Source organism: Canis lupus, chromosome 37 (assembly GCF_003254725.2).
Source record: "Canis lupus dingo isolate Sandy chromosome 37, ASM325472v2, whole genome shotgun sequence".
NCBI lineage: Eukaryota > Metazoa > Chordata > Mammalia > Carnivora > Canidae > Canis > Canis lupus.
Genome location: NC_064279.1, coordinates 4384686 through 4528864, shown reverse-complemented (window position 1 = coordinate 4528864; position 144179 = coordinate 4384686). Strand labels below are relative to the sequence as shown.

At 34.1% G+C, this 144179-nt stretch overlaps 1 long non-coding RNA gene across 1 annotated transcript; it reads left to right on the top strand.

Moving 5' to 3' along the window:
* The first annotated feature begins 72020 nt into the window (after window positions 1–72020).
* LOC125754505 (uncharacterized) lies at window positions 72021–141080 on the top strand. The gene is made up of 3 exons (XR_007408898.1): window positions 72021–72104; window positions 98742–98813; window positions 141051–141080. It is a non-coding gene; the product is annotated as an uncharacterized LOC125754505 (long non-coding RNA).
* Window positions 141081–144179: the final 3099 nt, after the last annotated feature.

Below are 144179 nucleotides of genomic sequence, written 5' to 3'. Positions count from 1 at the left end.
TGTTAGCTATGGAAGGGTAGTGTTAATAAAGAAGTTTCTTAGCCATGCTGGAAATTAAATATTGAATTGAAATTTAACCTAAAGTTTATTTTTTTAATTTTTATTTTTTTAAAGATTTTATTTATTTAGAGACAGAGACATAGGCAGAGGGAGGAGTAGGCTCCCTGTGAGGACCCTGTTGTGGGACTCGATCCCAGGACCCCCAGATCATGCCCTGAGCCAAAGGCAGATAGATGCTCAACCACTGAGCTACCCAGGCATCTCTTAACCTAAAATTAATGTGGCAAAAGCAATTAGTCATATATTTAATTTTTGTGATATTATATATATTAGGATGGTCTTGAAGACTTTTTAATATTTTTTCACCTCTATTAAATTAATAGAACAGATACTAAGAAAAGGAAAATCAGTTAGAAAGAACAAATACAATTTATATAAAATAAAATTTAATTTTGCAGTTTTTATCTTGTGAGATACTTGAAATGCTACTGAAGACAATAGATTTAAGAATAGTGACATATCAGAATTATTGAATGAGTAAATGAATTATTATTATCCATCTTTATATATTACAACAGAATGTCAGTAATGATGCCTTTATCAATACTACAAATAGCACTCTTTCTTTTTTGGGACTTCATCTAATTATTGCTTACTAAGATGTTTTAAAGTTTAATATTTTTATATTAATTCTCTCATTGTATAAGGGACAAACTTTGGAACAAAGTTTAAAAGTTAAAAGACAAACTTTGTAGTCAAATAGACAGGATTTCAAGTCCCAGCTTTGTCATTTACAGTCTGTAAGAATTTTGGCAACTCCCGTAATAACTTTATTTAATTTAAATCTTCATTTTAAAAATGTGTGAAGAAGCATGTAATGCAGTTTCACTATAAATGAGAGTAGAATTTAGTCAGCAACCATATTAACCTTATGTGTTCATATCACTCACTGGCTTCATTCATTGAAAAACATAAAACCATTGAGAATGAAGTTTAATTGTATTTTCCTGAAGTTAATGAGTCATTTACCTTTAAATATTATATTCTAATATATTATAAACAATGTCCCAATTATGCTTTCATTTCTAGAATTATAATTATGGTTGTCCCTTTCTATTACTTATCCCAATCCTGTTTTTAGTAAGATAAATTTCTCTAACCTGATGTGCATATAAAATCTACCTGAAATCTCAGCTTATAATCATTTTGGAGAGCATAAATTATTTTTGCTCCCTAATCTACAGTGCTTTAAATTACCACAGAACTTAATGTAAATGATAATTTGTTTTCAAAGTATGTGTAACCCAGTTTTTAGCACCAGCTTTTGTTTTTTGTAAGTTCTGTAAAGTCAGTTGGGAAGGTCAATCAATTTATTCTCATTGGAAATAATGTGACTCAGAGGTCCATTGACAAATATGAAAAATGTGGAATACAAATGATGGTGAACATCTCTAATATTTTTTTAAATAGCTCTTATCAGGGTAGAATTTATTAGACATCTGGAAATAATTAAATTGCTTATCAAGATTTTAATATCACAATATACAAATATATACAAGGCATAAACAAAAGTATGTGTTTATCTGCCATAAAAGTAATGCAAACTATTCCTCTCTCCTTTCCTAAAATCAAAAATATTTAGGGTTCTAGAAGAAAAATATTATTGAATTACTTAAAATTTGAAAAGTGCTCAAAGTATCATTTTTTAAAAAGGTACTTTGGGGTTTATGGGATGTTGGAATTAGAGAGAATGGGCTCAGCAGTTATAAATATGTAAGGATTCTATCTCTATGTAGTGATAAAAAATCTATGTCCAGGGTTTATCTAAAAAAAAAAAGCATTTATCCCTCTTGGGCTTACATTTTAGTTGTCTCTAAGTAACAGTTTATTGTGAATAAGCTATCAGACTCTTAACTACAGTACAGCATGTTAATGAATATTGTGGGTAATGAAAACCAAATTAATGTAAGTAGTTAGTTTTATTAAATTGTCTTGTATTTGTTTTCTTAAATATTTATACTTCAGAGAAACTTGTCTATTTAGTTGCTTGAGCTAATAATGCCAAATATAATTAAAACTACTCTCTAATAAGTGTACTGATGCCTACTGTTGGGGTTTAATTTCACCAATTATGCCTTTGTAAAGCAGCTTACTAGTCATTTAGCTAAAAGACACATTATGCTGTAATACTTGTAGTGTGTGGGTCAAGTGCCACAATGAATGGCTGTTTTTGTTGCGTTAGCAAATTTGAAAACTTTTGACTTCCAATATTTGAGAAAATATAAAAAGCAGTTAATGAAATTTTATCCAGAAGTCTTCAGCAAGATGGCAAGTTACTTAAGGTTGCACAATTTTTATTTTTCTTTCACACAATCCAATATTGTTATTTCTGTGTAAAATTATTTTCACAGAACATTAAATAATTGGATGTAAGGAAAACACTCAGAAACAGAGTAAGAGGGGCGCCTGGGTGGCTCAGTGGTTGAGCGTCTGCCTTTGGTTCAGGGTGTGATCTGGGAGTTCTGGGATTGAGTCCTGCATCAGGCTCCCTGTGTGGAGCCTGCTTCTCCCTCTGCCTGTGTCTCTGCCTCTCTCTCTGTGTCTTTCATGAATAAATAAATAAAATCTTAAAAAAAAATAAAAAGCAGAGTAAGAGTTGGTGCTGTTAGTAGCATTCATAAATACTAAGGTAGCATGCTGGCATGTTAGAATATTACATATGAGTTCATATACATATAGACTTGTCTAATATTTTTGGCCACTGAATAAAGGTAGATGCTTTTAAATAAAGAGAAAATCTATTATAAATGAGCTCTGAACAATTCATCACACAGTTTTTTTTTAAAGATTTATTTGTTTATTTGAGAAAGAGAGAGAGCAGGAATGGGGGACAGGCAAAGGGAGAAGGAGAAGAAGACCCCCCATTGAACAGGGAGCCCAATGTGGGACTTGATCCCAGGACCCCGGGATCATGGCCTGAGCTGAAGGCAGATTTTTTAACCAAATAAATCACCTAGGTGCCCGCATCACACATTTTCACAATAAGTCAATAATATAAGATATTAACATACTAATTTACATTTGTGAAAAACACCTTAAACGTCAGCCAGGTGGTATAGCAAGTCACTATGTTTTGGATCACTATCCGATATTTTTTGTTCTATATTACTTTACAAAATAAGTTAAAGTTAAATAAAATTTAACTATAAATTTAACTAAATTTAATAAAGTTAAATCTAATACTTCCCATTAGATATAGTATGCATCTGTGTAGAAGCTACAGTAAAGATCAAGCCATAAAGATTGTTAATACTGAGAATTAATTGGATTTGAGATTTTGGCAGTGCTGCACTTGGAGAGAAGGAAGTTGATTTTTTTTTTTTTTTAGTTCTCCCATAAATCCCACTCACCAAATAGTGAGACATCACATAAAATAAAGCATGGAATCATAAGAATATAATTTTTAAACTTTATTTTCCCAAGAGAGAATCATTCTATAACTATTAGGTGCCTCATCCTGGGCTAAGCACTTAAGATATAAATCTGAATAAACCATTGTTCTTATCTAAATATCTGTATAGTCAAAGGACAGAGCCAGATCTGCAATCAAACCTGTAATTAAGTATGGACTAAAAGAGTATTTTCAAACAGGAAACATGAATACCTCTCAAGGAATCGGGTCCTTGATCAAGACCTAGTAATTACGTGATTAATTTTATAAGAAAGTGTCACAGTATTCTCCACCAACAATGTATTAGTGATCTTGTTGTCTACATCATTTTATGTTACTGTTTCTTGTTTTAAATTTTGGACATACTGGGGATCCCTGGGTGGCGCAGCGGTTTAGCACCTGCCTTCGGCCCAGGCCGTGACCCCGGGGTCCCAGGATCGAGTCCCATGTTGGGCTCCCTGCATGGAGCCTGCTTCTCCCTCTGCCTGTGTCTCTGCCTCTCTCTCTCTCTCTCTGACTATAATAAATAAATAAATTAAAAAAATATTTGGACATACTGATAGGTTTGTAGTGATATCTTTGGTGGTTTTAATTTGCGTTTCCCCAATGGCTAGTGATCTTGAATATCTTTTCAGGTGCTTATTGCCATCTATACATCCTTTGAGGTAAACTGTCAATTCACATCCTTTGCCTTTTTTAAATTAGATTTTTTTGTTGTTTGATGATTATCATCTGAGAGTTTATTATATCTTCTAGATATTAGTCCTTTGTCATACATGTGGTTTATAAACAATTTGTTCCAGATCTGCATCTTGTGTTCATCTTCTTCACGTCTCTTTACAAAGAAAATGTTTTTAATTCTCATGAGGTCCAACTTATCTATGTTTTCTTTTATTGATCATGATTTTGGTATTAAATCTAATAACTTCTTGCTTAGCTGTCTCTCTTAAAGAATTTTTTCCTAAAGCTTTGTGTTTTTTCTCCTAAGGTTTATACTTTCACATTTCACATTTATTTAATTCCTTAATTGATTTTGACTCAAATTGGTATAAGATGTGAGGTGTATGTGGTTCTGCTTTTGTTTGCCTGTGAACATCCATTTGTTCTGGTGCCATTTTTTGAAAACAAACAAAAAAATACAAAAAATACCCTATCCTATCTCCATTGAATCCTTTGTATACCGTTATTAAAACTCAGTTGAGCATATTTATAAGGCCTTTTTCTTTGTCTTCCATATGGCTCTATTTTTATGTGTTTCTATCATTCTGTCAATACCATATTGTTATGTGATTGTAGCTATAAAGGAAGCCCTAATATACAGTACAGTAATATTTTTCACTTTTTGTTATTGCTAAGGTTATTTTTAGCTATTCTAGGACCCATTTCCCCCATATAAGTTTAAGAGTAAGTTTGTCTATGTCTACAGAAATATAAAACTTTCAGGGATTTTGATAGCAAGTACTTTAAACTTATGGATCATTTTGTGATAATCGACACCTTTCTTATATGGAGTCTTCCAATACATAAATAAAACACATCTTTCTAATTATTTAGATATTATTTGATTTCTTTCATCCGCATTTTATAATTTCCAACAGAGTCTATACATGTTTTGTTAAATTTGTAACTAAATATTCTGTAATCACAAGAGTCCTTTTAAAAGGGAGGCAACGTGTTTCCTTTTCTATCTCCTGGAATAGATTCTATATCTTGGAATAACTCTTCTTTAACAATTGGTAGAATTACTAGAAACAATCCGGAGCTAGGTATTTCTTTTTTGAGAGCTTTTGAAATTTTTAAATAAATTAGATAATCATAGATTTATTCAATAGTCTTTTTCAAATTGTTTGAGTTTTACTTCTTTGTGGTTCTTGAAGAATTTGTCCATTTTAGGTGTTGTTTAACTTATGAGTATAAGATTGCTTTTATATTCCTTCATAATTTTTAATCGGTGTATCATTGGTGGTGATTTATCTTACTTTACTCTTGATGTTGCTGAATTTTGTCTTTTCTTTTACTATTGTCATTTTTACTAGAGATTTATCACTGTTATTGGTCTTTTCAAAGAATTATCTTTTATTTCATTAATTTTCTCTATTGCTTTCCTAATTTCAATAAAAGTGACTTTGGTGATGAATGCCTACCATTTACATTGATATGGATGGAACTGGAGGGCATTATGCTGAGTGAAATAAGTCAATCAGAGAAAGACAATTATCATATGGTCTTACTCATATATGGAATATAAGAAATACTGGAAGGGGCCATGAGGGAAGGGGGGAAACTGAATAGGGAAAAATTAGAGAGGAGGACAAACCATGAGAGACTCCTAACTCTGGGAAACAAACAAAGGGTTGCAGAAGGGGAGGTGGGCGGGGGATGGGGTAACTGGGTGATGGGCATTAAGGGGGGCACTTGATGGGATGGGCACTGGGTGTTATACTATATGTTGACAAATTGAATTTAAATACAATTTCTTTTAAAGTGGCTTTGTCTAATATCTTTATTATTTTCTTCCTTCCAATTGCTTTGACTGTATTTTGGTCTTTGGTTTCTAATTTCTTGAGGTAGGATACTGTAATGTTTTGAAAGAAACTTTTATTTGAGAGTTTACATTGATTATGTTATCCATTGAGTTCAATTAAGAAATAAGTTATAACAGGAGTAAAAGGCCAATGGAATGAACAACTTCATACCTAAATTTTTAAACACTAGTGTTATACTAATAATTGTCTATGGGACACCTGGGTGGCTCAGTCCGTTAAGCATCTGCCTTTGGCTTAGGTCATGACCTCATGGTCCTGGGATCCAGCCCTGAGTCACATTCCCTGCTCAGCAGGGAATCTGATTCTTCCTCTCCCTCTGTTCCTCCCCAACTTCTGCTCTCTCTTGCTTGCTCACTCTCTCAAATAAATAAATAAATAAATAAATAAATAAATAAATAAAATCTTTATAAAAAATTATCTAGAGTAGTAAGTTTAGAAATTACTCCGTGTTAAGTATTTACATGGATTTAATTGTGCAAATATCAGAACTTTTTGAGTTTATAAAATACACCATTTATTTTTCATCAGTAAGTTTTTAAACCACTAACAAATTCAAAGTGAAGTATGAGTTTGTAAACTATTTGTATAGAATAAAATGTGCTAAAAATGATTTGCTTGTAAATATTAGGTAATTATCGTTACCCTATACTTAGTGACAAAATGGCACGGGGTGGAAGTGAGTTCAAGGTAGTCTAAAATGGAATCAAATATAAATGATGCCATCATTTGTCAGGTAGATTGGTAAAATTTGAAGAATGGGGGATTAGATGGATAATATCAAGAAAAATATCAGAATCAGATTATTTACCAAAGCATAGTAGTGTGTTTAAAGAGCATGAACCTGTTGGTAGCATTTAAAGGTATAGATTCAGAATGGACATGGACTATGAAATTCAGATATATTTAACTATTTTCTATCTCACATCTGTCCTTTTGTAAACTTCTTTTTTGTCTGCACAGGGGGTAGAAGACAGAGAATAAATAATTCTTATTTTTATTTTATTGTTATTAATAATTTAGACCTACAGAAACAAGCCTAACTCTACAGAGCCAGAAAGACAATCAAGATGAATATTTTTCTTGTTGTCAGTTACAAAAATCCAAGGAAACATTAATTTCTAAACTTGAACCTTCCAATTCTCTGGTGACATAGGAACAGATTATCAATTCAATCAATACGACAGCTACCTTCTAACTGGGGGATGTGCTGTGGAAATGTCAGGGAGAATTTGCTGCCTTAGCAATGACACAAAAGTTTTTCTTCTGTTGGGTACATCCCCAACTGTTAATTACCTCAAAATAAGATTCTAACAAACATACCTGTTGCTTTTCATAAACAGCACGCACCTTTTTATGTGGAAACAAGCAAACAAGCAAAAACCTTTTTAATTTTTTATTAGAAGAAAAAATGTAGTAAATAAAACAGAAATTACTCTTGCTTGTAGTTACAATTTTCCTCAAATTCCAGTAGCATCATTACGTATTTGCTGCTAAAAATATTACCTAAATCTTTTTTTTAAAAGATTTTATTTATTTATTCATGAGAGACACAGGGAGAGAGAGAGAGAGAGGCAGAGATGCAGGCAGAGGGAGAAGCAGGCTCCATGCAGGGTGCGCAACGTGAGACTTGATCCTGGGTCTCCAGGATCACTCCCTGGGCTGAAGGCAGTGCTAAACCGCTGAGCCACCCAGGGATCCCCTTATCTAAATCTTATGAAGATGCATGGAATACTCCTTCACCCCCCTCCTTTTTTTTTCTTTATTGGGTAACATGCCAGCTCATGGAATAATGACTTAAAAAGTATTTTTTTTTTGTACAAAACAGAATTCTGTGATTTTTCAAAATGCTAATCTTGATTTAAGCAAATAATTTTCTGCAAATTGACTCATTTTTATCACTGGGAAATAGACATGCTAGAAGAGAATGAAAGTATTGCTTTTGTTATTATCACTGTAGGCACAGGAGAATCAGTTTATTAATTTAAGAAATAATATATGAAATATTAGTAAGGAATAAATTAAAGTAGAAATTATTCTTGTAATAACACTCTTAAGTCATTGGGCTCTAATATTCTTTTAAATAATAGAAAGTAAAACATAACTGTTTTTGTTTTTTTTTTTAATTTTATTATTTATTTATTTATTATTTATTTTTTATTTTTTTATTTATTTATGAGAGACACAGAGAGAGGCAGAGACACAGGCAGAGGGAGAAGCAGGCTCCCTGTGCTCCCCACATAGGGATACACAGGTAGCTCCCCAATGTGGGACTCCATCCCAGGAACTCCAGGATCATGACCTGAGCCAAAGGCAGACGCTCAACCACTGAGCCACCCAGGTACCCCCCGCAACATAACTGGTTTAATTTTGTTTATGAATGTGACCTTAGTAAAAACAATTGACAATGATAATATTGAGAAGAGACAGCAAGATCTTTTTTTTTCCCATTAAATGATGCTTTCAATATTTAGACTACAACTATTACACTAGGCTTTAGTCATATCTGTATGTTTATAAAATAGTTAGCACTTTACATTACTGCATTTTAGGCAGCCTGGCTATATTCCAATGGCTGTCAAATCTGCAAAGATGGCTGGGATTTGAGGATATTTTTCATGATTTATTAAGAAATGTATATTTTTCAAGATTCGGCAATTTTACCCTCTGTTATAAAGATCAACAAAAGTCAGATACAAAACTAACAATTCTAAAACCTACATTCCATCCTTAGAAGTATATTTTAAGAAAATTACATGATCAGATTCCTTTAGGGGTGAACTGTGACATAGCCATAAGTGGAGGTTATATCTCCTATTGAGAATATCATTCATCATGTTTTCAATGTGTCTTCTGGAGTCTTCAAGGAAATAAAATCAGGGAAATGTTGCTTTACTATTTAATGTATATCCATAAGGCAATGAGAGTTATGCAGATGTCTCTGTTCTTTTTTTTGCCTTAACTTAAATCTCAGATATATAGTTTCCTCTCATATACTGCTATATTGCTATATATTGTATCAGTATATTACTCGATATGTCTTTTATAGTCCTCAAAGAAATAAAGAAATTTAAGTCAGGAAAACAACAAACATGATTTCCTATTGATTTTAAAAGATCACCAGAATAGATATATGTTGTTACACATTCATCAAACCTATAGAATATATACCATTAGTGGACTCTACTGTATTGGGCGTTAATGACAGGTCAGTACAGGTTCATCAGTTGTAACAAAGGTTTACTCTAGTGGGGAAGTTGATAATGAAGGAGATCATGCATATGTGGAGGTAGGGAGTATAGGAGCTACCTTCATATCTTCCCCTCAGTTTTTCTGCTTACACTACTATAAAAGTTAAACAAAAAGACCATCTGAGTTGTTTAGTTCTATTTCCAATTTTAAATTTCATTTAAAATTGTCCTCCTTTGTCCTCCTTTTGATACAGTTTTGGCCAACGAGTGTTTTAAAAATTTTTTTTTGTGAAATATTTTAAATGTATAAACATCTTTATAAGCCGTGTTTTTAAAAACCAATATTTGAGCTTTAAACTCACATCCTATTCATCTTAGAAAAAAAAATTCACATTCAATTCATCCCCTATATTATGCCTCTGTAATGACATCTTTGTCACACAGACGTGACTACTTGTCTGAAATGATCCTGTATATTTACATATCCATGAAAACTAGAGTTTTTTGAATTTCTGGATTGATTTCTAGGTATATTTATTTATTTTATAGATTTATAGATTGGGAAAAATTCTCATAATTTAAAGTATGAGTATTAGTATTCATGTATGGCTCATTTTTATTGTTCAATATAGTTTATCATTTTCTTCAGAGAGATTTTGCGTATCTTTTTTATAGATTTGTTCCTCGATAATTTATAAATTGCACTTGTAATGGTATGTATATTTTTTCCTTATTGTATTTTCTAAATGTACATTCTGTGTCATACAGAGGATCACTGAGATACAACTAACTTCATAGAGTTTAATTGTAAAATAAGCTTTATTAGGTAAACTTTCAGACAGAGAAGTAGCAAAGCACTCAGCATTCCACAAACTTCCATTACCACAAAAGAGCTGTGCTTAGGATATCCTAGCAGGATGCATCATAGAGAAAACTCCAGGAAAGGAACCCACCTTAACAATTCTACAAAGGGGAACAAACAAACTTCCTCATCCAGAATATGAAATTCTTAGGAAGAAAGACCTACAAAATTAAGTGCTGAAAGTGATTGAGACAACTAGAAATTGATGAGGTAGTTTAAAAGGGAGAGGAAAGAAGCCTCCTTTGCCACCTGCAGTTATAGTCCCTCATGAGGAATAAAATTGATATCAATTATCGTTATTATGTTTATATTGCGTCTAAGAACCTTTCTGCACTCTTAGTAAATTATCTTGTCTCTATATTTTTTGGGTTTTACATAAACAGTCATATACTCTGCAAATATGTATTGTTTCTCTTCCACTATAGCTCACTTGTCTTCTTCTTGTCTCCATCAGTATGTGTCTTGACTTAATGTTTAAATGTGCTGTTTGCTGTAGCTTGTTGCTGAAGATATTTATCACCTTTTTTTTTTTTTTTAAGAGAGAGAGAGAGAGCACATGCGGGGGGGGCGGGTGGTAGGGAGGGGTAGAGGGAAAGAGAATCTTAAGCAGGTACCATGCCAAGAAGCAAGGATCCTGACACAGAGGAGCTTGATCTCACGACCCCCAAGATCATAAGTGGAGCCAAAATCAGAGCCGGTTGCTTAACTGACTGAGCCACCTTGGCACCCCTGATATTTATCACTTTAATGAAGGTGAGATGAGTTTGAAATTTAAGCCTCTGTTATTTCTTTCCTCATTGAGTTTTCACGTCAAAATTTACTCATCCTCAAAAGAATAGAGGATAGCTTTTCTGTGGTATGAGATTTTATTTCATATTTAATGTTCACTGATATACCCAGATTTTATCTTTCTCTTTCAGTCTGTCTTTTTAATTTATATTTTCTAAAATATGTCATATTAAAAAAATAATTGGCATAAAGTTGTTCCAAATGTTATTTTATGATGACCCTTTCCTTGCTTAAGATTATCGAAGCGTTTTAAAAATAAGATTTATTAAGAGTTTGAAAAGATACACAAGAAAGATGGTGAGTGATGAAAAAAGACTGAAAGCTACCCTATTGTAGGTAAAGTGTGCTTTACTGTTTGAAGAAGGACACTTAAAAGATTTAACAACAATTTCTGCTTCAGAGAAACAAACACATCTTGATAAAATCCCCATGAAGACTCCTAGTGGCTTGATCCTGGTGAGGATCTCATTGGACCTTGTATTCATTTTCTTGAGGTTTCTCTTATCCTTGTGATCCATCCAATTATGTCTGAAGTTTTTCGCTATATCTCTATTGTCAAGTGCAGACAAGAAGCCCAGCACATTCCTAAGTGCTTAGGTGGAGATGTTGGGACCAGAGGGTGCGTAGGCGGAAATAGTCAATTTTCCATGATTACACCCTTACATCAATCTCAAGTTCACACCTGCTTAAGATGTATTCTGGAGTTTGTTACTCTTAATGATCTTCTTAAAAATAGCTTATGTGTTATTAATCTCTTCTGCTGTTTTCCTATTTATTAATTTCTACTTTTTTATTTCAATATTTCTTTCCCTTTAAGGATGCCTGGGTGGCTCAGTGGTTGAGCGTCTTTGGCTCAGGGCATGATCCCAGGATCTGGGATCGAGTCCCACATCAGGCTCCCTGCATGGAGCCTACTTCTCCTTCAGCCTGTGTCTCTGCCTCTCTCTCTCTCTTTCTGTTTCTCATGAGTAAATAAAATCTTAAAAAAAATTTCCTTTTAAGCTCTAATTTATTACTTCATGTCTAACTTAAGTCTAGCTATAAACACAATTATGCTCAGTATTTTGTTTTCAAATATATAATCTGTAAACAGATTATTTAAATTCTCCTTTTTGTTCCTCTGCCCATAATTGCTTTCTCTGATTAACTAAACTGGTCAATAATGTCAATACAGTGTTAATTAGTCATGGAGACAGTAGCATTCTTACCTTGTTTCTAATCCTTCCGAATATGTCAAAGGGACACAGGGTCTGGATTCAAGGGGAACCATTGGCCAAATCTGTAATAATTTGAGCATCAACATTATGATGATGGTAATGAATTATATGGGATAGGGAAAATAATTTAGAAGTATATAATGAATTAAAAATATAAAGTGGGGAAAACTCTATTTTTTAAGATCTATTTATTTATTCATGAGAGACACAGAGAGAGAGAAGGTGGGAGGGGCAGAGACACAGGCAGAGGGAGAAAGAGGCCCCCCACACAGAGCCTGATATGGGACTCCCATCTTGGACCTAAGATCACAGCCTGAGCCGAAGGCAAACACTCAACCTCCGAGGCACCCAGGCATCCCGAAAACTCTTCTTTGTAGCAGTAGGTCATGAAATAAATGTAGAATAATGAGAAAATTAGAAGAACATCATTTTTCAACTCCTTAGAGGATTATTGGTTCAAGCAAATGTCATCAATGGGTGTCAAAACAATTGGATGGAGGCTACTAGTGTACAGGGTATCATATTCTCAAATTATCAGCCTTTCGTGGGGCCTGTTTGGTGGAATATTTTTTAAACATTTCCTCAAGTGATTCTAATGTCCTTCTAGGGTTCAGAAATACTGATGACGCTTATGAGTTAATGTGCACATTGTTTAAAAAAAATGGAACACAAGAGAAAGGGATCATAGATCATAGATGTAGATTGTAGATGTCTCAGTTCTGCTGCTGTTGCTTAAGGAAGAAATGTTCCTTCTGAATCTTTCCTTCAGTGCACCTTTCTTTGAATTCATTTTTCTTGGCTCTCTCTTTATGAAGAAAATGTCAATATTTAGAGAGTTAACAGAAGCTCTTAGATACCTGGGAGGAAAGGTTATTTTGATTGGATTTGAAGTATTGTTAGCCTTAGACATGCTTTAGTGAAGGTATTAGGAATTTTCAAATCCAGTTTAGATCACCAGCAGCCAAAAATGAGGACACAAACAACATCAAGGTAGTACTTTTATTGGCCTTGTCGTATAATGTTTTCTCTAGAACTTTTAGACTTATGCCCTCAGTGCATGACTAGATGTATACATCAATATAGCTAATGTTGAGCATAGATATCCATGTAGTATTTGCTGTTATAGTTGTTATTGTTATTGTGATCACCTGCCATTCAAATTGCAGCTCACATATTCCTTAATCAATCTTCTTTAGAAGAACAGAAACAAAGAGGATCCTAACCTCTATGTAGAATCAATAAAGGAAATCAATATAAAGCTCTTTACACTGTTTTGTCAAAAGCAATTATGCTTTTAAATTTCACCTATTTTGTAGTTGATAAATTATATACTAGGAGTGTTAAAATTACTGATATATGTAATGATTTATGGCTGAAAAAGCATTTTCATAGGAGTTGACAATCTTATTTTCAGATGGTGTCATGAGTTACCCAATGGAAAATACAATACTCTTTTCACTATTTTTTGGTTATTGTTCTGAATAATATATCATGTGCTCATTGAATGAAAGACCAGCAAACTTCTTCTTTACCTGGTCCACAGATGTTATAACTATACAATCTTCTTGATATCTGCTTTAATACATGGAGAACCTATGCAAAAGAATATAAGCAAATACTATAAAATCATGAGTGTGGAAAACAAAATAAACTGAAATCTATGTAGTTCAGGTTGATTATACAGTAAGTCTCAAGGGCAATAGAAAAGAGATGCACCATTTAGATTTCTCTCAGAACTGCTGCAGGGGATCTAGATATCTGACAGCCTCCCGCTGCTACTCCTGGGAATACTGAAGCCATGCATTCCCCAAGTGATTGACTGCTAGCCAGTGGCTGAACAAGATGAGGCTGCTATTGCTGGAATATTTCTTCAATGGGAAAGTTGGCTTGGGATCTCTCCTTTGGCCTAGCCAAGACTTTTGAATAACTGAACAGCAGTCTCAGGCTCTTCTGTTCAAACTTTCTCTCCTTGCTCCTTCACAGGTGCCAGACCTGCAGTTCAGCTTAGAGGCTCCCTCTGCCTACTATCACCCCCTCTCTTTTCATCCTTTATCACCAGAAACTCCTTGTATATCTATATCTGTTCAGGTGACTGATTCTTAGAGGATTCTAACTGACCTAAAATATTGGTAGTTATTAGAGAAAACACATGGTATTATGAGATTTGGGGACTGGCGTATTTATTGATTAGCTGGAAATGAATATCCCATTCTGAAAGAATATGCATCAGGGATAGTCCCGGGAAAATAAATGATAATGGAGGTTTTATATCTGGTTACACCAATAAATGTCTTGGGAGAAGGGAATACTCCTGCACAATAATACAGAAGTGGACAAAAAGTGTGAAGGCTTTTGTATCATATACTAATACCCACCAGAAAGAGTGCACAGGGAAGGAGACCTTGAAAAACCAATTTGACAAACTGACTCTGCCATTGATATTAATTGATCTTCATCACTGGCCTTCAAGAAGCTGTCATGGTAGGCATGTGAGCAGAGTGGCCATGTGACAGAGACTGTGGAAACACAAAGACCCATCATGGACTCTTACTTACCAAGATCATCTAGCTATTTTTACCTTTCAGCGTCTATCCTACTAAACAAAAACCCTAAGTTGATAGTGGTCCTTATGAGAAGCATTGTCCTCTTATTGGCAAATAGATTATGTTGAGCCTTTAATATCCTGGAATGTCCAGCTATTTATCTTCACAGAAAGAGATATCTCAGAGTATTTTCAGGATGGGTTTTACTTTCCCTGACACTAAGTCTTCAGCCTTTCCCATAATTCTGGGGCTCGCAGAATGCCTGATCTTCAGGTATGGCAACTCCCATAACATATCATTCATCATGGGACCCGTTATACAGTGAAGGTGGTGTAGGAGTCGGCCTTTAATCCAGACACATCACCTACTGCTCTATTCAGAGACAGCCAGACTTCTAAAGGGTTATAGTGAGCTACTAAAGGAAGAGCAGAAGCCCTGGATCAGAGGTGATACTCTACAAGGATGACATGTCAACCTTCAAATGAAATACAGCACTGACTAAGATGTCTTTCTGGTGCTTTGTCCCTCATAGGAAGAATGCATGAGTCTGGAAACCAAGGATGAAAGTAGGAATGAACCCACTTACCTTATTTTCCAATGACTGAGTAGAGGCCTTTGTGCTCCCTATCTCTGCACTTTTGGACTCTGCATCGTTGGTGGTCATGATCCACAAAGGTGGTGCCGTCTTGTCAAGAAATACTGTCTTATGGAACTACAAGTTACATCTGCCACCACAGCTCGTTTGGCTTCTTGTGTCCAGAGACCACCATGGCTCTAAGTATTATTACTAAGATCTCTGAGCCTTCAAGAATAACATTTTGGTTCATACCATTAGGACCTGCCAAATTGATATCTAAGGGTGAGGAGAGTTTCAAATAGGTTATACAGGAGGAAGAGAATAAGTAGTACCAACTGAAACCCTGAGGTCGGGATGCCTGGGTGGCTCAGGGGTTGGGCGTCTGCCTTGGGCTCAGGTTGTAATCCCTGGGTCTGGATTCGAGTCCCACATCGGGCTCCTGCAGAAAGCCTGCTTCTCCCTCTGCCTATGTCTCTGCCTCTCTCTCTGTCTCTCTTTCTCTGTGTCTCTCAGAAATAAATAAATAAAATATTAAAAAAAAAAAAAAAAAAAAAAAAACGAATCCCTGATGTTGATTTCAGCCTTGAGAGTTGTGGCTTATATTACCAACCTCCTTTTTCTAAATTCTAGAACCAGCAACTTGAGAATTTTTCAGTACCAAAGTGCGATCTGAGTCTCTTTCTATCTAATCCTTCATTCCTTCTCTCCTTTTCCATGCCCAAGCCTCCAACGTGGTCTAAAAGTTCTCCTTGCTCCCACCTGTTCCTTTCATTATATCCTTTACATTCGTTACTTCCAGTAGGTCTCTTGCAGATTTCATCTTATCTTGACATCTGCTTCTCATAGAACTAAAACTTATATATGTGGGCTTCCACCAAATTTGATTCTTTTTTATCTACTAATTGTCCTTTATTGTGTTTTCTATGTTCACACTAATATTGATTTAGTGATGTAATTATTGCATTAATCCCAGAGTTCCAGTTATTACGACCAAAGTCTCAGTCTCATTTCCGGATAACACAGGGTCACTTGATTTTGAGGTTTATTTTTCATTTTAACAAGCTTGACCTTTCACATCATTCTGAACTTTCTGTCTTTTCCAAATGCACTAGGGACTTTTATGCTTTTATGACTGTTCATTTCATTTTCTCTACCTGCAGTTCAACAAAAATGGAGGACAATATTCTCCCTGTAAGAGTTTAGGCAGGGGCTGCCCCTTTTGCTCTATTTTATTTTTAAAGATTTTATTTATTTATTTATTTATTAATTAATTAATTAATTTATTTATAGAAAAGTGGGGGAACAGAGGGAGAGAATCTCAAACTCCGGGCTGAGCCTGGAGCCCAGCACAGGGCTCCATCTCATGACCCTGAGATCATGACCTGAGCCAAAGTTTAGAGTTGGATGCTTAATCAGCTGAGCCACCCAAGTGTTCCAAATGTTGCCCCCATTAATGGCCACTGCCATGGACTCTGAGGGACTGCCCCAGTGATGGGTTGTGAGACAATAGGGAAAATAAGAGGATAAATTGAAAAGAAGAGTAGATTTCCACACTTGTCCGAACTTTAGGAGTTCTCTTGTCTCCTCCTCAATCCAAAACTAAAAACCCTGTCCTTGAGCTCTTCCTGTCACTTCCCCAGTGCATACTTCAGAGTCTCCCCAAATAAGCCTTCATAATTCTTTGTATGTGTGTGTTCATTCTTGTTTTATTTTCTTTCCTTTTATTTTTTTCCAATGGGGAAAAAATAGGTGAAATATGTGTATTGCCTATTACCAGGAATTGGAATGCTATCCTGTACACTGTGAGTAGTTGTTTTGAGACTCTGAGTCCGTGAAAGTCCTCTGGGGAATGTTCTTAGTTTCATTTTAGCAGGCAGTTTACCTGGTTAGGTCTTATTTTTAAAGTATATATTTCATAAAATGATGAAAGTTAATAAACTATATTTATTTGATAGAGAAGGTTACTATTTCCTAGGCAATTCACCTAGACGATGTATTTCCCCTTATAAATGCAAAACACTGAGTATTAGCAATTGTTTGTCTCAACATTCTCTTATTTTCATGAGCTTCCAAAGAGACACAGCCTCCAATAGCTCATTATAATTACATACATAATTGTTAAGAGTGTACATGGCATTATTTGTATTCTAATATTTTTTGTTTTTAATCGGTTTTAATATTCTATAAATAACACATGCAATTTATATTCATTATGAAAGGAATATAGAAGCTTATATTGTATAATATAAAATTCCTCCAGAATTCCTTTTATTCCAAATATACACAATTATATGTGTTTAAAAATCAAAAGGGATGAGATTTTTATCCTGTACTTTGTTTCTAAATGAAGTTCTGCATTTTCTTAAACTCAAATGGAGTTCTAAATTTAGTTTATATTACTTTTAGCACATCATCATTTTTCTTGGAAATTTTCCATGTCAATTCATATAGATCTGTCCTCCCATTATTATGAATCACTGCATGCTTATTTGTCCAAAGTATACTTATAATTATTCACCTATTAAAGGCTGTATAGAATTTGTGGGTTTATTTTATCAAAATTATATAATGATTCAATAATCATGTATATATTTTATATATATATATATATATATATCCACACACATCTATACACACATATACATATGCCTATTTTAGGTTTTAGTCTTGGATCTGTCTATTTAAATTGGATGTATGCTGCCAAATTCTTCAAAAAATGTTTTAATATTTTGCATCCTCACAAATTAGTGTACCCATTTCACCATATGCTTCTTGACATAATAGTTAGCAAACTTTGAGGCAAAAAATATAATTTTTTTTGCATCTGCACATCCCTTATTACTTCTGAGATTGAATACATTTCCATAAATGTACTAGCTATTTATAATTGTTTTGTGATTTTTCCATACCCTAATTTTCTAAACTTCTAAAAAGAATCATTTCTGTACCATCTACCACCTTCATCCTTTGCAAGGAAGAAGAAAAGCTGATTATCTTAGTTGCAAATGATTTTGAATCTGTTTTAATGGTCTATCAATGCCTAATATTAAGGTCAGAGTAGAATCTGATATTTGTGTGGACAGATGAGGAAGAAAAGTTACAGATGTTGAAAGTTACTATTTCCTCAGTAATTTACCCCAGAGGATTTATGTCCCCTCATAAATACAAAGCCCTGAGTATTAGCAGTTGTTTACCTCCGAATTCTATTATTTTCATAGACTTACAAAGGGACATAGCATCCCATACTTTGTTATAATTCTGTAGAGTTGTTAAGTGTGTATGTGGCATTATTTTTGTTCTTCGATCAGGTTTAATGTTCTATAAATAGCACATGCATTAATATATGGGATGTAGTCAGGATTTAAGTGCATGAATTGAGAAGTGGATTACTCCAAGGTAGATTAATACCAAACACTGAATGATGATCCTGTTAGAAGTTGTCTGGTGGCAGTGTGCCACCAGCATTAGGTGAGGGGACACCTTTCACTTGATTCCAGGACCCCTTGGTTCTACACTGCATTCAGGACAAAAACAGTTGACTATTTCCCAGAAGATCTGTAGAAAGATAGGTTGTATTCCTCTTGCCACCCAGATACTCTTGGAGGGCTGTATCCTAGTATATGGTACTCAGTCATCACCACGGACTTGTGCATGTCACTTGCTTTGTGGCCTTTGTGCACTGTTCCCATTGTAGTGGAGCTGAGCATGTGCTGCTGCACTGTCCACTGGCTTCCCTGGCTGCTACCCAGAGAGGCCACATGATGCAGTTTAGAAGTTTGGGGAATGGATGCCCATAGGGCAGATTTGGACCCTACGAGGCAAGGAAAGGTAGGACCCTGGTGGATTGTTTTCTCCCTTTTCACTTCCAAATGGACTTCACAGCAGTTCATAGTAGGTCTCTCTCCACTCCCCCAAGACTCTGTGATCATCTGTGTGTACAGCAGGAGTAGTAACGTGCTCTATCACATTTGATTCCCTGCTTTCCCTCCCTCAGAGCCTGTTTCTTTCAGTTCTTCTTCCTTGAGACTGTTCTACAATAGATTGGCTGAAGTGTTTTTGTCATTTACCTGTGCTCTGAACACAAGCTGAAGCAGTGTTTAAATACGGTCTCCATTATATCTATCTTTAGTCTGCGTATATTAATATCCATTTCACTATTTTTCTTTAAAAATAAGTCTTAAAATCGACTACTTCCATTAATCTTAGCATTAAGACACATCCCAGGAGATAGTGAGACGTTTTCCATTTGAGAGGGAGTGTAATTTCCTTTTACTATATATTATATGCTGTCTTCAGATTCCTCACAGAGAGATTAAAAGCCTCCCCCTCCCACTGATATTTTGGAAATCTAAAGCGTGTAGTCACAGAAGAGGTTAGAACAAGCGAGGAGAAGATAACAGGAAAGGGGAACAATTAGAAATTCAGTAGGCAGCGAAGGTAAACCTCTAACACCACCTTCCGTACTGCTAAATTCCATCATATACTCTTGAATCTAAATGTTCTCTGCCCCAGTGCTGAGCCTGGTGACTCACACAAAAGGTCAGTGTGTCAAACACGTTTGGGCATTCCATTTGCAACTTAGAAACTACGTGCCTCATGGAAATTGATTTATTCTACAAAAGCCACAATCTTTATGACTGTCAAGGCTACGATGAAAGTTATACTGTCCGTGAACAAGCTTGAAGGTTGGGAGTAGGGGAGTGGAGGTGGGTGATTATTCTTTCTACCCGACCATACATTGGCATTTTAACACAATTTCTAAAAGGCCAGTGTCTCCAATCCTTAAATGTTGAGATGAGATTAGAGACCAAATACAGTTTATTTTGCACCGAGACTTTGTAAAGTAGAATCTCACTTAGACATTGAGTAGCCGTGTGCCATAGGGTTGTGACTAAACTTCCCATACCTCAAATTCCTCATTTCTCAAATGGACTCAACAGTTGTGAGGTGGCACCTAGGACGAGATGATAGGCAAACCTTTAGAGCTCTGCCTGGTGAAAAACTAAGGAATATGTAAGTTTTAACTATTCTTAGTATTTGTGATAATAATTATTATAGGGCTGTATGTACAGTAGGACTAAGCCTGGAAATGTAAGATTTGTTTAAGACGAAATAAAACTACTTAATACATTGTAACTTAAAATTATGGCAAAGGGATATTCAGTTTTCTCAAGTTCTGGAACTAATTTTAGTACAGAATTAAATGAAAGCACAGACCAAGAACATTACTGTTCTCATTGTCATAGCCTTAATCTTGAAAAATTATTTGTATGATAGCAATTAAATATGATTATTGCAACAGCTGTAGAGAATTGAAATGGCCTAAAAATAAATTACAATGATTGTAACGATAAATACATAATGCAGATAATTATGGCATATCCAAGACATACCCTACATGGGTAAATTGTCTTCTCAGTCAAAGTTTTATTGATGCACCTTTAAAACTGAACAGAATAAAACACTAAAAAAATGTCCCAATCAGTTGTATTTTGGCGACTTCATTTATAAACCATGTCAAAACTCTGAAGAAGTGCCAAATAAGTTATTTATCATTTTCCATTTTTAAAATGAGGGAACGACTTTATATTCCCTATGAATATATAAAGCATAACAGAGAATATGATATTAAGGGGTTTCAAAAGCCCCTCAGGTTATTTTCAAATGGATCACATATGAAGTTAAATTCTGCTAGTGAAAGGAATTAGATATGTCAAAATAAAAAAAATGAAATGCAAATAGGATTCTGTAAATTCAAAACTAAAGCAGATAATATGCATGAATGAAAATTAATATAATAAAGGAAATTATTCATTTTGGAATTTTTTGAAGCATTAAATACGTTAAGAAAATTGTACAATTTGAGAATAAACTGCAGCTTATACCAAGGTGCAGTCATCCATTTTATTCCTTCAGGAGACCCAATCACTGTCCTCCATTTCACCACAAAGGTAGCCATTATCTTGCAGATTATTTATATGAATGAATTACACATATGTATTATTTGTATTTTATTTTTATTACTCATTATCATTAATTATGACTTATTCATGTATATTTTTGAATAGGATTCTATCAGATGAATATAATAAAATACGGGTATTCCTTCTACTGTTGATAAATATTTGAATTGTTTTCAATTGACTGCAAATAATGGTACTTTGAACATTATAAAATACAGATATATCAAAATCTGACATATCAAAATAAAAATATGACATATCAAATATTGTGCTCTACAGGTCAAGTTGCACTTAGAGTGATTAGTGTATGATTGTCTCTATTATCATGGTGATTTTTGATGGCCATTGCATAGGTCTGCTTTTTTATTAGGGATCAAACAAGTGATTTTCTAATTCTCCCACGACTTCATTTATTAGCTGAAATCATTTTATAAAAAGATACCTACTATCATTTGCTCTTTGATTACATGCTACTATTTTTTCATATAGAAAAATTAGAAAGAATATTTAACTCATTTTCTTGTTTTCACAATATTGATCTAGTTCAATAATTCAGTACTTTTCTCCAATGTCTAATTAGCATTTTTAATGTCAGAGATTTTTGAACATATTTGAAGTGTTTTAATCCATTTTATCACGATTCTAATGATCATTATTTCTTAATGGTTTATTTTTAGGAAGATCATTTCTTAAATGCTCTTTAATTAAATCATTTTTCCTTTTGTTCAGTACTTTTTGTTGCCTGTTTAAACAGTCTTTGTCTATGTAAAATTCTTAAAATTATTGGCTTTTATTCTCTTGCAGAAGCACCAGGAGTTATTTTAAAATGCCTTTCATAGTTTCTCCAATTCAGGGTGTTCTGGTTACTTTTATGCTATTAATACTAGCTTAATTATGTGGTCAGAGAAGAGATACTTTATGATTATTATCACTTGAAATTGGTAAAATGTGCTCTATGACTCAGGCTTTGGTCATTCTGTATGTTTTCTGTGGATTAAAAAAGAATATATGTTCTTTTAATTTTGAATGCATTGCCATATATATATATAAACATTATATATGCCATTGTAACATTTAATATATATATAAATGCTTTCTTTTATTAGATAACCATCTGTTAAAAATATTTCCTTATATTCATTTCCATTACTATTATTTTCTTAATTCTCTTGCTTCCTTCTCGTATGTTTTTCTCTGTCCAAGATAACTTTTCAGTATTTTATTTAATATGATTCTAATGGGGATAAAGTAATTTAGTTTTGTTTCCTAGAAAGAGTACTTATTTTTTTCTAGCTGGCAATTTATTTTTTGTTGAGGAAAACATGACATTTTTTTCTAGACTTAATTATTTAATTTATTATTTAATTATTTTTATTGACAAGTTATCTGTCATAGTTGTCACTTTGAGTATATAAATATATATATACATATTTAATGAATATATGTATATATATAGTTTTTCTCCTCTAGGAGTTGCATATAAACTTTAGAGTTCCTATGACTTTTAAATTTGTAGTTTAATGACATTTACTTTGTAAAATTTGCAACCATTATCTCTTTGTATTTTTTTATCCACTCCCTCCTTTTTTCCTGTACTCTTGAGAATCTAAATAAATATATATATTATAATGTTTCATCATATTGCAAAAGATTTTTAATGCTCTTTTATGTGCTATTTTTTTTGTCCAGACATTTCCTTTTGCTCTCATCTAGATCACTAATTTTCTTATAAGCTGTAACTAAAATACAGTTAAAGCCATCCACTGAGTTTAATACATGACTTCTGCAGTGTAATTATTTTTCTTTTTGTTAACAGAGTCCCAATTTCAGGCTAAAAATGTTTATTTTGAAAAAAAAAAAAGAATGTTTATTTTGTCTTTTAGTTAAATGAGTATAAAGAGGATCATTATTTAAAAGTCCCTGTTTGATAACTACATTGTCTGGATGTCTTTTAATTGTTTATACTCTGTTCTTTTTAGTTTTTTTAAACCAATACACTGTATTTTAAAAATCACATGCAATTTAATGTTCTAAATGGTGAAATCTCGCTTCAGAGATTAAATTTGCTATGCCTGATGAATTGACTAAGATCATAGGATTCAAAAATCTTTTTAATCTTATCAAGGATTAACATGATTTGAAGAATTTCAGTCACTATGAGACAATATACAGCTTTACATCTATGGTATAGCCATGTGGTCTCAATCAAATTGAGGGATTTTTACTCTTTCTCTATTTGCTTTACAGGCAAAGACATGCATTTTCTTTTCTTAATCATAAGGTAATTAAAATCTTAGCTTTTTAGTCTCAAGTAATGGACTCAGCTCTCTAGAGTTTCTTCTTTCAATTCTTATACCAATAATTTTTCTTTGATTCAGAGAGAATAAAGTTATGGTGCTATCTGAAACATGAATGAAAGGTTATTGCCTTTTGAAACTTTTGAACAAAATTTTAATAAAGATTCTTATAATTTTCTGGGCAGCCCGGGTGGCTCAGCAGTTTAGCACTGCCTTCAGCTCAGGGTGTGACCCTGGAGACCTGGGATTGAGTCCCATGTCGGGCTCCCTGCTTGGAGGCTGCTTCTCCCTCTGCCTGTGTCTCTGCCTCTCTCTCTCCCTGTGTCTCTCATGAATAAATAAATAAAATCTTTAGAAAAAGATTCTTATAATTTTCAATCATTTTATTGAGATAGAATTTTGGTAACATAAAGTTACCCTTTTAAAATATACTATCCAATGTTGTGTGTGCGTGTGTGCTTAGTTAATTCACAGAATTCTACAACCATCATCATTTAATTTTAGAATGTATTCATCAAACCTTCCAAAAAATTTCTGCATTTGTTCACCATCATTCTTCTTTCTCAGACACCATTTCATCTCTATGTAATCACTAATTTTATTTGTCTTTATAGAGTTCCCTATTCTAGAAATTATATAAAAGTAGATTCATACTTCATGTGATATTTTTTAAGTGGCTTCTTTCATTTAGTATAATGGTTACAAGATTCATCCATATCATTGAATGTGTCAGTATTTCATTTTCTTTTATTCCTGAATAATATTCCATAATATGAATGCACCACATTTTGTTTTCGCTCATTGACTGATGAATACTTTGGTCGTTTCTACTTTTGACTATTATGAATAAAACTGCTATGAAGATTGGTGTACATGTCTGTGTGTGGACATATGCTTTCACTCCTTTGGGTATATATCTAACAGTACAGTTGTGTCAGATGATAACACTATATTTAATGATTTAAAGAAGTTCTAGAATGCTTTCCAAGCTAACTATGCCATTATACATTCACTCCAGCAGTAAGAGAGTTCTCTACACCCTTGCTCACTATAATAGTTTGTTAAGGTTCTCATTAAAAAAAATATACCATAGACTGAATAGCTTAAATATCAGACATTCATTTTCTCACAATCTTGAGACTGCCCAGATCAAGGTGCCCAGCACAGTTGGCTTCCTCCTAAGGCTTCTCTTCTTCGCTTGCTCGTGGCCACCTCTTGCTGCCTCTTCACATGGGTGTCCTTTTCTACACACATACATCTATTATCTGACTCTGTTATCTATAACCTAATCTCCTTTAATATAAGAAAACAAGTCATATTGGATTAGAGACAACCCTAACAGTCACATTTCAATTTAAACCTTTAAAAGCCCTATCTCCAAATAACTCATACTTAGAGATACAGGTAGGGCTCCAATATGTGAATCTGGTAATTTGGTAGGGCCACATTCATCACATAACAACAATATGGGTTCCTGGGCTAAGAAATCTTAGTGAGTGTAACTTGTTATTTCATTGTGGTTTTGATTTGAATTTCTTAATGACAGGGCACCTGGGTAGCTCAGTTGATTAAGCTTCTGTCTTTGGTCCTGGGATCAAGCTTCCCAGTGGGGCTCCCTACCAGTGGGGAGTCTGCTTCTCTCTCTGCCTTTCCTCTTGACTTATTCTCTCTCTCTCTCATTCTCTCAAAAATAAATAAATAAAATCTTTTTTAAAAAGAATTTCTTAATGACTAATTATATGCAATTTTTCATGTACTTATTGGAATTTGTATATTTTCTTAGAAAAACATCTATTTGCATCCTTTGCATATTTATTAATTGACTTATTTATCCTTTCATTTTTGAATTATAAGAATTTTTTTATATCTTTTATACAACTCCGTGTGTGTGTGTGTGTGTGTGTGTGTATAAAATTTGGAAGTATTTTCTTATATTCTGTGTTTTGCATTTTTACTTTCTTGATTGTATTTTTTGATATATTTTAGAAATTTTAGTGGAGTCTAATTTATCTATGTCTTGTTTTGTTTCTTGTCCCTTGTGCTTTTGGTGTTGTATCTCAGAAACCGTTACCTAACCCCAAGTTACAAAGACTTACTTCCATCTCTTCTTCTAAGGGTTTTATAACTTTAGCTTTCAATCTAGTATCCATTTGGAGCTGATATTTTTACAAAGTTTGATTTTTATTTATTAATAATTTACATCAGTCTACCACCAAATACCTGAATGTCCAAACATTAACTGTATTGAAATCCAAAAGCCTCCCTAATTATTCATAATAACCAGTCAACTCACATAACTCACTAAACTGACTAATTTAAAATGTTCCCTTTGGCAATGTATGTTGTTCCTCAAGCTACTATAAAAATAATAAGTTGATTAGCCCATAGCAATGGCATGATTATAAATCAGTTATATAGTAATTTAAATAGGTAAAAAATGCATGTAGAAAAGTATACCTAATTTAAATTCTGAGGATTTGCTCTGACAGAGGCAGCTCTCATTAGAAATGGCAAAGTCAGTCGGTAGACAGTGCCAAAATGACACAGACTGTGCATTCAAATACAGACAGTATGCTTGTATTTAATAAGCACAGCAGGTGAACAATTGGATTTGAAAGGGAAATTAAATGGGCTGACCCAAGTGTTAAGACATTTATTGTGTGGCTCTGCACTTTCTATTCTATGATTACTGCAAAGCTCTTTTGTAAACCAATATGAAGGAACACTATTAGAGCAATTGTGCATCAATTAAGTATTGTAGCCACAGGAGGAAACACAAATACATTTTTAGAGGAAGTCAAATTCAATCTGCTTTTATGTTCAGGCTGTTGTCCTCTCTAATTCTTATTCTTTATTCTGTAAATGTCTATTGCGAACTGAGTATTTTCTTGCACTCAGGCCATTTCTAGATGGTTGATAATACTGTGGAGTGAAAAATTGCCAGGACTCGATATAATACTTTTCAACAGAACACATTTTCCAAAAGAAACACCTTGACCCTTTTGGGATCATTTTCATTATTAAGTATTCATTTGTTTTATTCTTTCATATATTGCTTAACACAGTTAAAACTTCCAAATCCTTTCTGTCGCCATCTTGAATAAAGCATTATTTTTTTTAATGTCTCTCTTTTCAAATCTAAAAGCTATTATCTTAGTATAAACATGTGAAAAGATCAAATGCTGTATTAAAGGAAAGACTGATATTTAGTGGGGAAGGAAGAACTGAAAATTTAGAGAAAAGATGATAGATCATCTGTGGTATTTTATTATTGGGTATCTAACAATTCTATCCAGATATAATATGAATACTTATGAAATAATCAGGAGTTACCCTAAAAGCACTCTGGCCATAAACCCATATTTTAAATGGAATGGAAAGTAAAGTAATTCACGTTTGAAGCAGGATAAACTAGTTGATCTAGGAGCACAGTGGAGGATATGAAAGCAGGACACAAAATGTCTCAAATAATTATAAAGATGCATTTAGTCTCTAGTTACTTTTGACAAAGCTGTTTTTGTGATTTATGGCAGGTGCTTGTTTATAAACCCATTTCTGCACAGACATAGTGAAAAGCATTTATCATTCTGCTTGGCCTTCCTTATTAGATAAATGTCACATAAACATAACCTAAATCTGGAATCTTGCTAGTCTGGCACAGAAGCTGGTGGCATCTCTTTGACTACCTTCATTTTTCCATTGACCTCCAGCAGCCAAGGAGTATTTGATGGTAAATATCCTTAGTCCCTGTGCTTTATTTACCAAACAGGGAAAAAAAAATCATTCATAATAGCATAAGTCAGGAAAGTATTATTTATCAACAACAGGCAACTCAATATTGATTTTGGTTTAAACATTTTACCTTGCAGCTGTTTTTTGGTTAGTAATTCAGACTAACCACTATAAAAGCTTTTATTGCTTAAGGACATATGTATTTTGACAAAATGAAATCAATCAATAAATGTGCTAACCAACTTGAATCCAAGTATCAAATAAACTGTCCAATCAGGAGAGTAGAACATTAACTAATTTTTAAAGTCTCAAGAAATTTTTATTTCATATATTTTTTATATTTTCTAAGCGTTTTCCCACCCCCCCAGATTATCTTACTCTAAAAATTGTCATTCTTTTCTTTGAAATGTTATATTTTTAATTATTAATTGATAGAAATATACGGGTTTCAACATGGCCTTTACTTAATGATTCATAATTTAATGTTAAATATGAGAAAGTATTATGAAATGTTGTTAATGGCTAAGGATATAATGCAAAATTAGCAATAAAAAGACAGCTAGTAAAATCTGTATAATACATGACAAATAATGATAAGTAATATATTAGAAACTTGAGATTGAATTAATTGTGCAAATGACACTGACATATTAGTATGTTGATTATCCTGTCTTGTAAAAGAAAAGCATTTAAAACATATGAGTTAGAGGATTGAGATAATTGTTAAATGAGTAATTCTCATTTCCACTTAAATTTAATGGCTACCTATATGATTTAATACATTAAATATTATGCATAAATATTTTCTTTCTTTTTTTAGAGCTTTATTTTTTTTAAATTTGTATTTATTTATGATAGTCACAGAGAGAGAGAGAGAGAGAGAGAGGCACAGACATAGGCAGAGGGAGAAGCAGGCTCCATGCACCAGGAGTCTGACGTGGGATTCGATCCCGGGTCTCCAGGATCGCGCCCTGAGCTAAAGGCAGGCGCTAAACCGCTGCGCCACCCAGGGATCCCCTAAATATTTTCTTATACAGTTTTTATCTAAAATATAAACTGTGGTTTTCCTTAAGCTATTTAGAAAGTGAAGAATCTCCTTCTTCTAAGCTCCATCATAGCTCACTAAAATTATTTTAATCTTATAGTCAGGAGACATTTTCAGCCATCTGTTCATATAGACAGCCATTGCTAATGAAAGATGGACAAAAACATCAAGAAAATAAGTTTGAGAAAAAAATAGAAAAGCTTTGAAATAGAAGCACATTGCACATTATATTTTAGTCACTGTATAAAATTATTTACTTAATTAGTGATATAGATTATATATAACATGATATATAGATTTGTATATTAGATAATATATATCATGAAGACAAAAATGCAACAAAATATACACATTCTTAATGCATTTATTATACAATAGCTGCTCATCTCAAAATCTATTAATGTTTGTAATGATTGCCATAGGAAATATATTACCTTTGTTTATTCTTCTATTTCCTTTTAAAATTTATATTATTAAAAATCATTTTGAGATCTCAAAAACTCATTCAAAGGGCACTAAAAAATAAGCAATTAAACAGGATTACAATCAGCATATATAAATTTAGTTACTCTTCACTCTTTTTCTGCTATTTATGTATTTTTATTAGAGTAATATATTAAGGGGCCTCAAAAGAACACTGAGATCCTGCTCAGTCAAATATTTAGAAATAAGATCCTCCTCACACCAGTAGTAAAATATAAATTTGCTCAATATTACATGAGATCTCAGTTATGCAAAAATCATTTTCATGTGAATAATATCTACTAGCCCATCAAGATCTGACTCCTAACATTCCAAAGACCATTCAATTCGGAGTAGGGTTGCTAAATCAAAGGTCTAGAGAAAGAAAGAATCACTGAGCCAAATACCTTCAGACACTACTGACTGGTTTGAGGAGAAGAAAATGGCCTGCATCAAGGAATGTAATTCTTTGGTCATTTTCCTATCAAAATTCTACTATAATAATAAATGTTATTAACTTGATATTATTAGTAACTTGATTAACATCTCCTCACAGACAAGGGAGGTATTCTACATGGTTTTATGCCCACATTATCTAATACAAACTTAGCATTTATAGATATTTAATAAAATTTTTATTTGAGTTCTTATGTCAGGGAAGGACTAGTATATTATTATTACTTAAATACAGACTTGAAATTCACTACTTTACAGCAGTAAACATTTAATTTTTGCTCACCTATCTTTAAATTAGATTGGAATTATTTTTTTTTTTTAATTTTTTTTTTAATTTATTTATGATAGTCACACAGAGAGAGAGAGAGAGGCAGAGACACAGGCAGAGGGAGAAGCAGGCTCCATGCACCAGGAGCCCGATATGGGATTCGATCCCGGGTCTCCAGGATCGCGCCCCGGGCCAAAGGCAGGCGCTAAACCACTGCGCCACCCAGGGATCCCTAGATTGGAATTATTTAATCTAATTTGACATAGTGGGGCTTGGCTGTAAACTAACTACAGATTCAATTTGGGTTTTCTCCCCATGTCTGTTATTTCCCTTGGAACCTAAACTTTTAAGTTATCTTCTTGTGGTAAAACTCAGGAGAGTAAGAGTGCATCATTGGGGTCAGCAACATGTCCCAGAGCCACACATATAATTTTTTTTTTTTTTAAAGAGAGAGTTCTTTATCTCTAGACTTAATTATAGGTGATGTTTCTATGCTCAGTTTCTGTGACACAGTGTCCTTCAACTTTCTGGTAGATTTTTTCTAGAGCTGGGAGAATCCATAAGACACCTTCAGAGGTCTTAGAAAAGAGTTATAGCACACTCTTGATTTCATCTTCCTAGGAAATTTTTCCTTAATGGACATGATTTGATCATTTGCCACTTCTGAAATTTTTAGGCTATTCATATGTCCTCTGAATTGTGCTTGTAAACTGGACATTCCTTTTGGTGCTGTTTATTTTCTGTTTTCCTATATATAAAATGAGTTGCTATTTTAATATTTGGCCAGAAAACTGACTCAGTGCTACAGATTCCCTAAATACATATTCCCAATTTCAAATAAAAAAATACATTGCCAATCTTTAGAGCATCTTTAGAATCACAGCCAAAACTGAGGGGAAGGTACAGAGATTTCCTGTATACCCATTGCTGCACAAAAACATGGTCTTCACCATTATCAAATCCCCCACTGGAGTAGGACATCTGTTACGATTCATGAACCCACACTGACAGTGGTGTCTGTTCTATGGGCTTACACAAATGTATAATAATATTAATTCATCATTATGGTATTATACAGAGTATTTCCACTGCCATAAGAATCCTCTGTGTTCCTCTTATCTATCCTTCCGTCTTATTTTTCCAACCACAGATCTTTTTATTGTCTCTGTAGCTTTGACTTATCCATAATGTCATATAATTGTAAGTAGAATATTTTCTAATTTACAAAGCCACTGTAGATACAGAATCAATTATTCACTTCCTGGTAGCCAGATTGAAAATGAATTATGCAAATTTATTTCCTCCCCTCAGCAACCCCCCAGGAAAACAATGTGGAAATCTGGGGTTATTTATATTGTTTCCCATTAGCAATTATATTTCTCACTATAAATTTGAAAAACCTAAAATTGGAAATAACTAAGATAGTTTTTAAATGCCCTGGGTATGAAATTTTCTGTGATATTCCCAGCAGGTTAGACAATGACTGATGTATTTTGGGTTACATATTCCATATTTTCTGACCAAAGGATGTATATAATGTTGCTTGCAGAAAAGTCAAAAGGATTACTGATTGTTTCATCAAATTTGAAAAATGTTAAATCATTATTTCTCCACATATTTTAGGTCCTTTTCTCTCTTTCTTACTTTGAAGGCAAAGTGAGTTTCTTACTTTGAAACTAAAAAAAAATAAATAAATAAATAAATAAATAAATAAATAAATAAATAATAAATACTCAATTACACACATAATTAGGCCTGTTGAAGTTGTCCCATAACTCTGTTCTTTCATTTGTCTTTTAATTTTATATTCAATCTGCTGTCTCATTTTGGATAGTTTTTTATTGTATGTCTTTAAGTTCATTCATCTTTTCATCTGCAATGTTAGATATACATTCAATTCCAAAATTCATTTTCTATCTCAGAAATTGTACATATTCATTCCTGGAAATCCTGTTTTACTTTTTAAAATTTGTTATGAACCCTGGATATTATATGTAAGTGATGAATCATTAAATTCTACTCTGGAAACTAATATTACACTATATGTTAACTAACTAGAAATTAAATAAAAACCTGTAACAAAATAATGATAAACAATTTTTATTTTCCTTTTCTCTACATTAAATGTTCAATTTTCTTCTACTTTGTTGAACATAAAGAACATAATTATGATAATTGTTCTAATGTCATTCTGTAACAATTTTATTCTGCTGCTGTTTCTAGGGACCATGAGGTTCATGAAGTTCATGAGTCATATGAACTGTTCCCAGCTCTGAGTAAGTTTGGAGATGAACTCTTTGAGACTCTGATGTGTTTAGTTGGTTTATGAATGGTTGCTTCATATGCATATAATGATTACTATTCAACAGAAGATTTGAGGAGGATATTGCTGATCTCTAGAGCTAAGTTTCTGTGCAGCTCTCTTTCCCCATGTAATCTCTTTGTAAACTCTAAGCCTCTTTGACCTCTTCAGATTTCAAACTCCATCTTCTCAACTCAGGGTTACTATTTGGTTCCAACTGGATTTCCAATTACTGCATGTCAGCCTAGTTATTCTCTTCAGCCAATAAGGTGGCACAATTTTAGGACTTATTTTCTTTCCCTGTATGAATAATCACTATCCTATGCTAATTCATATTTAATGTCAAAAAAATTGTATGTTTTGTCTGATTTTTTTCTAGTTTATACTTGGTGACTAATTCAAATTCATGTTATTGCATATTGACTGGAATCAGAATTTTTTTTTTAAGGTTTAAATTTCTCTTTTATGTAATACTCTTCAGTAGACTTTAATTCAATTTATTTTATTTTGTGATATAGGTGCTAAAAACTTTATTTTTCATATTTCTTAGCATCATCCTTTACATTTCAAGGTTCTGTTTTAAATTTATTTTGGGGGGGAGATGTCTGAATGATTCAGCGGTTGAGCATCTGCTTTTAGCTCAGGGGTGATCCTAAGATCTGGGATCGAGTCCCGCATTGGGCTCTCTGTGAAAATCCTACTTCTCCCTTTGACTATGTCTCTGCCTCACTCTTTCTGTGCCTTTCATGAATAAATAAAATCTTTAAAAATAATAATAATTTTATTTTTTTCCTTTTTCCCTGATCAATGTGTCTTCACAGATAATTTGTCTAAAGACTTTTATATAAATCTCATTCTATTTCTTAACTAGATACTCATTATTGTTAAATAGTATTAAATTTATTTAATTGCTTCAAATCATTGATATATATATATCGTTCTCATGCATCACATATTTTCTATCAGTCTCTTCAGTGCTGGACACCTAGGCAGTCTCTACCTCCTTTCCTCCTCACTGCTTCAATGACTTTTTTAATGCAAGTTTTCTTAGAAGAGCAAGTAAAGGTTTTACAGGGTCAAACTTTTAGGGCAATGAGATATAGGAACTTAATACTACTAGATTACTCTTTAGAATGTGTGCAAGCTCTTGTATTTCCACCACAATCTCGAGAGCTCCTGTTGCTTATCTACAGATATGTAATTTAGACTATTTTCCTATGTGTAACAATTTCATCAGTGTACATTTGAATTCAGTAAGTTAACTTAATATTGAATGAATTGTTAAGCATGTGATATATATATGTATATATATGTAAATATACTTTTATAATGAGTCCTCAGAATAACATTTAAGGAATTAACTATTTTACCTTCTATTTCATATATAAAAAGCTAAATCTTAGAGAAGTCACAAAGCTAGTACATAAAAGAGTTTCTTATATCTCAATTGGTTCATAAATATTCCAATTTACATTATCCAGTGAAATAAATAAATTTGCTATATCCCTCTAAAATATGGTGACTTTCTATAATCAGAAATAATGAATGCTAAGAGAAAACACACACACACAAAGAATTTGACAATGTTAACATAGGCTGAGAACATCACATTTGTTTTCACATTGTTATTTGTTTTTATGTATTTGGTGGGTTGATAATAGTATCTTGATGTTCGTTTTTTTAAAAAAAGAAAAATGATCCAATTTAATTAAATGTTGTTGATTTGAAGTGATTTAAACTATGGACCCAAAAAAGCAACTCAAGTTAAATTAATTGCTGAAAACTGGGAAATTGCATTTAAAAGTTTTCCAGAGAAAATACAATGCGACAAATCAGATTTTTGATCTTGGGCAAAAATACAAAAATTTCAAAGAAAATAGTCATGTAGCTAGCCTTGTGTCACCATGGCATTACATAAACAAAAGTAATTGAAAACTCAATGGTAACTGCTTCAACTTTGTAAAATATTTATGTTAGTAATTTCACAATAATTACCACAAAATTGTATTGAATTTTTATATTAAAAAATCAGATGTTCTCTTAGTTCAGACTTCTGAGTTCTAAGTTTTAAGGCTACTAAGACTTTCATTTCAATTGACTCTCACTGTGATTTTACATTAAAAAAAAAAGGTTCCAAAAAAAGTTACTTTATCTCAACTATGGTTTGAAATGACAGTGATTTAACCTCTGTAACTGCTCTTAGCAATATGTATTTCTTTATCATGTAGAAGAATTCATAAATCTACCCATCTTTTAGAAGCAATATAAATTGAAAGTGTGAACCCATTACTTATTGTTTCTAGATTATCTAGAATTAGAATCATTCCTTAAAAGAACTGTCATATGTTTTAATAAGTGTAAATTCTATAAATAATGTAAAAAGAAGTATCCCCATGTAACCATAGAACATTAAGGAATATAGAGTTTGTAATATAGTGTAAAATCTATACTGTCCCACCACTTTTCCAATTTTCTTTTTTTCAGAAGCACATTTGCCAAGCAGTCATTGAGTCTGTATTAGAACATATTCAACTAGGGGCAACTACCCATCATTGTCCAAGGCAAGCAATTTGATCTTTAAACAACTCTGAGTGTAATTCAAGAAACTTTACATAAAAAAAAAAAAAAAACCTAAATGTGACAGGCATGCCCGTGTGGCTCAGTGGTTGAGCATCTGCCTTTGGTTCAGGGCATGATCCCAGGGTCCTGGGATCGAGTCCTGCATAGGGTTCCCCTCAGGGAGCCTGCTTCTTTCTCCCTCTGCGTATGTCTCTGCCTCTGTGTGTGTGTGTCTCTTATAAATAAAATTTTAAAATCTTAAAAAAATAAATGTGACAGATAATTTTATTAGTGTAAATCTGCTTTCTTCCATTATTGAGATAATAATTATGTTTAGATATTCAATTTTGCCCTCATTTTAACCACTAGTCCAACAGATCTAAAAAAAAAATTACAAAAGGGACTATTTGAGGACAGCTCTCTCACTTTCTTCCAAACACCTCCTATCAAAACAAAACAAGCAATAGAAATAGAAAGAAAGAATAAAGGAAAAGAAGGGAATTCTTCCTCACTTACTTAAGCAAAACTGAGTCCATTAGCTGTTCTTCACTATGGTTTAATTTTTAGTTTAGTAACTGTCTTGAGCTTGAGTACATAAATTGCATTCTAGACTCTTAACATACTTCTCAAAGCCCATGTGTTGATACAACTTCTTAGTTAATGATTTGTACTTCTATATCTTAGCCATCTTCTATACTAAACGTTGTAGCTAGAAAGTGTGTGATTGTCTGACATTAGAACATATACTTAAATGTGACCTACTAGATACATTAGCCTGAATTCTATGACATGATACTGAGGAAAAGAATTTGACTCAGAAATACAAATGACAAATTCTTTCACAAGAATATTTGCCTTTAAAAAAAAAAAAAAGAATATTTGCCTTTGCTGAATTAGCCAAATCAGAGTTATTTATTTTACAATGTGGGAGAACTTGGGTTCCTTTTTGCTTCTTATATATTTATTGTTCCTAAATATTTTAGAAATTATTCAAGTTTTAATTATGTTTTCAATTTCTATTTTTTATCCTAAGAATGGCAGTTATTATGGAATTAGTTTGGACAATTTAAAATTCCAAAGTAAAAGATGAGATAGATGATGTGTGTAAAAATTTTACCAGACAAAAAGTAATACATCACTTTATCCTTACCTCTTCTTCACATATATTGGAAATAATATGTAGAAGAAGAGGGGGGAGTCTGGGGAAAAATGGTTGATTAGTTCTAACTGCAAATTGCCCATATTACTTTTCTATGTCATATACAAAATTTATCATTGTGCAGTGATAAGGGTGTCCTCATGGACATTTTGAACACTATTTACATAGATTGTTGTATTAGATTTCGTAAATTTGGAGGAACATAGCACCATGAAAGTTACTTGTAAAAAAACAATAATAGATAAATACAAAATATTTTAGCATGCTTTGTTCTATATTTCAATAGATAGTTGTTAGGACAAGTTCCAGTTCACTTGAAACATGTTACTCTGGGATCCCTGGGTGCCTCAGCAGTTTAGTGCCTGCATTGGGGCAGGGCGTGATCCTGGACACGCGAGATCGAATCCCACATTGGGCTCCCGGTGCATGGAGCCTGCTTCTCCCTCTGACTGTGTCTCTGCCTCTTTCTCTCTCTCATGAATAAATAAATAAAATCTTAAAAAAAAAAAAAAGAGAAAGAAACATGTTACTCAATCATTTTTAGCAGTTTCATTCCAAGAGTTTATGACTCCACAGTTATACCCTTTCCAAGTGACCTAAAATTGACAAGTAGAGTCACGATCATTTCTGGCATTTGAAACAAGATAAAAAAAAAATAATTGATTCAAGTTTTCATGTCTCTTTCTCTTGAAAATCCTTTTCAAGAACACTATCGAGCTTTATTTGACTTTTAGTATATTTTATAGTTGGTAAATTTAGAAGATTAAAATTTTGGTGTATTTCAAGATATAGTGTACTCTCCATTTTTTCCTCTTATTTATTACTCTACTTAATAAAGATTTTTTCAAAATATTTCTCTCTATAAAACTATTTGGATAACATATATTTGTGGTGACATTGTAGAAATTTGATTTTAGTTTTAAATATAGCAATTATAACAATGATTAGTAATATATGTAATAAAAGAGCTTTTTTAAGAATATATTTTTGCTTTACTTAGGGGAAAATTGATTATATTGATATATAATGTATAATTCAATAAATATTAAATTGTAATAATTATTAAATGCATTAAATGTATCATATCTTATACTTACATAAAACTTTATAACTATATATAATATATTTTAAAATATATATCATATCTTATTAAATTTGATATAGTTATTATTAAAACATAATCATTGATTATACACATCCACCTCTTCTTTATCCACTTATTAGCCAATGGACGTTTGGGCTCTTTCCATAATTGGGCTATTGTTGATAATGCTGCTATAAACACTGGAGTGCATGTATTCTTTTGAATCACTATTTTTGTATCTTTTGGGTAAATACCTAGAAGAGCAATTGCTGGATCACAGCGTAGTTCTATATTAAATTTTTGAGGAACCTCTATACTGTTTTCCAAAGTGGATGCACCAATTTGCATTTCTACAAATAGAAATGGGAGAAGATATTTACAAATGATATATCTGATAAAGAGTTAGTATCCTGGGATCCCTGGGTGGCGCAGTGGTTTGGCGCCTGCCTTTGGCCCAGGGCGCGATCCTGGAGACCCGGGATCGAATCCCAAGTCGGGCTCCCGGTGCATGGAGCCTGCTTCTCCCTCTGCCTGTGTCTCTGCCTCTCTCTCTCTCTCTCTGTGACTATCATAAATAAATAAAAAATTAAAAAAAAGAGTTAGTATCCAATATATATAAAGAACTTATAAAACTCAACACCCCCAAACCAAATAATTCAGTTAAAAAAATGGGCAGAAGACATGAATAGATATTTTTCCAAAAAATATATACAGATGGCTAACAGAGACATGAAGCGATACTCAGTGTTACTCAGCATCAGGAGAATACAAATCAAAACTACAGTGAGATATTTTCTCATATCAGGATGCTATTTTTAATTTTGGGCAATTTACCTTGATGGTTTTTCCAAAATATTTTTTAAGTTCTTTACTCTCCCTTTTTATTCATGAGAATCCTTTAAAGTGAAAATAGCACTTCTAATTCTATTCCCCAAATACCTTAACTCATATATTTATATTTTCTATTGACTTCTCTTTTCTTTCATTCTCTATTACATATATATATATATATATATATATATATATATACACACACACACACACAAATATATGAAATAAATCTTTAAAATATATAAATACTTGCTAAGAGTATGAAAAAGTGTGATTGTGAGAATGCATGGGTGGGAGTGATAAGGTAACTTTTGATGGTGCCATTAAATGTATATCTGATGAGTATGAGGCATAAACTGACAAATTAATGATAACCTAGGATCAGCCAGGAGCAGATTCTAAACTTAAAAATTATTTGAAGGCTGCAATCGAGAAGACTGGTTTTAGAAATTGTAGAGAACGAGAGAAGAGAGATATAGGAACATGAAAAATATCGCTCAGGTTTTCAAGGAATGAAAAACTTATTTTTTTCAATGTATAATAAATTTCTATACACCCTAAAGAAGCATCTGTAGTATTTTTAAGAATTTGGATTATGAATACCAAAAAAGAAAGTGATCATAAAGTTGGATGATAGATTCATTCATGGTAGTTCATGTTGCATGATCTATTTAGCTGTTTGATAAGGTCATTAGACTGTTTTAATAGATTGTATATGCAATGCATCATTTTTGTTTGCATTCGATAATAATAAAAAGTTATTCAAAGTTAGTGGATGAACGCAAGGAAATTTGTGTGGATTATTTACAATAACAGATCAAAAGTGGATAATGGATTATTTTCATTTAGAGTGTGATTTATAGTAGAATGCCTAAGAAATATATGCAGGTTTATGGCTAACACAGTACTATCAAATGCAGCTTAGGTTACAAGTTTGATCCCCCAAATTGGAGTATACTATCATGTAAAATTAACTAAAGATGTATAAATATAAAGTGCTATACACATTCGTCCTCTTCAAAACAGCTGTTTACATACAAAGTAGTAAGGTCTCAAACACAAACTTTGAAAACAATATACTTTAACTAACAACATATATTTTATAAATATCCTAATTTTAGAAACTTCAATCCTAATTAAAATTAGCAGATCAACCTTTACATATTTCTATGTAATTTCTCAGGACTCTCTATAAGGCAATAGTTAATGAGCATACTTCCCAATATTAAATTGTCTTAGATGCTAAAATAGATTGACTTTAACATATATTCTAATTCAGGCGGTTTAGTCAGCCCAAATATGCATAATTACTGAAATATTGCACTTGTAAATTTGGACAGAATTTAGAAGAACTTTGTCTTAAGAAATAAAATGTTTAATTCAGCTATATCCTAAAATAATTGCCACAACAATATTCTGAATATAAATAATCTGTGAATTGACTACCTGGATAAAGTACAGATTTTTTTTTTTTTATTTACTTATTTTTATTTTTATAGTCACTCAGAGAGAGAGAGAGAGAGAGAGGCAGAGACACAGGCAGAGGGAGAAGCAGGCTCCATGCATCGGGAGCCCGACGTGGGATTCGATCCCGGGTCTCCAGGATCACGCCCTTGGACCAAAGGCAGGCGCCAAACCGCTGCACCATCCAGGGATCCCTAAAGTACAGATTTTTAACAGAAGTACAACATATAGAATGCAAAATATAAAAGATATAAAAGTATCTGCTTCCCAAACAATATTGGTGTCCTGAGTATGAGACATAAGAGATTGATTGAAGGAAACATATCTGTAAAGGTTAAAGGAGAAGGAGCAAGAGTAGTCAGTGAGAGGAGAACCTCAGGATCCTAATTAATATTGCAATAACATATGAATATGTAAAACTCACTGGTAATTGTAAATGAATCACAGTTCCTCTAGCATTCTTTTTCTTTGAGGTAATAAAACATCTGCATGCTGATAAATTGCAGTTGTTAGCTTAAAATAGGATGTTACAAATATAAGACATTTTATATAAGCTTCATGGTAATCACAAAAGAAAAACCTGTAGTAGATACACAAAAGATTAGGATAAAAGAGTCAAAGCATTTTGCCATAAAAACCTTTCAAATCACAAAGTAGAAAGTAGGAGAGGAAGGAAGGAACAAAGTACCCTCAAAACAAAATAATTAACAAAATGGCAATAGTAAGAGTTATCTCTCAAAAATGACTTTAAATGTAAACAGACTAAATTCTACAATAAAAAGATAAAATAGATGAATGAACTAAAAAAAAAAAAATCTGATGATATGCTGCCTACAAGAAATTCCATTCACTTTTTAAGGACACATACAGACTGAGAATCAAGGGATAGAAAAAGGATATTTCAAACAAATAGTAATAAAAAGAAAGAAGGGGTTGCTATACCTATATGAGACAGAAAGAGTTTAAGTAATATATAGTTAAAAGAGAAAAAGATCATTATCTAATAATAGAAGGGTTGATTTGTCAAGAAAATATAGTAATAATAAATATATATGGACCCAAATGCTAGCAGAAGTAAAACAAAAATAAACAAGAATATAGTAATACTTGGGGACTTTAATACCCCACTATCAACAATAGATAGATTATTTCAGGGAGAGAATCAATAAGGAAACAGCAGATTTGAATAGTATATACCAAATGGTTCAAACATATACAGAACATTCCATCTAATGGTATCAGAAATTCCATTCAACTCATTGCACACAAAATATTTTCTAGTATAGATCATATGTTAAGCTACAAAATAAGTATCAATAAATTCAAGAAGATTAATATTGTATTAAGTATCTTTTCTGACCATGAGGGAATGAAACTAGAAATCAATGACAACTAGAAAATTCACAAACATGAAAATTAAACACACCTTAACAATCAGTGGATGAAAGAAGAAATCTAAAGGAAAATAGAAAATAGAAAATACCTTGAGACAAAAATGGAAATGCAACTTTGTAAAACTTATGGTATATAGCAAAAATGAATCTCTTTTTTAAAAAAATATTTATTTATTCATGAGAGACACAGAGAGGCAGAAGGTATATATATATATTATATATATTATAATATATATATAGGAATAGGTGTATATATACACCTAGGAATGAATATATATATATATATATATATATATATATATATATGTGTGTGTGTGTGTGTGTGTGTGTCATGCTGAACATTTAAAAATGCCCTAAAGTTACTTACACTGAAGCCTTGGGACACTTTCTATATCTTTTATAGATTATTATCTACCAATAGTTACATAGAAGTTTTCTATTGATGATTTAATTCACTTCATTTCCAATATTCAACAACATTCTCATAGATACATATTTCACACTTATTTATTACTTTTGTTAATTTTAATCTTAAATAAAATTATATACATATAATAATATGTATAACTGGAGTAATGGATTTGGACCGAATGTAATTAACTTGGTTCCTAGAAATGCAGTAAGTACTTATGCAGACCAGAGGATGGCCAATTAGCCACAAACATTCATTGGAGCATCATTCTGTATACTTACTTCCAGATATTTGAAAGCATTAAGCATTAAGCTATCCAGTTAGATGGAAGTCAATTAAACTCTTTCCACTGTATGTATCACACTCTTTAAAATCTTTTTTTTTTAAACTTAGAATTATGTAATGGAAGTAAATTTGTAAGTTTACATAGAAGGATAAAAATATAATAAATGAGGGGATTATATAGTGAATTTATTTTCTTTCTCAAATATAATGCCAGATGTTAATGTTATGTATATCACATAGAAATATATATCGCAGTAGCTTTCTCTAAAAATAGAATTATTGGTGATTACTTCTTCGTATTTTCCTTATTTATATCTTACTCTAAAAAATATAAGCATGTGGGATGCCTGGGTGCCTCAATGATTGAGTGTCTGCCTTCAGCTCAGGGCATGATCCTGGGTTCAGGATCAAGTCCCACATTGGTCTCCCGGAAGGGAGCCTGCTTCTCCCTCTGCCTGTGTCCCTGCCTCTCTCTCTCTGTGTCTCTCATGAATAAATAGATAAATCTTTAAAAAAAAGAAAAAGAAAAAAATATAAACATGTATTACTAGGATTCTCTGGTAATAAAAATGAACTCATTTGTGTTTTTATGAAATTTTAAGTAAAAGATAAATAAGTTAGAAAAAATAGATTTTGTTGCTTTTCCTCTTTTATGTAACTCTTCTTTCTTTCTATGGAATGAACATAAATTAGAAGCTCCAAAAACTGGAACTTGTCTTTCTTTCCTTATATGCAGAAAACTAATCAAAAAATAATGGTGTTTTATTATTGTTAATTATTATTTCTAATGCAAGAGCTACTCAGAGAATCACGAGGGACATGGTTGGCTTCTATGAGCGTGACAAGGAATTTAAAGAGTGACATTGCTGACATCAAAAAATGCCCTGTTAAGTAAAACAAAAATGAGACCATTATTGCATGCGAGAATTACTTTAAGTGAACTCACGGAGCCTAGTATATACACCAAAATGCCAACTTCTTATTTTCCAATAAGAAATACTATTACCAATTAACTGGAATAAGGAGATCATCTTGACTTATTCACTCTCTAAATGAACATTCCTGGGAGGTCAGATTATACTAGAAGATCGATTGCTGGTTTAAAATCAAACAAACAAAAAAACTCTAGAATACAGTATTGTAATTTTCTGTGATTTTAAATGCAATTATGCTGAGATGTATTGATATATCAACCTTCTCAAGAATATGTCTGACATGTGAGATTGCAGCTCTAGAATATGGTTGCTCTGTATTTGTTCTTGAAGAATTGTTTGGATCTATCAACACCTGTTTTGAAATATTTACATTTCTATGTTTCCATAGTTTATCAAACACATTCTAAATACTATATTACTTCTATTAATATATTATTGCTTTACAGGAATTTAATCTGAATTTTAAAAATATTCAATGCAAGTTTGCCTAACTTGGTATTTTGTTTGTTTGGTTGATGTCCTGTCTTGTACTAGAAAAAAATTAAATTAGAAAGTATTGACATAGATTTTTGCATATTTATATTGTGATTAAACATTCAGAGTTAACTTCTTTTTTTCTTTCCTATTGCCAAGTTCCTAGAGAGGGTATGCATGTCATATAATTTTTTAACCACCGGGGATCCCTGGGTGGCTCAGCGGTTTAGCACCTGCCTTTGGCCCAGGGCGCTATCCTGGAGTCCCGGGATCGAGTCCGGCATCGGGCTCCCTGCATGGAGCCTGCTTCTCCCTCTTCCTGTGTCTCTGCCTCTCTCTCTCTCTCTCCCTGTCTATCATAAATAAATAAAATAAATAAATCTTAAAAAAAATTAACCACCAAAAATAAAGTGCTAACACAAAAGTAAGGTTTTTAAAATAAATATCCTAATTTTAGAACATTGCACAAAATAATTATTTTTAGTGAAAATCATCGGTCAAATTCTCCTGAAAAGTTATCTCTCTTGAAAAAAAAAAAAAGATTTTATCCATTTATTCATGAGAGACACAGAGACACAGGCCCAGGGGGCAGGCCCTATGCAAGGAGCCCTACATGGGACTCGATCACTGGGACTCCAGGATCACGCCCTGGGCTGAAGGCAGGTGAGCCACCTAGGGATCCCCGGTTATCTCTTTATAATTGTCTTATTTAGTAGAATAAAAGCCACAGAGCTTCCATCCTTTGCACATGCATCTGGGAATTTGTATTTTTCAAGCTTCTTTTGTATGCAACCATTTATACATTTTTAAACACCATCTCACAGAATGATACTCTGATGCTCTGAATTTACCCTCTAGAATCAGAATTATCCTTCATATTTACCAAACCAAAATTTCTACTGAATTTGAAGGATATAGTTCAAATAAATATATTTCGCATCTGAGAGCCATGATCCTATTATATAATTGTTATAGAAACTACATACATAGGATTTCCATAAATGAGGATCAGTACAAAATAATTTAAAAGCAAGTCACATACATGACAGGAAATAGAGGAATATTCACTATTATTCAGGTTCCTGTCAATCGGACATCCATATTATTTCCCTGCCTAATGTGAGCTGACATATGCCATCATATCTTGTTTTCTAGCTACTTTGGAAACACTCAACTATCTGCAGTAACACACATGGGCTTCTATTCTTTTTACATAGTTCTTATAACAACAGGACATGATCATTCTGAATGAGGCCATAAAGTATACTAATGAAAGCAAACAGGAATGAGAAGGAGTTAGATAATTAGTTATTTGAAATATATTAGGTAATATCTTTCCAATGACCCTTGGTCATGTTGAATAGTTCCTTATGGGTTATATAGACACTTAGAAAAATTATATAAAAATACCTTTGCATTTTCAATAATCTTCCATCCATGTATTGTTTCTAGCACATATCTTTCACCTTAGAAGAAAGTTTATGCTTTATTTCCTCTTTCATTTTAGTAGTCTTTGACAATCTTCTAAACCAATGTTTGCTTATTTTTCTATTCCAGCTCATAATTTAATAAAATGTAGACAAAGATTTTCACCCTGACATAACACAAAGAATATGAGAACATTGTTTCTGTAAATGCTGTTATTTAAATGAGCAATGAGAAGCATAACAAAGATTTTGTGTAGCCATAACATCTCTCATTTTCCCCAAATCCCCCATATGCTCCTTTCTAAATGGATCAAAAAAATTAATATTTTGAGGCACTTACAAGTCATAAATAACTTGCTATTATGTATTCCTTAGAAAATGTGTGTTATATGCACAACACAATCTAATTTATAAATACCCATATAATAAACCAGACCATGTATTAGTCAGTTTGGCCTGCTTTTAAAAAAGGCCATAGACTGGATGGCTTAAATAAAAAAAACATTTATTTCTCATAGTTATGGAGTTGGAGGTCTATATCAGGGCACCAGCCTTCTCAATATGTGTGCTCACATGGCCTTTCCTTGGTGCATGCATTGGGGAGCAGAGAGGAGAGGGGAGAGAAGTCTCAAGTATCTGTTCTTATCAGAACACGATTCCTACTCTAAGCACCTACTTTCATAATCTCATCTAATCCAAATCACCTCGCAAAGGCCCCATATCCAAATACCATTACACTGAGGTCAGGACTTCAACATATGAATTTTGAGGGGACACAAGCTTCTCTATAACACCATCAAATATATCTAAGTAAATTTTCTGTTTAGACATTATTATTATTGGGACCTAGTCATTTTTATAATGAATATGCTAGAGACAGGAAGAAAACTATTGAAATGTGTTGTATGTGTTCATCATCATTCTTATGAATGATGAATAAGGTTAGGCATTTAAAAAGGAATGAAAAATATCTTAAAGGAGAAAATGGCAAAGATTCGAAGTTAGTTTCATTGATAATCCCTAGTATGCTACACATTATTATCTTTACAAATTATTATGTGCTGTTATTACAATGATATCCCTAGACCAGCTCATCTGACTTTATTCTAAGAAAACTCTAGACAATCTCCAAACTGCATCCATCAGAGAATCCAGAAAGCAATTCTTAGGAATATGTCAAAGCCAAATGGAATCATTGTCGAATCAGTGAGAAAGTGTGATGGTTTGGGAACCAGGTAGTGGGTGATTTATTACTGGAAATATACAGTAACAAAAACCTAAGGCAATATAGCACTGATTTTGAGATAGGATGATGGGTGAAACTAGAAGAACCTTGAGGAGACTTTAAAAAGGCAAGGAGACAAAGCAAAACATTGCTCATGGGAGCTGAAAAATATAGGAGACATTTGATATGTACTGACAGTTTGTAAACACTGTGACTTTCAGTAAAATAAAGAATAGAAAGAGTACATAAAGAATTCATGGATTGTTTGGAGATATTCCCGCACAGAATGTACAAAGTGCCAATGGGCTTCTTCTAACTTCCTATGATAAAATATGAGAAACAAGATATGCACTAAGGAAGGAATACTCAGATTTTGAGAAGAAACGAGAAGTAATATAAAGGAGTCAAGATTTGCTAGATTGTATAAAATAAAACAGTTTTTACGTCCTAATCCCTCTAGATCTCAAATTACTTGCAAAGTAAGAAATAAACTCAAGACAGATAAAATTCAGGACACTTATAGTATAGCATCAGGATAAATATCTCAAGGGTATGTATCCAAGGCACTTTACTGACATTTTAGGAAAAAAAAATAAGGAAATGTCCATTAGGATTATGAACATTCTTAAGATCACTGTCCTATAGTATGTGACTTAGATCAAAGCAGAGCTGGGCCTGTCTTGAAGATATTTGTGCATTTAGCTTCTGTCTAAAGTAGTAACCATTAATACTATCCATAGGGAACCCACAGATTCTGAAGAGAATTTTCCTTGCAGAAACATGATCAGTTTGGTTTGAAAGACAGATTACTGAAAACAACCCTGGAGGCCTCAAGCCTTCTATAGGCAGGAAATAGGCTGGAAGTTACTCAGACTATATGAAAACACAGACCATTCTAAAGGGAAAGAAAAGATGACTCAGAGGTTGGAGCCAAGATCCCAGAAGTTGGAACTAAAAGCAATCAAAGACCACTCCAGAAAGAGAGTGGGGCCCTAATCAAGAAACTAGTGTCATGTGCTCTGCTGAATTTCAGAATTGATATAGACCCATGAATTCTGTTTCTCCTCTATTCCTTCCTTCATTTATTTATTTATTTATTTATTTATTTATTTATCTATCTATCTATCTATCTATCTATCTATTTATTTATTATTTATTTATTTTTACAGTAGTGCCTATATGTGTCCATTTTGTGTTGAGTGTGACAGGGAAAAAGATTCTGTCTCTTTAGATCACAAATTTCCTGAAAGAGAGAAAACCTAGTTGAGAAACCCCCCCAAGGAGATTCATCTGCACCTGGTCCTGATTTAGAACGAGACCTTGAAATTTGCATCAATCCCCTAATGAGCTGCATCTTCAGGAGTCTTTGGAGAAGGTGAGCGTATTTTGAGTGTGGAAGAGATGTAAATGTTTTATGACGGGATTGAACGACTGTAGTATATTTAAATTGTTCCCAAATTCTTTTATATTATTCCCATTAAAAATTAAGTTTAATTTCCCTCCTTGTGCACCTGGGCTTGTTCAGAGACTACTTGAATAAATCAGTTCCAGATCTAGTGCTTTAAAGGATTAGAAATCTTTCCTTTTTTACTGTGGAGTCCATGTAAGAAGTCAGACTGTCCTGCTGGATAGACCATTTGGAGAGGCAATGATAATACAAGGAGATGGAAAGGGGCCCAGCTGAGTACAGCCTTCCAGACTTCCCATGATGGTGTCAGGCATATGAGTGATGTCATGTGAGGTCTTTTACACTAACTCACTGTTAGCGGAGACCTACTGAGGGATCCCTGTAGCTACTACCTGCAGGACAATAGGCCTGGTGAGATCTGCCTGAATGAGTCACCGACAGGAATATAGCTATGACAAAATTATTATTTTCAACCACATTTTGGGGTATTTTGTAATAAAAGATAACCCAAAAAAACAAACCCAAACCAAAACAAAACCAAAACCAAAACAAAAACCAAAACAAAACCCACCAGCCACCATATTTCCCATATTACTCTTGTCTACAGCAAGCATATTTTCTTTAGAGATTGGAGTTTGCCTCTAAACCCCCCAAATAAGGGATCCCTGGGTGGCACAGCGGTTTAGCACCTGCCTTTGGCCCAGGGCACGATCCTGGAGACCCGGGATCGAATCCCACGTCGGGCTCTCGGTGCATGGAGCCTGCTTCTCCCTCTGCCTGTGTCTCTGCCTCTCTCTCTCTCTCGTGTGTGACTATCATAAATAAATAAAAATTCAAAAAAAATAAACCCCCCAAAAAGTATGTACTGATTTAATTATCAAAATTAGTAACTGTATAGGAGAGGAATCACATTTTTTTCCACAGTAGAACCAGATTTTAATAGACAGCCTCAAGAACTGCCACCTCTTTTATTGTGTTTTATCTTACTATTTTTCTTTACATGGTCTGCATTGCATTAACTACATTTCTAAATTCACACATGTAGTTCGCTATAGGAATCTATCAGTTCCACTCATCTGGTGAGTTTAGTGTTGATTTTCATTTCTTCTGAAACTGGGAGTGTTGATGATTTAACAACCTGCTCATATAAAAGAGACCATTATTCAATATGATGAGACCTGCTGGGAACAATTTCTTAGATCATATCACAAATGTTGTCAATGGTAAAATGTGGAGACTGTGACAGATGGAACACACAATTCATTGAAAGACATTCTTGGTATTTAAAGTTGCATGTGTGCATCCCAATCTCCCTATTACATGAGAAAGTGAGGATTTTTGCCTCTGGATCTTGAGAATAACATACCACATAACTCTATGGTATTGATGATTATTTTTAAAAATCTATGCCCACACTAGAGCATTGTATTCAAAATTGAAAAAAAATGGTAGTATTACTTCTTTATGATTCCATCTGGTTTAATTTGAACTATAATGGCATTACCTGTAGAGAACATTCTAGGAAGTAAAAATATCAGCCTGCCTTCCAGCATTTCCCATGGATATGTCATGTAAAGCAGATGGCCTGAAGTCACTTGATATTATTTATTATCCTTATTCAATTCACTAGGAATTGAATCTATTGTGTTAAAAATAGTTTCTATTGTTAAATTCATTTGATTATTAATCAACCAAATCATTCATTGCAGTATTTTCTAACTTCTTCCATGTAGTGTTTATCGGTGTCAAAAAAGGCTGTTGAATTTAAGAAATTCTGATGGTAAAAAACTTAACTGAAAATGTAACTTTAGATCATTACATAGCCTCTGTTATGCTAATAACTATTGTGCATTTTCAAAAATGGCTATAAAATATAGCATATTCCAAGATTATTCCATCTTGGTAACACTAATCCAAGCAATATGTTTCCAACTGGAAACATTGTTGATTTACTCATTTATGACTTTCTGGAATTATTTGAAACAACTTATGATGATCAGAACTATAAAAATACAGGATAAATCAACATTAAGAGAGTAGTAAGTTCTAGAACCAAATTATAACCTATAGTGACCGAGAAAAATTTGGCAATTTTCTCCATCCCAAGCCATTTATAAGTGAAATGCTCTAAAAGACATATGTTCCTCTTGGGCAAGAGAAAGACTAAGGCAGGATGGCTTTATTTGTGAGCTCCTCACCTTGTCATCAGTTCATGCTTGGCTTTTCTTTTCTACCTCAGTACAATTTATACTATGGACACAGCAAGTTGCTGCATAGGGAAAATGTTACACTAACCTAAAAACGAGCAGAGAATTGCCCTCAAGTGGAGAGTCCCAGCAGTGTAGCTGCCAGATGTCAGGCTTACTGCAGTTAAACTGTGGTAACTACTATATTTCCACATTTGTAATTTGTGGTTCCAAAACATGTGGAGTTCTTTTTCTACATATTTCACAAGAAATCATGTGTAGAAACAAAAAGTCATGAGTGTGGATGACTTTCCTACACTATCAGGATTACTTTTATAATGATAATGGAATTTTCTACATGAAAAAAAGTTTAAAAAAAATTAATAATGGAATTTTGTATTATATAAATAATTTCTTCTGTCCTCTTGAAATCTGAGTCCTTGACTCCACAGTTGGATGCTATTTAATGTTGTTAGAAATAGCTGTTTAGCCTTTACTTTTTAGTGCTATTTAAAATAAACTTAATAATTGATTTATAATTAAACAAGAGGTATTTTTGAGAGATTTTTAAACGTCATTTGTTGAATTCTTTTACAAGAAAGGATACAAGTCAACAATCATCATTAATATAATTTCTGAAAATATCACAGAGACATTCAAGGGTAATAAAATTTGATGGGATTGAGCCTGCTTTTTGAATAAAAAAATTCTAAAACATAAGGAACACATTTTGATTGCAAAGGCTTTGTATTCATTAGTTAAAAAGACAATGAATGATAACTAATTTCAAAAAGCAATATTTACTTGGAATATGCATTATCAATAATGCAGTGAAAATAGTTTTAGACTAAAAATATAATAAAAATTCTGTACTCTGAACATAGGCTAAGATTTTTGTCACATTTGCCACATAAAAAAGTTTATGGTTTTCATAGTTGAACTGGCTTAGATATAGGAAATGAGAGATGTTAAACTTTGATTATGTTGATTTTACTTTTATAGTATTTGCTTCTATGGAAGTGATAAAATGTTGGAAAATAATCTCACTTTGGAAGATCCACAAGTAGTACACAGTAGCTCCTTTCATTAAGATAAGTTGTGACTATATATCTAAAGTTGGAAGTTTACTACCATCTAACTTACCTGCTTGCCTTATGAGACCCCCTATTTTACAATGAGAAGCTCTTAATCAACAGAATCATCCATTGTGTATGTAATTACACAAAATAGATCTTTTTTTTTTTTTTTTTTTTTTTGGAAAGTAACACAAAATATCTCTAAATATTCTGGACAATCAAGAATGATTTTCTTCTCAAGTCTCAGCAAGAATGGTAAGGCCTAACTAGCCAGAAGCATTAAAAGAATTACTATAACTTTAATTTACCTGCATTTTTGAATTATTATTAAAAGACCACACTGTGTCTTTTATTTCAGGGAAAAAGAAAAGACAGTTAATATGTGAGGCTCTACTAAGGTGACGACTGGCAAGAGCGTGTCTCTCTCTTCCTTTGACATTGTCTAGCCAGCCTCAGCAGCACGCGAACCTCACAAGGGCCTTGCACTGCCATCTGCCACCCCTGATTCCTTCTAGGTTTTAAACTCAGATAAAGTGAGTAAAGCAGATTTTCCATTTTATTTTACATTATACTTTGGGCACCAGTGAATAATGATTTTATGAAAATTAAATATCATACCCTAAAATATAGACTTTAATTGTTCATTTTATTTTTTTAAAAAATATTTTATTTATTTATTCATGAGAGACACAGAGAGAGAGGCAGAGACACAGGCAGAGGGAGAAGCAGGCTCCCTGTGTGGGACTCGATCCCAGGACTCGATTCCAGGACCCCAGGATCATGACCTGAGCCAGAGGCAGATGCTCAACTGCTGAGCCACCCAGGTGTTCCTAATCGTACATTTTACTAAAGAATCATATTAGCCTACAAAATAATATTTAAAAATAATTTGTTTTGCTATAAATATATGACACAAATCATTTCAGATTTTTAAAATATGAATCAAGGCAGCAATAAGTCACCATAGGTAATCTAATAGAAATATTGCATAGATATCAAGAAGAAAAGAAAACATTTTTAACATTTTACTTTAATTTTCCTTTTCTATAGGCAGAGGAGTAAAATTCCTAGCAAGACTAGTAACCTAATCAAGGAAATAGGACTCTTCCACTGATTGGTTTGATTATTTATATGTCTGTTCATTCATTCATTGACCAATATTTATTTACTTTCTACATGTGAGCAACTTTTTAACATACTGGCCACATAATGAATTATACTCTGGTAAACAAAAAAGAGACCCTCAGGAAGCTTATATGGTCACACCCCTATGAGACCTGAGGAACAAAAGTGAGAACAAAACATGCAGTTGTGCTCTAGCCTATGGAATGCCGGTGCACACATTCCAGAAACCTTGACAATCATACTAATTATAGCACTGGCAAGATTGGATTCAAAGAAGACCAAACTACTCTCTTGTCCAAAAAATAGTAGACTTCTTGGGAATAAGCAAAATCTCACATTTTCCTTAAGAAGAAAATGAGCTGAATGGGATATTTATTTTGGGGGGTGGGGTATTGATATTGATATTGATGTTGGGGATAATATATTCTTACCAATCTATTAGCAGACTTCTCTGCTTTCTGAAGCTGCAGTGGTCAAGGAATTTGGGGTTTCTTAATCAAAATTCATAGCGATATTGAAGAATATAAACTGAGAGACTACCATATATCAGAGAATATAGCAATGATCAAGTAAACATTTTTACTTGTTTTCATGAAGCATGCTAGTGGGGATAATTGACAGCTAACATAATAATCGATAATAGACACAAAGGAAACCAATACAAAGCACATGCTGCACCAAATAATGGGGTAAGAGAGACTAGGATAAAGCACAACATTAAATAGAGTGGCCTTCTTCACACCCTTACCTATGTCCCCCGTACATCACACTATCAGGCTCAAAACATATTTCTTCTGACATCTTTGCTAAATGAGAATAAATTTGGAGAGAGACACACTATTCTAGCAGATTTGGAAGGGCGACATGAGAGAGAAGCCATCTTCTCGCTGTGGCAATCAGTGACAAATTCTGACAGATTTAAAGTATTTAGTGGCTGGACTCACGCTGCCATGCCCAGTCACTGTCCTGGTGATGGGCAGCTATGGGGCTAGCATCAGCACTAGCAGCAACAACTTCCTGGCCACTGGGTTTTAACAATCAATCACCATGGTTAAAATGAATATTCTAATTTTTTACTCAATTTCTTCTCATCTTACTCGCCTCTAAATCTTTTCATAACTATGGTTGTATTAAGTTCTTTCTTCTCGAAATACCTAGAGAGATTTGTATTCACTAAACTCTGAATGCTCTAAGTGGCCAAGAAATACATGCCACTATTTCCCCCACTTCTCAGTTTCTGGCAACCACTTCCCTATTCTATGAATTTGATTTTTTTAAAGATTTCAAATATAAAGGATTTGATTTTTTTTTAAGGATTTCAAATATAAAGGATACCATCCAGTATTTTTATTTCTCTATCTGGCTGATTTTGATATATATATATATATATATATATATATATATATATATCTTATATCTTATATATATATCTTCAATATTCCTGTTTTCATTTCCTTTGGGTACATATCCAGAAGTGAGATTGCTGGATCATATGGTAGTTCTATTTTTAATTTTTAAAGAATCCTCCATCTTGTTTTCCATATAGGCTACACTAATTTGTGTTCCCTCCAACATTGCCTAAGGCTTCCCTTTTCTCCACATCCTCACCAACACTTGGTCTCCCTTGTCTTTTTGATGACAACCATTCTAACAGGCCACAAGTAAAATCTCATTGCACATTTGATTTGTACTCATTTCTTGGATGATAATTGACATTAAACACTTTTTATGTACCTCGTGGCCATAGATATGGCTTCCCTGGAGAAAATGTCTATTCCGTTCCTCTACCCTATTTTTTAAATCAAGTTGTTTTATTTATTTATTTGTTTGTTTGATTGTTTGTTTAACTGTTCTGTAATTTATTTCTATACTTTGGATATTAACCCATTATCACATATATAATTTGCAAATATTTTCCCATGCAGTAGATTGCATTTTTATTTTGTTGATTGTTTCTATTGCTGTGCAGAAGCTTTTTAGGGTGATGTTGTCCCATTTAATTTGTCTTTGCTTTGGTTGTTTCTGCTATTCACAAAATATTTGCCAACACCAATATTAAGGAACCTTTTCCCGTTTTCTTTTAGAAGTTTTGTAGTTCAGGTGTTAAATTTAAATCTTTTGTCTTTTCTTTTTTGGTTGATATGTGTATAGTATTAAATTCATTCTTTCAAGTGTGGCTGTCCAGTCTATCAAACATGATTTACTGAAGGGATTATCCTCTCTCCATTGTATAGTCTTGATCGGTGTTGTAAATTAGTTGATATGCGTGGTGGTTTATTTCTGGGCTCTCTATTCTGCTCCATTGATATATGTGTTTGGTTTTATGCCAGTAGTATTGTTTGATTACTATGGCTTTTTAATATATTTTGAAACCCAAAGCATGATGCCTCCAGCTTTGTTCTTTCTCAAGGTTGTTTTCACTATATGGGCTCTTTTGTGGTTCCATGCAAATTTTAGGATTGCTTTTTCTATTTTTGTTCAAAATGCCTTTTGAGTTTGGGCAGGAATTACATTGAATCTTTAGAATGCTTTGGGTAGTATGGACATTTTAACAATATTAGTTCTTCCAGTCCATGAGTAAAAAATATCTTTCCATTGATTTGTGTCTTCTATTTCTATCACCAATGTCTCACAGTTTTTAGTGTCCACATCTTTTACCTCCTTGCTTAAATTTATTTTTAGGTATTTTATTCTTTTTGATGTAATTATAAATGAGACTGCTTTCTTAATTTCCCTTTCTGAGAGTTCACTCTTAGTATATACACATTCTTAGTGAAATGCAACTATCTTGTATACATTGATTTTATACTCTGCAACTTTACTAAATTTGTTTATTAGTTCTAATAGTTTTTGCTGGAGTCTTTAGGGTTTCTATGTATAATGATGCTATTTGCAAACAGAGACAAATTTACTTCTCTTTTTCCTATTTGGATTTCCATCTTAAATAATTTTTTCTCCACGTAAAGGACTTTGTTTAGCATGTCTTGAATTAAAGGCCAACTGCTGATGAATTCTTTCAGTTTTTGTATGTCTGAAACTCTACTCACCTTTGATATCTGGAAAATTCTTTGCAGTGAATTGACTTCTAGATTGACAAATTTATATTTTAGTGCCTTAAAACTGGTCCTTTTTTTGTCTTACTTGCACTATTTCTTGCAAGAAATTGGCCTTAATATTTTTCTTTGTTTCTTTTTATATGACATTCCTTTAAAATATAACTATTTATTAGCAAAATTTTCCTATATTGAGACAGCTATATATTCAACTATATATCCAACCATATATCAGTTGTAAGGTATATTGCAGAATAAGAGACTTCGTCCTCTTTGATCAGTTTCTTCTGATGATGACATCTTGCAAAACTGTTGTAAAATATGGCAAACAGAATATTGACATTGACAGAGTGGAGCAAAGGAATGATGACCACATCATCCCTCAGAATATTCTTTACGACCATATCCATCTTCTGTCACCAAACAGTTCCTAAACTCTGACAATCACCACTCTGTTCTCCACTTCAAAAGTTTGTCACTTCTAAAATGACATGTAAATAGAATCATACAGTGTGTGTCCTTTTGGACTATATTGTATACTCACCGTGCGTTTTCTGGAGATTCATATAAATTATGTATATCGATAGTTTCTTTTGTTTTATTGCTGTGTACCATCTCATGGTATGTATGCAACTTAGTCTGTTCAAAGATTCAATGTTTAAACAAAAGGCACGGACTGTTTTCAGTGTTTGGCTGTTATAAATTAAGTTCCTAAAAACATTTGTGTGCAGTTTTTTATGTGAATATTAGTGTGCATTTCTCAAATAAATACTCAAAGATGTGTTTTATAGATTATAAACTAGGTAACATCCTTTGTTTATAAGAAACTGTGAAACTGTTTTCCAGAATGCTTGTCCCATTTTAAATAAACACTAACAACATACAACTGAATCAGTTTCTCTACATCCTATCCAACACTTAGTGTTGCACTTTGGTTTTTAAAGATTTATTTATCAGAGAGAGAGAGAGAGAGAGAGTACAGGGCGAGAGGGAGAAGCAGGCTTTCTGCTGAGCAGTGGGCCTGATACAGAACTCAGTCCCAGGACACCAGGATCATGCCCCCAGCCAAAGGCAGATGCCCAATCACTGAGCCACCCAGGTGTCTCCCACCCTTATTTTTTTTTAGCCATTTTGATTGGTATGTAATAATATCACATGCTGTTTTCAATTTGCATACCCTAATAGGAAATGTGCTTAGTTACCATCTGTATATCTTCTTTTTTACTTACTTTAAATTGTAGTATAATTAACATACAGTGTTATTTTAGTCTCAGGTATGCAATATAGTGTTTCGACAATTCCATATATTACTCAGTGTATATCACTATGAGTTTACTCTTAATCCCTTCACCTATTTCACCCATCCCTCCAGTTACCTTCCTCCTGGTAACCATCAGTTCTTTATATTTAAAGTCTTTTTTTTTTATTTGCTCTTTTTTTCTTTGTTCATTGGTTTCGTTTCTTAAATTCTAGTCATGAGTGAAATTATATGGTATTTGTCTTTCTCTAACTTATTTCACTCAGCATTATGCCCTCTAGATCCACTCATGTTGTTGCATATGGCAGGATTTCATTCTTTTTAAATATATATATATATATATATTTATATTTATATATACTACATCTTTTGTATTCATTCACCTATTGGTCGATTCTTAGGGTGCTTCCATATTTTGGCTCCTATAAATAATGCTACAATAGACATAGGAGTGCATATAACTTTTAAAATTAGTGTTTTTATATTCTTTGGATAAATATCCAGTAGTGGAATTACTGAATTATATGCTGATTCTATTTTTAAATTTTTTTGAGAAACTTCCATACTGTTTTCCATAGTGGCCATACCAGTTTGCATTCCCATTAACAGTGCACAAGGGTTATTCTTTCTCCACATCCTCACCAATACTTGATATTTCTTGTATTTTTGAGCTTAGCCATTCTGACAGATGTTAGGTGACATTTCATTGTGATTTTGATTTGCATTTCCCTGATGATGAATGATATTGAGCACCTTTTTGTGTGTCTGTTGGCCATCTGTATGTTTCCTTTGGAGAAATGTCTGGTCGTGTCTTCTGTCCATTTTTCAATGGAATTTTTGGGAGTTTTTCTTTATATGTTTTATATACTAAACCTTTATCTGAAATGCCATGTGCAAGTATATTCTCCACTGAACGTGGAGCCTGATGTGAGGCTCAGTCTCACAACCTCAAGATCATGATCTGAGGTGAAATGAAGAATAGGCTGATTAACCAAGGAGCCACCCAGGCACCCTCACTATGGATTTTTCACATAAGGCCTTTATTATATTGAGGTATATCCTCTGCAAACCTACTTTGTTGAGGGTTTTATCATAAATGGATGATATATTTTGTGAAATTCTTTTTCTGCATCTGTTGAAATGATCATAAGGTTTTTATCCTTCCTCTCATTGTTGTGATGTAAACTTTTATTCATTGTGAATATTGAACACTTGCCTGCAACCTGAAAATAAATATCACTGATCATGAGAATGATTTTTTTTCTAATGTATTGCTGGATTTGATTTATCAGAAATATTAGCCTATAGTTCTCTTTTCTTATAGTGTTCTTTATCTGATTTCAGTATTAATGTAATGCTAGCCTTACTGAATGGATTTGGAAGCATCTCTTTCTCTTCTATTTTGGGAGTGGTTTGAGAAGAATAGGTATTAACTCTTTTTAAAATATTTGGTAGAATTCATATGTGAAGCTGTTTAGTCCTGGACTTTTGGTCATTGGAAGTTTTCTGATTACCGATTTAATTTCATTGCTAATAATAGGTCTGTTTAAATTTTATATTTATTCTTTATTCAGTTCTGGGAAATTATATATTTCTAAGAATATATTCATTTCTTTCAGGTTGTACAATTTGTTGACATAAAATCTTTTATAATCTCTTATAATCCTTTTTATTTCTGTGGTGTTGGTTGTCATTTCTCCTATTTCGTTTCTGATTCTGTGTATGTGAGACCCCTCCCCCCTCCATCTCTCTTGCTCTTCCTTTTCTGATGTGTTTGGCCAAAGGTTAAGCAATTTTGTTGATCTTTTCAAGAACCAGCTCCTGATTTAATTAATCTTTCTATTGTTTTGTTTTCTTTTTCTTTTCCCTTTTTTAAATTTTTGCTCTAATATTTTTATTTCCTTCCTTCTACTGGTTTTCAGTTTGGTTTGCTCTTCTATTTCTAACTCCTTTAAGTAAAAGATTATGTTATTTATTTGAGATTTTTCTTGCTTTTGGAGGTAGGCTTGTACTGCTATAAACTTCCTTTTTACAGCAGCTTTCACTACATCTCAATGAATTTGGATTCTTGTGTTATCATTTTTATATGTTTCCACGTATTTTATGATTTCCTCTTAGATTTCTTGTTTGGCCCATTCATTGTTTAGTAGCACGTTATTTAACCTTCATGTATTTGTGTTCTTTCAAGATTTTGTCTTGTGGTCGATTTCTAGTTTCATCGTATTGAGTTTGGAAAAGATACTTGGTATTTATTTGTTTTGGGGTCTGCTTAGCTCCCTTCTCTGTAGTTGGTGTTCCTATTTCTCTTGGACAACAGGTCACTTTGGTTCCTGCCTGTGGACAATAGGTCACTTTGGTTTCTGACCATGTCTCTGCCCTTCCTACATTGTACTTCATACTATACATCATCTATTCCATGCCAGAAATAAACCTTTTTATTAGCTCATTTGGCATATTAAACTTCTGTCCATCAATTGTTTAGCTTTAGTCCACCTTCTATAAAAGAACAATGATTGAAGCAACAAGAAGTTGAAGGATTTATCATTAGTAGTCTAGCATAAGTATTTTACTTTTGAATATTTAAAAGATTAACTGTTTTCCATAGAAATACCAAATCAGTTACATTTGACTATTATCACATTAGGTGACATCATTTGCTTTATGCATGTATGTATGTATGTATGTATGTATGTATTTATTTAGATTTTATTTATGTATTCATGAGAGACACACACAGAGAGAGGCAGAGACACAGGCAGAAGAAGAAGCAGGCTCCATGTAGGGAGCCCCATGGAGACTCGATCCCAGAATCCTGGGATCAGGCCCTGAGCCAAAGGCAGATTGTCAACCACTGAGCCACCCAGGAATCCCAACTTTTTTCCTATGTTTTTAAATTGAGTAATAAACACTTAATTTTAATGTAAATTGCCCTTGGTTTTTGTTTTACAATCAAAATTGTGCCCAAGTTTTCTAATACGATCATTCTGTTTAATTTCTTATTTCCTATGATCCAAACTGTGAGCATATTGATCATCTTAAAATTGTTGTTCTTTTTGAAGCAAAGTCTAAATTTTGAAGACTAGAATTATTTATTCATTATTTAATAATGGAGCACAGAAACATATAACTTGAATGAGCAAAGAAAACTTTTTTTCTGCCTTGTGATGTTAGCATATTATGAACCTGCTGCTTTTAGATGAAGCAATAAACGTATTTCACAACCTGACTTAGGGCAAATGAAACAGGGTTATAAAGTGATTTTCATTAAAAGCACTTACTGTTTCAAGTCTACAACTGGAGAAATGATGAAATTATATTAAAGGTGGAGATATTGCAAGTAGGGAAATAACCTTATTTCAGTAAAATATGACGTTAAGAATGGTGGTTTAGTAAATAAGGACTCTTATTTATAGTACTGGTGCACTGCCTCTCTCTGCCTGAATGCAAAGAGGTACGGTTAGACAGTCAAAGTTTCATCAAGAGTAGAAGACTTGTTTGCAAATCTACGTGTCATAGACTTACTAACCTAAAAAGTTTTCCCAAAATTTTGCTTTTAAATTATGCTTACCAGAAAGTGCCAAAAATGCACTCACAAAAGTATTCTTATTCAGAATTATTTAATTGTATAGTATTATAATTTTAGTTAATTAAACCCAAAACTGGTTTTTATTATCTTTATAAGCTTTATTAATAGAAAACGAATTATTTTTTAGACTTTAAATGACTTTTTTGTTAAAACATTTTCTAAGAAAATAAGTTGTTAACAAAACGGTAGTTATAATTTCATATCTAACTATTTGTATTTTTCTAGCTAAATGTTTTATCTTCAGTGCAGAATTTTACTGATTTATGAACCACCCCTTGCCACAGTAGTAATCACAAACTAATAGCATCTATTATTTTCTTACAAATATTTTACATACATCAGTGAACACATAGATTAGCCCAAATAATCACAAGTGATTTCAGCTTGACTACAATATTTCTGTAGTTCCATATGATTTTATAATATTGTCAGTTACAAGTTAACAACAAAACATACTGTTTTACACTGGATTATAAAATTAACATGAGAAAATAGAAAATAAAGAAGTTAAATGTGACACATAAGCATATCAGTCTTCAAATCTCCTCTTAAACTCATATAAAGGTTCAGTGCAAAGTTAGAACATTATAAGGTCTTGGAAAGGTTTAGAGTAATTTTACCAAAGGACCATTTTTAAATCCTTCTTATCATTTGTAATAGGCATATAAGTAGTTTCAGATGATCAAAGTGAAAAGTATAAATAAGAAGACACAAATACTGCATTATACTCAGATGTTGACTGTGAGGTAACCTATGATCTCAAAGCAGACAATAACTGCTGTAAAATAGGAAATCAGAGTTTCCTTGAAGAATCCCTCTTTCCTATGTAAAAATGTCTCAAAATGCAAAAATGCTCTTGGCATTGATAAAACAAAACATCCATGCTCACAGTGACAAGAAAATCTGCCTTAACATGGCAAACCAATATACGTATTTCTTTTTCATATATAAATGAAAATGTAACAAGTTAGTTATGTCTTTTTCATATATAAATGAAAAATGTAACAAGTTATTTATGTCAAAGTATATATTTTTTAAAAAGATTTTATCTATTTATTCATGAGAGACACACACAGAGAGAGGCAGAGGGAGAAGCTGGGTCCCTGCAGGGAGCCCGATGCGGGACTCGATCCCAGATCCTGGGATCATGCCCTGAGCCAAAGGTAGATGCTCAACCGCCAAGCCACCCAGGCTATTATCATTATCCCTATTATCCCTATTATCATTTTTTCTTAAACCAGATATACCTATATGATTCAAAAATCACTTTATTTGCCCCAGATTTTTTTTCTGGATTTGGTAATTACTATTCAACTCCCGCCCCCCATAAAAAAATATGTATAGGAATAGAAGCTAGATTCCCTACATTTGGATTCTAGTTTTGTTATTAGCTGTGTGACCTTAAGCAAGGTATTTACTTATACCTCAGGTATAAGTAAGTGCCTCAGGTTTTTCTTCTATACAAAGAGATATAATAATAATATTTAATTCATGAGGTTGCTATAAGAATTAAAGTAATAAGTTCATGTAAAGTACTTAGAACAGTGACTGACACAGTAAAAGCACAATAAATATTTTTACTGTCATTATTTCCTGTAAATCTCCAGAGACATATGTAATGCATGGAGCTCTTGGTCACAGTTTCGGAAGGAATACCTAAGAGAGTTGTTATTTTAAGCATTTACATATAACCTTTTTGGGGAATAATTTTTAAGGTTGCTATTTACTAAGAATAAAAAATCTAAAAACTTTAAGATAGGCTTCTCTACAGATTGATTAATTAAAGAATATCCTCAGTGTTTCTACATCATATATAATTTGAATTACATCAAATTTCACTTGTTTATGAATCTGGTATTTTTGGCTAGATTTATATGCACTAAAATAGACCCAGAGGGAATTCTATTGAACTGTACAATGACACATGGATCCAATGACACAGATATTCTTAAATCTCTAACTTTTTTAAAAAGGATTTTATTTATTTATTCATGAGAGACACAGAGAGAGAGGCAAAGACACAGGCAAAGGGAGAAGCAGGCTCCCTGCAGGGAGCCCGACATAGGACTTGATCCAGGGACCCAGGGATCATGCCCTGAGCCACCCAGGTGTCCCATTAAATCTCTAACTTTTAATTAACAACTCTGTATACTTTTTTTCACTATGCATATACCTCAGCAGATTTTCCTAATTACTTATGTTCCAAAGTGTATTTTCTACTTCCCCAGTTAGAGTTGACACTCGATTATGCTTATTCAAATTTTAATCCCTTGAACCCCCATATTACACATTATTTAAAATATATACCCATTTTCTCATATATCTCATACAATTAATAATGCATAATATTAAATCCATTTGATATCTTGTTACCTACTACTGATTATGATAAGTTTAGCTACTTCATACAGGTGACTTATTTCCTGATGATTTTTTTTTCTCTTTTCCTTTTTAAAGATTCAATTATTCATTTGAGAGAGAGGAAGAGAGCATGATTAGGAGGGATAGATGGGGAGAGGGATGAGAGAGAATCCTAAAGCAGGCTACCTGCCAAGCCAGAGCCTGATGCATGGGACTTGATGTGGGGCTTGATCCTAGGACCTTGAGATCATGACCTAGATAAAACCAAGGGTTCCAATGTCCAAATGACTGAGCCACCCAAGCATCCCTTTACTGCTGATTTCTAATAGCAAAATGAAATCTTAGTATTGAGTGCAATTCCAAGTAACATTCTAGAAGGTTTAAAAAATAAAGTCCTAAGATACTCCTCTGCGAAAGGAGTCTTAAAAACATTACAGTGATGATAATGGCATGACACCCTTTCCACTGTAGCACAACTGGAACTGTGTTAAGTACAAAATAACTCAATTGCCCACAGTTTAAAATGGGGAAGTATCTCAAGTTTTCATATTTTTCTACCGTCTTGAGACAGACTATATATGATTATTGAGGGGCATCTGAGTGGATCAGTTGATTAAGCATCCAAGTCTTGACTTTGGTCTAGATCATGATCTCTGGGTTACGAGACTAAGCCCAACATCCGGCTCTGTGCTTAAGAGGGAGTCTGCTTGAGATTCTCTCTCTCCCTCTCCTTCTGCCCTTTCTCTGCCCTCTCCTTCCACTCTCTCTCCAAAATAAATAAATAAATCTTTTTTTAAAAAAAGAAAATGACAAATTGAACCAAAATTCTTTTGAATAGTTTTGATTAAGCTTAATTTTTAATACATATGCCCAACTGATTCAATTTTTAAGCTGCATGCTTAACAAAGTCACCAACCCACACAGTATAATAATTTTTAGTAAATGTAACTTTAATGAGGTCACTAGGACAGTTTTCAAAATATCACTGATGAGAACAATTTTTTTCCAGTATCCAATATATTATGGTCCAAATAGTTTGTAAAATATAATAAAATGACTTATGAATAATAAAAATAATAATAAATAAATAATAAAAACCATAATAAAAAATAATAATAATAATAATAATAATAATAATAAATAGAAATATTAAGGGTATATCAAATACAAACCCAAATCTGAACATTAGAATCAATAGATATAAAATATTTCAATAAATATACTTAGAATAAACATAAAATAGGAAGAAAGGAAACAATTACAGAAAAAGTATAGATTTTTTATTGAAAGTGTGTATAGATATTATTTTAAAGAATAAGTTTATATCTGTTATTTATCTGTTTTGCACTTATATCTAAACAAAAGTGATGAGTGAAGTAGTGATTTACCTTATTTATCCTAAATATGTGAATTGAATTTGCATTTTTCTTCTATATCTATTGTAGTTTGGATTGATAATGATGCTCATCTCAAATAAATATTTATCTTGACTATTACATTTTCTTTTATTACAGTGGTAGTAGAGAAGTCACTGTCACAATAAGAAGATGACATGAAGTAAGATAAAGAGGATTGATGAAAATAAAGCAATTTTAAGCATAACCTAACCATACTTAGGATAGTAATTTTAAACTTTTATCCAGACCTATGTACATGATGGGGCGCCTGGGTGACTCAGTCAGTTAAAGCATTGGATTCTTGGTTTCAGTTCAGGTCATGATCTCAGGGCCCTGGGATTGAACATTGAGTTGGGCTCCCTGCCCAGTGTGGAGTTTGCATGACCGTCTCCCTCCGCTCCTCCCTGTGCTTTCTCTCTCACTTTTTTTAGCCTCTCAAATAACTAACTAACTAAATAAATTAAACCTTTCAAATTTATTTTCATTTTTATTTATTTACTTTTTAAATTTTTAAATTAAAAAAAATAATAAAAATGGGGATGCCTGGGTAACTCAGTGGTTCAGAGTCTGCCTTTGACTCAGGGGTGATCTTGGAGTCCTGGGATTGAGTCCCACATCGGGCTCCCTGCAAGGAGCCTGCTTCTCCCTCTGCCTGTGTTTCTGCCTTTCTCTCTGTTAAATAAAACCTTAAAAAATAAAATAATAAAAAATAAATAAAAATGATATATATGGGGCTATATTTAGATTTTTCAAAATTAATATAAGATCCTTTCTCAGTAGACATTCTGTAAATTTAATTTTAAAATCATCTTTGATTAAATCACTTTTATTTATATGAAGCATAATCTAGTCCTATTTTTTTCTATGCATGGAACATCTTTTGATGGTAAATAAAATGAGAAATATTGTGAAAATTCTAAGGTGGTTAGTAATAATTTTACACAGATATCAGTATCAATCTCATTCATCACTTCATTTATAGTGTTCTTAAATTATGGAACGTGTCATTATAAATTATAGAAACTTTCTTTTTTTCAAGGATCTTTTAGCTGCTTGAAAATATCTTTCATATCTTCCTTTCAAAGAGGTATTAAAATCGTTAAAATCAATATCAGAAAAAAATAGATGTCTGCCCAATTTACAAATTGCTAAATGCTTGCTCTAAACTGGTTTCTTGTCCTACATAATTGGTAAGAATTCATAGGACCAACAAGTAAGCTATTATTTATTTTTAAAAAGATTTTATTTATTTATTTTCGATGGAGTGACAGAGAAGAAGAGGGGCTGAGGGGAAGGGACAGGAGAGGGACAAGCAGACTCTGCACTTAGTAAAACCCCAACACAGGATTCAATCTCATGACCCTGAGATCATGACCTAAGCTGAGATCAGGATTCAATCTCATGACCCTGAGATCAGACCTAAGAGTCTGATGCTCAACAACTTGAACCACCCAGGCACTCAATATATAAACTATTCTTAAAACTTTTCCTCACGGAACTTTATAATAGGTTTCTATATTACCATTTAACGAAGAGAATAATCAGAAAATACATTTGATTTTTACAATTAACCATTTTTATTGTGTCATTCAACACATTATAGATGTCAACTAATACTTTATTTTATTTTACTATGACTTTCTCAGTGTCAAAAGTAATTCATTGATTTATATCTTGGTACAATCATCTTAATTTGGGTAAGTGATTCGAACTGTTTTCCTGTCATTGAACTGCACTGTTATGACATACATATACACAAAATTTAAACTCCATATTACATTTGTTGCTGATATAGTCATTCAAATTTGTAATTATTTTAAAATAGGTTAACAGGTAATGGTTTTTTCCTCATACTTTGCTGCAAATTCATTAACTTTTCTAAGCAAATATGTTGATGTACTTATTCTTTGATTTTGAAATGATTGGCTTTACATGTAAATATTCCTTACATTTGATAGTTTGTTTTCAGTATGAATCTGAAAATAACATACTGATTTTAGCACTATAAACTTGATACCTACAAAACTGAACTCAGAGCTCACTTCTTGCATGATTTTTGGAAAGTCATTAAGAGAGTAATCCTAAGAGTTCTCATCACAAGATTTTTTTCCTTCTGTTATTTTCTTTTTTCTTTTCCTTTTATTGTATCAATGTGAGAAGATGGATATTAGTTGAACCTATTTTGGTAAACATATCATAACATATTGTAAATCAAACTATCATGATGTGTGTCCTGAACTTATACAATGATATATGTCACTTATTTTTTAATAATTAAAAATAACCAAACAGTTCTTAGAATTGATACCAAAAGCAAGATCTATAAAGGAAAATTTATATATTGGATCCAAAATTAACAATTTTTTTCTCTGGAGTGAGACCATGTAAAGATGATAACAATACAAACAATAGAATGGGATAAAATATATGCAAAGCACGTATCCAACAAGAATGAGTATCTAGAATATATTTTTAAATTCTTAAGAATCAACCATTAAAAGACAAGCAGTCCAATTACAAAATGGTCAAAAGACAAGAACAGGTATTTCATCAATGAGGTTTTACACATGGCATATAATCAGATAAAATATAGACAACATCACTAGCCATTCGTGGAATGTAAACTAAAACTATGGTCAAATATGATTATTTAACTATCTTAGCTAAAATTAAAAAAAAAATAGGCAAGGATGCAGGCAAGGATGTAGGGAAACTGAATCATACACTACTGATGAGGATGTAACAGGGCATAGATACTCTGGTAAACAGTTTGGAATTTTCTTACAAAACTAAACTAAAAGTTCCATATGATCCAGCGTGCACTCATGGACATTTATCCTTGGGAAATGGAAATTTATGTCCAGTCAGAAATCGGCACACAAATGTTCACAGAAGCTTTAAGCCTAGTAGTCAAAAACTGGGGCGCGGGGGGGACCTATTGATGTAATTCAGTAAGTGAGTGGATAAACAAACTTAGGTACAGTCATAGTGTGACTATGCTGCTCAGCAATAAAAAGGAACAAAGCACTGATACACAATCGCTTGTATACATTTCCAGGGAATTATGCTGTATGGAAAAATAAAAAGCTAATTACAAAGGTCGCCTGCTGTAACCACTTTTTAAATGACAAAATTATAAAACTAGTGAGCAAAACAGGGGTTGTCAGAAGTATAGGGACCTAGATTGGGAGGCAGGTGAGTGTGATTATAAGCAAGCAGTGAGTTTTCTGGCCCTGTTGTTTTCTGACTTTGGATAAAGTGTAGATTAGGGCAAGAGCAATAGCAATTTTTGCTTAACTATCTCACTTCCTCTGCCTATTAAGTATTTCAGATAATTTATTATTCCCCAAGAAGAGTTCCAAAGGAGAAAAGTCAATAGAGTATCATTAATACAGAAAGGGAAAGGACTTTATTTCATCCAGGTATTAAACTCAAGGCAAGGCTACATGCCTCTTCTATCTAAATCTGTGTCTAGCTAATTGTCTCTATTTCTGAGTTAGACTCCTAGGGCTGTTATAAAGCACCAAACACCGGGAGGCTTAAAATAACAGGAATTTATTCTCTCGCCGTTCTGGAGTGTTGAAGTCCAAAATCAAGGTGGCAGCAGGGCCATGCTGACTCTGAAGGCACTAGGGAAAACTCCTTTATTGCCTCTTCCTAGTTTTCTAGCAGCTGTGGGCTGTCCTTGGCATTCTTCACTTACAGCAGCATCACTTCAACCTGTTCCCATCTTCACATGGTCTTTTCCCTGTGTCATGTCTGCGTCTTCATATGACATTCTCCTCCTTGTATGTCTGTGTCCAAGTTTCCCTCTTCTTATAATGGCACCGGTCATGGGGTAAGAGTCCACTCTAATCCAATATGACACCATCTTACCTTGATTAAATTTTCAGAAACCTTATTTTAAGATAAGGTTACATGTACAGTTACTAAGGATTAGGATTTGAATGTACCCTTTGGGGGAATACAATTCAAGCCACAACTCCTCTCTCTCTCATTTTTTGTCCATCCATCCAACCATCTTACTACCTACTTTTTTTCTAATCTACCTAGCATTAGAGTTAGTTTAAAAAAAAGAAAAAGAAAAGATGAGTGTCTCAGAGGCTCATATTAGCATATTTATTGAAATTGAAAAATGAAGTCAGTTATTTTCTTACCATAAATATGATATGAATGATTCATTTTACAATGAAAATTGGCTTTTCAATTAAGATGAATGTGGTCATGTACTATATGTTTTGATTAGTTTAAATGTCTTGATAGAAATATCTTTAAAGCATGTTAGAAGATAAAAATGTCCTACTGTACCCTTCAGTCTTGTTAATCCTTCATTTGTTCTGAAGAACCTATACCACCTATATTCCTTATATCTTTATTTTAAATCTGCACAGTTTGGGCCCTATGTTTCTTATTTTTACTTTATCTTCATCCATTTATCCTGATCCTTGGAATCTTTGTAAACAATGGTACTAACATAATATTATGATGTTTGCCATAGAAAACATTTTCTTTAATTGTACTTCTCCATTGGGGCTGCTATTCTTTTTCCCATCACTGCAAAATTATTTATGGGATCTATGTGTATCTTTTAATATCTGTGTTCCATTGACTAAGGATAATCCAATCCCTTTATTCCTTTTCTTTTTAATCCAGTGTTGGATAGTGCCTTAATGTCTTCTCTGGCCTCCCATTCTTTTCTGTCTAGTTATGTTTGAAATCATGCTCTTTATATTCATGTCTTAAAATGTTAAAAGTGTTAGTGACCTCCATCAACTAGATTTCTGTGTCTGAAAGTCATTTAGCATGTCAGGGAGCAGACTCTTTTCAAGTTGTGGTTATTCTAGAATCAAGTGAAGTTGACATGTTTTTGTACACTACAGTTTAATATATGACATTCAATTAGGCAGAGGCCTATGCTCCTCCAAATTTCAACTTATAAAATTCATTTTGCGATACAAACTACACATTTTTATGTTAGATGCACTAAGATCTATTCTCTTCTAGGTCTAACCACATTTTCATCGAAATAGCACGTAGAGAGGTATAAAGAGAGATAGATCTTTTGGTAGGTTTGACTCATGCTGGCTTATGTATTACAGATTTGACATCTGATTTTCTGATCAGTGCTTTGCCAGCCTTCCCCCCTTAGGGGAGCTAGTGGCAAGAATTGAAGCATTCCTGAGCAGGACTGACCTTACTTTGGTTTAAAGGACAGAATGTACATAACTAGCTTTGTAGAAACACTGATGGTGTCATCAGTGGCCATTATTTTGGATATTTCCCTGAAAATAAATTGAAAAGAACAAAAATGTCAATCAACAATTGTCTACAGTATGATAATAGTGAAAGATGTATTGAGAGTCTACTATGTTGCTACAACTTAGAGGTACCTATGATACTTTATTTAATCTCATTTCATAAAGACTTAAACTTGTGGGCAAAAAAATAAATAAGTAAAAAAATTAAATTTAAAAAGTACTTATAATATTTTAAAACTATTAACATTGAAATAGAAGATCCAGACATGAAGAAAATCCAGACGAGAAGAAATGTAAATTTTGCAAGAGAAAGTGAAGATCAAGGGCATGAGAACAAAATTATGCAGATTAGAATGGTAAGCATATTTTACAGGCCAGATTAAAACAATTAACTAAATAATATGCATAATCATAGAAAAGTACATGTATCTAGTTTTAAAGGAAATAATGTTTTCTAATACTGATTTCTAAATGAAATATTCCATATGTGACATTTTTAGAAAAGATACTGGGTGATACAATGCACCCTTGCCATAAAAATGTCTTTAAACAAGGGCAGTAAGATTTAATGTGGTTATTTCTTATAACCTAAAATAGAAATCAAAGAAAGAAGCACTCAAATGAAATTCTAGAAAGGATATTCTAGAAAGGATATCATATTATTGTCCAAAAACCAATGACAGATGTAGGAGGTAAGTCACCTATGGCAAAAAATGTTTACATAGAAATTGGTGGAAAACTATTATTTTCCCTGGCTCACTCCTACTTGCTGGATCAATGTAGCAATCGCCTACGCTGGCCCTACGTTAGGCACCTGAGATACGCCGGCAGGCATTTCCACGTTTATGCAGTCAGTGATTCTATGTCCAGATTGCCTATGATGGCCCCAACTGAAGGCTGCAATCTTGGTATAATTATTAACAGCCCCCTGTTTTATCCTCAAAAGTGCCCAGGTTTGGATGATAAATTGTATTTTCACCCTCTTTATTCATAGGTTTGTGTTGCAGCTCTCAGTGTCTTAAGCATGGTGATTACCATCCCGAGTAATGCTCCAGTCTGATCACTGTTGCCCCACATACACGTGTCTCCTTCTGATTGAGGGAGCAGAAGGCAAGCTCAGGGCAGACAAGCTGACACCCTGCAAGGCCCCCACCCCCACTCCTGCACCCACCCTGCGTGAGATGTGTGTGACATAGGCACTCCCAGCTGCCCTAGAACCAAGGAAAAGAAAAAAACAAAGGGTTAACTGATAGAAATCATAGTCATGTAGGACATGAGCCTCATCAGTTTGCAACTGTATTAAGATCTACAAGAAAAAAACAATCTTACCCATCCCAAACTTCCAGAAACCTATAGACTCAATTTCATGGAGCCCCAACATCACCTCCCCATCCGTAGAATACAAAAGTCTTGCATAATGAGCCACTCCTCACAACCCCGATGCAGGTCTTTGTGCTCACGGATCCTGTCCGAGTGCTTTAATTAAACCACTTTTGGCACCAAAGACAGCTCAAGAATTCTTTCTTGGCCTTCAGCTCCGAATCCCACCACTTCAAACCACATCACTTTCTTTCTTTTTTTTTTCTTTCTTTTTTTTTATCTATGATAGTCACAGAGAGAGAGAGAGAGAGAGGCAGAGACACAGGCAGAGGGAGAAGCAGGCTCCATGCACCAGGAGCCCAATGTGGGACTCGATCCTGGGTCTCCAGGATCGTGCCCTGGGCCAAAGGCAGGTGCTAAACCGCTGCACCACCCAGGGATCCCCCACATCACTTTCTATTTGTCTTTGCTATCACTGGATAGCACAAAAAGGCACTCTACCACCTTGATCACCTATTAGCTGGGTAAACATCCTCTCTATGACTTGGTTTGCTCACCAATTAAATAGGAAGACCAATAGTACCTGCCATAGCTGTGAGGAGCGGAAAAAGTTCACACATGGAAACCACTAGGAAGCTGCAACTCAATTAGCAAGCTGCCAGCGTGAGCTCTGTCTGCTACTGTCTTAGTTTCTCTCTTCACATCAACCAATCTGAATCAGTTTCCAGGCTTCAGGTTTCTGGAAATGTTTCTTAATCTATAGCCCATCTTCCCACTGTCTTCTCATGTCACATCCTGAGCCTGCAGCCCAGATTTGCTCTTCCCACAACTTAGGGGAGGCTCCCGCCAGGAAACAAAAGCGACTCAAGACTCAAGAAAATGCTCAACCGCACTAAGCCACAAAAGAAGAGCAATTTCACTTTTCCTTCCCTCTAGTGCTGTGGTTTATGGGAAAGTTATAGTTTTGGAGAGGAATTATCTTGCTAAGGAAGAGAAAAACAAAGCAGAAATATAAGGTAAAAACTGGAGTCAATCTATCAGAAAGGATAAACAAGGAGGGTCTAAGAGGCTCAGAAGCTGCAATACGGCTTAAACGTGACCCGCAAGATAAGGAATCTCCAGCCAAAAAATGTAACCCACTCTTCATAACCTGGCGAGACTAAAGCTGTCATGAAGCTTTATGCCTATTGATACTTGTGTTGTAAGCCAGACAGTTGAAACCTGATATGTAAAAATATGAGAATGTGCAGGCTGAAAACCATACTTCTTTGATCTCTAGTGCATTTACTAACAGCTTGTTTCTTATTAATGATAATGTCATTAAACTTTAAGGCATATTCAAAAATAAAATGAAAATCGCATGTGGGAAAGAAACATTTGTGCCATAAAGAATGGACAAGGGGGGAAGAATTTGGCAAGTGGATAAATCTGACATGGATTTTGCAGATAGATTACATATATATGTGGTTGGATGAGAATATACAGGTAGCCAAAAGGCACACAAACAAAAGATGACAGATATGGATGAGTAAAAACAAAATCTTATGAGCCAATATGAAGAGGATGAATATTATGTAAAATTTGTTCAAATGCATCTCTGAAAGTCATACTCTGTGTAAGCCCTGCTGTGATTGGCCGAAGCCCAGACACAGGTCTTCTGTGTCCATCATCCAACATTGGCAGAGGCAAATGTAACAAAATGAGTTAAAATGAAGATGTAAGTCAGCTGTATAAAAACAGAGCAAAACGTGTGTGTGTGTGTCTCTGTGTGTTACATCCAGAATACTGAGATACCTTGTCCCTCTTGACCAGCTGTGAGATTTCTAGACCCCTTTTTGCCATGAAGTTAACACATCCAAGAGGGCAGGGGGCTCTTGGGGCGACCTCGCTGTTGAACACACGCGAATAGCCTACAGCGGCAATAGGTTCTTGACACTGAAGTTAGAAACCTCTCGCTGCAAGCCTCTAAGCACTTAGCCCAATAAACTGATACATTTGTCAATTGGACAGAAATAGCTCATTCAATCTGGCATTGTATGAAAAAAAAATAAAGAAAATGGAAAGAATAAACATGCAATATGATGATTTACACATTTGTCACTAGTTATGGCAGCTCAAGCTGGCGTATAAAACACACGTTACGATGTTAAAATCCATGATGTTCTCAGATGCAAAACTCTTTGGGAATAATTTCAGCAATGATTTTAGATCCAAAAAATGAGTGATAGCCTTTATTTTAAGTTATTAAAATTGACTGATCAGCCCTATATAGCTGTCATGTTTAATTTTTCCTCTAAGGTATGATATTAAAGTGATCCTAAAATTTGTCTACTATTAACGATGAATACCATTATAGTACTGTTCATAAATGGGTCATGTATTGATTGTTTTTTACTTGCCAAGGAGTGAGTATACAAAGTATATTCAAGAAGTATTCTCAATATAGTATGTGGCACCTAATTACATACTAACAAAACGAAGTGAGATAGGAAATATTATCACTTTTGTTATAGAGTAGAATGTAGATTTAAAGAGTTATTAGAACTATTTAAAATGAAGAGATTGTTAGTAAGTGGCAGAGACTCTATTTTTTACGATTTTATTTATTTATTCATGAGACACACAGAGAGAGGCAGAGACACAGGCAGAGGGACAAGCAGACTCCATGCAAGGAGCCGGATGTGGGACTCAATCCCGGGACTCCAAGATCACGCCCTGAGCCAAAGGAAGATGCTCAACTGCTGAGCCACCCAGAGACGCTATTTGATCCTAACTATGGGCTAAAAAAATAAAATAAAATCCATCACACCAATATCACAGACACTGAATGCAAACCAACCAGAACCTGGCTTAAGCCTTTGCACACACAGTTGGGCATATTTTGTACTAGAAAACAAATACATTAAAGAATTATGTTTACTCCCTTACAGCTAACTTAGTGGTAAGGGAAGTGAATCAGTCCCAATATTTTGAAGATTAAATTATGAAAGGTAATGCATGTACACAGTAGAGTCACACATCAGTTCAACTCGTCAATTTATCTGCAGGATCATTGCTGAGACTTGGAGTAAGGGAGAGATTGATGTGAGGATCTACACAGCAAGGAAGAGCATAAGAAACATAAGTGAGGTAAAGTAAATTTTTTTATTGTTCTTAAGTTCTTATTATTGATTGTTGTGATAGGTAACTGTTCAAAATAATAATAGCAGGGATGTATTTGGTGAGTACAGCTCTATAGCCTATGAATAAGAGAAATGAATGACAGTAATGCTGCATGGAATGAGAGGGAGGAATAGGAAAAATTTGTTATTTTATGGTACTTGTGCGTGCTGTGAAGTGGCATGGTATTACTGGGAAGTTGACTTGAATTAGCTGTAAATGTAGATTGCAAACTCTAGGGCAACGATCAAATAAAGTGGAAAAGCAAGGATGGTTCATAGGCTAAGAAATGAGAGAAAATGGAATCCTACAAAGTGTTCAGCTAGAGAAATGGAAAATTAAGTGGAAAATGGAAAAATAAATAAGTAAAAATTCTAGAAATGAAAAATATCATTACTGAAGTTAAGTATTGCATTTAAATAGTAGATTAACAGGAGAGGAAGAGATGTTTGAACTTGAAAACGAGTCAGTAGAAAATATTTTTTTGAATCACAGTGGAAAAATGATAATATGTAGAAAACATTCTAACGATATATGAGGACCAATAAAAAGGCCTAACGTATGCATTATTGGAGTACCAGAAGCTGAGGAGAGGGTGAAGGTGGCAGCTAAACACTTGAGGTTTTACTGGCCAAGATTTTCTAGAACTGACAAAGGACATAAAGTCAGAGATACAAGTTCTGTGAACCTCAAGCAGGATAAATACAAAAAAAAAAAAAAAAAAAAAAGAAGAAGAAGAAGCTATCCTCCATATGCATGGCAAAATTCCCAAGAACCAAAGGAAAAAAAAAAAAACCCTATATTTAAAAAATCATTTTCTTAGGGTGCCTGGGTGGCTCAGTCTAGAGCATCTGTCTTTGGCTCAGGTCATGATCACAGGGTCCTGAGATGGAGCCCCAGGACGAGCAGTCCACTCTGCTCGTGCATGCTCTCCCTCTCTCTCTCTCTCTCTCTCTCTCAAAGAAAGAAAATCATTCTCTCAAATAAATAAAATCTAAAAAAAAAAATCAGTTTCTTAATCCCTCCTCTTCCCATGTTCAGATATCATTGAAATAACAATGAACAATACACATCAGTTTGGAAATAGATAATAACTCTACGATGTCAGATCTTCCAATCCACCAATATAACATATACTACTGTACATGCAGGTCTCTTATTTTCAGTGCAAAATTCCTTGCTGAATAAGACACACTACAAATGATGTGATACGTATAAAAGACATATGTTGCCTGTAAGAACACAGAAACTGAATGTAAAAGGATGGGGAAAGCTATCCTGTGCAACCATGAGCCTAGGAAAAATCTAGTGTATAGATCATAGACTAATTAGACTTTCAGCTATAAAGTCTTTGTAGACATGAGGATATATATTCTGAAATGATAAAATAATAAATTTGGCAGGAAAGTATTTCACTTCTCAGTGCATATGCAACTAATGATAGAGTTTTAAAGCACAAAAGCAGACAATATGGTCTTAGTGAAAATGACAGAGTAGATAGTTCCAGAGGCCTGATACTCCATAGAACCATGTAAATATTGAACAATATCTGTCAGAAACAATTTCGTAGTCACTCAAAAAAATAGTCAAAGGTTTATAGCAATCCAGCGAATGCTAAACCAAGAAAAAAATACAACTTAAAAAATAGTAGGCTTACTCCTGGCCCCATTAATTTAGAATAAGTCACTTCGTTTTTCCCAAAGGTTGGTTGTGTCCCTAGCATCAAAGTAGCAAGCAATAGGCTCAATCATAGATGGAGAACAAACTCCAATTTCTCAGCCCCTCCTTGTGTTTCCGAGAGTCTGATCGGCTGAGCATAAGGTGGGCAGGGAGGGGGTGCTCCAACCCTGGTCTCTCTAAATACTTTGAAAGTGAGCTTCTTCATAAAAATAAGGCTATTAGAGGAAGGAGATATTCCTGTGGTGGATGTCCCTGTGGATATTTCAGAGAAATTTAGCTGTTTTCCCACTGAGTACCCAGCTTCACAAGTAAAAGAAATGTAAGTTTTATTCCTTTTATTTCAATAGAACAAATTGGTGGAAAATATGGAAAATGAATTATCTCAGTTACAAGGCAAATTATATCACTCTAGTCTTTTTCACAGTTGATCTCAATAGGAACAATTAATATGAACTGTAGTGGAGAGGGAATTTCTATTAGAAAACAAATTTTATTAAAATGATATGCAATCCCCTTCTTCACATATTTTACAAAGGTGATAAGTGTGCTAGCACAAGGATAATACTTTTTTTGGTCCTTATTAGAAAACCAAGCTAAATTATTTTTAAAACAGTCTATTGACTTATTTTTCAGATAGCCATTGTTAAAAAAAAAAAAAAAGTAACAAACCTGATAAGATATACAATGTTTCATTAGAAAACACTTGCCAACCCTTCTAACTATAGCAGAATGAATGAGGTTCACAACTGGAAACTAGGACAGTCCCATCTGAAAAAATGAAAAGATCTGGAAATTAATATTTACTTTGGATACAAGAAAGCCAAGTAGAATAACATTATTTCAGCAAGATTATCTCTATGTGATAGTATCAAATGTCAAAGGAAGAAGAAAATATACTTTTAATCTTTTCTGAAGGATTAAAAAGAAAACCTCATCAAAAGAAGAAAAAAGATAGAAATACAAGGTCATTACTTCCATGTAAGTTTCTTCACCTCAAATAATATAATTTTGTTACTGTTTACACTTTAGCTAAAAGGCCCATCCATTTTTCCCAATGCTAAAGCTTAACATCCTGTAACTTCAGAGACAATATTACTGATTTTATTCAGCTCCCATAGACCATATGCAACCATCCTGAAGCCATCAGCAATTCTAGAAGTTCACATTTTTAATAAATTTATATAGCAAAAAAATCTGAAAAAATACCTCCCGTAGTGCTTTATTATAGGATCTTATCTAATAGTTAACATAAATGTCTAAATAAAACTCCATTTATTGAAAATGTCCACCAAAATCTGACTATCTTTAGGAAGTTAAAACATCCACACAGAAACTTACACATGGCAACTGAGGTTTGGGTTTTTGTTTTGTCTTATAAATACTACTCATATTTTACCGCATTAGTAGTATTTCCCAAATCACAGAAAGCAACTCTAAATCAATCATCACGATTATTAACATTGGATCAACACCAGCATAAAATTGAACTATTGTTTAAATATGTGATTGCTTGTTCTATTTGAATGCTTCCTTTTCAATTAAACTTAAATAATAGCCTTAGTGACTTGATTGAATACAATTCATGCAATGTGGATTAACACCCTATTAGCAGTATTTGAAATAGAAAGTCGCAAAAATTAAACTGTGAATATTATTGAAATACATCCCGCTCCCATGTCTATAAAAGATGTTGATGAGATTTTGAATTGTATATATCTCAAAATGTATAAATAGTTTGTCTTTAAATAACGAACGTATTTTTAAATGATGCAAAAGGCCAATATACAGTACTACAAATACCCTCTGAATATGCCTGACAATTTCCTAGGTTCATTAACATTTGAACCAATTACTCCCATTATTAGTCCATTAGCTTTTGAGCTCAAGCCTGAGGCCTGCAGGTGACATTCATTAATCTACCAGCGAAATCCTTCTGGATCTCACATTCCCTCCCACACCGCTCTACGTCTTTCCCCAAAGGGAGTATCTTTTCCATTAAAGCTAAGTGGTTCCCAACTTCCTCTGACTGTGGCTGTATTTCCCTAAATGACTAAAATGATAATCAAAATGATATGGAGGAAGCAAAATATCACAGTAGCCTTCTAGTCATCTCATCTATAATATCCAGTTTCTACCACTTATCCATTCAAAACAAAATAAATCAATCAATCCACAAATGATATAAATGCCTTTCTCTGGCTACGTTCTAATTTGTCAGCCTTTACAGAATGGAATACATTGACTCCAAGAAATAGAGTGCAGTGATGCATTATTATTTATGATATTTTATAGGGTAATCGGTGATCTTCACTAATCTATTCCATAACTATCTATATGAACTAATATCGTAGGATAAACACAGAGGAAAACCTGGCTTTAATTTATCTTTTATATGGAATTTAATGTTCTGACGAGTGTAATGAATTTTGCTACTTAAATTGGGTAAAAAAAAAATGGTAAATACTTTTTTTCTTTCTAGTCATGCTTCAAAAATCATGTGTTAAATGCTTGTATAGAGTTAGGCAAGAAAAATATTTCCTCAACATTTTAGAAACAGAATATTTTATTTCATTATTAAGTAGTCTATAAATTAGAATATATTTTACCAGCAAAACTAAATTTACATCTTGATAGCTTTGCTTACTCTATTAATTAATTTTAATAATTGTGTTTCTTATAGTACTGACCATATAAGGCCATTTTAATGCTATTATTATACAAAGTCAGTTGATTACATGGTTTCATTACTTATTATATATATGCTAGTTACTGTGCTTGTCATTGGAAATACAAAGTTAAGTGTAAAACTGGCATATGAGGAACTTAGCATTGAAATCCCAGCATCACCTGGGTCCCACACAAAGCTACTCCACAGTCTAGGTAATGCTTTGTTACATGCTCACATAATCCTCTTTTCTTCAGAGCAAATCTATCAGCTGACAACTAAAAGTTTGTTAATATGATTTTACTTATTAGTAGCAATTAGATTATTAATAGTAATAATAATTACTATCAGTTTTGATCCATTCATTCCATTAGCACAAGACCTCATTCTTGTTCTCCACTTTTCTCAAAAGTGCACACAATAACTGATATTGGAAAATAATGATTAAATATTTATTGAATTAGTTAATTAATTAAATACAGAGTACATGTAGAAACTCTAAGAATACATATAAGGGCACAAATGACCAATCAAATCTTTTGCTAGTTAGTAAGTGACGTAAATGTTATAATCAGCTAGGGTGCTATAAAAGTTCAAAGTAGATCTATTTCTTTATTATTATTATTATTATGTAAGTTTGAAAAGTAAAATAAAATGGAGTTAGCAATAGAGTTTAGAAATTCATATACTGGGGTTATTAGCATTAAGACCATTAGATACTATATTTTCAAACCCATGTGTTTTTTTTTCAGTAAGGATTTTATTCCAGTTTTTTCAGAAATGAGATAAAAGAAAATAATTTCCCTTAATTTATTTGTAAACTGGTTATTCTACTTAAAGGTAAACATGAAATGAGATATACTATATGAATTTATTTTCCTGATAATTGAAATCACCTCATTAAACAAACATAAAAATTGACTAAATATATTTCTAAGTATGTATTAATTTTAAATGATTCAAAATTTTTACAAATGTTCTGGGGAAATATTGTAAATAATTATTGTATCATAAACACTAGCAGAACTTTTTGTTTTCCAACTTATATGGCTTTAGCGGGTCATGTCTTCCAAATATCACTTTCAAGATAGATATTTTAGATAATTTAAAGAATAGATAGACATAAACATTATTACATATATTTATATTATTATATATAATATATTATATTACTATATATACATTATTATTGTTGATCTAGTATTATCTGATTGTTAATCATCTGTACATGACTTTTTCTATATATTATTTTTCATTTTTTAAAAGAATTTATCATTATTTTTCAGAAGCATAAATGCTATAATTGTCTGATATATATATATAAAATTGAGATATTGGGAACAAGTTTAATATATGTCTGATCATAATATATGAAATTGATCTTGACTTCTCAAGATCAATAAAGAATAGACACCTAATTGAAATATGGGCAAACTAGATGCACAAGCAGTTCACAAAAGAAGGTAATCAATAAAAGTAAAGCAATAAAAATGATTGATTTAATATTAGGAAAGCAAAGAAATATGTTTTGTCTCCATATAGGCAAAGATTTAAGTGTATTACTTAGTGTTGTTTATAGTGCATTCTCATGCATAAATATCTGAATACATTTTATATAAAAAAATAAGAGCCATGTAATATTAAGTACTAAAAATCATAATATTGGATGATATTAAATGAAAATATACCACCACAGACACTGTTATCTAAGAGTTTATACAGAGATATGCAGATATTTTAAATAAAAAGTTCCTATGTAGGCATATAAAAATTATTTAGTTGGTAACTCCAACTGAGGATATCACAGCTGGTTGAACTATGAATCAGTTATATTTTCCTTATAGTTTCTTTTTTTCTTTCTAAATATTTTGTAATCAACAGATATCACTTTCATAATAAGGAAAATATGGTATTTTTAAATAAACAATGACATGGGCCTGGGAAGCTGATCTCTAGCCTTATTTCATTAATGCGTCATCCTGGGTTCATGCATAAGTTAAATATGTGACATCTTACAGAGTTAAGTGATAAAGAACAAATTTAGTAAGTTTTAATGGGGAAAAATGGCTCATGGAGAAGTAAAGTACCAAAAGGGGAATAAATGTCACCTACTTTCTATTTTGCCTACAGCTTGAGCTATCACCATATCAGAACCTAATATTGCTCTCGAATTAATATTTCCAAGTTGAACTCACAATTAGCAGGGATTTAATTTTGAAAAACACCCAATGTAATATTCCTTAGTTTGAATTCAATTAAGGTCTTCAAACACCTATTTTTGGACAACCATTTTAAACAATTATTATAAATTTACCTAAATTTGTTCTGAAATCTATGAGGTGTAGAATATTCTAAAAAAAATGTTAAGCAAATCTCAAGAAAAGTTTCAAATCACAGGAAATAAGTTCACTGTTAACTTTACAAAGAAAGAAAGAATCTTATATTTTTAGAAGGCCTAGAAAAGAACACATTTGAATGAGTTTGGGAATTAACCTGCCTTTCACTTGGAGATTTAATCAGATCTTTTCTTGTGACAGTGAAGTTGATACAGGATCACAATCAACAAGGTATTAAGGCAGGTAATATTTTAAGAGAAAAATTGAAGAAAATACCAGGCGTTTACTGATATGTGAAAAGGAGAGTCATGAAAATAATGAAAACACTGTGGCCAAGGCACACATACAGGCACTAGTCCATGAGTAACAGGCAAATATTTTACAGAGTTTGAAGTTATATTCAGTATAATGTTTTTCTATACGTACGTACTGGCATATACATTTTTTTTTCAGAGAATCAATCTCATTCATTTTCTCTAAAATAAGATTGTTTCCAATTGGGCTGCTTTCTTTGCCTGGAACAATTTCATGTTTCATAAATGATGGCTACCTCTGACTTCTTCCCCAGCAAACCTCCTCTGCTCACCCACTCCAATATGCTTAACAGACCTTCCACACCTTGTCATACACAAATTTATTTTATATTTTGTGGTTTTGATCAATATTTTCTTTCATGTGTAGGTCTTTGCATATTTTCATTCTACTTATTATTATAATAGTAATTTACTACATATTTTGCATCCTGAACTTACTTTTTAATCACTTTCTACTAATGAAAGTGATGTGTAGGGATGGATCTGTAATTGTTGAAAATAGTTATAAAGCTATAAACAAATCACTAACAAAAACTTTCATTATTCCAGTTAATCAGGACTTCACAGGTGTGTGGCCTCATGGCGTATATATTATCATTTGACCTGACAAAGTGAACATCGTACACATTAAAATGTATTTCAAAAATAACAAAATTTTTATAAACATCAATAGCATGAAACATAACTTGTATATTTAAATGTAGCAAAAATGTGTCATTGTCCTGAATATAGTCAAAACAGATTATCAAATCATGGCAGATTCAGAATCATAGTAAAATAAAACCAGAAGCATGTCTCGCACCAAACATATCAGTTGTTGGCAGAAAACAAGAGAGGAATACAGGGGCACCTGGGTGGCTCAGTCAGTTAAGCATCCAATTCTTGGTTTCAGCTCAGGTCATGACCTCAGGGTTATGAGATTGAGCCTGAGTCAGGCTCCCTGCTCAGGGCTGAGTCGCCTTGCAACTCTATCCCCCTCCTCCTTCCTCCCCTTCGGCTCTTCACCCAGCTCTTGCTCTCTCTGTCTCAAATAAATGAATAAATAAATTCCAAAAGAGGAAAGAATAAAAAATTTTTTGTCCTGTTTTCTCATTCAAAAGCATATATCACCGATGCCATTAATGGCGTGCCTTCTCTAACATACCTTTAATGGCCAGTAAGATGGGAACTTGAAACAAAAAACTGAGAAATGAAAAAAATTAAATTAAAAAAAAAACAAAACACACACACAGATGGACCAATCTGTCAGCCTGCTGGGACATCATCAACCAGAAACTTAAGCTGACAGATTCACTCTTCAGAAGGTAAAGTCCTCCTTGAGGACTAACTACCAATCACGGAAATAAAAATGTATATGCTGATGATGAGAGAAATGGAAGTCATGGCCAATTAAACCTTGACTAGAAAAGTCATACAATTTAAAACTTTGCAAAAAGTTTTATGGGCAAGTAATATAAGGGGTGAAATGAAGGTGTTGGGTGTAAGGAAAGCTATCCTTTAAATTTCCTCAGGAGTGAGATGGTAGGAGAAAAAGACAGACTGGATGAGGCAGTAATTTTATTGCCAAATTTTTAGCAGATAAAAGGAAACATATGTCTCAAAGTTTTTCATTCAGCAAAGTCTAAACTATTTAGAATGTTATATTTTATTTATAAGATGTATCTTCAAAAACAATGTCAGGGACACCTAGGTGGCTCAGCGGTTGAGTGTCTGCCTTCCACTCAGGGTGTGATCCCGGAGTCCTGGGGTCGAGTCCCACATCAGGCTCCTGCATGGAGCCTGCTTCTCCCTCTGCCTATTTCTCTGCCTCTCTCATAAATAAATAAATAAAGTATTTAAAAAAAAACAATGTCAAAGAATATTAAAATGGGAAGGATAAGACAATGGGATATTTCTCTAGTTCTCCCTTATATGTATATATGTGACTTTTTATTCATATTTGGTTACTTCCTATAGTTACCATTGCGAATTACATTTAAATATATGTGACTGCAAATAGTATACATACATATATGTAATATTTTCTCTTTTTATATTTCTTATTCTGGACATGCATTATATTTTGAATGATGGAATGTGTGATCGATTGAGCTGGCTTCTTATATTTAACAGAACGTATTCCAGGTTCATCTACATTGTAGCAATTGTCAGTCTCTATTATCTTTTATCACAGAATAATATCCCATTGTATGAATATAGCACATTTTCTTTTTCATTCATCAGTTGATGAGCATTGGTGTTGTCCCTACTTTTTTAGCACAAATTTTACTGTGAATATATATTTTTATTTCTCTTTGATAAATACATAGGTGTCAAATTGCTGTGTCATTTTGTAACTCCATATTTAACTTTTTGAGGAACTGCCCAAGTAGTTTCCAATGTAACTATGCCATTTTACATTCTCAAGTAAATGTAGTAGGATTCCAATCTCCTCACTTGTTATTGTCTGTCATTTTGATGATAGTCATCCTAGTAGGTATGAAGTGAGATCACATGGTCAATTGATTTATACTTTCAGAATGGCTACAAATGTTGAGAATCCTTTCTTGTGCTTGCATGCCATTTGTTCAGGTTCTTTGGAAATGTGCATTCTAATCCTCTGATCATTTTAAATTTAGGTACTTTTTTTTATCACTGTTGAGTTGCAAGCGTTCTTTACATATTCAGGACATAAATCTTTTATCAGATATGTAATTTACAAGTATTTCCTCCAATTCTACGAGTTGTCATTTCAGTTTCTTGATATTTATCTTTTGAAGCACAACAGTTTTAACTTTTATGAAACATACTTTGTCATTATTTTTCTTTTACTGAATGAGGTCTGGTTTCATAGCTAAGAAAATATTACCTGACCCGAGGTTAAGAGATTTATTCCTAGGTTTTATTTTTAGAAATTTTACATTTTGATTTAAGTCAGTGATTGATTTTGAGTTAATTTTTATAAGTGTTGTAAAGAATGGATCCAACAGCATTATTTTTCATGTGGATATCCACTTATCCAGGTACCATTGTTGAAAAAAATTATTTTCTCTCCACTGAATTGTCTTAGCATCCTTGTTGAATATCAAATGACAATAAATGTAAGGATTAGAATACAATGGGGATAGATCAACTGAATCATCTAAAAAGAATTTTGAAACATTTACTTTCTGGGCTTTGGCATACAGAACATCAGTTATCCTTAAAAATTAGACCTGGTAAAAGTATATTCCCACAAAATTAGGAACTTGATTTGGTTTTATTTATTTTAGAATCTCTCATTCAAGTCAAGCTGGAGATCAACCAACCTATTAGTATATAATACTTGACCTTTCTGAAAACCATTGAAAACACTAATTTATTGCTCATCTCTAGTCACTAGTGTATTTCCCAGAATTCCCAGAGTGGATATTCGTATCTGTTGAGAAAATATACCTCTACAGCTATTTAAATCAATAGGTACTATCAAATCTTTCCTTCTGACAAATTTTGTCACACTGGAGAGAATTGGAAAAATTAACTTAATCTATTAAGAGTTTAGATATAGTAAAAGGATACAATGCTGTAGTTTATATTCCTTAATCTGGCTTCTTTTAAAGATATCTAATAGTTTTAATATATTTGCAGTATAGAGCCTTGTTAACAGCGGCAAGATAAACTTTGTTAGGCAAAATGATTGTCATTCATAATGATCACAGAGTATAAAATTGTTCCTATACCTAATAATTTTCTTGGGAGGCAAAGAAACTCAAAAAAAGACATGGTTCTCTTAAAGATCCAGTTTTTCTATTGATGAGTTGCTGCTGTTATTTCACAATTAATGCTGACCTTCTTGGAATAGAAGATAGAGCCAAAATCTAAAATATAGGAAACGAGTATCTTTCGATAGATGAACAATTACTTCCAATTTTTAGGTAGGTGAAACCCATATTTCATTCTGCTTTTCTCTCCTTCACATGCATTTTACATTAATTTATTTTCACTCACAAGTCTCAAATATCTGTAAGCGTGTTTCCCCTATAATATAAAAATGAAGCAACATCATATGATTCATGACTGAATAAATCCAACTAACCCACTTAGGGATGATTAAAGCAAGTGAGAAGCGGTGTTCTGCATTGGAACACTTGTATAACCAATTCCATCTGGGTAGCACCATGCAATTACTTTCAAATACATATTAGTGAAGCATTATAAACATTACAGTACGCCGGTTTAAGCAGAACAATAAAATATGTGTCCATTTATGTAAATCACCAAGCTATTTTTTCTTAATGTTTTCTGTGTGGCATTTTTAGTAGCAAAGTCAGCTAAAGGTCAAATTCAAGACCGTGTAATATATAGAACAGAAGGAAAAAACTGGATCTAATTATCCTAGATAAACCTATGAGATGAAATTTTCACTTTGGAGAAGTTTATTTTGTTTCTGAAAGCTGGCGATTTGCAAATTAAGTCAGAATCTATTTTCTAAAGGCTGTTTTCTTTTCTTAATTATAATTCAGTATAAATAATTATACTTTATTTTCCTTTTTAGCAAATGAATCACTTTGCCTACCCTTTCAGCAGCCAACCTTTCAAGGAGCTGCGTGGGGATGGCCCACGTTTGTCAGCCCACCGGCTTCACTATCATTAACCCTGTCTGATTTTATGCCAAGCTGCCACTTCCCTGCAGCTCACAGAAGTGCAGTGTGAACTAGTGGCATCAGTTCTTTCGTCGAAAATACCTATATAGCAAGTGGGAGGATCAAAGCTGTCAAGTTTTGTCAAGTTTTTTAAGGGCATATTTAGGAGGAGACTTATGAGCATTTACCCACGATCACCAGTAAAAAGGTTCAACTGTAGATGAAGGTGACTCACTGCTCTCACAGACTCTGTTCACTTCTCCCTCCCACCCTCCACTCCGCCTTTCCTCCCTCCCTTCCTCGCTTCTTTCCCTCTTTTTCTTGCTTCTTTCTTCCTTCCTTCTCTTGCTCACTCTCTCTTCCATTTTACCTCTCCTCCAACTAAAAAATAATCATAGAATAGAATACAGGAGGATATGTCCTCATGATATATTCACGCTGTCACGTCAAGATGGAGTTTTTGCCCCCCAAATACAAAGTGTGTAAGGCTTTTTGAATAGTTCCACCTTCTTTTTACTATCATGCCTTAAATTGCACAAATATAAGCTTTGAAAAATCCTTAGATTAGGAATAAGGTGACTTTTCTCCCAGTCAATAAGGTGAGCCTCTCCCCTGATTGTTTATGTAGGTTTTGGATAATTATGTTTTCCACACTATGTATTGACTCTGTTGCTTTAATTGGTTCCAAGAGCTTAAGTTGACTTCTGTTTGGAATTATTCACAAGAAACATGAATTGATGCTTAACATCACACAATGTTAAGAACTTATGAAGAGCAAGAAATCTTAATTAGGCAGAGGTGCAGCACCTGTGATAAAAGATTCCTCTAGTCTCTTCTAATAGGATTCCTCCAATTATCATTAGACAGGTATTGTTGAATATATTTTTCTTTCCTTTTTTTTTTTTTATTTTTAAGCGATCCAGAAAAGTAGATTGTATCTTGGAGATGATTAAAATGTTACTAGTCAAGAATGTCAATTATTTCCTTACTGGTCCTCCAAACAAATAAATAGGCAAAAGGGGGTACCATTATCAATTACTGTTTCTTAAATGAAATGAATAAATAAAAAGTCACTAATCAGCTTCTCAAATATATTAAATTCTCTCAGTATTCTGAAAACCATACAGATGCTGCCTCACTTCATAGGGTAGCAATTCTAAGGAATTTGATACATATCAGACAATATTTTAATACGTATTGAAATAACACATATTGTTATTGAAATAATAATAAATGTATTTTAGAAGGCTAAATACCCAATTTTACATTAGTTCTTGGAAAATTTTAGAAAATTAACTGAAAATTTATAACCGATATGGCTACATTTTTAAATAGCCTTTATATATGCATGATTTATGTTTCCAAAGCACAAAATAAATTACCCACTTTAGAGAAAGAATAACTGAAGCACGACTTATTTTTAAGTGGAAATATGTTCATTTTTATTTTTTATTGGATCTGGTGACATTTACTTTTAAACCATTTGATTTTGTAAGTGCTTCACTTCTAACAGTTCGTATGGTTGTTATGCATTATACATTATGAGGTGAGTTATTGAATGGAAGATTTCAAACAAAATTTTGTGACCATATTAAGACACTGAATACACAATATAAAGATGCGACCTGTATGGATTATTATAAAAATTCGAAGTACAAAGTAGCTCTAGGTTATGGTTTAGCATTTTACTTACCAAATAACTTCTACCTTTAATAGTACGGAAATGTCTACTAGGATGAAAAATATGATTGGGTTTTATTTCTGCCTTGTCCTACAGAGTATAGCCGATAGTCACAGGGAGCTACTGAGCACTAGGAGTAGGACTTGTGTAACTGAAGAGCTGAATTTTTAATTTGCTTTACTTTTAATCAGTTTCACTGTAAAATAGCCACATGTGACTGGCATGTTACTAAAAGTGTAGTCCTCGTGTGTAACGTATCATGAGAGAATAAAAAAAAAAAAGAAAAATTATTTCTATATAATAGAGGTGTTCCCAGTGTGTTAACAGGAGTTCCTTTCATGACTTCACTTAGTACTTTCCTTTGTATTTGTCAGTCAGCAAAAAAATCAACCTTGAAAACACACACATTTGAGTTCATGGAAGATTTCTAGGCATTCATCAGCATGATAAGCAAGTGCCGCATCCGTATCATGATTGTGGAGATAACAGAAATTATTTTAAGAATAAAATCTCAAATCAATGTCTCAGAAGAGGTAAAGAGAGTCTGGGATACAAATTGAAATAGAAATCACCTACTAACCCTAGTGTCCTTAAGGACTTCACTGTTTGAAAACAGAAACAATCATCACAAATGATAATCAAAGGCATAAAAAATCTGATTACAGTACAGTGAAAACACTGTATTACACTGGCAGGTAATTATAAATATTTACACACCAAATGGTTAAATGTAAAAATGCTTACATGTAATTTATATAGTTTTTTTTTTAATAAAAGTTTATTTGCATACACCCCTCTCCTTTAGATGCTGGTTAATTTATGTGACATTCCATTTATTCAATTTTTACATCGATCTTTTCTATAAATATTTGGGGTTGGACTACTGCTGGCCAGTGCCTGTGCTAGATGAAAGACACTTTCTTTATTACAATGCATCTCAGAGTTTATAGAGATTCTCACAAAGACATGAATATTATAATCAAGGAATTAATACTTCCATAGAAATATGCAAAGGTTATTCTGAGAAAACAGAAGGGCATTTGGCTCAGAGTGAAGAGCAAAAAAACAAGATTTACCAATAGATAGCCACTTGAGGACAGAAACTATTTTTATTCATTGTCATATCCCTAGTGCTGTGCAATTATTTTTATGAAGCTCTATTATTATTGCCTTATAATATACTCATTTCTGTGTGGACACTTGAAAGAATAGCAGAAATTATCTAAGTGAAATAAAAGTTGGGAGAAACATACCAGGCAGAGGGAAGGACTGTGTGAAGCACAGACACATAAATTTCCATGAATTTGAGAATTTGATTTCAGAGTGGATAAAGGAATGGAAAGCGAAGGAGATGAAGTCAGAGAGCAAGGGTTGACACCCTGAGGGGCCTTCTGTAAAGAGTTTGGATTTTATTTGGAATGCTATCTGTATCTATTAAGGGACTTGAAATTGCTGACTAATTTTCTTAAGACTTAGATTTATTTCCCTGAGGCCTTGAGTACATAATGATTTGCATGGCTGCTGTAATGATATTCTGGGCACTGTATAAATTCCAGTTCATAGATGTCAATGAGTAATATCCCTATGAATGATGACACTATCAGAAGCATGTGTGTCTGATTTACAGCGACATTCAAAAGACTTATTGTTGAATAATGAAACATTATTTAATGTGGAATAGAAGTGGAGAGAAAAGTTAATATAAGTCAGTGGAGGATTTAGAGATCAAAGAGGAGGCATATTGAAGTTTCTTCAAACTAGTGTTCAACTCTTTGATAATAGGTATTAAAAGACTGTCACATGTGAACATGAGGTTGATTTTTCTTCTAAAAAGCATATACTGTACCATACAATAAGAAAACCCAGATTTTGCAAGAGTATTTCACTACATGCAAGACAATATCATCCTCACAATATTGTCATACTGATTAAGATAGACAAATTTAGACCTATTCGTATATTTTGAGGGATATACACATATATGTATCTATAGAGAGAGAGAGAGTGAGAGAGATTGAAGAGAGACACAAACGAGGATTCCATTGGAGAACTGAAGTCTCAGAGCAAACCACCATGAAATCTGGAGACAAGCTCATTTAGACAGAGAGTAACTGCTCTCTGCTGGAGCCATAAACTGATAGAAAGACTTGTGTAGTAATTCAAACAAATTATAGGGTTGAATTTGATCTAGCATTAGAGGGAGGAGCTCCCGGAGGCCACAACCTAAGAACACCACAATATGTTGGACTCTTCCCTGGAGAAAAAAAAAAAAAAAAAAAAAAAAGGTATACTGAGGTATCTCAGTATAGTCATGTCATAAGAAACCTTTTTGTCTTGTCAGTCCAATACATTTTCTAGATAGGATATAATGTTCACTTACAAAGGAGTAAACCGAGACCTCTGGAGAGCTACATTTTTCTCTCGTACCCCTCTGAGGCACTAGAATAATGCTGGCCTTGATGTTGGTAAAGAATAACTATTAAACTATTAACTAAATAAAAATTGTTACATGCATGAACGATAAACAGTTTAAGCCACTTAAAAGTAGGAATGTTTCATATTCTGGAGTATCGAATGCTCACCAGCTTCATCATGGAAAAATGGTTTGGTTACTGTAATGGTGGATGTCTAGTAAACATTATTTCCCTGCATTACAATGGCAGTTAAGTCTGTTTCCTCACTGGAAACTGCTATTGCTTTATTTATTTGACATTTAAATTATTAGCCCTGTTAAGACTTGTAAGATGTTTTAATCAATATCAATGCTGTTTTGATAATGTTTCATTGTCTCAAAATATTATCCTGGAGAAAATTTTAAAGATAGAAAAATGCATTTTCATTTGTTTTTCAGGAAAATATGCCTAAAGATTGAAGTTTTATATATGTATTTTTTATTCAGCAATTTAATCTGTAATCCAATATACTAAAATGTTTACTTACTAAAATACATATCTTGCGCTTCATCAAATACAGTAAAACTTAGGCTCTTGTATTATACAATTTTGAAATATCCATATTTACATTTCTGACCCTATTTATTGTCTACTAATATATATTTATTATAAAATATTTTAAAACAACTTTATTGTGTATGCCTTCTTTCTTTTACTGTGATGCTATTATGCATTTTTATTAAGATACCATTGAAACATAACATGTAATTGTTTACATGATAATTGTTTAAGTAAAATTTTAAGCATTGTGGAAATATTAATCAGCATGTATGTTATTTAAGGAACCATAAATTAATGATTCTTACATGCACTAAAAGATTTTTCAGGGAAAATCTCACAAAATTCTCCAGCAGTTTTTATAGGCTTTGGGAGGAGATAAAGAAGCTACTAGAGAAAGATTAAATCAGTCTAATTTTGGTCCTTGTCAACTATACTATGTCATCTACAGCAGCTCTTCTTGGGTATGTTTAATACATTAATATTTAGGCAATTTAATTTTAGAAAAAAAGTGAATATAGAAAAACTGGGGGCTTAATACATTATGCTCATTTCAAAAAAAGAAAATTGGTCAAAATATTTCCATTTTTGCCTCATAAAACTATATTAGTATGGAAACTGGGTACCCAGATAAATATACACACACACGTGTATTTTTTTTTACATTCATCCAAGTTGCCTCCTACCTAATAGCTACATTCTAGCTATCAATTTTCCATGAAGGTTGAAGAAAGGTGAAGTACATCTGGGAAGTAGACATTAAGAAGGGAATCATTAACCAAATTAACCTATCATTTTGTTTTAGGGTATAGAAAGTTGTAAGTACCTAAGAGTTTGTCTAGAAAATTGATATGACTATACTTACTTTCAATTTATCATGAAGAGTCCGTAATTTTGATTTACTTAAAATATCATAAAGCTATAATATTGTTTATTATGTAAATAATGGGTGACAAAAATAAAGAAATTTCTTTTGGAAAAGATTTTGTTTTCTACCATCTCAATGGCAGTCAAAATAAATATCTTTGGGAAAAATGCTTAATTTTATAAATGAAAAAAATCATAATCCATGGCATTGAGATTGTAATTAATTAGATTCCACTTACACTGTGTGTTTAGGTGCTGATTTAGGGCAAGTCCAACTATCAGCTCCTTCCGTCAAAGGCAACTTCAATGGGTTTCATGAATGTTGTTGATGTTTTCAGTTTGTTACTTCTGTTACCAATGAAAATGAAAATTGTCAGCCATAATTTATTCTAAGTCTTTATATTGTCACTTCCTCACATTTCAACACCATTAAACACTCTACAATAACCATCCCAACACTCTCCTTCCCTCTTCTTAATTTTTCTTTGAAGTGTAATGACCTGCTCTCTGACAAGAAGAACTGTTGTCCGTGAAGGCAAGGGCTTTTGTCTGCTGCATTCAACATTTTATTCCCATTACCAAGAACAGTGAGTGGTCTGAGTAAACATGTGAGAATTTAAAATGTATTTGTAAGCGAATAAGTGAAGACAAATAGTAAATTCATAAAATTGATTTTGTAAACATAAATGTGGAGATATGTATTCAATGATATCCATTACCTTCATTGTTTTTGCAGAAACTGGTTAGATATGTAACTTTAAAAAAAAATTACCAACATAAAGCAGTTTTTTTATTTAAAAGAGTCTAAACAAAGTGTAAACTAAAAACATTACATTCTGTGTTATTTTTGGAATCACTGTTATTATGTTTGAAATTATAACCAAGTCCTTATTGTATTTTCAACCCATTACTTGTGTCTGAGAAAAGGAAAAGTGTTAAATGTTTGTAAGTCTTCAGGATCTCTTGAATAATTCACACAGAATATATAAATGATATGTTCTCTTTAAATCTAATCCTACAAGTTCCCCGGGTGGCTCAGTCAGTTAAGCATCTGACTCAGCTCAGTCATGATCCCAGGGTCCTGGGCTGGAGCTTCCACATCTGGCTCCCTGCTCAGCAAGGAGCCTGCTTCTCCCTCTCCCTCTGCCTGCTACTCCCCCTGCTTGTGCACTCTCTCTACCAAATAAATAAATCAAATCTTAAAAAAAAAAAAAAAACTAATTATAGATGATTAATGGTGTAATTTCAAATTTACAAAATGAAAAGTAGATAGCTTAAATTTCAACCCTCCTCTTAAAGAAGGCAGTTAATATCCAAAGTCCTGAAAGAATAATGTACTAAAATTTAAAACTTTGTTTTGGTTGGCTATGCTAAATTTATGGGCTCATGTGTTATTCAGTTTCCCAGTATATACATTATTTTTGGGTTGTATCATAGGGACTTCTGAATCAATATCAGCTTCTAAGATCAATCAGGCCAGTTGCTTAATCTCATTATCTGCTTGAAAACACTACCTTGTTTCCTTTCTTTTGGGGAATAGCAGAGTCCATTGAAAAAAGGAAAAACAAAACAAAACAAAACAAAACAAAAACAAGGTCCAGTGAAGTAGCTGAACAAATGATATTTTTTTCTTTTGTTTAATTTACTTCATTATTTGTTAAAATAGCACATCCAAAGGTTTGAATTTGATCATAGTAAATCCAATCAGGATAATAATTTCTTATGATATTTTTTTTAGGAATATCTACCTTAAATGTTTCTAATCACATTATATTTGGCTAAGAAGGTCTTGGGATCTCTGGGTGGCGCAGCGGTTTAGCGCCTGCCTTTGGCCCAGGGCGCGATCCTAGAGACCCGGGATCGAATCCGGACTCCCGGTGCATGGAGCCTGCTTCTCCCTCTGCCTATGTCTCTCTCTCTCTCTCTCTCTCTCTCTCTCTCTGTGTGTGACTATCATAAATAAATAAAAATTAAAAAAAAAAGAAAGTCTACGTGTTAGAAACTGAAACAATACAGTTGTTAATATCTTCTGAGAATTGTAGTTTTGATTAGACCTGCCTTTTTATGTTTACCTTCCTCCTTCCTTTCTTCCTTTCTCCTTCTTTCCTCAATTTCTTGGAGAAGAATTTGTCAAGCAGTAAACCTGGAAAAAAAACATTGTACACCTTTAGGACAAAAACACATATGTACAGCAGATATTATAATTTCGGGCTTTTGTGTTGGCCATCACTTTGGACCCTTTACCAACCTATGTTCACATGAAGCTGTACTGTCAGAGGATTTAATGTGGGAATATATGATGACACAGACTTTCCTGAATAACCGCTAAATTCCTAGACTCTAGGTTCATTGTATGGACATAGAAACAATTTTCTCCAATATGATTATTGCATAATCATCTTGAAATGTCAATCCCATCTTCAGCTCAGATCTGAAAAGGGATTGTATGTACTAGTTTCTCATTACATCTTGTTTAATTTGCATGCTATTAAGATCAATGGATCAAGTGTAAATAAGGTTAAGGAGAATAGAAAAGATGTTTAAGTCATACTGTCATTGTCAGTATCAAACTGATATAAAATGGATAATAATAATAACTGTGCAGAACCCGTTTAAAACATATGGGTTCACGTCCTCATGTATAATACCTGTGCAAATACCACATTAAAGAATGGGCATTGAAATATAAATTCACTAGTAGCATTGAGATCTTATATCTATGCCCTGACAAGCTATTAGTATTCAAAACATAGAAAACAGGTTTGGATGAAACCAGTGAATATATGGGTGTAATCCAGTTACTCCTCATACATCTGATACAGATTTCCTTTTCTGAACATAATTCATCCATGTTGGTAGTCACTCATCTTTTTAGTTGTCTGTTTTTTTCATAGTTCTATTTGTTTACTTATTTTAATGAAGGAAATAAGGAAACTATCAACATAAGTCAAAGTTCTTCCATAGAGTGGGCACAAGTATAGAACTTTATAGTTTGTGGCTAAATAATTTTGTACTTCAATCATATAGATACCAAACCTATTCACTAAATACAATGGGAACCTTAAAAAATAATGAGGCTAATATTCCCAAAATATCTATATAATTTATATTATTAGAAGACATAAGGTATACAACTTTATATAATCTCCTTGTATAATTCTATTCGTAATTTTTAAATTTATATTTGCATCACCTCTGCGAATTGTCAGAATAAACCTGAATCCCAAGATGGTGGTGGTCAGAGGGTTAATGTCTTCTTCAGACTTCTATCTCTGCTAATTTTTGGAGTTATAGGAATACCTGTTCTTCTAATTCCTTGTCCACTATTTTTCTGTTTAAAAAACTGCAACTAAAAAAACTAATAATAAATTTAAAAAAATAAAAAAACTGCAACTACAATGATGAAGAAATCTTTATAGGTTATAATGACTACATTTTCATTGGTCAATAATCACTGTTAAAAAAATCCCTACATGTAAAATTACAACCTCCCATAATGGTTCTAACAGAACTTTTGGTATAGAGTTGATACACTCCCTCTGAATAAACTATATTATATGTGGGATGTAACTTTGTGGGGAAAAATGACTGTAATGGGATTTGCTCTGGTCTTCACTTCCAGCCAACATAAATTTAATAAAATCCAATAAAACCTCCAAATATTGATAATTTATATAACCATTAATCTTAAATTTCAATAGCATACATAGGGCAGTGGCTTCTCAAGCCATCCTTTCTGTGTGTTTGTTTAACTAATTCCATTTTGGAAATACTAAAATCGGGATCGTAATTTTCCCTAACACACTACTGCATACAAAAATAGAACTTTTTTTGTGAACAACTTTTTATCAATCTTAGTTAGCTTTTACCCCCACCCTCACCCCTAGAAATGAAGCTGCCTTTTGAGAAATGACTTCCTAAATTCTTGGATTCTACTACTCAATCAATATACCTCAAATAAAGAAAAATTATCTCTCTGACAGATGGCAAAGATTTATTCTATAATTGCAAATAGAACTCCAATTTACCTCAGTTTCGTCATTTGTAAAACAAGCAGATTGGGTATTTAGCGTTCAAGCTTCAATTCTAACCGTCTGTCAAGTTTATGGTGGCTCTTTGTAAGAATTAACTGGTGTTTTCTCATAAGCCCTTGATGAAAATAGTTTGACTCATTTTGGAAAAATTTCAGAAACCACTCAACCTATTTTTAACAGAAGTCACTTAATAGAGGAAATTGGTTATACAGTTGATAAGAGAGCCAAACAAGGTCTGTGATCGGCAACAGTAAGATCTCTACCAACCCTACAACAGGCAGGACAACTGAAGGGGCACTGTGACTGGAGCCCAGGGCGTGACCATCTGTGATGGATGGGAACCAGGCCAGGGCAGCTCTGATGAAGTGAGTGCAGGAGGGAAGCCAAGGAGGCAAAGCTATTGCCAGAGCTCTTTTCAAAAGTGAGCAACCTTCCGTAAAGTACTAATTTTATTATTTTTTTTTATTTTCTGAATCTTACTGTGGCCATCGAATACCTCACATTTCATAGGCATTCAATATATGTGCATTAAATGGTTTTTATTGAGTGGTTTTTATTAAATGGTTGACGTACCTTTCCCCCTTGCTTAATATGAAGAAGAGAGACAATATTTGCATGAAACACAGACAATTCAGATATAAATTAGACTCAATGTTATAAATTGAGTCCAATGTTATGTTGAAAGTACATGATTTCAGGGATGTGTTTCTCTTTATTTCTCAATTGACAAAGAATGCTAAAATTTCTTAGTGTAAAGTTTTCTGCTTCAAACTCTCTGTCAGGTATTATTTCATAGTCTGCAAACAAGCAGCTGTATTAATTATGGATAATTCCACACAAAGGTGATTGCAAGTATTTTAACATATTTACATTTATCAAGTGGTGACTAATACTAAATCTAAGTAATTGCTTTCTCATAAATATTTTGTATACTTTCTGAGCTTCCCCAACCATACACTGTGACCATATCCTAAATCTAAGTGTAATTTAAAAATACATAAGAGAAGCAATTATCTTTTTAATAAATCTCACTGACAACCATCCCATAATTGCTCTTATAGCTTAAAATTGATTATGGAAACACTATTTGTAGACTATGTGCATAAAGTCTCTGCATTTCAGAGAGTTTGTAACACAAACTGCCTTTATTTGACAAACTTGTATATAAAGAACAGGTCAATGTCATTTTATGTGCACATGCTGCTTTCTGTATGGTGATAAGCCAACGATTTCTTTAAGAAAACAGATTGTGATACAATTGAATTTTGTGAAAGTTTACTAGTAAAAACTACCTTCAAGCTTTTGGGTTCCTCTGATACATAAAGTTCTTGAAAATGTTGTCTTGGAATATAAAAAATATGAAAAAAAAAAAAACTTGTAGGGAGATTCTGTGATAGGCATATGTAAACTGGGTATTACCTTATTTGGCAATTTCAAAGTGCCTCGTCATAGTTCACATAATGCTGTCCTTTATAGCTGGCAATGAAGAACTGTCAATGCTACTATCCTGTTTATGTGTGTGCTGCTCTGACTGATTTGTCACTTGAGGTTTCCTCCCCCCGGTGTACACATGGGGTCTGCGCTCCGCCACTGTAGCCACTACTGCAAGGCCATGATCAACTGCTGCTTTAGAAGCAGCTTCTTTGTTCACATGCTGAATGACTCATGGGCTCCGAAGGAACCATTCCATTCGAGATGCCCACATGACAGCATGACAGGCTGGCTGCTGCCGTTCCCCAGAGCTGATGCCTACGGGTATAAATCTATGTTTTGTTTCAGTGTTCTGTCTGCAGTGTACTTTTCTCCCTCGCCTGATTGTAGGCTGCCCCAATTCTCCACGCAGGTTTTACCATCATCTATTCTCTTCAGCCTCGAACTCAATAAAGCCGAGTTGCCAGCAGTCTGTATTTAGTATTAATACATTGTATGGCACAGATTCCTTCCCAAAAGCAACCTCTTTAGTTTTCTGTGTCTATGATTTATTCCAATACAGTTTTAGAGCTCTTAAAATTACATTAATCTTTAGCAAATGCTCCTTGCCATCATACAAGTAAGACATGCCCTGTGGCAATATCTCACTAATCTGGATTCATGAATTTATCATTTAAGACAGCTACAAAAGAAGGTGAAGTTTATACCTTGTACATGTATGTATTTTTGTATTGTTGAAAAACTACTAAGAAGAAGGGAGTGATTTAGGAAAAATAGTATTTTGAAAGCTACCCAAATTATAAGTATAAGCTGCTACATTGAACAGAAATAGATTGGTCACCAGAATATATATTCAAAGATCCTATTTTATAATACTCTATTAGTATCATACATGGGACCAAAATTTATTTATTTATTTATTTATTTATTTATTTATTTATTTATAATTCAAATTTTTATTTGAATTCTAGTTAAGATTTTATGTTCATTTATTCATGGGAGACACAGAGAGAGAGAGGCAGAGACACAGGCAGAGGGAGAAGCAGGCTCCATGCAGGGAGCCCAACGGGGGACTCAATCCCGGGACTCCAGGATCACATCTTGGGCTGAAGGCAGGCACTAAACTGCTGAGCCACCCAGGATCCCCCAGAAGCTTTTTATCTTCATGAAGTCTCAATAGTTCATTTTTGCTTTTGTTTCCTTGTCTCTAGAGACCTGTCTAGTAAGTAGTTGCCATGGGTGTTGTCAAAGAGGTTGCTGCCTGTGTTCTCCCCTAGGATCTTGATGGTTTCCTGTCTCAATTAGGTCTTTCTGTCATTTTGAATGTATTTTTGTGTACCGTGTAAGAAAGTGGTTTAGTTTTATTGTTCTGCATGTGACTGTCCAATTTTCCCAAAATCACTTGTTGAAGAGATCGTCTTTCTTCCATTGGATATTCTTTCTTGCTTTGTCAAAGATCAGTTGACCATAGAGTTGAGAGTCCGCATCAGGGTTCTCTATTCTTTTCCATTGATCTGCGTGTCTGTTTTTGTGCCAGTACCGTAGTGTCTTGATGATACAGCTTTGTAATAGAGCTTGAAGTCTGGAATTGCAACGCGTCTAGCTTTGCTGGTGGTTCAGTATTTGCAAATTAATCAGTGTGATACACCACATTAATAAAAGAAAAGAACCATGGAACCAAAATATTTTTAAATAAAATGTTTCTTTCCAAATTTTTGGTAACTGTTAATTTTACAAGATGCATCTTTACTATTAATCTAAATGTATTGTCTAAGGTATTAACTTATTTCTAAATTAAATCTAAATAAGGTTAAGTGATTAAATAATATTGATAAATAGGGTGAGTGATAAAGGAAATAAAAAATAACCACAAAACTGAGGGGAAAAATTTCACGGAAGAGAAAGGTAGAATGATATAAGTAAAGAGTCATTCCTTTCAAAAGTTTAATAAATTTTAAATGAGTAACTTCCAAACATCAGATACTAGGTGCACAAAAATAAATAAGCATACACTAAGGAATCCAGAGCCGAGTGAAATCTGAAATTCAACGTGTAAGGTGAGAACAGTAACACACATATGCGCAAGTACAGATATACTTATGTTTTTGAGGATTAGAGAGGAGATGGGAAGGAGTCTTGTAATAGAAACAATGACATCTGGATCAGGTTTTATTTTGTGTCTCTGGTGCAGTACAGAGAACAAGTACAAAAATAAGCGATTGAAATGAGTAAAGCTTGGAGGCACAAGCCAGGATTGTGTATAGGAAACTCTCAGAGTTTTATGATTCTAAGTCTAAAGTACGAGGTACAAAGGAGCTGGAGAGACAAAAGGTTGAAGGATCATGCAACGTCATGAATCATTTTAAGAAAATAATGCTGTAGCAAAAGGAAGCCTTTGAAGAATGAAACAGTTAATGACATTTTCATCATTGTTTTAAAGTAAAAAAAAAACTAAAAATGTCTTTTTTTACAAATCATCAATTCAACAGATGTGAACTTGTTTTTTTGTTGTTGTCATTTGTTTCTAAAATGCATCCCTGTTTACATAAAATTTACTTTTACCATTGTTTTCAGGGTAATTAATATCTGTGCACACTTCATTGTGGTTTCCTAGAACACCACGAGGTGCATTAAATGTGCTACTACATGACAACATGGATAAAAATGGACTGAATAGCCTACCTCCTTAATTTATAGAGCTAAAATCTTTTCAATTACTGGAAGAATCCAAACACAGAATTTAATCTAAAAGATAAAAAAGCAAGACCATGTTAGGTAAAACATATCTAAATAACCATACGGAACTTACCAATTACAATGCAACATAAGTCCTCAAAGATAATAACTATAAATGTTTAACTAGACACTTAGACTATATGATGACTGTAAAGTCTGAAATTTTAAAAAAAAATATTTTCCACACTGTTTGCCTTTATAAACAACATCACTACATATATATTGGTATTTGCATTATTTCAATCCGTGTTCATAGCAAAATATCTATTTTTGTACATTTCACCCAGTTCTATTTGGAACCTGTGCCTGGTAAAAATGTTAATAGACAAGATAGAGTTCTTCATGATCTCATCGTATCACTTGTCTCATATATATTGAGAATCAAATATTGAGAGTCAAATATTTATTTACCATAATGTCTATTTTCTTAGCATTGATGGCTTGTTAGATATTGTTTCTGGAAGCTTCCTAACCCATTGAATGATTAAATTGCAGCTTACTTTGCGTTGTAATATATTTAAATCCTTAGGGTACAGCTTCTTAGAGCTTCTGATCGGAAAACATTTCCTGGACGCACTTTATATCCATTATGTATAGATTACAATGGATTTCCAATAAAGGGAGATTAGCCAACCATTAAACTCATGTATGACAAATATAAAACAACTTTGTTTATTCTAGCTGCAAACCATCACCATTTGTCAAAGGTGGGTGATGGGCCAGTGCAAATTCCTGTGTGCTGCACACTAATTACAATAACTCTGTGCTCAAGATTTTTGAGAATAAGCTTACTTAAATCGTATATACATTACAAAAATATCTGTTCATATTACATCAAGTCTTTTGTTTTTTATGTTGGTATATTTGTAACTAAGATACATCTTATTATAAGCCATGATTTACTTCACTTTTGTGGGTCTTACTTTTTATTTAAAAAAATTGAAATTATGTACAGATTGGTAATAAAATGGTAGTCATAAACCATATACATATGTATTATAATATACAATAGATAATGTAATATATAATATATATAATTTTCTTCCCAGAAAATTTAATGTTTGTCCTAAAATTTTGATATCTGTAAAAGTTATTTAAATCAACAGATTCTTTGTCTTTGGAGAATTAGTCCTAGACAATGCAGTGGTATCATACACAGTATTTTTAATTCCCATAATGCTCTTGCAACTCTATCCCATTGTTTGAGAGTTAAAAGATTAAAGAACCTAGTCAAACTCACAAAACCAGTGAATGACAGAGCCAGGTTTCAAACCAAGGTCTGACGGTTTCTAAATATTTTTTTTCCCCTAGAAATCTGCCTCTCAGAACTGAAAATGTGTTCTGAAATTCATTTGCATCAGCATTGAAGCATCTTCAAGTAAGGTAAGATTACCAACAAATTGCCAACACTAGTGCTTTGGGTATATTTAAAGAATTTTTCCTCTGGCATTCTAGTTTATCACTGGATTTTTCTTCTATAAACACAAAGATCTATCCTCCTTGGATGTGAGAAATTTTATTGCAAAACAATCAGTAAAGACACCTTGATGTACCATCTGGAATTAAAGAGAATTGAAGGGAAAAAATGCGGAAAGGTTGAAAAACAACCAAATCGATGCAGTGTAGAAAAAAAATTGCTTGAGGTGGGATGTAATTGAATAAAGATATACATGGTGTAGATAATGTCAATGCAAGTTATTGCTTTTTTGCACAATGTGTGTGATAGTTGAGAAGCCACATATTGACTAAAATATAAGTTCGAGTTAGGCAAATTCTACACACGGTAGCTTTAGTCATTCTGGGTTAATCTATTTTTTAGCCTACCTTCCCAAGTGGAATTGGGATTCTAATTTACCTAAATAATAAAGTTTAATAGTCAGCATAACTGAAGCCACCAAATTAAATAACTGTCATCATTTCACAGAATTCTTTGAGGTTAGTCTAGTAGTTGTTAAATGGAGAATTTTAGCAACTAATTTAATGTAAAATTTGATATTATTGTATTAAAAAACTCTTCATTTCCACATTGTGAATATATCAAAATGTAACAATGTAACAATCACATTTCTTTCTTACTTCCTTTCTCTTCCTTCCTTCCTTCCTTCCTTCCTTTCCCTTTTGTCTCTCTGCCCTTCCAACTTTCCTTCCTTCCTTCCTTACTCCCATACTTCCTTTCTTTCATTACTCAAGGGAGTACCCAGGAATTCTTATGGGTGATCTAAGTTTGCTGCTTACTTTTAACATAATAATGACTTGAAAAGTTGCTATTATCCTCTCCATTTTAAGATGATAAAACAGAAACCTGGGGATCTTAGTAATTATTCCAAGGTTACATAAATATATGACCTTATTAATTATTTCAAGATCAGATAAATAGATGTCAATGGTGTGATTTGAATTCAAGTTTATCTCACTTCAAAGCTGATCTCTGTTCTTTACAATCTTATTTTAGTTATATAATGATTGCTGTGTATGCAAATGGTATGCAATTTCTAAATTAAACCATCACTAATGCTTTATCAGGTGAGCAAAGCATGTGTAATACTCTGATATACATGTGTTCCCTTCTGGCGCATGCAGGGAAATATGCAACATTCTTTTTTTGAAGCTGTCAAGTCCGGATTAGGAAACATGATAGTTAAACAAATAATCAATCTAATAATCAAAAAGTTCCACATATGTTGGGCTGGCAATAAATGCCTTAAATATGTGAGGGTACCCGGAAAACTTTAATAGAGAGAGGCCTTAAGGAATGATTATATTACGTAGTCATAAAGGAGGAAGTAGTGCTTTCAAAGGAACCTGGTAGAGAAGGTTATTGTTGTGGATAAATGGGGAATATGGCTGAGAAGCAGTAGAAGTGACAGTTTGGAAGACTTATATGCTACCTAGTAATTTGAATTTTATTTTGTTGTGATGCATATTCATTAATATAGGATTTTTATAGATAGCTGATAATGACTAAGGAAATTTGTAAGCAGTATTCAAGAGAGATTGGGCTAAGAGAATATCGATAGGTTAGTTAGAAAACATAAAATAATGTGGGTTAGGATAAAGTGGTAGATAGAAATTGATATACGTAGTGCAGTGAATCTATATTTAGTATCCTATTTTTGTCCTTCACAATGATTATGGTGAACCATTATGAAAGGAATATTGAGAGAGCCATCAAAAAGGGTGAATCCAGAGGACGACATGTATGTGTCAGGGAGAATTGGCAACGGAGTAGACATTCACAAGGAGGAGGAAGTAGATAAAGATCATCCAAGGTCTTGAAGCTATCTGGGAGAAGTATTGCATAGCATAAAATTCTATTCTCTATTTCTATGAATTTGATCATTTTAAATACCACATATATGGATGAATAAGTTATAGATATACCCTGTGCAATATTGTGCCTACACTTAACAACACTGTAGTGCATACTTAAACATTTGTTAAAAGGGTAAGTCTCAAGCTAAGTGTTCTTAATACAATTAAAAAAAAAAAAAAAAGAAAATGAAAAGAAAAAAAAAAGAAAAGAAATAAACTATCCTGGTATGTTAGATTTCAAATTATTAGACTCTTCATGAACTTCAGGTAACATTGGGTTTCATTTGAAAATATTATAAACAAATGACAAAAGTCAGGCTTTATTGTTATAGCAACTAATCATAAGCAATCATTCTAGAATAAAAATCAATCAACAACAGGCTGATTTGACTTTATTATATTTTATGGAAAAGATCAGAGAAGCAATCGTTTTCTGTATTTGATATTTTTAATTGTGTTTTACATATTTAAAGGTGACTTTTTAATCTACATGTTTATACAGCTCCTTTTTAGCATATGCTATTACTTATTATATAATAGGCACCATTTTAGAATTTGGGGATGTGATATAGAAGACATCTTTTGATCTCATGAAGCACAGAGTGCATTGTTAGGAGATATGCAGAATTATTCATTATAGAGTAATAGAATGTATGCTATAATAGATATAAGCATAAAGCTATGGGACTTCACAGAAAAAGGATAGTTTGCTGGGTGGAAACATGGTGACAGATTTTCTTTAAAATACAGTCTACAATAAAATGTACCAAATAGTTTTATACACATAATTTATAAGATATATAAATTGCTATATAATTTATAAGATATATATATTTACAATGTATAAGATATATATATATATATATATTTAAACAACTGCTATAGTACAGAACATGCAGAAAATAAAACTCAAAATGGTGATGAAGACAAAACTTCACCTGCTTCATCATTTTTTCTTGGGCCAGGCCTGTTCTCATGCTTTAAAATACTAGCACAAACGTAGTCTCTGAGAATATGTATTTAATTTATCTCTACTCCTTGTTATTTTCATTGGTCTTACAGAAAGAATAAATTGTTAAGCAGAGGCAGAACAATTATAGTATTTTATGAAACCCAGTGAAAAGATTTCATAAGCAATGACCTCGTTACTTAACCACAAGAGAATTATGCTTGAACCCATTCTCTATGCTTAAAAGAGCGATATTTAATTCATTATTCTAGCTAAAATAAAGAGTTAATTTCTAAGAGTCATAGCTTATCACCTAAGGGGATGATGCTCATAAATTTTTCACTCCATTTAAGGAATACTCACCATGCTCTCATACATTATTTTATTGGAGACACTCATGAGTCAGAAAAGCTACTGATCTCTCCATATGTGTAAAATGTGTGTGTGTGTGTGTGTGTGTCTGCATACATGCATGTGGCGTGCATATATGGAGGGGTGTGAGTGCATGTATAAAGGGTTTGGGGGAAAAACCTTAGACTCCATGGCTTATAGGAAAACCATGTTGTTAAAATATTATGTGCAAAGATAATTTCTCTTCAGATGCCATTTACTATCCTCTTGACTGCAGTTTTAGCCACTATTTTGTTCACTTATCAGTTGTTCAAATAATCACACCTGTGAATGATCTCATTTGCCTTCTTTCTATGCATGCCGCCATGTACTTTTTGCTGCTTATTTGTACCTACATCAAAAAATGATAAGAAACAGAAGATGTAAATTACATTTGACAATGGACTATTTAATATCTTTCATAGTAAAGTATGTAAAATAATTGGTTAAATAATATTTCAGTATTATTTTTGTTTTCATTTTTCTTTACGGTTCTTCTCACTGTGGCTGGAGCTACAGTAGTGTAAGAATACACTGCTCATGCCTGGGGAGTATTATAATAAAAATGTACAGTACTGTATGTCAATTATATATCAATAAAACTGTAAAAAATATCACTTTTTAAAGACTGCCCCATGACAGGTGGAACGAGATAGAATGAAGAGGATTAGGAAGAAAAGAAAAAAAATACAATAAGAACAAAAATTTTAAAAAATCTATGTAGTTTACATAATAGTAGAAATGTGAATTATGTTTCATGCTAAATAGTCATGAAGCTCCTGCTCCATAATGGTCATCTGGATGAAAAACATGGAAAAAGTCAGAAATAACAGTATCACCAAATTAATGTAGGGTGAAGTGGAAGATAGCTTAGCACATATTCATAGTAGACTTCATTTCCCAAAATAAGAAATTTGAGCTTATTTAATTGGTATTGGTTGGTTCATTTTGGAACATTTATCTATACAATTTGTTCTCAGTGAAATCTTGAGTGGATATTTATTTCATCTCTGAAGTCTATTCATAATAATATCAAGATTTAATAAATACTATTAGGTGCTAGATTGTCTCTAACATTCAATAAATGTCCAATATTAGCAATAATTATTAGCAGAAAAGTAAGGGCCTCTAGTAAGATAGAAAAATGAAAAGGAAACAAAAGAGCCAAAATGAGGTATATTTTGTAAGTGGAAGCTGAGCGTTATCAACTGGTTAGATTTGGAGAAGATATTTATTTATAAATATAAGTAATATTGAGAAAATAGTGTATTTTGTGTCCAGGTGTGGGAAAGTAATTCATACAGAGAGTAATGTCAAGAAGAATTAAATGAGGAGAAACACGTTTGTATTTGTCAGAGTAGGCTAAATTTCAATGTCTTCACACAGTAAAGATTTAATTAACACGTGGGTTCCAGCAAGTCTCCAAGGCAGCAGTTTTCTATACACAGCAATTGAGTCGGCTTGGATCTCGCGCCTCCATCATAGCAACACAAGGCCTCCTCTGCAGTTATGTAACACAGTTTGGAGGATTTTCTTATTGTAAGTCAATGTATATGTTCTCCTTCCCTCCTGTGTAATAGATTATTTGCCCTTAGTAATATTGAACTTGGCCTATGTGACTTGCTTTAGCCAAAAGAAAGTTGGCAGAAGTCAATAAAGCATGAGCCTTACGTATACTTTGGTGGTTTGGCAGGGCCCCTCCCCTCCTGCCATCTTCATTAAAAGGCATGCCCCAGGAGCTGTTGTCCTTCCCTTCTGTGCTCCCAGAGTGAAAGCAAAGAACAATGCGAGGCTAGCTGATCTCACACTGGCTCATAGTTTCAGTGAGAAGCAAATGTCTTTCTATGAAAACTTAGACATTGCATTATGCATGGTATTATTGTTGATCAGTTCATTGATCAAGACATAAATAAGAGCACATAGGTGGGTTTTTCACTGGCATCAAATGCTTCAGCCTAAAAGTGACTCGAGTTGCTATAATGCACAATCTCTTGATAAGAATTACTTTTTTTGTATTTTGTATTTGTATTTTGTATTTTTTGTATTTTGCAGATAATAGATTTATTGAGGTAGCATTCACAAATCAATAGATTCAACTCTTTAAATTATACAATTCAGTGGTTTTGGTATATTCACAGAGTTGGACAATTATAACAGCATTCAATTTTAAAATATTTGTCTTTTTCCCAGAGAACTCCATGTGAATTACCAGTGGCTCCCATTTTTCCCCCAACTCTTGCAGCTATCAGTAGAAATACTGTATAATCTGCTTTTGGTCTTGATAATTTTATTTTTCCCTATATGAAAATCTCAAATAAGTAGAATCAAACAACTGTGGTAACTTGTGACTCGCTACTTTTACTTAGCATTAGATTTTCAAGGTTCATTCATTTCACAGCATGTACTAGTATTCCATTCTTTCTTATAGCTAAGTAATATTCCATGCATGGATATACCACGTTTTGTTTAGCCATTGAACAGGTGATGAACATTTGGATTGTTTCCACCATTTGGCTGTTTCATGAATATTGTCGCTATGAACATTTTTTACAAGCTTTTGTGTGAACATATGTTTCCATTCTCTTGAATATATACATAAGAATATAATTGCTGGGACATGTAAGTTTAAAATTCTTTTGTTGTTAGGCAACTAGGTTTGTGATAATTTTTTATAGCACAGAAAACTAATACGTGAGATCTCTAAGCCGTGTAATACAGCTCACTTCACTTGTAAGAGAGCCATCTCATCATGACCCCTGTTTTACGCTCAGTCATTTCAGGTGTTATGTGATTTTTTCCCATGGAGCCATGTGCCATAAATCCATATACCTCGGGCTTTTCTTCCTTTCCATAAGATATTCTAGGCAACAGACTGGTGGTTTAGGTGTGCCGATGTGCAAAACCAATGAGAAGGAGTCAAGAGGTACAAACTCCCTCATATAAAATGAGTCCTGGGGTTGTAATGCACAACGTGATAACTATAGCTAACAATTCTAGATTGAATATTTGGAAGTTAAGAGAGTAGATCTTAAAAGTTCTGATCACAAGAAAAAAAATTTAACTGTAAGTCATGTTAACTACAATTATTGTGGTGATCATTTTATGATATATACATATATCAAATACGTTGTATACCTGAAAATAATACAGTGCTATATGTTCCTTATATCTCAATTTAAAAAAAGAAAAGAAATTTGAGGCACTCAAGGGCATCCTATTGAGGAATCCCATCTGAAATTTCCTTTGCTTGTCAAATCTGTCATTACTATGTTTATACGGAGATGGGACTGGATCAGTGGCCTTCTCTCTTTCATGGAAGCGTCCCTCTTTTCCATAGCTATGGATAATGTATCAAATGCTATTCGGCTAACTTTTCTCTTCTGGACCCTTGTTTTTTCCTTTGTAGGAAAAAGAGCTATGTCTCTAGATGTTTTTCTCTAAAGAATTTGAAAAATGTATCTTTCTAGTGACCCTTTAGCAAGGTATTGTACAAACTCAGCTGCCTACCTGATTATAATCTTGACACGAGCAGCCAGGATGGAACTGGAATTCCCAGAGCAGGCTGAGGGGTTTAAAAAGAAAAAAAAAAAAAAAAAAAAAAAAAGAAAGAAAGAAAGATAAAGCAACTCCAGGATATCCATTTAAGCTGACTATATCTGGTGACCAAATGGGCAAAGTAAAGTATTTCCAATATATTATGGGCAGTACCAAGTGATTTTAGCACACGTTGGACAGAGATAACACTCTGATGAAACACAGACATCTTCGTGGGCCTATGAGGGGGATTACAATGTGTTGCTGGAGAGATGTTATCTCAAAAAAGAAGGCAATAAGCAGAGTAAAGATGACAAATTTCAGGATGTGTATCGATTTTAATGAAGTATCTCAATATTTTCATTTACTTTTAATAATAGGCAAGAGAATATGAAATAAAATTTATAATTTATAAAAAAAGAAAAAATAGAAAGTTATAATTTATAAATATTGAAGTTTCTAAAGTTTTTCCCTCCCTTCTGTCATTTATATTAATGGCCACAGGAATGGAAACACAAAGATGTATTAAGTCCAACAAAGATTTTTAAAAGTCATTTAATGAATATTGTGCTTTCCTTTTTGTAAGTATAATTTAAAAAATAAATCACTGCCAAAGAGGAAATAATATGTGCCAAAACAATAAATGGCCACGAAGAAAACAAATTTTTTAGGGGTGAGGGGTGGCTTATAAGAAAGCACAATGGGTGGTACCTCAAAATGTTTTATAGGTTTGTAACAGTAACAGCACTGGGAACATGGTAGTTATCAAAGTTTGAACTGAGAAAAACAATTGATATTCGTTCAGACTACACATACCAATGATAATATATATGTAGCCTAACCTAATTTTAATTATTAGAATTTAGATCAAATTTGAAGGAGACAGTAATATGCACGATACACTTTTTATCCGTACATCGTGAGTATCATTGGTTAGGTTTTTTATTGAACTAAGACATTTTAGGACTTGCGAAATACCCTGAAACATATGTTGGAAATGCACAAAATGCTTAAGTCCTTAAATTTAAAACATATGTCCTTTTCTGCTTCCTTGTTCTGTAGTTCTAAAGACCAGTTGAGCTTAGGAAGGTTTTTAATGTGATTGCTGAATTTTCAAATCACAACTCACTGTTTAGTAAACTTGTTTCCATTCTTGAAGCACTAGCTTCTGAAATAGTTGGTATTTATCTAAAACACAAAAACTAGACATAAAAATACTCCTTCTCTAGAATTAGACAAGTGTGAGTTTGTGATGTACTGTATACATGGGGCTTGATCATCCACCCACACCTTCTTGTTGAGAGACTATTTTTCTGCTCTCATCAGCAAGACTCTGAAATGTGGAAATTTGGCTGAAACCGATTTCCTGTTTCTTGCCAGCATGTCTTGGAGATAGCACTGTCGGGAGTGTGATGCAAAAGAACAGACAGCTGTGCCCAGTCTTAAAGATTCATCTGGTGTATTAGCTTAGAAAACCATCTTAACATCAATTTAACCTTTAAAGAGCATATTTAAAAATAACTTTCTTATGCAGTTGTCTATTAAAAGAATGTGAATTATTTTCCCACTAGGAAAACAAAAAAAAAGAAAAAAAGGAAATCTGTGCTTCAAAATTCGCCCCATATAGAGTCCATGTCCTAAGGGACAACTGGTTGTTTCAGTAGTTAGGTTATCTGTACCACTGGGCTTCAACTAATTAATTTTATTTTCTAATAGTAGACCTCAAGGAGGTCACATTATTAAACTTTGATTTAATGAAGTAGCAAGGCCAGAAAGCTTTGACAAGCAATAAAAATTACCTATTATTCATAGAATCTCAGAAAATCAAATACTACTTATTCATTATTGAAAATGGGAGGCAGATGTGCTGTGCCAGAAGCACACTGAGCTTACAGGTAGGAAAAAAAAGTGTGTATACCAGTTGCTATGATTTCAGTTTCAGCAAGTTAGTTGATTTCCTTGAACCGCACTCGTCTGTGAAATGGAGGTAATAGGAATACTTAGTTGTTAAAATATTTCTGAGAATTTATTTTTTTTTAAATTTATTTATTTATGATAGTCACACAGAGAGAGAGAGAGAGAGGCAGAGACACAGGCAGAGGGAGAAGCAGGCTCCATGCACCGTAAGCCCGACATGGGATTCGATCCCGGGTCTCCAGGATCGCGCCCTGGGCCAAAGACAGGCGCTAAACCGCTGCGCCACCCAGGGATCCCTATTTCTGAGAATTTAAAGTGAAAATGAATGTATACAGCAGCATACATATCGAGAACCACAAGCCTATAATACACTATCATCATTGTATATATTTTAAATAAAAGGCTAAAATATTCCCTTTAAAATTCTGTGCCTTTGGGCATTACTGAGAGGGCTATATCCCAGTGAGGGAGAAATCTCATAATGAAATACAATTGTTGAGGTTTCAGTAATGCTTGACAGGACCCCTCTGATGAGTTTTCCCTTTCTGTCATTATTTACTTTGCTCATAGATTCACTTGCTCTTCAAACAGATCTGTCCATTCATACCTACATGCTTAAATGCAGAAACATTGCCCTGACACTCTCACTGAGCAAGAAGACCTCTGAATCCTAGAGTATCCAGGATGTTTCTAACCCAAAACAAAGGAAGGATTGTTTCAAAAGTACCATCATATGTGGATGTGCTGCCCAACTGGGAATACCCCTTGACAATAAGAGCCTGTAACTGATCTCACTAAACATCTGCCATTCTTGTCCTTATCTGTGGTGTATCTTCACCAAATCTTGTAGAGTTGGTGTTACTGATGCTGGCTAACTGAAACTCCTAAAAGTTGCACTGTATCTGAAGCACAGTTGGGAAATTACAGAAATTAATGCTTCCTTTTGTTGTCCTCCTATTGAAAGTATTGGTATATTTTCACATTAACTGAGATCTAGGCACAGAATTAGTGTGCTACTTTCCCAGATATAGATAGTGGGGATTTGGCTTGACTGGCATGGTGGACCAGCAAGGAAAAAACAATGGGATTTCCTCTCACATAGCAGTGGGCCCCAGAGTAGAACTAGAAGGGCAGCACACAGAAAGAGAGGCCTGTCCTTACACACAGCCATGCCTCTGTGTCACCTTCGGGACCTCCGGTGTGTTTGTGTGTGTGTGTGTGTGTGTGTTTGGAAGAAATGGGATGATATTTTCAAGAATTACATGTACATAAATAGTCCAAAGCATGTTGAAACTATATTTTCTCCATTATAGAAATGAAGCCTGTAGGTTAGAATCAGAAATGGAGCTTTAATATAGACACCGGGGCCTTCCCCAGGCATCCTGAACCAGTTTCCAGAGATAAAGCCAATGATTATCTATCCTTAAAATCTTCTACTGGTGTTTCTAACATGAACCCGTAGTTAAGTATCAAACTGTAAATTGTGGTCTGTTTTCCAGAAACTGTGACTTTAAGAGAATTTTTTATTAATCTGCTATTCCTGCGTGCTGGTCTTCAGTGGAGAATGTCGCTGTGCTGAGCCAGGGAGAAAGAGCAAAGAAAGTGGGATTAGAGACGGATCAGGATCCTTGAGTCACAGCACTTTGTGAGATGTAGACTGCATAGCCTGCAGAGTCAGTAAAATCCCAGGAAATTACTGAGAAAGCTGACTGCTAGAATTGTGTTTCATAATAAAATAATCTTACTGAAATTAATCAAAACATATGATACAAAAGAATCATGTATTAAATAATATGTTCGATAAAAATCCTATGTTAAATACTCCTCCGTTAAATAATCATATGATAAATTATAAACATGTTATAAAAAATAAAACAAAGTATTTTTTTTTCCTATCCACCAACCCACACACCCACTCCCTATAGTCAATTAGGAAGTTAATAGTTTCTAGAGAAAACTTATTAAAAGGAAGGATGAAGGAAGGAAGGGAGGAAAGAAGGAAGGAAGAGATTCAGTGTATATGCCCCCTTTCATTTAAAAAGGAAAGATGGCTATTCACCTTTATTTTTCTTTATAATGTATTTTTTATAATGTATTTTTGATGATCTCATAAAATTACCACAATATAGACATTGTTCAATATAAGGTTATGGTGTGGTTATATAATAATGATGTGTCTGTCTCAGTATATTAAAACATTCTCATGTTTGTTGATTTTGATGTGAAGCCACTGCTTAAGAACTTCTGAGCTAGGAGTTAATTTTCTATCAACTGTGCACTATGGTAGACGTCAGCCTGTGTCTGAGATTTTGCTATTATAGAAAATATTGCAGTAATTTTTTTTATGCTTGTGCTAATGTACCTTAAAATATATTTCTAGAAGAGAAACATCTGGGTCAAAGAGTATTTCTATTGCTTATTTTTATTTTTTAAATATTATCCACCCTTAGTCCAAAAGTTGTACCAATTGAAATTCCCATTGAGTACGATAGTGATTGTTTTCTCACACTCTTATCAACAGCATTTTTTTATCATCTCTATTTTTCACAAGGACTTAGATTTTCTCTATTTCATTATCATCACTATCAACAGTCCTGTATTGAGCAGCAGTGTTACCCCAAAATTCCCATTTAATCACTCATTCACCCATTTGCTTACACAACAGGGAAATCCTATGGGATCCACACAGCCATTAAAAAGGCATCAATTCCATTAAATTTGCTTCCTCCCTTATGAGTCATGCATGTATAATGGGAAATGCATATGTTCTGGCTATTTGCCAATAGGAAAAAAATAACATATTATCCAGTCTAATTGAAAATATGTTCATTTTTGAAACTCATAAAATCTGCAGCTTGGATGAGAAGATTTTTGATTCATTGGGGATTTCAAATTTACAATTTAATTAAACTTAGGATATACTTCTGAGAGACTGAATTTTAGAGTGTAAGGAAGGAAATATGAACATGTAATTTCTTTATTCTGTGAATAGCCTCGTATATAGATACTTCAGTAGCTGCCTGTGTAATCTATGGCTTTGTCTATAAATGAAATAGGAGATTAAAAAATTAAGTTGATGGAGAACCTAAGAACCTCAAAGCTTAAAATGGATTATCTTAGTGTTTCTCTCACCAATGGCTGCTTTTCTCTATAATGTCTTGGACCCTGGTTATTGAATGGTAAAAGCCTGATACAAACTAGACCCTGTGGACAAACTCTAATAAAGAGTTAGCAAGTTTTCACTTGGGGTACACTTAAGAAGCCCTCATTGACCTTCTTTAAAAATTAAGGAGGTGGTAGCGATAACCATCTTTTCTGTTAATTGATAAACCAATGATAAAATTTTCTTACATTATTGATGATGTGTTTCTTTTAATCGCTAGTGTAGGTTGATAACTTGAAATTTTATTTGATCGTTTGTACATTCTGGGAAAACAGAGAAGTTTGCCATTTTCTTATGGAATCATTTCACATCAAAGTAGTGTTCAGTTTAGAGAGGCACTCTGTTATTAGTAGGCGAGACACCGGTACAAAACTATTTAAAAATGTTAACATAAAAACTGAGATTTATCTAACTCATTTTTTTCTAGGTACAGAACTCTGAAAAAAATTGACTTCTCAAACGGATCTTGATGAGAGGAAACACACACATTATTTGAACTTTAATTGTCTATGATATGGGGATGTATAGGGAGTAGCTAGGTAAATGAATGGAGGTCTGAAATGATTCATGTCAAATTTGTAGCAAAACTTCCAACTGAGAAGTGGAAATAAAGTAGAAGAAATGAATTAGGACTGGAGTATCTAACATAAAATTATCTGTGTGCTTGTATAGGCACAAGCGACTTGGACATTTTGTCTTCTAAGTTCATAAACTTAGTCCCTCAACATCTTAGAAGTTGTCTTACAGGTTAGTCTTCCTATCTTACAAGCTTAGATGATCACAAATAGAATATTAAGGAATGATTCCACACCATTCCGTAGTCTAACATATGAATTTTGTGTTAGAATATGGGCAACTGTGTAAGGAGCACAGTGTTTCTCTTGATTCTGTTCTCCCAAGGCAAGACATTCACATAAAGAACATTTATATTGACTCACAGTTCAAAAACACATTTTCTTCCCTGGAAATTCACCTAAATTAAATACAAATACATAATGTGCCCAATTGCTAAAAAGTAGGCTATTGAACTAAGAAATACATTTTTAAAAATTATGATAAATTTCTGTAGTCAATCAGACAACAAGCCTAACTCTCAGGGGTATGGGCAGATACACCTTGTAGGGTTTGATCATTTTACAAATAAGACATATCTCAATTTCCCATCACAATGAGGCTGTATTCTTGCCATGTGATTAAAGAAAGTAAGCTTTAGAATGTGTTTTAAGCATCATGATTTTAAAAATCAGATTTAGGTATAGATTTTAGTATGTAGTTTATGTAGATGTATAGATATATAAATCGTACACACATAGATTTCAATTTAAATTAACTTTTGACATCTTAAAGCATTAAATGAAACCATAAAGTTAAAATCCTACACAACTTTTTTCTTTTAATTCATGACAGATAAAATTAAAATGAGGATATATGTTCCATTTCTGGTTTTAACGGTATAGCTACTTTTAATTGATATTGCATCTTCACATCTTCAGGACTTTTTCCTTGCAGGTTTGATTTCACAAAGTTAGAATGTACGGGAACCTTTCCATTGCCTTCGTGCATTCTGTTTGTGGACCATACTGATACAGTTTACACGAACATTCCATGCGAAACGAAGTATTCTGAAAATACTTCAATCAATTAAACAGAAAAAAATAGAAAATTAACCTAACAATGTCCTATATTGATTTGATGCATTTAAACTAATTACTTGAAAGCATAGCCATCTCTCTCAAGAAGAATATCCTGCACACCAAGATTGTATCATCTAACATAAACAACCTAGGCTAACACAAATATATATTTAATTTTCCATCCAGAATTGCCACCGCAGGGTGTTAAACTGTTATTACTGTAACGAAAGTGTTCCAATAATGAATTAAACAGTTTAATATCTTCTGCAGTGCGTTAAAACAATTCAGTGCGGAACTTAATCTTTAGAAATTACTGAAAATACTGAAACTGTGCAACCATCTCACAACTATGAACTAACCTACATCAGACCTGCTGTTTGGAATTAACAGCATGTTTATACACGAGTTGAAGAGTTTAATGGTAACAGTAGGATGATCTTACCTTTAAGATGAAAAATCAGAGAAAGAAGGTTTACTTTACTGATAAGTATTTCCATACAGCTATATTCCCCGCTGTGCAAATAGGAAAGCTAAAAAATAAGCAACCGTGTCAAGGATATATTGAGTTGTTAAGATATTTGCTATAAAATTACATCTTTAGGCCCATAGGAATATCTAAACAAATAAGCGATAAGACAAGTAGCAGCGAAAAGAAAAGAGGAAAGCAGGATAAAAGGTGTATTATGTAAACATACAGATGTGAGGGGGAGACAGCTGGGAATACCACTATGTATCACATAAGTTGCAAAATTACAGGTTGTATTTGGGAACGTGGAGGGAAAAGGAGCAAGAGAATATAGATCAAGACCTGTCAGTGAATGAGCTTATAATTTAAAGATTTTTATTCGCTTATTACTTTTCAATTGGAAGTATTAAACTAAGGATGGCAAATCTAGAGTTTGGAGGAGTCCAAGACTCCATGTGTTCACAAAACTGGGAGGGAAATGTAATGAGCTCTTAAAGAGAGAGGGCGGCAATGGGAATAAAGAACAGTTAGCTTTTATGGCATTTGGGGAGATAGAATTTTATTTTTTTATTTATTTTTTTATTTATTATTTTTTTTTATTTATTTTTTTGGGGGGAGATAGAATTTTAAAAAGGAAAGATGGTTAAATATGAAAAGAAATAGGGAGAAATACATGCCCAATAGCTTTCAAGTTTCTAAGAAGGAGTAGGGGTATTGGCATTTTGCTTTCGAAAAGCTTCAACAGTATAGGCTACCCGTGTCTTTTGGATAACAGTTACCAAAAGAAATCACCTATGAAAAGAGAGTGAATGAGACACATCACTTAATTGAACATGCTATTTGGTTTGCTCCCGACGATTAAGGACCTAATCGAAGGGGTGTATTCTGCAGTTTGCCCTGTACCAGCCCTGCCACCTGAGGCCTTTCCATGGACACAGAATCTGGCACGAATAGACCGCATTCAAGACAACTCATAAAATGTTTCCACTAGATAGTAGTTCGATTGCTTTTAATTATCAGAAAGACACATCAAATTATTTTCTTTTTTAAAAATATTTTATTTATTTATTCATGAGAGACACAGAGAGAGAGAGGCAAAGACACAGGCAGAGGGAGAAGCAGGCTCCATGCAGGGAGCCTGATGGGGGCCTCCATCCTGGGTCTCTAGGATCACACCCTGGGCCTAAAGCGGAGCTAAACCGCTGAGCCACCCGGGCTGCCCTCAAATTACTTTCTTATTTTCCTAAACTTCTAGGGAGACGTTTGTTATCAGTAGAAATTGACAGTTTGTCCCACTCCAGCTTTCAGTTCATAAGGACTATTTCCACCCTTCATTAAAATTTGGCAGTTGATATTATGCCCATGTTCCTAGCATACGTGTTATGATATTGCAGTAATATTTGGAAATTAAACTAATAATGACTTCTTTTGAAGTTATACTTGAATTGCTACTTTCTATACCCATAGCTTCCAGCGATTTCACAAATGCATATGACTGTTGGGGGCAAGGGAGCGGAGCACTGAGAAAAATAAAATTGAGGACCAAAAGGAAGTTTATTTGATTCACGGAGGGGTGATGTCTTGGTATCTATGACTTTCCTAGGTTGTTTTAGTCCTAGAATGCTTAACGTTCTTGATGTTTAATGAGCTCTAATCCTTTACCTTTGCTAATGAGGATACTAGCTGTAGCTGTCTTATATAAAGATGCTGCTATTCATGCAGCCAATTATGAGACAAAAGCCAAACAAAAGCATTTTTTTTAATATTGTCCAAACTTTTATTTGGACTATAATTGAAACGGAAGGTATGTAGAGACTTACAAGAGACAGTGACTTGTCAGCCTTGGTCAACCTCTAGTGGTTTTTGTTTGTTTTTACTTTTTTTGATTTTTGTTTTGTTCTTTGAAAGGGATAACTGTACTAACACAAAGTATGATGGCCCTAAGGACCCCAGCAGATGGCTTCCTAATCCCTATTTTTCGGGTATATTTAAGCAAGATCAAATAGTCCAGTAATAATGATTAATAGGATGAATGGGATATCCTAATTTTGGAAAAATGGAGAATGTGAAGTAAATTGCACACGTCAGATGAATTAGTGCTTTTCTGTAGCAACAATAAAATTAGTTTATAGTGAATATATGATCACTTTCATCCAGATGGTTTTGTCATCACTTGTAACTTTTAGAGCTTTTAGAAAATTTCCCTTGGGTTCTGTGAAGTGCTTCTACAATACTTGGTAACATGTGTCACCACATCACTTTTATTTATGACTGTGAATTTTCCCCATCACGACTAGTTCCTATTTGTGAAGGAAGAAGAATAGGTAAAGGTGATGGTAATAAAAACCATGGAGATGTTTATTTTGTGTAACTCCGATGTGGAGAGGGTAGCACATAAATTCATCTTGTCAGGAGCAGAAATATATTTTTGTTCAATTTTGAAGCAATAGATTTTTTGATGAAACTGGCAGGCATGTCTAAATATGTTCCAGGGAGCTGTCAGTAGTGATAGTTTGAGAGAAAGAACAGTAAATAAAGTGATAATTACTTTCAAAGATTTGTAGACATGTATGTTCCTTTGGTAGTAGTTTAATGATTAAACACTTTAAAATGTAGAGGATATTGATACTATAGGTTTTTTGAAAATCATTCTAAATAACAACAACAACAACAAGGAAAATGGTCAACAAAGCCTGTGATGGATACAAGAGTTGAAAAATAAAGCATTAAAAAAATACCAGAAACCATGACAACTTAGATGCATAGAACTTAGGAGCTGACTATATAAAATTTTAGGAGCCTGGTGAACTTTTAAGGCCAGTGGATATAAATCAGCTCTCCCTTTCATTTCAATAAATAGTTGTAGTACTTTTGAACATCATTAGTTAGAGCTCTGGCTACATATGTTAACATGATGCATTTAACAAAATTATTTCTGTCCTCGGAAATGCCAGTAAATGCTTGGGAAAAATTTAAACCCAAGTATGAGAGATAAAAAAAAAAATCAGTGTCATAAAAAATATTGGAAACAAGAGGTAGATAGAAACACTACAGAGGGATTTATAAACATTGAATTTTACCCAAAGACTGCAGTGGCATCAGGACAGCAGATGGCAAAGTGCTAACAGCACAGGAAGACATCCAAAACCACTGGAAAGTATCATTCAAGAAGCTCTATGAGGTACCAAGGGACCGTATAGACGGTACCAAGTGTGAGGCGATCATCTGCGCAGCCATAAAGTAACCTGCACCTTCCCTGGCAGAGAAGGAAATTGCAGTAAACAAGCTCAAACTGGGGAAGGCACATGGTACAGTGTTACAGACGATCTCATAAACGAGGTGGCAACTGTGCACTTAGTGTCCTTCATAAAACCCGTCAGTGGGCAAATGGGAAACGAGGGACTGGCCGAGCACCAGCACCAATCAATCCAGATAGCACTTCCCCTAAGCAGCTAGACAGGAAAGAGGGCAGAGCTACTCGACATCCCCAGGTCCCCATGGAAATGGCAGGCTGCCGGCATTGGACACTGGCCACCAAGAAAGGCAGCCTGGGGGGCTGAGGAGAGTTCTCTGGGAGGAGCAGGTGAGCCAGGAGATCCACCACGTGGGGTTCACTGATTACCAAGGCCATCGAGTGCAAATTCAAAGAGTTAATGGTGATTTATAAAGAGAACTGGAATGTAGAGTGTGGGCAACCCCATTTCCCCCCGACCCTGAGTACACGGAATACATACCTAATAGTGATCCGGTGTGTCGGAAGGGTAACTACCCTATAGCATTGTGATTTTGATTAATATCTGAAGCCCCAGGCTCTAAAACAGAGAGAAAGAGAGAGAGAGAGAGTAGAATTGTAGGATTGCTTGAAGGGGTTTTGCAAAGATCCAGACTTATTTTCATTTTCAACTGATGAAACCAAAATTCTATTATGATATTTTTCCCCATGTCTCCATTCCCCCAGGACACTGCATTTTTACTTTTACTTAGTCTGTGTGTGTGTGTGTGTGTGCACATGTGAGTGTCAGAGGTGGAGGGAGGACTGGGCAACATGAACGGTATTAATGTTTTGCCCATTTCTCCTGGTAGAAGCCCCCCCCATGGTAGCATCGGAACAAGCTGCAGTCATACTCCTCGCAGCAAAGGAGGACACACTGGGGTATATCTGTGAGGCATCTCATAGGAAGATGTTAGAAAGGACTTGTAGGGTGGGGCCTTTGTTAGGTGATTTTTAGGGGTTTAAGGAAGCTGGACTTCATGCCAGAGGCAGGGATAATTCTTTGGGTGTCTTAATAGATCTTTCCTAAAGTGAACTCTAGCGCTAGGCTAATGCTGTAATTGAGAAAAAAGTAGCAGTCGTGTTAGCAAGACGGGGCGGGGCGGGGGGGGGGGGGGGGGCTTTGGGTCATTTGGCTTAGACGGTGATCATATTTGGTCTGTGTTCAGGCACCATTATATGCTGGTTTGGGTTTCATGTTAATCCGTCAGGGTCACAGATTAGCGTTGTTTAACATGAAATTATTTACATTCATCAGGAGACTAGCATGGCCCTGTCAGGGATGTCAGGCCAGCAGCAAGGTTTAGCTAACATTGCGGGCCCCCACCCTGGTATCTCGGTGGGTGCTTTTCTTTTTTTCTCAGCGTTTTATGGCAAATCCAACTACTTGCAAATGGGTTCCTGTATTTTCCAAAAAGTATCACATATAATAGTGCTACTCCACTCTCTACCATGGAGCACAGTCCAGTCTGCCGAGCTCTCGGCCTCAGTTTCCTTTGCTCACCTGCAACACCAGTGAACATGTTGCATATTCAGGGAGTATAACGTGTATTTAGAAATCAAATACAGAGGGAAGTTTATAGCCCCTCATAAAAATCCTACTTCAGTGTTTTTTTTTTAAAGATTTTTATTTATTCATTTGAATATATTTATTTATTTATTTATTTATTTATAGAGAGAAGGAGAGAGAGCCAGCACACACACAGGGGGAGGGGCAGAAGGCAGTGCAGGCCGCGGGATGCGGGGCTCGACCCCGGGACCCCAGGGTCATGACCTGAGCTGAAGGCAGATGCTCGGCCACCTGAGCCACGCAGCTGCCCCTCCTTCAGTATTTCTTATATTACTCATTTCTGAGCTCAAATCATAGGAGGCATATTTCACTTCTTGTCACCTTTTTCTTATGTATTCAAATTGCTAACGAATCTTACAGATTCTAATCAAGAAAAACCTCTTGAATGTATCCAAAACTCTCCACTTTAAGCCTTGCCTAGTTCCACCTGGGCTACTTTCCAGTAAATCTTCTATCCCAGCCACTTCCCTTCCTGTAGGCAACTCTCCTCTTATGTGACTCTTTCTTTTTTCTTTTTCTTTTCTTTTTAAAATTTATTTATTTATTCCTTTTTTTTTAATTGGAGTTCGATTTGCCAACATATAGCATAACACCCAGAGCTCATTCCATCAAGTGCCCCCCTAAGTGCCCGCCACCCAGTCACCCCCACCGCCGCCCACCTCCCCTTCCACCACCCCTTTGTTCATTTCCCAGAGTTAGGCCTTTGGCCCTCCTGTTTGCCCCGCTCCTCTGAAAAGGCACCTTCCACTCTTTGCCAACGATTTTCTTTTGTTATTTCAATAGTTAGTGGTTTTACCAATAACCTCAATAGTTGGTGGTTCTCATTCTTTTGACCCTTTATCAGTTATTACATATGAGCATGCAGGGCGGGGTCCTGCCTCCCGCCCAGCCTGTCCCCGGGGCTCAGTCCTGCCCCTGCCCCTGCAGGTGCCCCCACCTGCCTGCGGATGTCACCTGCCCCCCCCCCTCAGCCCCCCACCTGCCCCCCACCCCCCTGCCTGCTGACCTCACCTTCCTCCCCAGCCCCCCACCTGTCCCCCACCCCCCTGCCTTCTGACGATGCCTGCCCCCTGCCCCCCGCCCCCCCACCTGCTGACATCACCTGTCCCCCCGGCCCCCCACCTGCCCCCCCCCCGAGGTCGCACCCACCCAGCGTCCACTCCCTGGGAGGCGACCAGGCACCTGTATCCCCTGAGCTCAGCACCACTGCTCACCTGTAACCCTCCACCCCTGGCACCAGCGAGGCAAGAGCTCACCACTCGTGGGCTGACCTAGGGCCTCAATGTTTCCCGCCTGTTAGTAGAACAGAAAACCCTTCAACACCCCAGTTTGCAGGACTGAGCCGGTGGGAGCCGGTGAGCTCTGAGCAACGCAGAAACGTGGGTCCGCCTCCCTCTGTGCACCCCTTAGTGGTGCCGCCTCATTACCTGGGTCGTTGACATCCTTGATGTTTATCTTCCCTGAATTTTTAAGCAACATCTGTAGCCACTTCCTCTGTACCTCCACCTGCTGCTCCACACCTGCAGGGCACCACTTCTGGTACATCTCCCCGGCACTGGTGGCTCAGTCGGTTCAGCCCCGACCTGGGTTGTGGCTCAGGTCAGATCTCCGGCTGGTGCATCAGCCCCGCCTCCCGCATCAGCAGAGTCTACTTGTCCCTCTCCCTCTGCTCCTCCCCCTGCTTGTGTGCTTGCTCTCTCTCTCAAATAAATAAATGAATAAAATCTTTAAAAGGAAATAAATGCATATTTCTTTAGACTCACTCCTTGTCCCAGTTCTGTACCTCTTTAAGTAACACCACCGTGTGATGGATCTGGAACCTGCCAGAGGTCTCCTCCCACTACAATCCAGTTCCATTGACATCCCTACAAACTTAATTTGTTAGACTTTTTATTAAATATTCATACAAAAATGTTTTATATACATATAAAGCAAAAACTAAGAAATATTCTAAAATAAAAGAATGAGATTACCTTCATGAAGAAATGTGAACACATCTTTAAAAATGTAAATAAAAACTCTAACCATAAAAGGAAAATGAAGAAAATAGAACTTAATTAAAAATAAGACTTTCTGGGGATCCCTGGGTGGCTCAGTGGTTTAGCGCCTGCCTTCAGCCCAGGGCGTGATCCTGGAGACCCGAGATCGAGTCCCATGTCGGGCTCCTGGTATGGAGCCTGCTTCTCCCTCTGCCTGTCTCTCTGCCTCTCTCTCTCTCTCTCTCTGTGTTTCTCATGAATAAATAAATAAATTCTTAAAAATTAAATAAATAAATAAAAATAAGACTTTCTGATTTTCAAAACATAGAGTTAAAAGATAGGCCATGAAAGAACAAATATATACATGTGTTTGTTTTATATGTATACATATATAATTTATATGTATATGAAAACAAGTGTTCAAAACGTACAATGAATTCCTATAAATGAAAACAAAACACATAAACCAACCAAATATTGAAGAGTGATTGAGGGACTTTTGAAGCACTTCACAAATGAGTAAATCCAAATGACCAAAGGAAAAGGTGCCTAACGCCATTGTCACCACTGAAATGCAAATTCACACCATAAAGAGATTAAACTACACTCCTATCAGAGAACAGCTGAGGTTAAAACAACTGGCAATTCTAGGGTTAGTGAGAATGCAGAGCAACTAGAACCTTCATTGCTGTTGGTGAGATGCTAAATTTATTATAATTACTTGGAAATATTTTAGGCATTTTCTATTAAAGCCGAGTGTATTTATCCAATGACCCAGCAATCCCACTCTTGTGTAGGTGTATGACAGGAAGGAGTGTTTCTGCCTACCAAAAACGTATATAAAAGTGTTTGTAGCAGCTTTATTCATAATGGGGGGAAAACTGGAAACAACTCAAGTGACCATGTCCTGCAGAATGATGTAGTAGATAGTTGTAGCAGCAGTGGCTTTACTCGGTTCCTGACATTATGCAGTCCCGGAACCCACAGACTCTGGGCTTGGCCCTGGAGATTGCTTTGGCTGCTACTGGCAGTGTAATGATGAAAACACACTTCAGCATCGGGGCTTACTTTCTCTCTTGGTTCTCGGCATCTTTGTTTTATTACGTGGTAAAGCTTGAGATAATTTGTAGGGTGCTTAGTATGCGTGACATGCGCCGGTTCTCAAACTCTCAGTTCAAATATGCCTTTTTTTTTTTTTTTTGCCTTGATTTGTAACTTTGAACTGGATTCTATCAATATTTCTTCAGCTGGGACAACCGTAGGCTGTGTCAGGGAGCCACTGCCTGGATGCTGCAAGAGGAGACTAGCTCCTTCTAACTCTGATGCTTTTTCTGGTCATTGTCATTGTTTACTATAGCTGGGTCACTGACAGGTAACGTCCGTGCCACGGGGGCAATAGTGTTGGAGACACTGAGTGTTACAACTCTTGTAGTGAGCACCATTCTCGTTTTAACAGGCAACATCCTAGCAAGTGCCACCCCACCCTTTCCCCACTACCCTGTACCTCAGTGAGCGGTGTCTTTTGTTGCCAGCCCCAAACTGCTATACTTCAAATGTTTTCTGCCCTACAGTGGGCAATGGCCATACCAGCTCCAATGTGATCTTAGTTTGAGGCAAAATTCCTCTATGATGATGGAATACCATTAGGGTGAAAGCAACTGAAAGAAAGAAGGAAAATCTTATGCGGTGCTGGAAATATTGTACATCTTGATATGAATGTATGAACATGTAAAGAGCTCATAAACTCTGCACTTAAGATAATGTACTCTACTGTATGTAAATCACATCTCAACAAAAAATAGATGGACAGACAGGCAGACAAGCGGGCAGACGGTCATCTGCCCAAACTGCCAGTGACTGTATTCACACGATACCAAATGCAAAACTACATTTCAGTTTTTTTCATCTGTTTCGGTGTCTCAGCTTTTCTTTATCTTTATCTTTCTCGACCTTGATATTTTAGAAATATGTGGGGTGGTTAATTTGTAGTGTGTTTCTCGATGTGAATTTGTTGCTTTCCCATAAATAAATTCAGTTTGTGCATTTGGGGCAGGAATACCACTTAGCAAAATATATTTTGGAGAGTTAAAAAAGTAAATTTGGGGGAGATATCACCAGCATAGACCGAAGCAGTATTAATAAAATATAAACCTACAATTCACTCTAGAAGTAGTTTTACAAATTATGGTTTCCTTATACGTACTTGGAGTGATAAATTGTTTTAAGATGAACACTTCACCTTTTGTTGTGACTTTTTGGCAAGAACAGTCTCAATATATCAAATATATACTGTCGCAGAGTGGCTTTTTGAACAATGGTGCAAACTCTTAAAGGATTATAATAATTCCTTGTACTTAGAATCATGGTGATTTATAAGTTGTCATTATAAAAGGCAAACATATAAATGAAGGAAATTAATCTTGGAGAAAGCCAAGTATGTAGGGTCAGAAACCTCAACCTCAATAGTCAGTCAACGTGAAAAATAAAGTCCCAGACTAGGTAGTGCTCAGGTAAGATTATAGATATACTCTCTTATTATCATTTTGCATTCATAATATTTGAAACTGAATTTTTTAATATTTCTGGTTCACGGTATGAACACAGAGGCATATCTCACAAAGCCGTTTGGTGCATCAAGGATGTTCACTGGGAATAAAGCAAAGTCTGGCTCTTTATTGCTATGTTTCAAAGTCCCTCAAAACTAAGTTGCTGAAAACTACTATTATATTTTGTTCACAGTTTTGAGTCTAATTTTTGAGAAGTACTTGATTGTGAGGTTCATCTTTCATCCACATGGGATAGCTGGGGTTGGGATGGCCAGAGTCCACCCTTAAGATGGCATCCTCCCTCGCATGTATGGTACCTTGGTTCTCATTGGCCTGTCTCCCTCCACATAGTATCTCATCTTCCAGGGAGTCACAATGCGGCTTGGATTTCTCCCAGAATGCTACTTTTAGTATAGTTCTACTTCTTACCTAGGAACTGGCTTCCTGAAACAGGAAGTAGAAAAGCTGCTATGCCAGTTAAAAGGTATGTAATGAAAATATGTGACCAGCCTCAAGGTCCAAAAGTAGGTAGAAGGGCCAAGGTCACATTGGAAAAGACTGGATAATTGGAAGTGTTGTGGCCATCTTTGGAATGTTGTTTCATACAATTCAGAAAAGAAACCACTACAGTCTCTGTGGACTAAGAGACTCATTATAGAAATTAGACCTTACACAACTTGGTGAGGAGCTAGTATAGTTAAGATCCAAATGTAGTTTAGCAATTAAGTGAAGAGCATTAACCTTCCCTGGGGGAAATGAGTTGGAACTTGCAAGAAAATCTGGAAGTTAAGCATATCCAAATGCAGGAAGAGGACCGCAAAAACAAACAAATAATAAAATAAAATAAATAAAATAAAATAAAATAAAATAAAATAAAATAAAATAAAATAAAATAAAATAAAATAAAATAAAATAAAATAAAATAAAATAAAAAATAAAATAAAATAAAATAAAATAAAATAAAATAAAAGCTGGTCTAGAAGTTTCCAAAAGGTTGTTGGTCTCCAGAGATTATACACCTCTGTGAGTTTACAGGACAGCATCTGATGATGAATATCAGTTTTCTATTGATCAGAAAAACTAGCAGTTAGCAAAGAGAACTGGACAAAAAATTGCCAAGAGCGGGGAAAAAACTGGAATTTGATGACATGCTGGCTTATGTGTTTACCCACTTTAACGCAAAATAATTTCAGAGTATAATAAGGGCTACTTCACTTCCATTCCAAAAAAGTCACATAAACCTTCACCTTTGGACCAATATTAACCCAGAAACATACAATGAAGGTGATTCTGAGCTAATGCAGGGGGGCAAGGAAGTGTTGCGAGCCCCAATATCGCAACACTCCCTCATCACATACACTAAGTAGATATACACACACACATATATATATATATATATATATATATATATATATATATATATATGCAGTCTATTCAGGCACAACATGCATTTCTGCAATATAGATTAGAAACTAAATTTTTTATAATTAAGACAATGATAGCAGTGTAGTGTAAATGTGACTTTGGCTTATTGCAATTTTTCCTACACAAGAGAAAATGGAATATTAGAAAGAAAATTACATCTTCTTGCCAGGAAAATACCTGTACATTAACTGTGACTCTGAAACAGGAGCCCTTTTAGGTATTACCTAAAAATGTAAACATAAGGACTTGCCTTTAGGGACTGCCTAAGCAGAGAGGTACACCCCCAGCTTTGTACAGCTGTCGGGTTCTGACATGTTGCCCTGTCTCTTCTACCTCAACAGCTTCACAGACTCAGAGTTCGAAGCCCAACATTGCCTCACTCTCAAGCAACCCTGCTTTATTTAAAGCGCTTCTAAAACTCTCTATTGGTTTTGCTGCTTTACATTTTTGCATCTTTAATACCTGCTGTGGGAGCATTCAGCCACTATGAATTGCCTGCTTAGATGATTCAAGATGTTTCCTCCTTTACCAACTATTGTTAACGTACTTTTGCAACACTGTGGCACATGTTGTGGTATCTGCTTCAATCTTATTTTTCACATAAATTTCAATGCAATTTTATAGAATGGGATTTTTTTTTCCAAGAGAACATGAATCATGTTAGAGTTGAAATACATACATATGCATATACATAAATATATGAGTTGTGCATATGTGATAATGCCATCTGGCTTTCCTCTTCCTTACTGGGCTAATGCTAGTTTAGGAAGGCTGTTTAGAGAGTTTATTTGGGGCACAATAGCTTACGGAAAAATCTTCTCCTTACTTGATCTTTAAGCTGTACTTTGAATAAAATTTTTTATTAATTCAATTTTTCACTGACAAAAAAACAAGGCTTGAGACATTAGGGGAGTTGGAGTACAGTCTTGCCTCCTCTTATCTTTCCAGCCTCTATTATTCCCAGACATTTTCTAAGCTCAGTTCTGCAAATGATTCTGTAAGCTACCCTAATATGAAATATTTTTATTGCAAAAATCAAGCAGAAATGATTCCTGTTGTTTGCAAACTAGAACCCTAGTTAATACAAGGTGGCTGGGCTAGATGCTTTCCAAGAGTCTACCCAGCTCTAAAATTACATGACTCTATCAAGCTCACTAAAATACATAAAGAAAAAGAAAAGTCGCTCAATATCTCAATTCCATGGGGAAAAGGTCAATGAGAAGAGAGATTTGAATGGGAATTGTGGTGAACATACCTCACGATGGCTGTTATTCAGATATTGCCTATTTACTCAGAGGTATTTCACAGAAAGCCATGAAAGTTTTTCCAAATGTAAAATACTTCAAAATATTAGGGACATCAATATTTTTAACATTATTAGCCTAATAAAAGACATTTCTGTTGAGGCCTGTCTTATGGAAACTGAGTTTGTACCTTTGGTATGTATATTGACCAAAGCTCTACTTCCAGAAGTTTCATGGGTAGGAACTGCATTTCCAACCCTCTAACTTCACTCTCCGTATCATTCAAACCTGATTATATGTTGCTTTTAGTATTGATTTTATATCAAAATCAAATTATCACAAACATTGGTAAAATGTTCTGTGAATGCTCTATTTTATCTAGCATGGCCACATCACTGACTCCTCTGACTAATGTAAATATTATTAAATAAGCTAGATGCATAACTATTTTAATATTAATATAGAAAAATATTATAGTGTTATGTATCAAAGTTGCAAAATCAAAATCTTATATTTAAATTACATATTGGAAATCATTTTAAGTGTGTGTTATTCCTCATCATTGTGATTATCAATTATTGTACGAAAGCTCCATTTCGGACTTTCTTAGTAGGACTTTCCAGCTAATAACATCAGCTATGTAATTTTATTATATGTGAGGATATCAAGGGCTATAATTACATTTCATCATTAAAGAAAATAATTTAAGTTGATGAAAGTAGTTATAGCATCCTCTGTAATTATATAAGAATTTGCATTGAGTTTCAAGCATAGAAATATGTCGTTTTCATTTCTAGTAATCATGTGGAACTGTCTAAACATTTAATGCTTTGCTATGTTTGCTCGATTTGGTACTTCCATTTGATGCCAACTTATTCAGAGCATTTGGAGAAATAATGTGTTGAATTTCACTCATTTTACTGCTGTAACAATAAGCATAATAAATGAGATTAAATAACATCAACTTTTTATAATGAATTAAATATTCATTAAGATGCTGAAAAGTAATTATAAGGTAGATTTATTTCTTTAAACACCCTCCAGTCTGTATATTTATTCAATTATTTATAGGTTGTAAATAATAAGCTATTTAAATTTAGATTTTTTTTTCCCCACTGGTTACCGTACTATTTTAACATTCAGTAGAATTCTCTCACTCTTAAAATTCAAACTGCCCATTAGTTCAAACTTCTGGAATATTTGCTCTCTGGCAAAGAGGCAATGACCTCTCCAATACCAAAGAAATTCCTTAACTTACCAATAAAATTAGTAGGGCCTGTTGATAATAGAATGCATTATTTAGTTCCCATTGTGTACCCAAACTGAGATGAGTTATCACAATGGGGAACACTGTGGAACCTGCTACAATGACAAGACAAAACTATCATCAACTAGACTACAAAAATTTAGCAGAACATGTGAGGTTATTCTTTTTAAGATCATGTTTCAACTCAAATAGATTATGATAATGATGAAATCATTAATGAAATGAAAGTCAACACATGTTTACCAAATAGTTTTCCAAAGAAAGAAAGATGTGAAACATATTTTGGAAAAATATTCTTTGATTAACCATAGCTGAAATAATACTATTGCATAGTTTAAAGATTTAGTCTTTGAGTATTGAGGATATTCAGTTATCTAAAATACTGCATTTCATTTGAGATGAGAACAAATGAGATATTAAAGTGTTAAAGTAGTAAAAATGTCAGGCTTTATATATTTAAAAAAATAAGCACAAGAGGGCATTATAAAAGAAAAAAAAATACATTTGGAGTCCTACAAGTTTCACAACCCAGATAAAAGGGACCATATCTTTGAAAGACATAATCCAGGAAAACTCACACAAGAAATACATAATATGACTATGCCTGTATCTATTAAAAATACTAAATGAATAATTATTAACCTTCTAAGACAGAAAGAACCAGGCCCACATGGATTGACTGGTGAATTCTAGCAAACATTGATGGGAGAAATTATATCAATTTTTATGATCTCTTCCAGAAAATGGAGGGAATATCCTCTAACTCATTCTGTGAGACAACCATTATCCTAATACCAAAACAAGACAAAGACACTATAAGAAAGACAACCTGCAGACCAATATCTCGTGATCATAGGTGCAAAATCCTTAACAAAATATTGGTAAATAAAAAACGGCAATGTATAAAGAGTATTTCTATCTCACAATGAATGAAAATCTACTCCATATGGGGCACATGGGTAGCTCAGTTGGTTAAGTGTCTGCCTTTGCTCAGGTCATGAGCCCAAGACCCTGGGATGGCTGGCATTGGGCTCCCTGCTCAATGGGGAGCCTGCTTCTCCTTCTCCCTATGCCCCTCTCCCTGCTTTCTATTTCTCTCTCTCTCTCAAATAGCTAAAAAAAAAAAAAAAAAAAAAAAAAAAAAAAAAAAAAAATTAAGACCTAGCCCATAAATCTAAGACTGACTCAACATTGGAAAATTAGTTAATGTAATCCATCATATGAATAAGCCAAATCTTGAAAAACCTATGATCATATCAGTAAATATAGGGGAAAAAACTAACAAAGCTCAACACTCATGACAAAAATCGTAACAAACTAGGAATACAGGGGGACGTTTTCCAACTTGAAAAAGAACACCTACGAAAACACCTACTGATGACCTCATACTTAATGACAATTAATTAGATGGTTTTCTTCTAAAATTATCATCAGGGATGTCTCCTCTCACCACTAACACAATTCAATATTTTGCTAAAGTTATAGCTAATGTAATAACGATAAAAATTGTCTTTGCAGATGACATGATTGTTTACATAGAAAATTACAAATATTTGGGATGTCTGGGTGACTCAGCAGTTTAGCGCCTGCCTTTGGCTCAGGGCATGATCTTGGGGTCCCGGGATCGAGTCCCACATCAGGCTTCCTGCATGGGGCCTGTTTCTCCCTCTGCTTGTGTCTCTGCCTCTCTCTGTCTGTGTCTCTGTGAATAAATAAATAAAATCTTTAAATTTTTTTTAAAATTTTTTTAATGTTTTAATTTTTAATTTTTTTGAAAATTACAAAAATTTAACAAGAAAATATATTCCTCAAGGGCAGCCTCAGTGGCGCACCGGTTTAGCGCTGCCTGCAGCCGTGGGTGTGATCATGGAGATCCGGGATCGAGTCCCACATCAGACTTCCTGCATGGAGCCTGCTTCTCCCTCTGCCTGTGTCTCTGCCTCTCTCTCGCTCTCTCTGAATAAATAAATATATAAGTCTAAATTTAAATAGCTTATTATTTACAACCTATAAATAATTGAATAAATATACAGACTGGAGGGTGTTTAAAGAAATAAATCTACCTTATAATTACTTTTCAGCATCTTAATGAATATTTAATTCATTATAAAAAGTTGATGTTATTTAATCTCATTTATTATGCTTATTGTTACAGCAGTAAAATGAGTATATATTATATACTCATTATATATATAATAATATAATATAATATATATATATATATATATATATATATATATATATATATATTCCTTGGAACTAAGAAGTGATTAGCAAGGTAGTAGGATAAAAGATTAATATACAAAAGTCAGTTGCTTTCTTAGATACCATCAATGAGCACTTAGCATTCTGAATCAAAAACATTTTAAATAGCACCAACAATGTTTAGGTGTAAAGATCTATATGAGGAAAACTTTAAAAATCTGATGAAAGAAAGCCAAGAAGTTTCGCTAAGTGGAGAAGTATTCCATGTATATGAACAGAAAGACACACTATTAGGATATCAGTTCTTTGCAACTTAATCTACAATAGTCATTGCAATCTCAGTGGAAATACCATCAAGTTACATTTTGGATTTAGACAAAATGATTCTAATGTTTATATGGAAAAGTAAAAGGCCTAGAATAGCCACCACAATATTGTACGAGTGAAACAAAGAGAGATGACTAACACTACCCCTCTTCAAAACTTATTATACAGCTACAGTATACAAGACAATGTGATATTGGCAAGAGCACAGGTACATCCATCAATGAAACAGAAGAGAGAAGCCAGAGATATATCCACACAAATATAGTTAACTGATCTTTGACGACGCAAATGGGGGAAGAATGGCCTCTTCTTCTAGAAGAAGATACTAGATACTGACTTTATACTATTTGTAAAAGGCAAGTCAAAAATCACAGACCTAAATGTAAACTACAAAACTCTTAAAAGATAGCATAAGATAAAACAGGTGACTTTGTGCTTGATGATGATATTTTAGATACAACACCAAAAGCATGATTCATAAAAGAAAAAAAAGTATTAAACTGGACTTTATTAAAATTATAAGCCTCTCTGTAAAGAACAATTCAGAAGAATGAAAAGCAAGTCATACACTAGGAGAAAATGTTTTTAAAACATATATTTCATAAAGGACTAGTGTCCAAAATATACAAAGAAATCCTAAAAGTCAGTAATAAGAGAGCAAACAAGCCAATTAAGAAATAGACAGATTTGAACAGACACCTAAGCAAAGAAGATATATAGATTTCAAATAAGCATACACAAGGTGCTCAAGATATGTTATTGGACAAATGTAAAAGTGAACAACAATGAAATACCTATATACCTATTAAAATGGCTAAAATCCAAAATACCAACACCAAATGCCGGTAAGGATGTGAGGCAGCAGGGTCTCTCACTGATTGTCGGTAGGAATGCAAGACGGAGAAACCACTTATGAAGACAAATTTGCACTTTCATACACAACTGAACATACTCTTACCAAGCAACCCAACAATTTTGCCCCTTGATATTTACTCTAATTAAGAACTTAGGTCTACACAAAAACCTGCATACAAAAAAAAAATGTTTATCCTATCCTTATTCGTAATTGCCAAAACTTGAAAACAGCCAGGATAGGTGTATGGATTAATGAACTGTGTCACACAATGAGATAGTTGGCAATAAAGGATGGGCTATCAAGCCTTGAGAAGATACTACTCAGTGAGGAAGGTAGCCTGAAAAGGCTCAAAATACCGTATGGTTCCAACTACCCAGTACTCTGCAAAAGGCAAAAATGTGGGGATAATAAAACCACCACGGCCCGCAGTGGCTGTAAAGGGCTTGGGGGGAGGGAGGAGGAGATGAATAGGGTTAGCCCAGTGTGTATTTAGGGCGGTGAAACTATTCTGTATGATACTGTAATGGAGGATACATGTTATTCCACATCTACCAAAGCTCAGAATGTACAAAAATGAAACACTAATATAAGACATAACTTTAGTTAATAATAAAGTATCAATAGTGGCTCATCATTTATAAGCAATGCATTTTGCTAATGGAAGATGTTAGAATTAGGGAATTTGTTTATGTTGAGGGGGGAGGTTAAATTCACTTGGATGATGCTATTGTGAAATGAAATGTGTTACTAAATAAACTAGGTTAAAAAAAGTTAAATGTGAATTCCTATTAAGCAAACACACACATTTTGCTTTTATTACAGCATGTTCTTGTTAAAAATCTACTGAAGAAGTATTTTAGGTTACTTTTCTATGTTATAAAAACACACACATTAACACATCTATAAATAATTTTATGTGAATCCCAGAAGAATTGCTCAATTTTTCTATTAGGCTTGATTCATTACCTTCTTTATAATACTTCTTACTTAATTAAATCATGAGAAATCCTGTTGAAAGTCTTTTCCCCCTTCTTTCATGACAATATCATTGATAAACATTTTCTAATTAATTTACAGCACAAAGGAGAATATGTAAAGAGCAGTAGCATGATTATATTGTTATTACAGAATTTAAACAGATTGCTACCTAGAATATCACCTTACATGTGACATACAATATTTCTAAAAATATTTCATCCCATGGGAATGTTGTAACCATTCTTTCAAAAACTTTGATGGGAGGGACGCCTGGGTGGCTCAGCAGTTGAGCATCGGCCTTCAGCTCAGGGTGTGATCCTGGGGTCCCAGGATCGAGTCCCACATCAGGTGCCCTGCATGGAGCCTGCTTCTCCCTCTGCCTCTCTCTCTCTCTCTCTCTCTCTCTGTCTCTCATGAATAAATAAATAAAATCTTAAAAAAAAAAAAAAAACTTCGAGGGGAGGTGCATTGTTTCATTCTACATTATCAAAGGAAGAATAGAAATATTTTCATTTAATTCTCACCACAGTATAAGTGTGAGAAAAGGATATAACTATTTTTTAATGTAATTTAATGTAACATACATATTAAATCACACAATTTTTTATTCAAGTATAATTATATTAGTTTCAGGTATATAATATAATGATTCAGCAGTTGTATACACTTCTCATTGGTCATCGAGATAAGTATACTCAATCTCATTTATCTATCTTTGATAAATAGTTTTTGTTTGTTTGTTTGTTTGTTTTAACTTTTCTTGCTAGATGGCATGGGTCATAGCATTCAAAGTTCTAGGAGTTTTTGCTTAGTATGTCAGAGCATATTAACCTAATCATAGAAATCTTTAGATTCTTAGTGTCTAGGAATCTTACAAGTTTTGAGTTTCCAGGAGCATCCTTGATATTTTGTACAGAATTCTGGTCATTATCTTAAGTTTATAGTAGTATGGGGATGGAAGAGGAGTAAGGCTTCCTAATGAGATGACATGCTTTGTAGATAAATCCCAGGGGCTCCTGAAAGAGCAATCTAGATTTATCAGAAGGTCCAGAAAGAGTCAACCTATAATCTAATCTTTTAAGAATCTTCTGACTATCCGGTGTTAATGTGACTTGAAGATATTCTGAGGAGCCATAGAAAACAAAAGTCAAAATATAACTCAGAACCAACTCCATATATGATTCCCGGAATAACTTGAATAGGCTATATGGTTCATAGTAAAGGTTTTTGACACAAAATCTATTTAGGACACCAATCACAAACTTTTACCTATATATGGATATATCTATATGTATGCACACTGCACAAAAATACGTAAACAAGTTTAAAGAAACACGCACACTACTCAAGTGTAAACCATACTAGTTATATAAGACTGAACAGAATATTGGAACGGAAAGCTTGATTCTCCTATACCAGTGCTATGACTCCTCTAGAGAAAGTATCTACTCCTTTGCGCTGTTTATGGTTTTGTTATCTGAAGAAAATGCTAAATTTTATAAAACCCCCAAGTAGAAATATTTGTATACAAAAGATAAAGAACAACTTACCGCATTCTAATTTCAATCTGATTTAGAAAGCCTACTGAATATATAACCTTAATTAAGCCAATTTGTTTTGCTGTTATCCTACAAACAGGTATCTTTTGCTTATATTGGCAATGACATAAGGAATTTTGAGTCCAATTTTTGTTGTTTCTTCATTCACTTTACTAAGTGTTCATTAGTCAAAGCAAGGTGAAAAGGTAAATAATCATAATTCCAGAAACTGAGATATCAGTTAATATGTTCCTTCATTGGCATTACAGTTCTGTAAAAGAGTAACCTTTTAGTAAATCGCAACAAAATCATTCCATAATTTTGACCAAGAAAGGAAAAACCAACCACAAACAAACATTCAGAATCTAAGTGCAGCACAGTTTTATTTAAATTAAGAACCATAAATAAAGTTTTCGGTTTTTCTATAGGATATTTGATGTCCCTGTATAGTGCACTGTTATTATATAATGCTATTGTATACTAATTATTTAATTGTTAAGGCATGCCTCTTCCACTTTATGCTGAAGCAGAAGTAGTCAACGGGCTTGTACAAAGTGCAACTTTTTTCAGTGGAAGTTATCAGTCGGGTTCTAGTTAGGAGATAAGTGCCCTATAAGTAATTCAAACAGGAAAATTTCATTGTGGGGAATTTTCAACTAATAAAAAGTGCTTAACTACTAAAAAAAAAATATTGTGGGGAATTTTAACTAGTAAAAAATGCTTAACTACTAAAAAAAAAAAAGAAAAAGAAAAAAAGAAAAAGAAAAAAAAAAAAGCAGAGGGCGGGGAAAGGAGTTTTTCTAAGGACTAAAAAAATAGCAAATGTAGGGAGTGTCCTGTACTCACAGGGATAAGCAAGGGTAAACTAGGAGCCTACACTAGCACACTGCGCCCCAGGCTCCACTGCAGCAGCCACAGGGCTGAGCTGCAAGCTTAGGCCAGGGCTGGGGCCCTGTGGGGGAATGGAGCTGGGCTTGGGGGGCGGCCCCTCAAGGCCTAGGGACGTGCCCCAGGGCGCAGGTGGGTCACCCCAGGCCGCAGGAGCCGCGTGCATGTGGGCAAGGGGTGCACACAGACTGTGCACAGGGGAGGGGCTGCTGCGCACCTGCAAGCTCTGGCTACCAGCTCCCTCTATTGACAAAGTCGAACTTTGCACCTCATGCCAAAGGAAAAGAAGATTTTTGAATCTAGCCCAAGTCTTACCAATGAGAAAACAAAGGGTGGGTTTGGTACTGAGCTGTGACAAAGTGATAGCTCTCCCAGTACATTCCTTTGCAATCCAGTTTTCATAGTCATCCTTTGGCACACATTAGGGCTTCAGGGCAGAGCAAAACAATTCCGTTTCCACCTAACAAAATGCAGCTTTCTTTGGCAAAGAAAAAAAAAAAAAGAAAGAAAGAAAGAAAGAAAGAAAGAAAGAAAGAAAGAAAGAAAGAAAGAAAGAAAGAAAGACAAAGAAAGAAAGAAAGAAAGAAAGAAAGAAAGAAAGAAGAAAGAAAGAAAGAAAGAAAGAAAGAAAGAAAGAAAGAAAGAAAGAAAGAAAGAAGGAAACAGGAACAACAGACCTCCCAAAACTTTTCTGAAATGAGCAAATGTCGAATTCCAATAGTCATGTATGTCTTTATCACTTCTCAAATGTTCCCCACAGCCCCACTAAATGCTTTGTTACCTAAATGCTAAATTGAGAAACTTAACCACCAAACAACTTGGATATGAAACGTTAACCAGGAAAGAGAGGGGGAGGAGGTATTTAAGAAATGCAAAGAAACATATAAGCATAACAAGAAAGATATGCAAAGCTTCTCTAACCCGAATTTCTGTATTTGGCCTCAGATTGTAGTTCTATGTGGCACCCTTCTTCCTCTACCCGGAAGGAAGGTCCTTCAGACAAAACTTCAGTTTAGGAGGTTTCATAGCATACAAGTTGATCCAAACTCTCTCTCTCTCTTTTTTTTTTAAAGACTCTGAGTCCTCAATTGTCCTACATAAATTATGACCTTTAGCATACAAAGCTGCAGTATATTTTTCTTCAGCTGCAGTATTTTTTGAACAATTAACTGATAACTGAGATCTGATATTATCACCTCTATTTGGAAGTCATTTGTTCAAAATAACTGATGCAACAGTGATACATTTCCACATGCTGAGCTTCATGTGTTTCCAAGGAAAGTAACCAACACTTAAAATCATCTTCTGTATAATCATTTTCTAAAAAAATCAAAAACATATATCAAGACAAAGAGTAGAAGAGGAATGACTTTGCTTTTTTCTTCTTGCCACTGAAGAAAAGAATACCTAATCAAAAAATAGAATTTTATAGATCATTTGGCAAGGTGTTATTTCTGAGTTAGCATCCAGTTGGTATTTCTCCCTCTGCCTACCTCCTCACTGCCCACTCCTACACAGGCACACGCTCACTGTGGAATATAACACCTTTAATAATTTGAAAGAATTATGCAGAAAAAAGACTCTCCTACTTTGTTTTCCAGAAGTAAGATCCCATTTACAGATAAATGTATATACTTGTATATGTGTTTATGTAAAATATAAATGTGCATATTATAGGCATTTCATTATAGCACAATTTTTAATGACAGAACTGGTTTATGTAGCAAGGAATTATAAACAATATTAATATCCAAGGGATTTATCAAAAAATTGTGCTACACATGTGCGTGTGAATAGTGTACAGCTGCTGAAGTGACCCCGTTGAATCTGTGCCTTCCAATCTGGAAAAAACTCAAGGGATACTCTTCTGTGAAGACACATGTTGACCAATAATCTACATCAAGAATTGTTTGTAAAAACCACATATCTCGGCTCAGCGGTTTAGTGCTGCCTTCAGCAGAGGGTGTGACCCTGGGGTCTCAGGACTGAGTCCCACGTTGGGCTCCCTGCATGGATCCTGCTTCTCCCTCTCCCTATGTCTCTGCCTCTCTCTGTGTGTGTCTCTCATGAATAAATAAATTAAAAAAATAAAAACCCCACGTATCTATGATATCAACATGCATATATACATATATGTAAAGGAATTTGTGTGGGAGAGAGAGAGAAAAAGAAAGACAGCCTGAGAGACATGCAGCAAACCATTGAATAATCACCTGCGATGGGTGGGAGTTTCAAAATCTTCTTTCTTTAGACTATGTTTAAACATTTTATAGAGTGTGTTACTTGTATGATCCTAAAAAAAGATTAAAGTCTATTAAAATAGAAAATATTTTAAAATTAATAAAAGCAAAAAAAAATGAACAAAGAATCAGAGTAGACATATCTTCACAGAGGATATACCCATGAACGCATGAAAAGGTGCTTAGTCATTAATCATTAGGGAAATGCAAATCAAGCCATGGTTAGATACCACCTCACACTTACTAGCATGGCTGTGATTAAAAAGTCAGACAATAGAAAGTTTCAGTGAGGTCGTAGAGAAGCTAGAAGTCTCCTACGGTGCCGGTGGGTACATATAATGATACATCCACTTTGGAAAATAGTCTGACAGTTGCTCAAATCGTTAAACATCAAATTTGTATATGGCTCAGTAATAATTCCATTCCTAGGTGTGTGTGTGTGTGTGTGTGTGTGTGTGTGTGTATATTATATATTTTTATATATAAAATACATAAAATACATTCAAAGTGGATGTATTTTTATATATATTATATATAATATATATAATATATATATAAAAGAAGTGAAAACATATGCCCATGCAAAATCTCACATGTGCATGTTCATAGCCATATTATTTATTTATAATAGCCAAAAGATGTAAACAACTCGAATGTCCATGAACATGAATGAAGAGACAAAATCTGGCCTATCCATCCACACAGTGGAATATTTTTCAACTATATAAAGGCATGAAGTTTAAAATATCATGCTAAGGAAAAGGAGCTAGTTAGAAAAGACTGCATAACATATAATCATGTTTATATGAAATATCAGAATAGGCAAATCTATGGATGCAGAAATGTAATGATTTACAGGACTGGCAGGGATGTGGGGACAAGAAAGTGTGACACACACAGAGCTCCTTTTGGAGGTGGTGGCAATGTCATATGATGGACCGTGGTGATAGTTGAGCATGTCTGTGGATACGTAAAGACCATTGACTTGTACACGTTAAATGGGCGAATTATAAGGTATGTGGCCTATATCTCAATAAAGGTGTTACATAAATTTGAAAAGAACAAAGGACCTGTTCCACTTGTGTAGAGAATGATCTGCCTCTTGATCTGTAACATCCGAAAAGGTGAATGTGCTGTAGATGGAAGTCGACAGCAGTGGAGACAGAGAAAACTGTGACAAGGGGGCAACGGGGCCACAAGCTGTGTTCCCTGAGTAACATCCGGAGCCCCAGAGAAACCAGAAGGCACCAGTTAGACACTGGCAGCATGGCAGCATGGCAGCAAGCCTGAGCTGCGGCAGAGGGATAGGAATGAAAGACTAGCATCCTGTGAGAGCCAGTACCTAAGGACCAAAGTGGCCAAGGATATTTCAACTAATGTCTATTCAAAATTGAACAATAAAAAATAAATTTATTAAAAAAAAGAAAAACATAATCTGACTGATTGCTTGACTCCAAATAAATGCACAAAACTTAGAAATGAATGAGAAGAATCGGAAGCACCAAATTTACCGCGTCAAGGTTCCGTCACTCCACTGGAAGTAGACTTACAATGAGAAAGTTAAAGTGATATTTCTCACATGTCTGAATATGTGGAGAATGATTTATACCCATTGTACTTAAAAACATAATAACTTGTGAAAAGAAAAAGAGGAAGAAGTTAGACATTAAGGCAGCTATGAAAAGTTTTGGTTTCAATTCTAATATCCAACATAGAAATGCTTCCCTCTGGAGACATGACGGTTGCATTGAACTGAGACTTAAGACAGACTTCATTTTTTTTAAGTTTTAAAAAATTTTATTTCAGTTCAATTAGATTAACATATAATGTACTATTGGTTTCAGAGGTTGGCTCCGTGATTCATCAGTCTTATATAACACCCCATGCTCAAAGCCCATCACCCAGTTACCCTTCCCTCCACCCTTTCCTCTCCAGTGCCCCTCAGTTTGTTTCCTATGATTAAGAGTCTCTTATGGTTTGTCTCCATCTCTGGTTTCATCTTGTTTTATTTTTTCCTCTCGTCCCCTTAGATTCTCTGTTTTGTTTCTTAAATTCTGTGTATGAGTGAAATCATATAATAATTCTCTGTCTCTGATTGGCTTATTTCACTTAGCATAATATACTCTAGTTCCATCCACATCATTGGAAATAGCAAGATTTCATTTTTAGGTGGCTGAGTAGTATTCCTTTGTCTATATAGACCACATCTTCTCTATCCATTCATCTGTTGATGGACATCTGGGCTCCTTCCACAGTTTGGCTACTGTGGACATTGCTGCTATAAACGTTGAGGTGCAGGTGCCCTGCCAGATCACTACATCCATATCTTTGGGGTAAATACCTAGTAGTGCAACTGCTGGTCATAGGGGAGCTCTATTTTCAACTTTTGGAGGAACCTCCACACAGTTTTCCAGAGTGGCTGCACCAGTTCACATTCCCACCAACAGTGCAAGAGGGGTCCCCTTTCTCCACATCCTGGCCAACCTCTGTCTTTTCCTGACTTGTTAATTTTAGCCATTATGATTGCTGTGAGGTGAGATCTCATTATGGTTTTGATTTGTATTTCCTTGATGATGAGTGAAGTTGAGCATCTTTTCATGCTTTGTAGGCCATTTGTATGTCTTTGGAGAAATGTCTATTCATGCCTTCTGCCCGTGTCTTGATTGTATTATTTGTTCTTTGGCTGTGAGTTGGATAGGTTCTTTATATATTTTGGATACTAGCTCTTTAACTGATGTGTCATTTGCAAATATCTTCTCCCATTCTGTAGGTTGTTTATTGGCTTTGCCAACTGTTTCTTTTGCTGTGCAAAAGGATTTTCTTATCTTGATGAAGTCCCAATAGTTCATTTTTACCTTTATTTCCCTTGCCTTTGGAAATGTGTCTAGCAAGAACTTTCTACAGCCAAAGTCAAAGACGTTGCCGTCTGCGTTCTCCTCTAGGATTTTGATGGATTCCTGTTTCACATTTAGGTCTTTCATCCATTTTGAGTCTATTTTTGTGTCTGCCGTAAGAGATTGGTCCAGTTTCATTCTACACGCAGCTGCCCCATTTTCCCAACACCACTTGTTGAGGAGACTTTCTTTCAAAAAAGGAAAGTCCTTTTTTCCTGCTTTGTCAAAATGAGTTGACCATAGAGTTGAGGGCCCATTTCTGGGTTCTCTATTCTGTTCCATTGATCTATGTGTCCAATTTGCTGGTTAACCCATTCATTTTTTAGTAGGATGCCCTTTAGTCTCCATGCATTTGAGTTCTTTCCAAATTTCCTCTTGTGATTGACTTCCAGAATCAAAGCATTGTGGTCTGAGAATATGCAGGAAATTATCTCAATCTTTAGGGACTGTTGAGATCTAATTTGTGACCCAGTACATGATCTATTCTCGAGAATGTTCCATGTGTACCGAAGAAGACTGTGTATCCTGTTGCTTTAGGATGGAATGTTCTGAATGTATCTCTGAAGTCCATCTGGTCCAGTGTGTCATTCAAAGACAGACTTCTGACCACTAGTTTTCATCCCATTAGGCAACAGGTCAAAAATCACTGTGACAACTGACTCTATCTATCAAGAGAAAATAGGGCTGTGGGAGACGATGGAACTCTTCTGAAACACAGAATGTCCTGTTATACTGCTGTTGTTGTCTAATACTGTATAACAAATTACTTCAAAGTTTAGTGGCTTAAAAAATTATCTCAAGGTTTTATGAGTCAGGCATCCAAATTTGACTTAGAAGGGTCTTCTGGTTCCAGATCCTTTATCAAGGTCCCAGCTGTGATGCAGTAACAAGCTCCACTTAGGAGTAAATACGCTTCCAAATCTTCTCATGTGGCTGGTTGTTGGTAAAATGCAGGACTTCCTGGATGTTGACTGGAGATTTCATTTCCCTCTCATGAGGTCTTTTCTTTAGAGCTACTCCCAACATGGTAACTGAATTCCCACAGAAAAATTGGAAGAGTTAGTGTAAGATAAGAATTCACAGTCTAGGGGTGCCTGGGTGGCTCAGTCAGTTAGAGAGCTGAGTCTTGATTTCAGCCAAAGTCATGATCTCAGGATCCTGGGATTGAGTCCCACATCAGGCTCTGAGCTCAGCACAGTGTCTGCTTGAGGATTCACTCTCTAGCTCTATCTCAGTTGCTCCCCTCACTCATGCTCTCCTTCTTACTCTTCTTTCTCTCTGTAAAATAAATAAATCTTGAAAAAAAAAAAAAGTCATAGTCTTTCTGTAACCTAATCTCGGATGTGACATCCATGCCTTTTGCTATTTTCTGTTGATAAAATGATTCATTAAATCCAGCCAACATTCAAGGGTGGAGGGTTACATGATGCTGTAGATAGTGGAAGGAAGGTCTTTGAGAATCATTTTTGAGACTGTCCATAACTACCGTGCGCAATAACAAAAGTTAATATAATATGGGAACCTCAAAGAGGTAGAATTAGCTAGGGCTTCTCATGAATGATATTTTAATCAATGCACTAGGTAAATAACCATAACCAGCTGAGGTACTGGTTGAGGGTAAAGGAAACATAGAAAAAAATGGAAAATACAATTATAAATATTAACCATATTCTTGTAGTTCTTGTGACTCATCACAGAAATAATGGTAGTATTGATTCGCATGGCGGTGGATTGTGATATATGAAATAAGATAAAGATAATAATTTTGGTATTTCTGTAATTCTACTAGAGATTATAGTTATGGAGAACTTGAATTTTTCTATAAAATTGTCTGATATCTGTTCACTACTTAGGTTTTGAGATGCAGGTGTAAGCCACCCATGTTTTGTAGCAAAAATTCATCAGAAATAGGGATGCCTGGGTGGCTCAGCATTTGAATGTCTGCCTTTGGCTCAGGGCGTGATCCTGGTCCCAGGATCAAGTCCCACATAGGGCTCCCTGCAAGGAGCCTGCTTCTCCTTCTGCCTGTCTCTACCTCTCTCTGTGTGACTCTCATGAAAAAAATAAATAAAATAAAATCTTTTAAAAATTTTTCAGAAATAGCATGTTTCTAGGGCCAATAGGTGCAACAGTGGCAGCTTCCAAATCTCTGGATCAAAGGTAAAGAAATATATTTTTTCAGTCAACAGTCTGCAGTTTTCTGTTGATTTGTCAGCTTCTTGATTTTGTCAAAATAGGAGATGACCACACGGACAAATTCTGTAGTCTTATTTATTTCTTAGAGATTTAAATTAGAGGCTACTTTCCATCCCTTCCAGTACCATTGTATATATTTATTTTCCTTCATTAAATCATTCTGTTAAAATAGTGATTTCTGATAGCTATGACCAAATTCCAACTAATAGAGTGAATCTTAAATGAAAGGATTGAAAAGTGTGGCATCAAAAAGAGACTATGATATGAAAATAAAATCAGACTATATTCATAGATTATACAGAAAAGGAGTATTCTAATTAAATGCCCATCCCTTCTACAAAATTAGTTTTCTAAATGTTTATGCAACCTTATTGTCAGAACACTTATGGCCAATTTTAAAACATAGTTTCAATGTGTAAAATGCCCTGCCTTATTTTCATACTGACAAAACAAAATCTAATCAAAGAAAAGCTATCAAGTCTGATAAACCCTTCATCCAGCTCCCCTGAATGGTGACACTTTATAGCTGTAGATCAATATCAAAGCCAGAAAAATGACACTGATACAATTCCACTTACTGGACTGACAGATCTTATCCAGTTTTCATTAGTTTTTACATGTATTCATTTATTGTGTTATATGTGTGAATAATTCCATCTAATTTGATCCTGTGTGTGTATTCATGTGCCCACCACAGTCAAAATATAGAAGTGTTTGATCACCACAGACTCCCTGTACTACTCTTTGGTAGCCATCCTCATCTGCTCCACCACTGTCCGTGTCCCTGAGCAATTGTTAATCTGTTTTCTATTTATACTTTTATCATTTCAGGAGTACTACATACACAGACGTATACAAAATGTAAGTTTTTGAGATACAATTTTTTTTTTCACTAAGCATAATGCTCTTGAAACACATCCAAGTTACGTGTATCATTAATTGGATCCTTTTTATTGTTGAGTAGCATTTTATTGTATGGATATACCAGAGCTGGTTTAACATTTATCCATTGAAGGATACTTGGGACGCTTCCAGTTTGAGTTATTAAAAATAAAGCAAAGGAACCTTTGCATTCAAGGTTTGTGCAAACACAAGTTCCATTTTTTTTTTTCTTGGATAAATGACCAAGAATGTGATTCTAGGTCTTATGTTAAGTATGTGTTTAATTTGATAGGAAACTGCAAAACTATTTTCCATAGTGCTTGTGCTATTTTACATTCCCATCAATGATATACATGAGATACAGCTTTTTTTTTTTTTTTTTGCATTCTTTCTAGCATTTGGTGTTATCATTACCTTTTTTTTTTTTAGTCACTCTAATGTGAATGTGGTGATAACTCATTGTGGTTTTAATTTGCATTCCCCTAATGGCTAATGATGCTTAACATCTTTTGATGTGCCTCTAAGATTTGAAAGATAGTCTTACTTCATAATTCAATGAATGTTGGCTATAACTATGTAGTCTTTACTTAATGATTCTGATTACAAGTCAAAATAAGAGCTTTTGTAAAGTTCCCTTGTGGTTGTGTGCATTTATGAGGTTTATGAAATACAAATCACATAAAAGAAGTTATAGTTAGAACAAAACCTCATTCATCTGTTTTCCTCTATTTCATAATATATATATATATATTTTAAGATGTTATGTATTTTATTTATTTATTTATCTATTTATTTATTTATTTTATTCATGAGAGAGACACAGAGAGAGAGAGGCAGAGACACAGGCAGAGGGAGAAGCAGGCTCCATGCAGGGAGCCTGATGTGGGACTCGATCCAAGGACCCCGGGTCATGCCCTGAGCTGAAGGTAGATGCTCAACCACTGAGCACCTGGGGATCTCCTGTAATATATGTTAATTCAGGCAAACACTGCTGTTATTTTTTTCTCCTAATCAAACTATTATTTTTAAGTGCTAAATTAAGAATGAGAAAAGAGTGGCAAAGAATACAGATTTTTATTCTATATTTTATTTACATTTAAAAATAACAAAACAATATTAATTTTGGACATATATTCATATATATCATGTATGTTTATGAAAATATATGTATGACAAAAATATAAAAGACACATAATCATTATATATACTAACTTTAGGAGTAGGAGTACATGCAGATTAGGGAAGCAGTGGAAAGGCTACTGGGAGAAAATGTATTTAGCACTCCATTGTTATTTTGTTAAATTAGATAAGTGTTACATTATAGCAAAATGGTAACATCTGTTAATACTGGATTGTAGGGCAGTCCCAGTCCTCAGCAGTTTAGCTCTTGCCTTGGGCGGAGGGTGTGATCCCGGGGGTCCTGGGATCGAGTCCCATGTCCGGCTCCCTGCATGGCCCCTGCTTCTCCCTCTGCCAGTGTCTCTGCCTCTCTCTCTCTCTCTGTGTGTGTGTCTCATGAATAAATAAATAAAATCTTTAAAAAATACTGGATTGTAGAGCAGCCTGGTTGCTATGCATTTTTGCACATTTATGCTAGAAATTTTTTATGAAATAAACAAAAAATTAAAATGCAATGTTATATATTATTAGATTTTTATCCAGAATGTGTAACAATGACTTATGTTGTGTTGAAATTAATATTTTAATGTATTTTATACTTCAGTTGTTTACCAACTTAGAATTGCCCATCTTAATTTGGCTAAGTGGAATAAATAATACACTAAAAAAAAAAAGGCTTTGCAAACATATTTAACTATAATCCCTAATTAAGAAATTTAAAGACAGGGGCACCTGGGTGGCTGAGTCAGTTAAGCTCCTGACTCTCGATTTCAGCTCACGTCATGATCTCGGGGTAGTGAAACTGAACCCAATACTGGGCTCCATGCTCCGTGTTGGGCTTGAAGCCCACTTAAGATTCTCTCTCTCCTCTCTTTGCCCCTCTTCCCTACCACCCCTCTTGTGCTCTCTTTCGAAAGAAAGAAAGAAAGAAAGAAAGAAAGAAAGAAAGAAAGAAAGAAAGAGAAAAATGATAAGAAAGTTGTTTTTTAATATTTTCTGCAAAAATTTAACAATAGAAATAGTTACTTTAGTTAGACAATAAAATATGTGCTGAAGGGTGAATCAAATTTTGTTATGATTTGAAAGTTTTGATACACATAATGCTTTTGAATTTTATAAGAAATTCTCTTACTACTTTTAAGTATCTGTGTTTTAGGATCTAGATATTAGAAAAGGATGAATTGCATCCTTCACTAAAGTCTATTTGTTCAAGAATGTTGATAAACACTTAAAATGAAGTTTTCTTTTGAAAGAATGTAAAAGAAACTTCAATTTCAGTAGATACTGTTATGAAAGAAATCTAAGATAAAAAATTGATTTGAGGATTTATTATTTTGAGAGAGAAAGAGCACAAATGAGGGAGGAGCAGAGTGAGACAAACAAACAGACTCCACGAGGAGCCCAAGGCAGGGCTCTATCTTCTATCCCATCACCCTGAGACCATGTCCTGAGCCAAAATCAAGAGTCAGAAGCTCAACTGACTGAGCCACCCAGATGCCCCTAAGATAAAGATATTTTTAATGACACCATGGAACATATCAAAGTAGGAACATCCAGGAATTGGTTCCTCCATGAAAGCAAAGAATATAATCTTTACAGAAATAACTTAGAAAAGTCACTAAATCTCTCCTCCAGTGGCAATAGTAATCTCTGAGAGGAGGAGAGGAGAATCAGATTTCTAGAGTTACTGCATTTTAATATTTAAAACGTCCAGTTCTCTGGGGCACCTGCATGGCTCAGTGGGTCCTTCGGCTCAGGTCACGATCCCAGGACCTGATTGGGCTGATCCCGAGCCCCATATTGGGCTTCCTGCTCAACAGAGAGTCTGCATCTCTCTGTCCCTCCCCCTGCTTGTTCTCTCTCTCTTCCTCTCTCTCTCTCTCTCAAAAAAATAAATATGATCTTCTAAAAAATGTCTAGTTATCAACAAAAAATTACAAAGAAAGAGGTAGGTTTGGC